This window comes from Amphibalanus amphitrite, unplaced genomic scaffold (assembly GCF_019059575.1).
Source record: "Amphibalanus amphitrite isolate SeventyFive unplaced genomic scaffold, NRLGWU_Aamphi_draft 000253F_arrow, whole genome shotgun sequence".
NCBI lineage: Eukaryota > Metazoa > Arthropoda > Thecostraca > Balanomorpha > Balanidae > Amphibalanus > Amphibalanus amphitrite.
In genome coordinates, this window is record NW_024881748.1 from 505817 (window position 1) to 631073 (window position 125257).

A 125257-nucleotide genomic window follows, 5' to 3' on the forward strand; every position below is an offset into this window, starting at 1 on the left:
CCGGCCGACCTACGGCATATACGAAGTTCAAATTTTGACACAAGGTGTCAAATTGATGCAGCCTAAGGTACTGAAAGTTTGGCGTCGATACGTCAAGCGGTTTGGAAGTTATTGCAGAAAAACGGGAGGGGGGCTATGAATAGCCCCCCCCCCAGTGGGACGTGGGTTAACAATCAACTTCAAAATTTGACCTAACTTGACCTAACATCGACCTGACCTCGACTAAAAGTCATCCAAATGTGGTCCATATCATTAATTGAATGTGTCCATTGAGTTATATGAATAAAATGACCCATAAAAATGCGTTGCACATGTTCTATTCTATATTTCGATTTTAGTGACCTGACCTGACATTGACCTGACCTGACCTGACACCTTTGTATGCCATTGTAGGCGACGAGTCTTGTCTTAGTGCTCTAAAAACACGTTTTTGATCATCAATCTCTGTCCATTGTTCGCCAACTGCGCTCCGAAGCCGATGATGTGGTAACTTCAATTTTGTACCCTTGACCTGACCTTGACCTGACCACTGACCTACTTATGCAAAAAATTTAGCTCCAAAGGTCCGTCTTGTTGAGTGCTTTTGATTGCCGTTTTCCCCGTCTTTCTATGACCATCGGTTCGGAAGTTAGACATGGGGGAAGAATATGCCCCCCCCCCCCTCCCCAGCAGGGCGCGTATGGCCGAAATATCCCAGCGGAGCACTTGTTAACTATCAATTGACATAGCTAACACAGTCTGATTTTCATTGCCTTCATGTGCATATGAAAAATTGTACCTAAAATAAATTACACAAATGAGTGCTGCTTTATCCCACCAATATGCGCGAAGTAACTATGCTTAGTTTAAATTCGCTTCAGGCTCCTATGAGTGCAAATCTTTTAGATAACGCATCACATGACTTAAGCCCGTTTCTCATTGAGCGTAAATTAACCCGCGCACCGACGGGGGGCGGATATCCGCCCCCCCCCCTGAGGTTTTTCGCGAATAGCGGGAAAACCGCGGCGCGTAGCGCCGCGAAATTTGGTATGACTATTCCCTCATCAATTTTACACATGGTGTGCAAGTTTGAACCTCCTACCTTTTAAGGTCAGGTCATCAGGTCACTTTGAATGACCCAACCTCAAGTCACTTTTTTGCAACTTTGTCACCGTGCCAGAGCTACAGTAGATGTCGGAGGCCTTTGAAAGTCGCAGGATGCTATAAGGTCATTAGTAGCTACAATTTTTTTATCTCGGAATTTTGATATCGGTGACCTAAGGTCAGGTCAATTTCGCGACCTCCCCATTATAAGTCAATGGGGGAAAAATCAACTCCCTATTTTTACCACTAAAACGCGTCGGAATGGCCCCATATACCATACATGACTTCATATACGATTAAACTTCACTACCTTGAGGTCTGTTTTGCTGTTGGGCAGCTGTGAGGTCATGTGACGTCATCAAAGGTCACGAAAGGTTTTTGGCCAATAACTCCGTACAGGAACAAGATACAGCCGCGTGGATGGTCTCATTGTGTTCAGCTCGTCAAGACGCATCGAATGATATACATGTTGACCTCAAGGTCACGTGACCTGAGGTCAACCTTTGACCTTGACCTTTTGAGGTCAACATATATATATATATCATTCGATGCGGATTGACGAGAGGATCACGATGATGCCCTTAGTTTGTTCCTATCTTGACTAATTCGAAAGTTATTCGAGAAAAACTCTCTCCATATCTAGCACCGCCATTTTGACTTTTTCGACCCCTGTGACGTCATCTTTGACCTGACCTGAAAATGACCTTTGAAAAATTGTAGATCTTGACCGTGCGCATCCGATGCCGTTTACCGCTTGTCGCTATCTTGCTTCGTTCTCGAGATCTCAGGGGGGGGGGCGGTCATCCGCCCCCCCCCCCGTCGGTGCGAAGTTGGCGCAGACCCCCGTCGGTGCGCGGGTTAAGCATAATGTAAACGAAACGTTGACCAAACGTAGAGCAAACGTGAAGTCGAAATAGGTAAAGCATAGAACCTAGTCCTACCTAGCATAACAAAAACAAAAGTACAAATTTAAACTATCAGCGCCCATTGTCTCTTTGTTTTAGAATTTGTGAAGAAAGTAGTTGTGTAGCAGCTGAAGTCTGACACGAGCATTACCGCAAATTACAATTCCTGAGAGAGCAGAGGTTGACCCTCTAGTTGTATTATATCCTGCAGAGTGGAACAAATATGAAGCTATGCACTGTGCTAAGTCTGACAGGCGCGGATACAAGGGGGGGGGGCCATGGGGGCCATGGCCCCCCTTGGCCGATTTTTTTTTTCAAAAATAAAATAAAAAGTTAAAAAGTTAAAAAGCTGAAAAGGGGGCCTCCTGAAAATAAAGTGGCCGAAATCCGATGAGTTTTTTTTAACCTACCCACTTAGTTATTTCTTAGAAGACTAGCTGAGAAGACTTCTTTGTTAGAAGATTGGTAAAGCTTTTCATAACTTGGAGGTCTCTTATACTCACAGAGATGACCACTTTTACAGGGCCTCCTAACCTGCACAGAGGGCCTCCAAGCCTGCACAGATGTTGAGATGTTGCCTGAACAGCTAGATAAGCTCAATAGACGCAGTTTTTTTTTGGGGGGGGGCCCAACAAGTGGGAAGATGGGGCCTCCAACAGGTGGGATTATGGGGGGGGGCCTCCTGGTTTCTAATGGCCCCTCCCTTGGAGATTTTCTGGATCCGCCCCTGAAGTCTGATATGGTCTGATAACTGTGAATGTTGACTTTTTTCTGTAGACCGTGTTTGAAAGGCTGTTCCGTGTAGTTACTGAGTTTAGAGGACTTCCATTGGAGAACTCTGTTTGACAGGCTGTTTTGCACGGACTGCGATTTGTGGTTTGTGCTCGAAGAGTGCGTGCTGTGGGCTGAGTCGTCAAATTGAGCTGTCTCCCAACAGAGCGCCATGACTGACTGACGTGGGTCCTTTAGCACGCCAATGTCAGTAGCACGATGCAGACCTTACCCACTCTGACCGTGAGACAGCGGGTCGGCAGTGACCGCTACCCCTCCCCCTCCCTGGCTCCTCCCTCTGCCATGGCAGCCGCAGGGCCAGAGATGCTCCGGTCACGTGACCGCCCGACGACTCGCTCCGCGCGCGCACTATAAATGTGAAGGGTCGACCCCAGCACAGTGAGACGTGCAGTGCAGGTGGCAGAGATAGCAGCTCCCGCTCGCAGAGACACACAGTCACACAAGGTGAGTGCATCGGCGCCCACGATGTAGTCAAAAGCTTGGTTGACAATGGAAAGAGATAGGTACCTACTTTGTGCTAAAAGCCTTCTTTGTAAATGAAAACGGGTACAAAAGTTGCTCGTTGCAGCCGTTGGCCATGTACTAGAGATGTGAATCGGATACCAGCTTTTTGGTATACCGATACCAAACCGATACCAACTTGGTAATTGGTATTTCGATCCCAATGTTTTTGGTATTTTGTCGGTATTATGAATCCTCGGTAATGTATGAGAGTTTGTGAATTTGGTAAAAAGCTGGTATTTCTATCATATTCCCTAGTTGGTTCGGTATCAGTACTTTCCCATGGTTTTGGTCGGTATTTGGTTTGCTGTCGGTATCCCAATTTTTTGTGACTCACATCACTGCCTTGTACAGTCTGTCTTAAAAGTACCGCGCAAAGTGGCGGTGGTTCCATCAAGCCTGACCGAGAAAGGGCCTGTTTTAATTTAAAAGTCACCGACCAATTGACCTAGGGAATGGATAAGGATGTCAATTGCTTCGATGACCCAAATTTAGCAGGCCCTTGCTCAGTCAGGCTCGATGGATCCACCGTCACTTTGCGCGGTACTTTTAAGACAGACTGTACTTAAAAACAAAAACAATGCGTAGTTTCGTTCGAGCTTTGTAAGCTAAAAATGTGCAAGATGTGTGTCCATAAAGTCTGCATTACGTGCGGATACACCGCTGCTTCTATGCTTCATCGTAAATTTGACCGATCGGAAAATTGCGGATTGTCGGTACAGGTTGGGTGCCAAAGGATATGGTAAAATAGTCCTGTTCCACTCGAGCTCAGTAATCTGCAGATGGTCCTACGGGCCACAAACCGCAGACCATTCCGGTCGGAAATATCGCACATCCAGCACCGGAGCAACTGTATGTGCTATGTCAATCAAAACTATTGAATTTCCACACCTTTACAGTCGATTAAAGTTAGCGCTTCTATCCTAAACAATGCCTAAATGCCTAATAAGTTTCATTTATGACAGCCCAAACGACTACCATTTTGATTTTTCATACAAAGCAAAAAGAAAACTGGGGATAAGGTGTAACGTCTAAACCAGAAACAAATTACTTCTGTCTTCTAATCTACAAAACTGCATGATGCAATTTCATTAACTTAGTTCAAGGCTTCAAAAAACGCATGAAGGCCCATTGAAATTATTTGCTGGCCTACTCTCCCTGCCTTATCGCCTCTCCATATATAGTACACTTAGGCACAGCCAATATCTACCCGCGTTCAAGCGTTTCCGCTCCCCAAGTTAGGCTGATGATAGCCGTTTTTACGACGGGCTGTCTGGCGAATGCACCTAATTTGATCAAATCTTGACCAAATCTCTTTCACAACAAATATCTTCGTTTCATGAACTTATTTCAGTGTTTAAATAAAAAAAAACTGATAATTTAACAATAAGGTGTATATAAACATCTGGGCAACTCAAATTGATAAGTTTTAGACCTAATCCTAATCCTAATGATATGATAAGACCTAATGCGTCAAATTAGGTCCAAAAGACAATGGACCTAATTTGACCATATTTGCACCACATATGAACCTAACCTGCATTAAATGTGTACCAGATGGCCGTCGTGAAAACGGCAATAATCCGGTCTGTTGTATGCCAACTCACCCTCGTATCTGTCCTTCTCGACTGCAAGCATAATGATTAGTTGACACCAACTTTGCCCTCAGGTAACTGGGCATTATTTTCATAGAGTTATGTTACCGGCCTTCTTATTCAGGCTTCGCTCCCGGATAGTGTCAACTATTTGCTACCGTCTCGCTGACCTAGCCTCGTTTTCCAGATGGCCCGGGTACGATCCGCTCTGCTTCTGGCATTCGCCGCTGTTGTCGTCTCCTCACATGTTGTAAGTACAGATTCTCCCCTTCACGAAGAACCATCCACAAAGTAACTCTTCTGAAATTGCGTCTCTCTCAATTCAATCGTTCAACTAATAGCTCACGTACGCAAGACGCTAATGAATTGCCGTCAATTCAACCGCACGGCTCGTGAACACGAAATACTGAATAACTGAACGGCGGAGCTTAATCGGTCGGCTACGCAATGGGTGCGTGAGCCATCCTTGCCTCACGCGGTTGGTTACCTCATCTCTCGAGAGGGCCTGCTTCACTGGCCGGCTGTCTGCCGCCGGCGGTGTCGACAGGCGGCGTGTGACCCCTGCACTTCCCGGGCAGCGCAGGTCACCTGGAGACGCCCCCTGCGGTCAGCCGGTGACCCCTGCCGCCGCAGAGAGCTCAGCGAAGCAGCTATGATCGCCCGCGCGCGCCAGACGACGGAAAAACGGCTCCCCTTGACATTGAATTTCCAGCCGCGCAACTGCGGCCGAGCGAGATCCGTCTGTGGAAGCCGCGTTTTTGTCAGCATAGTCAGCATAGTCCCAACCAGCATACGTCGGGACTCGACAACGCTGTAGTGAACTTTGAACTGTAGTGAACTTTAACGCAAGGATGCTTTGGGTGCTACTGCTGACACGTTTGATGAACACCGATGAGGGTTACAAAATGTAGCCACAAATTAGATAAGCCATGGCATCGGCAATCATCAGTTCATCAATTCATCAGTTTGTGGTTTTACGGAATCCGTTGCTTTGTAAATCCCCTTGTGCCCAGTTAGTCGCTAAACAGTAAGCATGCGTAGGAATGTGGATGCTCTCAGCGGAGGAACAACGTCCATGGTTCCACCATTGTATCCGAAAGCTCGTTCTGCAACAAACACGGAAGCGCAGCCTTGAGAATGCTGCCGGATCTGGTCTGGAAAAATGGCCAAATTGCCGCAATGCGTTTAGCGCGGCACACGCAATTGCATACGATGGCCGGTCCCTCGTCAACATCTTCCCATGGCTGATGGACGATGGTCGACATTAACGACAGTCCAGACGGAGGCCGCTGTCCCATGGGACTTGTTGCGGGCGCATCCGTCGCCTTGCCGTTTCAAAATACCACCCATCGAAAATGTCCGACTGGGACGGCGGCGGGCGACCTTCCCGGTGAGATGTTTGGGTCGTCGAACGGGCAACGTGCCTATTACGGCGGCCATTACCCTGATGTGCATGCGTCCGAGGGCTGCGTGGTTCCCTGGGGCCGGACGGCGTGTCGTTAGTTTCCACTTATCGTCCGGCAAGCCAAGGCTGTCGCCGCTTCTTCCAATGACCCGTGACACCGCAGTGATGAAACGCCTCCGGCGGCCGGCCGGGCGGCGACGGCGCACGTCACTCGCGTCACGGTCCGGGGCGTCACGGCGGCCGCGGACGTCACTCCACCGCGACGGCTGGACACGGGACGAGTCGGCCGCCCCAATCACCTGGGAACCGGCGCCGGCCCGTCTCCTCACGCCGCCCGTCTCCGGCCCGTCTCCGTGTGACAGTGGCGTCACTGTCCGTGACGGCGGAGGCGTGACGCGCGTGTGACACACGCAAGGACGAAGCAGGAGCGTCTCTGACTCTCGTGCCCGCCGGCTGCTTTGGTATGGTTTAGTAATGGCGCCGGTATGATGCATCAGGCAGTTGAAGTCCTCATAGCTAAAAAGGAACGGTTAAAAGAAGAGAGAAGGAAATCAAATTCACTTTCTGATCCCTTCAGATGTCATTCTGTGATCTGAGTTGGGTCATTTCTGGGAGTAGAAAGCTGATATCTCCTGAGATGACTTGGCAGTCTCCTCCACCTGATAAGGTCATGTGGAGCATCGTCTTTCAGCTATCCAGTATACATCAGAGGAGTGTCAGACATTGCCTGTGACCCTCGGCTGACCTCGTCTGACCCAGAGTGACCCCCGAGTCCCCGCGGCCTCTGGAGTAATCTCTGCCGGCTGTGTGACCTGCGGGTCAGCCTTTCACCGGCGCCGGGCCGGCCACCGCGCTGCACTGCCTGCCGCCCGACCCCGGGGGTCAGCGGAGGGCACCGCCGCGGGCGCCGTCCCGCCAGAGCACGTCCGCCGGCACCGCCGAGCACGGCCCAGCCAAGGACACGGCCACTGAAAGCGAAAGCATCTGCCAGCCGGCGGCATACTGAGAATAGCCCGTTTGTTGCCGTAACTGCCCTGGGAACAGACGCTCCGGACGCCGACTAATGGATGACGGAGATCGCCCCCACACACTCACGGCCGAGGAAGAAAATGGACGGCCGTTTAACGTCCTATTAGCAGATGTGCAATTAGTGTTCGGTTCAAGTGTTCACTATCTAGTTTCTTTTGTTAAGTAATATTTAACGTGAGATGGCTGTACTTTATACTCTAGAGCAATGAGTCACAATTACTTTTATAGGGCTTCTATTCTTCTGAGCATTTTTTAGCCTTTCCTGACCAACGTTTTGCATTGGTGTGATATATTTGCATATAACGGCACACAGAGCCACGTTTGCCTTTATCCCTAGGTGATGTTTTCTGGGCATACCTACTTTTCATTTTGATTAGCTCTCAGCAGGTGTGCGGCCATTTTGCGCATGCTGTAACCTCTGTCGGGGGCCCTGACCGCGCGCTGACGAGGGTCACCACGGTTTGGCAGGGCCTGAGTAGTGTGACGGGCCGGCCCGTGACCCACCGAGACGCGGCGTGACGCAGCCGCGACACGGCCGTGACGCCTCGACAATGCACGGCGCTCCGTCTTCCGTCACGGTAGCGTCACGGGCGGTCCTGTGATGCGTCACGGCGCGCCGGTGCGGTGCCGCCGCCGCCGCCGCTCCTTACGCAACTGGCGGCCGGCCCGGACGGGTGCGGGCGGGGCGCGGACTGGCGGCGGGCGGGGAGCCGGCGTGGCTCGCCGCGTGCCCCCTGACCCGGCCCACACCCAGCCGATGATTAGGGCGCAACGTGTGGTAACGGTGCAGCGCGCTCCCGGCCAGAGACGCGACAAACCACGCCCTCAATGTGAGAGATGTGAGACGCTCTCCCTATGAGAGACCCGCCGCGCCCTGTGAGAGAAACACGCCACACTCCGTGTCCTGACACACCCGCAGCAGGAGACACGCCCCTAGACTCGGTGACACAGTTACCACCGCTGACACCAACACCGAAACCACTCATTGTGCCGCTCTAAAAACGGGCTAATTGTCGTGATGCATATGAACAACAATACAACTCCTGATAAAAATGCAGTACGGTCCGGCCCGCTGTTTTTTGGCCATCACCTCGCGCTGCTGCTAAATACGCTAACGCCCGTTTGTCCCCTTCCTCAGGCGAAGCGGCAAGTCCCTGAAGAGTACCCGACGTACGCTCAGGTACCGGACGATGTCGCCTTCACGTGTGATGACAAACTGCCAGGCTACTACGCCGACGTGGATTACCAGTGCCAGGTACGGCTTACAGACTAGAGCAGTTTTATGTTAAACTCAAATCAACAGGTAGAGCATTGTGCCACCCGCTACTGACAGCGGACACTGCTGGAAAAGCAGCAAGCGTATAGCAATTGTACCCACTCTGGTGTAGAGTTATTATTGTCGTATAACTCGGCATCTTACGTGATGATATCCCAAGCATGTCACCATGCCGTTTGCTTCAGTCAGTCACATTTCGTCAAACGTATCGTGACATAAGCGACCGATAAATGTGATAGTTTCGTTATAAGTACTGGTGCATAGTTTCACAACACGGAACCATATTCACATAGCTGATGAGTGTTGACAGTGATTGACATGGGTGTCAAACGTGAGCTGATTGTAATCTGAGCGCTGTTGCGTTCGGCAGGTCTGGCACTGGTGCACTCCTCAGGCCACCCTGTACAGTTTCCTGTGCCCCAACCAGACCGTCTTCAACCAGCAGTACCGGTCAGTATACAGCGCTGCCTCGTTAGTAGTCTCGGTAGTAGTAAAGCTTTGATAGAGATGCCAGAGAGACACTAGTTGCTTCAGATAGACATGTAGTTGTTACATAGCTACTCCTCTCTAATGCTAAAAAATGCAAGATTTATCATGAATATTTTCATCGACCTGACCCTATGCCAGTGCTGGCTATATTCTCTAATTGACGTCTGTCGAATTTGAGTGTGTCATCATCCCCTCCCACTTCTTCGGCAGCGTTTGCGACTGGTGGTACAACGTCGACTGCCCCAGCGCCACCAGCCAGTACGTCAACAACGAGGAACTCTACAAGGATGCCGAGGGCAACCCCATATAATCAGCGGGCCCACCGGCCCCAGTCAGTCAGTGTGTGCGGCGTGCGCGCGGTGTGCCACGGCGAAATTCCGAGAGCAGCTAGACGCTTATAGAACACTAGAGGCTCGGCAAAGACTGTTTGAAGAGCGTGTGAGAGCTGCGCGGAGTGGGGTATGCGTGATGCTGGTCGAGACAGCACTGGTTTTGTTTTGAGGAGTGCCGTTGTCTCAAAGTGTGCTTTGCAGTGATTTTTTTCATAAAAAGGCGATAGAAAACAATGAATGCATATATTGTCCAGTTAGCTTTTGCAAATGAAATCGCTTAATTCAGCATTGCTCTTAGACCCAGACACTTGTATAATGTACTTTGTAGTAGTTTTTGCAGTCAATCGCTTTACGGAGACTTTGTGTTATTGTTGCTGATGAATAGTGCGACTGCTGTAAGCCCGACTCGTTTGTGCTTACATACCGGCTGTATCGCTGGCTAGCGCATGGTTTCTTTCATACGACTGACGTGTCGGTCAAAATACACAAATGCTCTGACACAGGCTTTCACTTAGAGCACCTATCCATTCCTTATTTCATGGAGCAGCTGCTGCATATTATAAGCAAAGAAGAGAGGCAACTGAGCTGAATACATGTATCACATTGAAGCACTAATGGAAGTGATAGTTGTGAATTGTTAATGGCAATGAGCCAAAGCATATTTAACCCTCGCCCTGGCAGGGGGGTCGATGCGACCCCCCCCCCCCCCTAAGGTTTTTCGAAGGTAAAAACAGCGGCGCGCAGCGCCGCCAAATTTGGCACAGCATATAGGGCAACCTTTTTACATACGACCTGAAAATTTCAGGTCTGGGTGACCTTGGGTCAGGTCACCAGGTCAGAAAAAAACCGGTACAAGGTCATTGTCAATTTTCATTTTTTTTTTGCACCTGTCCAACTCACAGATTTTGACTGATTTCCTTCAGACTTTCAGGGTGTGCTAAGTTCACCGAGTTGTATAACATATAGTTCAGGTTTTTTATGTCACTGACCTGAGGTCAGTTAGAGGTCATTACGTCGCAATGTTAAGCCTATGGGAAAATACTAAATTCGGAAAATACTGTAGATATCAGCTTCGTTCTATCACTTTTGTGCTTTGAAACCACAGTACTTAACAGAGCAAGTCACTTGGTGCTTCTTTGTTTGGTGTACGTATCCATGGGTCAGGTCAACTGAGGTCAACTGAGGTCAAATGACGTTTTTGCCAATAACTTTGCACATAATGACGCTAGAGCTTAAACAATGGTGTCATTGTGTTTCTTGTGATCAACCGAATCGAATGATATGCGATATGATGCAATTTGGTTAATTTGAACTTAATTAGTTAATTAAAGTTAACTTAAAATTTAAGAAAAACTTAAAGTACACTTAAGCAAGCTAAAGAGTATACCATTCGACGCGCCTTGACGTGCTGAGTTCACTGGTGCTTTTTTTGCTCTATCTTAATTAGATCCAAAGTTAAAAGCGAAAAAACATTGACATGTTTTTAGCACCCCCAAAACCCCCCTAAATATTGACCTTGAGCAACCAAACTTACACAGGGGCGAGAACTCCAGGGGGCCGACCTACCTACCAAATTTGGTGTTTCTAGGTGCCATAGGAGCCAGTTGCGAGGGGGGTCGCATCGCCCCCCCCCCCCCCGCCAGGCCGTGTTATGAAAAATGCCCTGCCAGGGCGAGGGTTAAACCTTCGCCCTTTTTATGCTAAGTTAACACAACTTTGAATTTTGTAGTTTGTACAAAATGCAAAATACAAAAATTATTTTTACTGTACATAATTTTCCCACCACTGGCGGATCCAGACTTGCGTTTTGGGGGGGGCCAACTCCTGCAAGTAACCAAACCTAGGGTACCCCCAAATCCTGTTTTCTCATCGGATTTAGGCCACTTATTTTTTCGTCACAGCCCTGAAACGATATTTTTTTTTAACTAAAAATAAAAAGATAGAAATGGTAGCCCACCCAACCCGAGCCTAAATATTACTTTGAAAACACTTCAAATTGCTTTTGTCGACCAATTAGCCCGCTCCGGGTCGGTGCGTGGCGCAGCCTTCGCGGGCTGGGAGGTGTCGGTTGGACCCCCTGCCGTTCGGCCCCTGATTAAGCTAGAGCTCGCGGAAAAAAAAACAGGCGTGTTGCCCGTGAGTGACGAGACGAAGCCGATGATACCCGATTTTAAGGTCCTTGGTCATTGGTTGACCTTCCAGGGCGGTGTTTCACGCTCGTGCTGACAGCCGCTGACAGCGCATTCCGCGAGCTAAGGTCAGCCTTCGGTAGTGTTGTGGGTATAGGCTTGTTGATGTCTCCATTGAAACCAAAAGTGCCATCAGCGCTGGCAGCGGCTGGCAGCGTGCCGTGAAACACCGCCCAGGTCAGGTCACAGACCCAAAAGACGGAAAAATCAGGACCTGTCAGAACCTCCTAAAGTAAGGCTGTAATACGTTTTTTTGTGCTGATCACAAATTTCATGTTAGTTTGGATCACAGATAATGTCTTCATGCGTTTAGACCATGTCGGGGCAGGTCAGGTCAGATCAACCAGTAGGAGTACTTATGGGCGTCCGTATAGCAGGTGTCCACTACCACTGGCAGCTACGTAAGGCATCAAAACTACTTCGTAAATGTTCAAATGGCTGCAAAATGCTAAATTCAAAATCAGCTAAACGAAACTATCCTAGAAACATGTTAAACTCGGAAAAGTGCACCGAGGTCATCAAAGGTCAATGACCTGACTTGACCGTAAGGTGACATTGGCATCCGCCCTAATGCGTGGGAGCAACATCATATCACATGTTTGAGCGTTTTAAACCACGAAAAGACTATAAAAGCGCGGATAATGTGAGCCGACATACGCCGAATCGCTATTCCGGCCAAACATGGCCTCCAACATGGCCAAACAGTCTCGAGAAATAGGCCACAAGTCAAAGTTCACTTGGGTCAGGGTCATGAAATTTTCAGACTTTGTCACCATGAGGGTACTAAAGTTTCGTCGCGATCGGCTTCATGATACCTTACACGATAACTTCACACGTCGATCGAGAGTTAAAGCATGGATGAAGGAGAACCAGGCGATGAAGGTTCTTTCATCCATGGTTAAAGTGTGCAATAAGAACTTCTTGGGTGAAGACAAGACCAACACTTTTATCAAGCTCACAGATTTTTAATGATACGGTATTTTCTCTCTACCTACTACGCCCTTCTCACATTCATTTTTCTTAAGTGTTTTTGGGGACAAAAAATATATGTTGTTCCCCTTTCAGGCTTGGGGGCATGACCCCGTGGCCCCCCTGGATCCGCTAGGCCGAAACTAACTAGGTCGTTTTCAAACGGTCTGATATTTCAGGTCATAGTTTGCAAACGGCCGGTGTTTTCAGGTAGTTTCATATGGCCTGACTGGGCCAGGCCGTTTGCAAACGGACCGAATTTTCATACGGCCTGTAACATATATTCAGATTTCGACATCTGTCGTAGCATCAAATGCTGATGTGGCGCACTCAAAAGCCGGAATTGGTCCTTGGATGCCGTAAGGACCCTTTTAAGAAATAAGTGACCCGACTGACCCTTAGAGATTGGCCTGAGCTGTGACCGAAATAAGTCTTTTACCGTTTCGCAGGAAGGGACAAAAAGGTCCCTCATATGCCTCTTGTACAATTACGAAACAAAACAAGTTTTTTTTTCAACGAAAACTCAGTGAGTTTTCCTAAAAAATTTATTGCGCATATTCCGTGAATGAAAAGTTGCCGGGTCATGTCAGGTCAGGCTGCCACAGCAAGTTTTTTAACTTGACAGCTCAATCGATATTTATGCAATAAGACCTTCTCGGGTGACGATAAGACATGACGACACTTTATGAAGGAAGCTAGTAAACCCGGTAGTTTCTCCATAGGCGCGGGAACCGGGGCGAGGGGGGCAGTGGTGGCAGCTTGCCCCCCCCCCCCCAACTCTGGGGCCGTGCGGGCGGTGCCCCCACAACTTTCAGACAGAATACCGCTCCTTTTTGCAAATGTTTTCTTTTTTTGTTGAAAAAGCCAAGGGATGAAAAATAAGTGGCCTAAAACCGGCGAGAAAACTATATTTGGGGGATCCTAGGTTGATCTCTATCATGGTGTGACCTCCCCCCCCCCCCGTCTAAAAGTAGTTCCCGCGCCCCTGGGTTTCTCTACGCTATTGAATCACGCTGCTGATTCTAGTAAGTATCTACTACACAACCTTCTCACATTAATTTTTCTTCGAGCGTTTTGGGGGGCCAAAAGATATGTTGGCCCCCTCTTTCAGGCTTTTTGGGCCCATGGCCCCGGTGGCCCCCTTGAATCCGCCAGTGGGGGCGGTGCCCCCACAACTTTCAAACGGAATAGGGGTACCGTCCTTTTTTGCAACTGTTTCTTTTTTTTTTTGTTGAAAAAGCCAAGGGATGAAAAATAAGTGGCCTAAAACCGGTGAGAAAACTAGATTTGGGGGGACCCTAGGTTGATCTCTATTATGGTGTGCTCCCCCAGTCTGAAAGTAGTTCCCGCGCCCCTGACTTTCTCTACGCTATTGAATCACGCTGCTGATTCTAGTAGGTATCTACTACGCAACCTTCTCACATTAATTTTTCTCCAAGCGTTTTGGGGGGGGGCCAAAAGATATGTTGGCCCCCCCTTTCAGGCTTTTGGGGGGGGCCATGGCCCCGGTGGCCCCCCCCCCCTGGATCCGCCAGTGTTTCCCACACACTTTGCCGAAAAATCGCCATTCTTACGGTATTTTCTTATCTTACGGAGGCAATTTCTTACACAGTTTAAACTGTATGTCAATTTTTAGGGGGTTTTGGGGGGCATTAGGCAATGTAAAAATTTCGCGAAAGACAGGTCAAAAGTTTTTCTATTATAACTTTTGATCTAAGATAGAGCAAAAACAATAGCACCAGTGAACTTAGCACGTCATGAAGGCGCATCGAATGATATACTTTTTTGCTTGCTTAAGTGTACTTAAATAGTTAACGGGGGGGGGGGGGTTAACGGGTGTTTGAACACCCTCTCCCCGCGGTTTTTCGCGGATACCTCAAAAACGGTGGCGCGGACGCCGCCGATTTTGGCACACCTGTTTGTGCATCTTTTCTGCACATGTTGTGAAAACTTCAGACCCAGGTAGCTCAAGGTCAGGTCACCAGGTCACGCCAAGTAACCTCACCTAAAAAAAAATAGAATGCTCGTCATAGCTACACCGACTGAACGATCGCCTTGAAACTTTCACGATTGACAAGAGTAACAATATCTATAAAACTTGCATCTCAGAATTTTGATATCGGTGACCTAAGGTCAGGTCAATTTTGCGGCCTCTCCCCTAAGTCAATGGGAGAAAATTGAAAAGCGTCTCTTTTGCACGAAAGCCATTCTAGACACTCTCAAACATCGGGATGCAGGTAAAATTGACACACTCTGAACCGGAAATGGCATATGTGACCCCTCGTTATGTCCCCGAGGTCATCTCAGGTCACGAATAGATTCTAACAGCTTTTCGATAATAACTTCTGACAAAGGCATGCTAGAGCGATGAAAACGCCTTAGATATGTTCGGCTCGACGATGCGGATCGACCGACATGCAACATGACCTTTCCCGGTCAGGTCTTGACCTCCAGGACCTGAGGTCAAGTTTTAAAGTTGACCTTTCAATGTCAAATTATAGCTCATTCGAAGCGTCTCGACGAGAGGAACACGATGCACGGTAGGCGATCGGGCCGCTCTAGCCTCGCGAAACCTCAAAGACATTTTTTCCGAAAATTGGAGAACAACGCACATAATAACTTCGCAAAAAACGGCCACAGAGCCGCAATTTTGGCAGCATCGTGTTTGCCTCGCTCAGGCGCGTCGAATGATATACTTTTTGTTTGGGTCAGGTCAACTTAGGGTGTTGACCTCAGGTCACGGTCAGGTCAGCGCCCCCAGGTCACGAAGTTGGTCGAAAGAGGTCATGTCGCATATCACTCGATTTGACAGGGCTTCCTGAGACCTGAGTCCATTGGTAGAAGCTGTAGGAGCCAGGGGGGAGGTAGACCAAAATGTGATATTGTGTTTCCTGCTTCCCAATTGACCCCTTGCCCTGCAGACGGTAGGGTAAGGTGCCTAATTAGCGACCCCTTTAATTTGAACCGTCATTGTTCACTTTCTGTGGGTGCCACTGCATTACTGGCTTGATTTTCGGAGAGATCGTTCATTTTTCTATTAAAATCTATTCATTTTCTGCCCCAATATCCACTAATTAATTTATTTGTTGTGAGCATTTTTGCAAACCATTGCAAAAACGCTAAAAGGAAACTCGTCCCGATTAGCGACCGGGGAGGGTCGCTAATAGGTCTATGGGTTTTCCCATAATAAAATGAAAAAAATGCGACGCCCGAAAAGTTGAAACATGATCCCAAAAAGGCAACCTATACCCAAAGCACTCAATCACTGGAACAGGGGCGTTTATCTAAAACCTTTATGAAGGTGACAACTGATCACGTGATGCACCAAGGCGATAAGAAAGCAAAAACTCCAGTTTTGCGGGCTATGTCGTATGATATTCGAGGCCCTCCCTGGATTCGGCACCCTTGCAGTCCGTGACGACAGAAGATATCACCCGCCACACATCGCAAGCTTCAGAAACGCTTTATTTTCATTTATCTAGGTATTTTCCCCTTCCTTTCCCTTCTTGAGCTATTTGCGACCATGTTGGGCGCAAATAGGGATTATGGGTTGCCGACACATTTTTAACCACCATGCAGCGCACAGCTAAGCGATTCACTACAGGAAAACGGTTATCAATTGAAAAAGGATTGTCGATTCAGAATAAAAAAGGAGCATCATCTTAACCCTCGCCGGCACAGGCCATTTTGAGTCCTTCGACGGCACAAGGGGGGGGGGGGGTTGGTAAGACCCCCCTCGCGTTTGGCCCCTGATCAAGCTAGAGCTTCGCGGAAAAAACGAGCGTGTTGCCCGTCACGAGAGAAAGCCGATGCTACCTAATTTTAAGGTCCTAGGTCATCAGGTGACCTTCCAGGTCAGGTCAATGACCCGAAAATCGGGAAAATCGGGACCTGTTGGAAAGTCGTAAAGTGTGGCTGCTATGGGGTTTTTCGGGGTGCTGATCACGAATATCGTGTTAGTTTTGATCAGAGATGATGTCTTTAAGCATTTAGACCAGGTCGGGTCAGGTCAGGTCAGGTCAACCGGTAGGGGTCGTGGCGGGTATTCGTAATACGTGTCAACCGCCTCTGACAGCTTCGTAACATGTTACAAAGGCACCAAAACTGCTTTGTAAATGTTCAAATGGCTGCTAAATTCGAAATCAGCTCCAAAAACTAGCCTAGAAACATGTAAAACTCGAAAAAGTGAACCGAGGTCACCAAAGGTCAATGACCTGACCTAACCTTCAAGTGACCTTGACACCCACCCTCATGTATGGGAGCAACATCAAATCACATGTTTGAACGTTTGAAATCACGAAAAGCTAGCAAACGCGCGGCTAATGCGAGCCGACATACGCCGAATCGCGATTCCGGCCAAACATGGTCTCGGAAAGAGGTCACAGCCACAGGTCAAAGGTCATTTGGGTCAGGGTCATGTAATCTTCAGGATAGGTGTAAAATTGATCAATGCGAGGGTACTGAAAGTTTCGTCGCGATCGGCCGCTTTTTACGCGAGTTATTCGCGAAAAACCTTAGGGGGGTTGCATCAACCCCAAACCACACGACCAAATGCACACGTTTTGGACAAGAAACTGGCCATTTTTATTTAACCCTCGCATGGTAGGAGGGGAGTCGAATGGACCCCCCTTCCCACGGTTTTTCGCGAATAACTCGCGCAAAAATTGCGGCTGATGGCGACGAAACTTTTAGTAACCTCGAGTTGATCAATTTTACACCTACTCTGAAAATTTCATGACCCTGACCCAAGTGACCTTTGACCTGTGACCTATTTCTCGAGGCCATGTTTGGCCGGAATCGCGATTTGGCGTATGTCGGCTCGCATTAGCCGCGCGTTTGCAAGCTTTTCGTGGTTTCAAACGTTCACACATGTCATTTGACGCTGCTCCCATTCATTAGAGTGGATGTCAAGGTCACCTGAAGGTCAGGTCAGGTCATTGACTTTTGGTGACCTCGGTTCACTTTTTCGAGTTTTACATGTTTCGAGGCTAGTTTTTGGAGCTGAATTCGAATTTAGAAACAATCCAAACATTTACGAAGTAGTTTTGGTGCCTTCGTAACATGTTACGTAGCTGTCAGTGGCGGTTGACACGTACTACGAATACCCGTCACGACCCCTACTGGTTGACCTGACCTAACCTGACCCGACCTGGTCTAAATGCTTCAAGACATCATCTGTGATCAAAACTAACACGATATTCGTGCTCAGCACCCCGAAAAAAAACATAGCAGCCACACTGTAGGTACGACTTTCTATCAGGTCCCGATTTTCCCGACTTTTGGGTCATTGACCTGACCTGGAAGGTCAACCAATGACCTAGGACCTTAAAATTGGGTACCTAGCATCGGCTTCCTCTTGTCACGGGCAGCACGCTCGTTATTTCCGGGTTAAACTCCCCTAAAACGTCCCAACAGAAGCACTGACAACCGGAAAAGAATTTATTAGAGAGAGAAAATATATGAAAAATTGACCCCTCCTCGACATTTAAAATTATTTGAATAGCCAAATATTACCTACTGTATTGATATTTCGACCAACAGGTCTTCTTCAGAATAAGACAGTGTACACAAGTGTACGAGAATACAATACAATTGTATTTTCGTACACTTGTGTACACTGTCTTATTCTGAAGAAGACCTGTTGGTCGAAATATCAATACAGTAATATTTGGCTATTCAAATAATTTTAAATGTCGAGGAGGGGTCAATTTTTCATATATTTTCTCTCTCTAATATTCATAATGTTCCTCGCAAGAGCGCTCCAAAGAATAAGTTCGGAAAAGAATTTAGTTTGATAACAGGAGTATGGCAGACCTTTTGACGTTGTTTTACCCCGATTTCTCTTGCCGGGTTTTCTGTAGAGAGGTGGGTCGCAAATCGGAAAGGGTCGTTAATTAGGCACCTTACTATTGATCGCCTTGTTGGAGGCTCTCTAATCCGAGTTCCGACGTTGTGTCCGTTTCTGCTGCTGACGCTAAGTTCACGGACATAAAGACGGCGTCGTGTTGCCACTCCGCTCCCTCCTCCTCTATAAGTGGGCGAGAATTATTCATACAGGCCACCAGCCTCCAAGCTGCTGCACGACAGGCGCGGATCCAGGGGGGGGGGGGGGGGGGGGGCGACGGGGGCGGCCGCCCCCCCCCATCCGAAAAAGGCGCCCATATCTCGCGGCAGAGAGGGCGCCCCGAGCAGAAGAGCGGCGACACAGCAAAGGTTCAGCAGATATAGGGCGCCTCCAGCAGAAGTTGGGCTCACCAAGCAGGAGAGTGACGCCCAATTGCCCATTCCCAGCAGATGAGAGTCGCCCCAGCAGCAGATGGGCGCCCCCAGCAGAAGAGGAACGTCTTATTACAAGAATAAAAAGATACATTCTGTTGAGGGGCGCCCCTGGCAGTGGAAAGGCACCTCCAGCAGGAGAAGGCACCCCTGAAGAGGAGCGACGCCCCAGCAAACGGAGAGAGGCGCCCCCATTCCGAGAAGAGGGGCGCCCTGACAGCAGATGGGCGCCCCAACAAAAAAGGAGCTCCATAAGAAGAAAATGGGTGCCACTGGCAGAAGAGGGGCGCCCCAGCAGAAGAGAGGGGTCTCCAGCAGGAGACGGGCGCTCCAAGCAGAAGAGGGGCGCCCAAGCAGAAGAGAGGCACCACAGCAAAAGTTAATCAGAAATAGGGAGCCTCCAGCAGAGGTTGGGCCCGCCCAGCAGGATATGGGCGCCCCATTGACAATATCCGGCAGACGAGAGACGCCCCAGCGGCAGATGGGCGCCCCAGCAGACAGCAGCCGTTGGGCGCCTCCAGTAAAAGAGGGGCGCCCCATTACAAAAAGAAAAGGAGTATATTCTACCAAGAAGGGCGCCCCTGACAGCGGAAGGGCAACCCCAGCAGAGGGGCGGTGCCCCAGTAAAAGGAAGGGTGCCCCGTTCCGAGCAGAAGAGGGTCGCCTCGCCCCAGCAAAAAAAAAAAAAACAGGAGCCCCATAAGAAGAAAAGGGGTGTCTCTGGCAGAAGATAGACGTTCCCCGCAGTGGAAGGGCGCCCCCACAAGAGTGGCGTCTCCAGCAAAAGAAAAGTGCCCCTGCAAGAGAGGGGCGCCACATCAAAAGTTGGGCAGAAGTGGGGAGCCTCCAGCAGAATTTGGGGTCGCCCAACAGGAGAGGGCCGCCCTATTCACAGTAGAAAAAAGACTCTTCAGCAGCAAAGGGGCGCCCCAACAGAAAAGGTGCACTCGTAGTAGAAGTGGGACGCATCAGGAAGAAGAGGGGCACTTCTAGCAGAAGATGGGCGTCCCAGATAAGTGGGCCGCCTACAGCAAATTGGTCGTTCTTAGGAGGAAGAAATGAGGCGACTTAAGCAAAGTGGGTCTCCCCATGAGGGATTAGGCGATCCAAGCAGAGGTTGGTCGCTTCCGGGAGAAGTGAGGCATACCAGTATAAGTGAGACGCTTCCAGAAAAAGGAGGGATATCACCGGGAGAAGAAGGACTGCACCAGTAAATGGAGGCCACCTTTTTGCTAATCTCTTTTGCTAGGGTAGCGGTGCCCATCTACGACTTTTAACCCGTGCCGTGCTGATGGTCTGAGTTTTCCGTGTCCTGCTGGGGAGGGGGGAGGGTCACACTCCCTCGTCTAACTCGGCTTCTGGGCCGCGTAGTGACACGCGATAAGCGGCATTCGAAAGATCGTCCAAAAACAGGACGAAAACAAAACGGTCATTTTTTAGGTCAGGTCGAATGTCAGGTCACCAGAGGTCATCAAAGGTAAAATGTTGCCTATTTCAACATTTTTCCGTTTTCGAAGCAGCGGCACATAACTCGGAAACCAATAGAGCTATAGCGCCGCAGAAAAGCGCATTCGATAGCCCTTTCAGAGGTGTTACTGTGAGCTGCGCTCAGATTTGACCTCAGGTCAACGGTTTAGCCTTCAGAGGGCAAAAGACTCTAAAATAGCCGATTTACGAACAATGTTTTCCTGCAATAACTTTTGACTCAAGAGAGTCTCGACATTACGTTTGCCAGCATTGCGTTTCTGTCGTCGAGACACGTCGAATAAACTAAAGGTTGACCTTATGAAAAGTAATTTTGAGAATTTGACCTCAGGTCAAGGTCATGACCTGACCGGGAAAGGTCTGGTCATGCTGCATAGCAGTCGATGCGTATCGTCGAGCTGAACACAACTGAGGAGTGTTTTTATCGCTCTAGCATGAATCTATCAAACGTTATTTAAAAAACAAAACTGCTGTGGACCTTTCATGACATGGGATGACCTCTGGGACATAATGAGTGGTCACACTAGGTGCAATGTTCTTATTCAGTGTGCTAACCCTCGCATGTGTGCGGCGTTTGCCAGCTTCTAATGTGTAGGGGGGGGGGTCGGTTGGACCCCCCCCCCCCATTGCCGTTTGGCCCCTGATCGAGCTAGAGCTTCGCGGAAAAAACGAGCGTGTTGCCCGTGACGAGAGGAAGCCGATGATACCAAATTTTCAGGTCCTAGGTCATTGGTTGACCTTCCAGGTCAGGTCAATGACCCAAAGTCAGGAAAATCGGGACCTGTTACAAAGTCGTAAAGTGTGGGGCGCGAGAACTACTTTCCGACTGGGGGGGCACACCATAATAGAGGTCAACCTAGGGTACCCCCAAATCTAGTTTTCTCACCGGTTTTAGGCCACTTATTTTTCACCCCTCGGCTTTTTCAACAAAAAAAAGAAAACATTTGCAAAAAAGTGTGGTATTCCGTCTCAAAGCTGTGGGGGCACCGCCCCCACGGCCCCAGAGTTGGGGGGGGGGGGCAAGCTGCCCCCACTGCCCCCCCGGCTCCCGCGCCTATGAGTGTGGCTGCTAAGAGGTTTTTCGGGGTGCCGATCACGAATATCGTGTTAGTTTTGATCAAAGATGATGTCCTTAAGCATTTTGACCAGGTCAGGTCAGGTCAGGTCAGGTCAACCAGTAGGGGTCGTGACGGGTATTCGTAGTACGTGTCAACCGCCTCTGATAGCTTCGTAACATGTTACGAAGTCACCAAAACTACTTCGTAAATGTTCAAATGGTTGCTAAATTCGAATTCAGCTCCAAAAACTAGCCTAGAAACATGTAAAACTCGAAAAAGTGAACCGAGGTCACTAGAGTTGCAAAGTTTTCCCAATGGGCTGCTACCGGCACCGCCCCGCCCCACAAAAATTTTCTGGGATACCGGCATGCTACCACGCCCCAAGCAAAAAAAAACCGCCAAATTACCGGCATACCGGTAATTTGGCGGTAATTTTAATACGGCATATGGAACTTTTACCACAAAATGTATTTTGCAGTGGCTAAGATTGCTGTTATTACAATTCAATAGCCTCTTAGTGTCCAAAGTTTGAATCATATGCTGATAATTTTTTTGTGTGCAAAATCAAAAATACCGGCATGCTACCGGCAAGACATGCCAGATACCACGAAAAAACCTGCGGTAGTGAAAAATTACCGGCATGCCGGTAGTGCGGTAGGGAAATTTTGCAACTCTAGAGGTCACCAAAGGTCACTGACCTGACCTGACCTTCAAGTGACCTTGACACCCACCCTAATGCATGGGAGCAACATCAAATCACATGTTTGAACGTTTGAAACCACGAAAAGCTTGCAAACGCGCGGCTAATGCGAGCCAACATACGCAGAATGGCGATTCCGGCCAAACATGGTCTCGGAAAAGAGGTCACAGGTCAAAGGTCATTGGGGTCAGGGTCATGAAATTTTCAGGGTAGGTGTAAAATTGATCAATGCGAGGGTACTGAAAGTTTCGTCGCGATCGGCCGCTTTTTACGCGAGTTATTCGCGAAAAAAAACATGGGGGGGTCCATCCGACCCCCCCTACACATGCGAGGGTTAATTTTATATGTATCCCAATGCTTGATATTGTCTAGAATGGCGCTCGTCCAAAAGAGATGCCTTTCAGTTTTCTCCCAAAGACTTAATCATACCTACCTACCTAATGAAGACGTCGCACAACTGACCTGACCTTAGGTCACAGATATCGAAATTCCGAGATATACATTTCATGAATATTGTTGCTTTCATCAATCGCTGAAAGGTTCAAAGCGATCGTTCAGTCGGTATAGCAATGGTGAGCATTTGAACTTTTTCTTAGGTTAGGTCACTTGGCATAACCTGGTGACCTGACCTTCCATCACCCGCGTCTGAAATTTTTACAACATGTGCAGAAAAGATGCATGATAAGGTTTACTGAAAATGGCGGCGCTGCGCTCAGCCGTTTTTCAGATATATGCGAAAAACCTGACGGGGAGCGCAATAACGCCCCCAGCACGGCGCGGGTTTTTAACTCCCGATTTTGAGGGTTTGGCGCCCCCTTTGTATGGAGCGCCCCCGGATTGCCAGGTCGCCCCTATTTCGACTTGCCGCCCCCCCAGCTCCCGAAAATTCCTGGATCCGCCCCTGCTGCACGAAGTCTATCTTTTACCTCAATGTCCTGTTTCTACGTTGATCTCATCGCAAACAGCTGCCCTTTTGCCCATAGTGACAAAAGAGCAGCGTTTTATAAGATTTATCGAACACCACTATTGGCGGCAATTTCGGCTGACTGCTCGCGTCGCGCCGGCGCGCGCGTGAACTGCAAACAACTCTCCTTGGTTGTTGCAGTTCAAGTTTGTGCGTGTGTGTTTTTGGATTCTTTTGCTATTAATTTCATGTTTTTTAGCTTTGTAAGTGATCGGTTTTCTGTAAAAATCATGCAAAAGCTATCTTTATAATATAGCATGTTAAGTCAAGTGAGGGTACCTACTTGTGGTCGACGGTAATGGAATGGAGTGACACCCGTCACCCAAGGAAAGCAGTCAAGAAGTCAAATTACTTTGACTTCGCACTTTGACGTTAACGTACGAGTTCGAGAAACGACTTAGCTGCAAGTTGAAACAGATAAATTTGAGTTGACCATGGTACTTTTTAAAATATAGAACATGAGGTTCAATTGCATTATATGCACAGATCTCTTTGTACCCTCGAGTGATATTTCAAGCACAGAATGTGGACATCTATTCCACTCCCACTGTATCATGCAGTGGTTGGAAAGGTGAGTTGCTTCATTTTTTTCCAAAAACTTCTGTAGAATATGATAAGGTATTGGTAAGGCAGATGTCACACCAGCGTAGGTACGTTAACGTAGTGCTAAATATTGTTGGTTTAGCTTAGTTGCAACTTAGGTACCTAATTCTTAGGCATGGATATTAAACTAATTTCAAGACAAATTTGTATTATTAAAGGATAACCATATAACTTATTTGTTTCACAGAAACATGAACAAGCATTTTCCTTTGAAGTCTAAGCATAATCATGAGTCAGCTATTGATGCTTCCAGGACAGGGTATTAGTAGAGCAGATGCCATAGTAAGGTTTTCCATCAGAAGAGGTGCTATACTTGCAGATGCTTCTTTTGAACCAAACCAAAACAAACCTAATCTAATCTGACCTAACCTACCCTACCCTACAACCTACAAACCTAAAACCTACAAACCAACAGCTAGCACCTCTCCTTGGTTAGAAAACCTTTGTATGACATCTGCTCTACCATAGATAACATGGCTCTACTTATCCCAACTCTTCCTAATGACTGTGACAAATCATTTGATGGAGCTGCGTAGCCATAATTTGGCAATTTTAGAGCCTTGGGGCCCTTTTGAAACAAGGAGGTCCAGATAGATGGGAAGGGTCCAACGATGTGTGCACAAAATCAAGGTGTAAATAATATGCATATTTTATTGTAGAACATCTGAAGGGCCCTCTGTTAGTCTAAAAGGAACCGCAATTCAGTTGGGCAAACGAGACTTCTGGAATCAAAATATGGATGCATCAATAATTTGATTCTGGTGGGAGGAGCCATGACCAAATATGGGCATGGAATCAATTTTTTGATTCATTTGGGTACCTACACTTTTGACTTCAATTGTAACGTTACGGTTGAAAAAAGGCCCATGACGGTGAGATTTTACTTTAATTAGGAAGAAAAATGTGGTAGGTATGCAAAAGGTGTTACTTCAAAACTAAGAAATTGTCACTTTGGCCTTGTGAATGGGAAAAAGACAGAGCCACTGTCCATCAGGTAAAAGCTGTTTTTTTTTTTGGAAAATCACACTGTATGCTATTTTTGTTTCATGAATTACATACCTACCTAACAAGTAGTATTTGTGTAAAATGGCAATATGAAATTTTTAAACCCCTGACTTTCATTATTGAAATGCTTTTATTTTTAGAATATGGTTTTTACCTGTTGCTTCAGTTTTTGTATTCTTGACATTTAAAAATTGTGAATTGTTATCAAATGTTGTGAAGGTTAAGTACAACATCACTATAGGTATGTGTTGTGGTGCTGAGGATACCACTAAGTGAGAATGATAGCAAGATAAATGATGTATTCTTGCAAGCCATTGTCGCCTATCTGTTAAGATTACCTTTGAATCAAAATAATGATTAGCCAGCTGAGCGTGGAATCAATGTTTTGATTATCTGTTCAGAGTGAATCAATTTATTGATTGCCTTTCACTACCACTTAGAAGTCAGATTACTATGATTAACCCTCGCATGTGTAGGGGGGGGGGGGGGGGTCGGATGGACCCCCCTCGTGGTTTTTCGCGAATAACTCGCGTAAAAAGCGGCCGATCGCGACGAAACTTTCAGTACCCTTGCATTGATCAATTTTACACCTTCCCTGAAAATTTCATGACTCTGTCCCTGACCCAAATGACCTTTGACCTGTGACCTCTTTTCCGAGACCATGTTTGGCCGGAATCGCGATTTCGCGTATGTCGGCTCGCATTAGCCGCGCGTTTGCAAGCTTTTCGTGGTTTCAAACGTTCAAACATGTGATTTGATGTTGCTCCCATACATAAGGGTGGGTATCAAGGTCACCTGAAGGTCAGGTCAGGTCATTGACCTTTGGTGACCTCGGGTGACCTCGGTTCACTTTTTCGAGTTTTACATGTTTCTAGGCTAGTTTTTGGAGCTGAATTCGAATTCAGCAACCATTTGAACATTTACGAAGTAGTTTTGGTGACTTCGTAACATGTTACGAAGCTGTCAGAGGCGGTTGACACGTACTACGAATACCCGTCACGACGCCTACTGGTTGACCTGACCTGACCTGACCCGACCTGGTCTAAATGCTTAAAGACATCATCTCTGATCAAAACTAACACGATATTCGTGATCAGCACCTCGAAAAACCCCTTAGCAGCCACACTTTACGACTTTCTAACAGGTCCCGATTTTCCCGACTTTGGGTCATTGACCTGACCTGGAAGGTCAACCAATGACCTAGGACCTTAAAATTGGGTATCATCGGCTTCCTCTCGTCACGGGCAACACGCTCGTTTTTTCCGCGAAGCTCTAGTTCGATCAGGGGCCAAATGGCAAGGGGGATCCAACCGACCCCCCCCCCCCCTACACATTAGAAGCTGGCAAACGCCGCACACATGCGAGGGTTAAAGCAATATCATTGTGCTCGGTACAGAATTTCAACATTTTTTTTCAACATATGGCATGTTCCTTCTTGAAACACTGGCTTATTTTTAGGTGATTGGTGATTAAGAAATGGTCTACATTTATGCCCGAATATGGTCATGAAGAATCAATTTTTTATGCCTCCATTTTTTGATTCCAGAAGTCTAGTTCGCCCAACTGAATATGCATGAGGGGCCCTTTTTGGACCAAGAGGGCCTTCTGTTGGTCTGAGGGGCTTCCAATCGGCCTGAGGGGCCTGTTGTTTGTTCGAGGGGGCCTTTATCAACTGGTGGGGTTTTTCTCCATCTGAGGAGGTCCTCTATCGACATGAGGGGCCTCAGTCAGTGGACTGAGTCAGAGGACTGATCGAAATAGTGGAGGGCCTCTCCCAACTTGGGAGAGGCCCTCTGCTATTCTGAGGGGCCCCTGCCCGGTCTATGAGTCCCTCAATCGACCTGAGAGAGCCCTTTGTTCACCTCTGTCCTCTGTTGGGGCCCTCTGTTGATCTGTTGATTTCCAACTGTTGGTCTGACCCTATGCCAGTTCCCTATGCCAGTTCTCAGATCGGATCCACTGTCTATCTGAGGGGCCCCTATCGGTTTGAGGAGGACCTCAAATGGCCTGAACCATTAGAACAAATTTATTTATTTATTTATTTATTTATTTTACATCGTGAGCAATTCCGTCAAAACAAGAGGCTATTACATGCTCGTGTCATCATATAGCAATGGACTGGGGAAACGAGACTACATAACGCACATACTTGACACATGCTAACAGGAACAACACTACATCATCGCAGAATGTAGCATCACATTCCATGGTTGACATGCTGGGGCTCACGCTGGTGTTCTAACAAGAACTTCCTGAGCGTGGGCTTAAAGACAGCCGGAGTTGACTCTCGCAATGTCTGTGGCAGCTCGTTATAGTCAGATACCGCCGAGTAGAGAAAGCGGCGCCTCCCAAACTCCGACCTGATCGTGGGAGTCACCAGCATGTCACTGCTACGGGTGTCTCTCCCGTGTACACTCCGTCTAATGGACAGGCTAGCCGACAGCGCCGTAGGCTCAGACGTGGCTAACATTTTGTGAATCGACACAAGTCGGTGATACATGTACATGCTATCAGCATGAAGCCAGCCACGTTCATTGATGACGTCACTCACGCGATCGAATTTTTTTCGTCCAGAGACGACACGCGCGGCGAACCGAATCACCTTCTGAAGTCGACCGCGTTGAGTCGCATTGCTTGCCCCATAAACAGATAGGCAGTACCGGATGACGGAGAACACCAGGCCTTGTACCATGGTGGCCATCACCGACTGTGGCAGACTGTGTCTGCTGTGGCTCAGTCCACACAAAGTGCCGGTACACCGCCGTATGACGTCGTTTGTGTGCGTGACAAATGTCATGTCCCTTTCAAACCACACACCGAGGTTTTTGACGGCGTCTGAGCAGGTGATGGTTGAGCCGGCGAATTTGATGCTGACTGATGGAATGCGACGGTTCATTTCTCGTGAGCCGAGCACGATGAACTGGGTCTTCGCTGCGTTGATTTTTAGACCATTTTTGCTGTACCAGTTGTGTGCTACAGACAGGGCCTCTTCGAGCGACCCGACAAGCTGGGCCAGCTCACTCGGCTGTCCCGTGACAAACAGCTGGACGTCGTCGGCGTAGGCGATCATCTCCGTTGGGCCGCCGTCTACGTGCAGTGGCAGATCGTTGGAGTAGATGTTGTAGAGCAATGGCCCGAGGGCGGATCCTTGATAGGTGCCAATCGGGTTCATGAGAGGACTGGAGAGCGTGCGGTCAATAGATGTCCCTGTTGATTGCACCTGCACGCGCTGGTAATGATCAGCCAGGTAGCTTTGAAACCAGCGCGTGTCGACGCCGTATAGCTCCAGCTTGCGTAAAAGCGAGTGGTGCGGGATGGAGTCAAAACAGCGAGAACAGTCCAAATGGCCGTTAGTTTGTCTGAGGGGGCCTTTTGTCGGTCTGAGTGGCTCTTAGACGGCTTACACATAACCCTCAGACGGCTTACGAGGCTCTCATGGCCTCATGGGCTGTAGGGGCCTTTGACGGTCTTAAGGACCTTCATCCGGCCTACAGGGCCCTCAGACCACCCTCAGAACCGACTGAGCGACTCTATGAAGCTATCCATGGGCCTTGCTTGCCCCTCAGTTCTTACATTTTTCTTTTCTTTTTTAATAGATATTTTTATATTTATTTCGGCCCCATCAAAAACTAGTGGATGAAATCCGATGACCTTTTGGATTTTGAGGGGGGTTACCTTGGGCCCCTGTAAGTTTGGTCCCCTCCTTGAGGAAATCCTGGCTACGCCCCTGCTAACATGACCGTACCATACACATCATAGCCTTAGTTTGAACCAATGTCAATGTGAAAGTTTCACAAAAAAGAAATTCAGAAAGGTTTGCACTGATGAAAATTGTTTCGGTAATGTTTGATCGGTGTTGGTGTGTTGCAGGTCTTAGAGGTAAGTATGCATTTCTTAGAGTTGAAATGTACTTAGTATTGGATTTTAATTTGTTTCAGATCGAAGACATGTCCACAGTGCAGAGGGAAGACACATGACAAGAAGCTGATCAAAATATTTCTGGATTGCTGTGAGACAAGCTCTGAAGCCTCTGACCCAAATCAACTCCAGAATGAGGTATGACCTGGATATCCAATTTGCTTTGGATGTTTAAAGGATGTCATGGTTCATGTGTATGACCATGAGAACAGTTACTTGTTTGAGTGTTATTCATTACTTTGAAGCTCTGAGCTGCACATCTTGTTACTAGAATAATGTCATTTCATATTGCTTCAATAATTTAATGCTAGCTCTGATTTGGGTCAGTAGTCTAGTCCAGCAAGTTTGAAATATTAGTTGCACTGCACATGTATGTATTTTTATCATACATGCAGCTTTGATCATGTTCTTTTTCATTTCGTTGTACTTATCTTTTGCAACATGCGTAATCAAAACCTTTACTGTTAACGCCAGACCCCTTGAGACCCTAATTTTTCGCGATTACTTTTAAATGCGTGAAGGAATTTCAACCAAGCTCAGGACATGGCCGTTTCAAGACAGGCCGAAACTTTTACAATTTAGATATTTTATCGCCATTTCAATATTTCAGGCACTTGTCATTGACTCGTAATGTTAACTGTTTTTCCATCCTGGATAGAGGCTTTCTACGTCATATGACATTAGGCTCCGCCCACGACTGCGGCATTGACCCGTGCCCATCAGCGACCTCTGTACAAACGACACCCCTGCCATCTGTGAAGGACTATGAATTTCGCTGACGCTTCACGTGCTATGAGTCAATTGCAGCAGACGGTCAAGTAAATGTTAGGCTCTTGTTGACTCTTGTATATAGGACCAAGAGGACCATCACTCCTCAACCTACTACTCAGTCGTGCTTCGAACAAACGTTAACGATTCCTAACAAATACGATTTTCGATGTAGGGTATTGTAACGCAGATGCGCTACATTTTTTTTTCATCCTTCATGCGGAATTGCAAGCTGTGCCACAAGCTGAAACACGGCCATCTGCGAGCGCCGCACAGACACGGTCAGCCGGCTAAATCGGCTGTGATACCCTCTCTCCGTCCCAGCCGGCGTCCACACAGGCGGCGCAGTCGGCTCTGACAAACAGGGGTCCCCTATAGATGACCACCCCACTTCATGAGCACCCGGATCTGAAGTCAACAAATAGCATACCGAAACGCACCATCCTGCCGGTGTCGAGCCATTAATCAGTAGCCTTTGGAAAACAAGACTCTGTCCCACGCTCGGCACCCCGCCAGAGAACAAGGAGAGGGGAGCGCAGACCGGCCCTGATTTGAACCAAAACAAGAAAGGGGAGCGTGGACCGATCCGGTTTGTACGAAAACAGGATGAAATGGAACTCGGTCACCGCCATGGGAGTAGGACACCTGGCCGGAGACATTCAAAACAGGGGGAGCGCAGGACTAAAAACAAGAAAGGAGGGCGCAGAGCCGGCCGCCACCTGGCGCCTCAGGCGGCGCAAATCGCCGGCGGCGAGTTCCGTCCGATCGCAGCGTGAAGGGGTGCGACTGCCATGGCCGGGGGTGCCGAACTTCAGCAAATCACGAACGTTTGAAGGCGGAGCCAAACGCACTTTCTGAGAATGGAGGACGAAGATTGGACAAGGAGATGCTGCCCGGCCCTCTGAAGTATGACGTCATCAAAAGTATAAGTTGATGAAACGGAACTGGAACGCTCTCTCTGGTCCTGGCTCTCTCTCGGACGACGGATCCCACGCCGCTCTTCGCTCTCGGCTCACATCTGACACCGTGGACAGCCCACGAGAGACCAGCGGCTGGCATCACGGCGCCGGCGGCGGCTCCGGCCGCCTGGCCGGGCGCTGGACGGACACGGCCATCATGTCAGCGACTCCATCTCAAGTAAGGTCACGCGGTGAACACGGGTGCGCACCTAGTCCCTAAAATCCTTCAAGTAACCCCCCCCCTCGTTACTGCTATGTGAGCCACATTATATTTCCCCTTTTTAGGTGTCGTCTGCAATGTTTTAGGCCATTCAGTTTAGGTAGTTAAATTTATTCTTGGGACTTTCAGTCTAGGTAGCTTAAGTTCACAATTCGATTTCGGTAAACTATGTAACTGTGCGCGTGGCGCGAGACGCGTGCCGACGTGGACCCTCGTCCGGCGCCCCGTGGTGATTAAGGCGGACGGAGGGGATTATACACCGTGGGGAGTCTGGAAAGGGACGGGCGACTGTGTACCGCACCGCGCGGCTTGTGGGGCTCAGTTGATGGGCGGCCTGGGCCCAGAATGTTTTCTTTAAATTTGACGTGTAAGGGAATTTAAGGTGTTGCGTCGGAGTATGTAAATAAATGGGACTTGTAAATATTGAAATACGAGTGTGAGTATAGTGCTGAAGGGCAGGGATCGGAGGATGGAGCATAAAAGGCCATATGCCAACCCACAGTCGGGAAAGAGGTCATTTCCAAGGTGTCTGGCCAGAGCAATTTACAACGATCAGTTTTCTTTATCTGTTTGATTTTACACAGTGCACACAGGGATTATACGGGGAGCACAGAACACACACAGGACCTCCCTAGCCTAGCCGATACTGGAGCTTCTCCGGTTGACTCCTAAGTGCCCTTGCCAGTGGATTTCCTGGCACTCCATCCTCCCCAAATTATCCCACGGTCCAAACAATAGCGATTACACACAACATACACAGGACCTCCCTAGCCTAACCGATACTGGAGCTTCTCCGGTTGACTCCTAAGTGCCCTTGCCAGTGGATTTCCTGGCACTCCATCCTCCCCAAATTATCCCACGGTCCAAACAATAGCGATTACACACAATACACACAGGACCTCCCTGACCTAACCGATACTGGAGCTTCTCCGGTTGACTCCTAAGTGCCCTTGCCAGTGGATTTCCTGGCACTCCATCCTCCCCAAATTATCCCACGGTCCAAACAATAGCGATTACACACAACACACACACGACCTCCCTAGCCTAACCGATACTGGAGCTTCTCCGGTTGACTCCTAAGTGCCCTTGCCAGTGGATTTCCTGGCACTCCATCCTCCCCAAATTATCCCACGGTCCAACAATAGCGATTACACACAACACACACCGGACCTCCCTAGCCTAGCCGATACTGGAGCTTCTCCGGTTGACTCCTAAGTGCCCTTGCCAGTGGATTTCCTGGCACTCCATCCTCCCCAAATTATCCCACGGTCCAAATAATAGCGATTACACACAATACACACAGGACCTCCCTGACCTAACCGATACTGGAGCTTCTCCGGTTGACTCCTAAGTGCCCTTGCCAGTGGATTTCCTGGCACTCCATCCTCCCCGAATTATCCCACGGTCCAAACGATAGCGATTATACACAACACATACAGGACCTCCCTAGCCCAACCGATACTGGAGCTCCTCCGGTTGACTCCCAAATGCCCTCGCCAGCGGATTTCCTGGCACTCCACTAATCAATTTACCAACGGTCCGCACACAAGCAACACACTAGACCTTGTTGCACACGAAATATATGTAATTTTATTCTACATGGACACTGCAAGGGATGGAACCGGGGAGATAGATGATGCACGTCACGCCCCTGTGCGTGGAGAATCCACCGACGCGGCCATGGGTTAGGAGGGAGATGAGACGCGAGTAGAGACGCGGACTGTACAAATAGAAAAATCGGGTTTCCCGAATGGCGCTGAACTCGGACAGACCCCACTAGATATAAGGCCTCGATTGAGTAAGCCCTGGATGCGTGCAATAAGTCGCGAAATTAAACGTGAGGATGAAGGCGAGTCGGGCACAGACCGCCGAGGAGGGTTTCAAGAAATGTTACCCGGTCAGCCTCGTGTCCTGGCTCGGAGGGGACGACGGGCTGTAGTCTGTCTAACCTCTGGCTAGCGGGACACGGGACCAGTGGCCCGATTGTTCCGGCCCAGGGTAGGCCTGGGTGATAATTAAGGTCACGTGGGCCGTCGCCTGGGATGTGTATCGGCGGGTGGGCCGCCGCGAGATGACGGTGTTCCGTCTCGGATTAACAGCCTCGGAGGCTGGGCAGATTTTAGGCTGCCGGGCTGGCCCGGAAGCCCTGAACTATGACTGGAGCGAGATGCGGTCATCAGTATCACGGATGGACCTTAGTTACCCAGCCCGGTTTCAAAAAGATATGTAGGCCCGCTATCGGTCCCTCAAGTGGTCGGCGCGGGACGTCATTTGAAGAGCGACATAGATAGTTTCGGAGGTGGTTAGGACCCCGGGCGTCTTAGCGAGGGAATCGTATGCCGCCGGAAGAGTAATGCCCCGCGAAGGAACGTATAATGCCGCAAGACGGGGGTGAACATTAGATACCGAGCATTCGAGTCGGGTGATCGCAGTCAGACGGTGCTGGCCACCCGCAGTCAGTCGAGTAGCTCCGGCCATGCTCTGGTCCTTTCGAATAGGTCTGTGACGACAGCTTAACTACCAGCCACGGATAGATAGGGCTTTGGACGCCTATGTGCTGGTAGTCGACGATGTGTGTTGAGTGCAGGATATCCCCGAGTGGACCTGCGTGCGTGGAAGACGCGTGTCGTCTTTGTAGTTAGCCGACGAGAGCTAACCTTTTTTTAGGTCGCCGGGTTGGCCCGGAAACCCTGAACTATGGCTGGTGCGAGATGCGGTCATTAGTATCACGGACGGACTTTAGTTACCCAACCCGGCTTTCAAATTTTAGATACGTCCGCCGCGGAAAGCCCGGGCTACTGAGTGCCCTGCGAGCTCTAGCTCCGGAACCGTGGGCTGGAGTGTGTTAGAGATGCTGACTGACCACTGGCAGCAGAAGGTAGGTCCACGCGTGAGTGGCAGTAAGACAAGGGCTGCGTACGTTGTTGCAAAGGTTTACCGGCCCATGCTGTAAGTCCATTGTTCGCTCAACAACCTGCGTGCGTGTGTGTTTATTATTTGTGTGTAGGTAGTTCGGCATGGTCTTGGACCCGCTATAAGTCGCGTAATTCAAGGGCGGAGTGCCGAAATCTGTGGTGGTTCGTATATTCTATTCGTGTAGCGTGAGCATTATGAAGCGTTTGTCTGATGTACGGAGCATTGTGGTTATGAAGGGATAACGGTTAATGAAATTTAAGGCCAATGACTCAATAATGACTTGCGCACGCCTTAGCACCACCGGGGGAAGTTAGGCAAAGAGGGAGGGATCGGAGACGGCTAACTCTGATAATTATGAGGTATAACTGGACGTATGACAGAAGTGAGAAGGGATGCACGAGTGGAAGTATGATTGTTGTGTATATCCGGTGGGAGATAGCCCTCAGCTAGGAAGGGCGCTGTTGTTTGAGAGTGGGACTTTTTGTTAAATAGAGTTGATTTTCTATACCAATATGATCGAGGGTAATTGATTATCATTTATCATTATCTCCTACTCCCTAACCCTGGCCTATGTGTTTCCGATGGTTGATCGCCCCGGAGAATGTAAAGACAGAGTCGGGACGAGTTCGCGAGGGGCTGAACCGAGAAGGGCTTTTACGAGTAGAAGCGCACCGACTAGGCCGATTTTAACACCCACACTCGAGCCAGCCCACCTACCAGAAGACACTGCCCGGTTAGCCCCGCAACGGCGAAACCCCGCTACAGATTTGGCGCACCCAACGTGGGGTAGGATCAATCAAAGGAATCATGAAGTCGGTGGACGGACGTGCATTGCCGAACCCAATGCTAAAATTTCAGAGGAAATGCGAGCGTGAGTGAGAAAACTTATTATGTCTGAGCCAGATGCAGTGGGAGCTGGTCACTCAGTGCAGCGTTACTCGGGTTAAATTGATTTGATTGAAATCAGATAGCGTGGATTGCTGGAGCATGTATATATCATGAAGTGATAAGGGTAACTCGAGAATCAATTTTAAGTGACGGGCAAGCGGGCTTGGTATATTTTTTTTTTCGTCTACAGGTATCGCCAACTAAAATTATGTGGCTCACATCTAGCGAACCCTAACCTTGAGTGAAATCCCGTGATCCAAAGTTAGAGTAATCACACCGAGGATGTCATTTTAATCCAATTTTTAAGAGATTGTACCCATCCTATACCAAAAAGGTGCAGTGACCTATGTGTGACCCGTGGACTGACCCGCCTCTGGAGAAAATTGACAGGAGACCGGTAACCGTCCACGAGCCGTTCTCCGCGACGGAAAACCTGTTACATAGCAGGCAGTCATGTGTGTTGCCAAATCCGATGTATATAATGAAGATACGACTGAGCGCGACGCTATGAAGGTATCATCGAATGTTGTCGAATGAAATCAGGGCTGAAGAAGGCAAGAATGACAAATAAGACGCATCATATTGAAATAAAGGTGACGGCAGAGATTGGAGATGATCGAGGCTGTTACTGAAGAAATATGAAGAACAGTAAGGTGAAAAGAAGGACAACACACAACCGAGTGACGGCGAGAAAGAAGATATTGAAGAAGTATACCGATGGAAACGACGTTGATACTACATGGCAATGGAAACTGCAATTACAGAAAGGAAACGACAGCTGAGAGGAGCAAAATGCAAATGATTGAAGAACTGTAACATCACGAAGCCAGTTGGAAGAGCAAACGTGCAGCGCAGAAAAGAAGAGATGCCGACAAAAGAAAAAAAAAAGCTAGTCATCAACAGCGACTGGCTGATGCTAATAGCCAGTGCCCAAGGGGCTCAAAATGAAGACAACGCCTGAAACAAATAACAACAAAGACCGGAAGAAGGAGAAGGAGGGACTGATATGCCGAAAAACCAAAACGCTCGGAACGGTCAACAATACAGGTATTACAACAAAAGCAGATAGCAACTGGGGTAATGGTGACGACTACTATTAACTATGGAGCATCTTTAGACACGACCATTCGGGGTACCTGAAAGCTGCCTATTTCGACCAAAACGGACAGCTGTAACGGACCGGATCAGCCTGCGAGCCCATTTCGGGGCCGCCCGCTGCACTGGGAGGTGGTTATCTGGCATTACATCAAATGCAGGCGGTCCCCACTTCCCACACTTCAAGACCGACCCACGAGACCTGCACCGGGCCAGTACATAGTCACGGCCAAACAACCATGAGCAGACTGCAAGGACAACAGGCAGCCACATCGACTGCATCCACTCCAGCGTCGACAGTCAATCTGGGCTACTACTTCCGTGACAACCAGACCAACTGGGAGGCCGGCGAAGGCCAGAGGCCTACCTACAACAGCCGCAAAATCGTCGGAAAGGCTACCATGTAGCCAGTAGCCGACTCTGCCACTGGATGTGACAGCCGTTCCATCACCGGCAGTCTACACCAGAGCGCAGTCTCTACGGCCACCAGACCAGCAGAAACAGCTCGGAGGCTCAGCCGCAGACGACGAGTTCTGGGCCGATCATTGCCAGCCCAGACAGCTCACCAGGACAGCCGCATTCCACATCGATGGTCGGCGAGGACTACGACTACCACTACGAGACTGGGGAAATCCGGAACTGGGACACGACTACAGCAGCAGCCGGCCGGTTCGAGACCAACTCGCGGACGACCGCCAGTCCGTCATCGCGGCCATCCCGGATCGGAGCTGTCGTGGCTCATGGAGCCACCATCAGGCGCCGGGCTCACTTCTCTGGCATATCACAGTCTGCACCGGTATGTTATCGCTAGATTGATATAAATTACAGTAACCAAATGTACCAATGTTATTTTTGTATTGTCATGTGTTAATTATTTCAAGGGTTTCATTCAATTTCCATTGTTTTGCGCGCAAATTATTTGATGTGTAGTTGGTGTTTTACGGGAAAGTACGTGAATGTTTTTAATTCTGGAAATGTAAGGATGGCCTGAAATACTGTGCAATGACACAAAAACCCGCACTCCTTATGTCCCAATCATCCAAGCTCGTATTATACCATCCCCCCAACCGAACACTCCTGTTGAAATAGCTACCAATCCTTTAGAAGACGGCCACCTGCTCTGAAGTCACCAAGAAACACGAGGAAACGGCACCAAATAGTACGGCAGAAGCGAGCTCTCAAACGTTTAGTCGCGGGGCGCGACTATAAAAAGAGGTCTGAAAATGTAACGCAGATGCGCTACATTTTTTTTTCATCCTTCATGCGGAATTGCAAGCTGTGCCACAAGCTGAAACACGGCCATCTGCGAGCGCCGCACAGACACGGTCAGCCGGCTAAATCGGCTGTGATACCCTCTCTCCGTCCCAGCCGGCGTCCACACAGGCGGCGCAGTCGGCTCTGACAAACAGGGGTCCCCTATAGATGACCACCCCACTTCATGAGCACCCGGATCTGAAGTCAACAAATAGCATACCGAAACGCACCATCCTGCCGGTGTCGAGCCATTAATCAGTAGCCTTTGGAAAACAAGACTCTGTCCCACGCTCGGCACCCCGCCAGAGAACAAGGAGAGGGGAGCGCAGACCGGCCCTGATTTGAACCAAAACAAGAAAGGGGAGCGTGGACCGATCCGGTTTGTACGAAAACAGGATGAAATGGAACTCGGTCACCGCCATGGGAGTAGGACACCTGGCCGGAGACATTCAAAACAGGGGGAGCGCAGGACTAAAAACAAGAAAGGAGGGCGCAGAGCCGGCCGCCACCTGGCGCCTCAGGCGGCGCAAATCGCCGGCGGCGAGTTCCGTCCGATCGCAGCGTGAAGGGGTGCGACTGCCATGGCCGGGGGTGCCGAACTTCAGCAAATCACGAACGTTTGAAGGCGGAGCCAAACGCACTTTCTGAGAATGGAGGACGAAGATTGGACAAGGAGATGCTGCCCGGCCCTCTGAAGTATGACGTCATCAAAAGTATAAGTTGATGAAACGGAACTGGAACGCTCTCTCTGGTCCTGGCTCTCTCTCGGACGACGGATCCCACGCCGCTCTTCGCTCTCGGCTCACATCTGACACCGTGGACAGCCCACGAGAGACCAGCGGCTGGCATCACGGCGCCGGCGGCGGCTCCGGCCGCCTGGCCGGGCGCTGGACGGACACGGCCATCATGTCAGCGACTCCATCTCAAGTAAGGTCACGCGGTGAACACGGGTGCGCACCTAGTCCCTAAAATCCTTCAAGTAACCCCCCCCCTCGTTACTGCTATGTGAGCCACATTATATTTCCCCTTTTTAGGTGTCGTCTGCAATGTTTTAGGCCATTCAGTTTAGGTAGTTAAATTTATTCTTGGGACTTTCAGTCTAGGTAGCTTAAGTTCACAATTCGATTTCGGTAAACTATGTAACTGTGCGCGTGGCGCGAGACGCGTGCCGACGTGGACCCTCGTCCGGCGCCCCGTGGTGATTAAGGCGGACGGAGGGGATTATACACCGTGGGGAGTCTGGAAAGGGACGGGCGACTGTGTACCGCACCGCGCGGCTTGTGGGGCTCAGTTGATGGGCGGCCTGGGCCCAGAATGTTTTCTTTAAATTTGACGTGTAAGGGAATTTAAGGTGTTGCGTCGGAGTATGTAAATAAATGGGACTTGTAAATATTGAAATACGAGTGTGAGTATAGTGCTGAAGGGCAGGGATCGGAGGATGGAGCATAAAAGGCCATATGCCAACCCACAGTCGGGAAAGAGGTCATTTCCAAGGTGTCTGGCCAGAGCAATTTACAACGATCAGTTTTCTTTATCTGTTTGATTTTACACAGTGCACACAGGGATTATACGGGGAGCACAGAACACACACAGGACCTCCCTAGCCTAGCCGATACTGGAGCTTCTCCGGTTGACTCCTAAGTGCCCTTGCCAGTGGATTTCCTGGCACTCCATCCTCCCCAAATTATCCCACGGTCCAAACAATAGCGATTACACACAACATACACAGGACCTCCCTAGCCTAACCGATACTGGAGCTTCTCCGGTTGACTCCTAAGTGCCCTTGCCAGTGGATTTCCTGGCACTCCATCCTCCCCAAATTATCCCACGGTCCAAACAATAGCGATTACACACAATACACACAGGACCTCCCTGACCTAACCGATACTGGAGCTTCTCCGGTTGACTCCTAAGTGCCCTTGCCAGTGGATTTCCTGGCACTCCATCCTCCCCAAATTATCCCACGGTCCAAACAATAGCGATTACACACAACACACACACGACCTCCCTAGCCTAACCGATACTGGAGCTTCTCCGGTTGACTCCTAAGTGCCCTTGCCAGTGGATTTCCTGGCACTCCATCCTCCCCAAATTATCCCACGGTCCAACAATAGCGATTACACACAACACACACCGGACCTCCCTAGCCTAGCCGATACTGGAGCTTCTCCGGTTGACTCCTAAGTGCCCTTGCCAGTGGATTTCCTGGCACTCCATCCTCCCCAAATTATCCCACGGTCCAAATAATAGCGATTACACACAATACACACAGGACCTCCCTGACCTAACCGATACTGGAGCTTCTCCGGTTGACTCCTAAGTGCCCTTGCCAGTGGATTTCCTGGCACTCCATCCTCCCCGAATTATCCCACGGTCCAAACGATAGCGATTATACACAACACATACAGGACCTCCCTAGCCCAACCGATACTGGAGCTCCTCCGGTTGACTCCCAAATGCCCTCGCCAGCGGATTTCCTGGCACTCCACTAATCAATTTACCAACGGTCCGCACACAAGCAACACACTAGACCTTGTTGCACACGAAATATATGTAATTTTATTCTACATGGACACTGCAAGGGATGGAACCGGGGAGATAGATGATGCACGTCACGCCCCTGTGCGTGGAGAATCCACCGACGCGGCCATGGGTTAGGAGGGAGATGAGACGCGAGTAGAGACGCGGACTGTACAAATAGAAAAATCGGGTTTCCCGAATGGCGCTGAACTCGGACAGACCCCACTAGATATAAGGCCTCGATTGAGTAAGCCCTGGATGCGTGCAATAAGTCGCGAAATTAAACGTGAGGATGAAGGCGAGTCGGGCACAGACCGCCGAGGAGGGTTTCAAGAAATGTTACCCGGTCAGCCTCGTGTCCTGGCTCGGAGGGGACGACGGGCTGTAGTCTGTCTAACCTCTGGCTAGCGGGACACGGGACCAGTGGCCCGATTGTTCCGGCCCAGGGTAGGCCTGGGTGATAATTAAGGTCACGTGGGCCGTCGCCTGGGATGTGTATCGGCGGGTGGGCCGCCGCGAGATGACGGTGTTCCGTCTCGGATTAACAGCCTCGGAGGCTGGGCAGATTTTAGGCTGCCGGGCTGGCCCGGAAGCCCTGAACTATGACTGGAGCGAGATGCGGTCATCAGTATCACGGATGGACCTTAGTTACCCAGCCCGGTTTCAAAAAGATATGTAGGCCCGCTATCGGTCCCTCAAGTGGTCGGCGCGGGACGTCATTTGAAGAGCGACATAGATAGTTTCGGAGGTGGTTAGGACCCCGGGCGTCTTAGCGAGGGAATCGTATGCCGCCGGAAGAGTAATGCCCCGCGAAGGAACGTATAATGCCGCAAGACGGGGGTGAACATTAGATACCGAGCATTCGAGTCGGGTGATCGCAGTCAGACGGTGCTGGCCACCCGCAGTCAGTCGAGTAGCTCCGGCCATGCTCTGGTCCTTTCGAATAGGTCTGTGACGACAGCTTAACTACCAGCCACGGATAGATAGGGCTTTGGACGCCTATGTGCTGGTAGTCGACGATGTGTGTTGAGTGCAGGATATCCCCGAGTGGACCTGCGTGCGTGGAAGACGCGTGTCGTCTTTGTAGTTAGCCGACGAGAGCTAACCTTTTTTTAGGTCGCCGGGTTGGCCCGGAAACCCTGAACTATGGCTGGTGCGAGATGCGGTCATTAGTATCACGGACGGACTTTAGTTACCCAACCCGGCTTTCAAATTTTAGATACGTCCGCCGCGGAAAGCCCGGGCTACTGAGTGCCCTGCGAGCTCTAGCTCCGGAACCGTGGGCTGGAGTGTGTTAGAGATGCTGACTGACCACTGGCAGCAGAAGGTAGGTCCACGCGTGAGTGGCAGTAAGACAAGGGCTGCGTACGTTGTTGCAAAGGTTTACCGGCCCATGCTGTAAGTCCATTGTTCGCTCAACAACCTGCGTGCGTGTGTGTTTATTATTTGTGTGTAGGTAGTTCGGCATGGTCTTGGACCCGCTATAAGTCGCGTAATTCAAGGGCGGAGTGCCGAAATCTGTGGTGGTTCGTATATTCTATTCGTGTAGCGTGAGCATTATGAAGCGTTTGTCTGATGTACGGAGCATTGTGGTTATGAAGGGATAACGGTTAATGAAATTTAAGGCCAATGACTCAATAATGACTTGCGCACGCCTTAGCACCACCGGGGGAAGTTAGGCAAAGAGGGAGGGATCGGAGACGGCTAACTCTGATAATTATGAGGTATAACTGGACGTATGACAGAAGTGAGAAGGGATGCACGAGTGGAAGTATGATTGTTGTGTATATCCGGTGGGAGATAGCCCTCAGCTAGGAAGGGCGCTGTTGTTTGAGAGTGGGACTTTTTGTTAAATAGAGTTGATTTTCTATACCAATATGATCGAGGGTAATTGATTATCATTTATCATTATCTCCTACTCCCTAACCCTGGCCTATGTGTTTCCGATGGTTGATCGCCCCGGAGAATGTAAAGACAGAGTCGGGACGAGTTCGCGAGGGGCTGAACCGAGAAGGGCTTTTACGAGTAGAAGCGCACCGACTAGGCCGATTTTAACACCCACACTCGAGCCAGCCCACCTACCAGAAGACACTGCCCGGTTAGCCCCGCAACGGCGAAACCCCGCTACAGTATCTGTTTGAAATACGAGCGAGCCGTATGATGTGAAGCTCAGGCAATTAACTTATTATTGCGTTGTTCGATGGTTGCATAGGGATGTACAAATCGGCAGCTACTTGGTGACATCCGACATCCCATTATCACGTTATCTGCAACGCCATAGGCTTTAAATACAGGTGAATATTTCCTAACCTTATGTCAGTTATATGCCATCTGCCCGTCATTTGCAGCTTATAAAAAATATATATATATATCAGCGAACATGAGTGGTGGATGCGCATTGAGTGGTGGATGCTCAATGCGCATTGTAGAAGCAATGCGCAATGAGCATTTATGACTCCTTAGTCATCATGTCGCTCTCTGGGCACTGTCAGCCAAGACGCTACGCACAACTCCGCCGGCTTTCGGCACCGCTCGCCCGTCGCCCGTCCCCGCTCCCCGCCACAGCGAGAGTGACCGCGCGCCGGCCCGAAACCGCCGCAGGCCAAGACCACAGAGGCGGGGCTTAGCTGTGACGTCATAACGTATCACAGACTGACTGGTGATAGCCTCTACACACCGGATGAAAATCTTGCTCGAAATTTAACATTACGAGTCAATGACAAGTGCCTGAAATATTGAAATGGCGATAAAATATCTAAATTGTAAAAGTTTCGGCCTGTCTTGAAACGGCCATGTCCTGAGCTTGGTTGAAATTCCTTCACGCATTTAAAAGTAATCGCGAAAAATTAGGGTCTCAAGGGGTCTGGCGTTAACAGTAAGTGTTAAATACCTATGCATTATTGTCATCATTAGAACTGTACTTGTTTGTTTCACAGCTGGACAGCTTACGTTTCCGGCTGTCCCTTAAGACTACAGAGTACAACAAGGCCGAAGAAGAGAGACAGCTTCTCAAGGAACAGCATGCTGGGCTGAGGTATGTTAAGTTGGTACTCACCAGTGTATCATTTCAGCATTTAAAGTGAGTAGAGCACTTATAAGTGCTTATTGCATGATAGTAAAACATGCAAAAATTTAAGGGTTTTCTTCAGCAACCTATATCTGATAAGGACTTACATACCACCTGAGCATGGTGCTGAAAATACATAATTTGCAGGATAGTACAGGGTGTCCCATAAGTTCGTTCTCACCTAAATTTTACGTTTTTAGGCTTTCTTGCTTAAAGGCACGCTGAAATTGGTTCGTAACTGAGCTTACATGGTTGCCATGGCTGGTAGAAATATGCTCCACAGTAGCTAATTTCTGTAGACAAAATAGTTTTTGCTAGAGAGCCCGCTTCCTACAGAGACGGCTAACGCCGCAACATAGAGGTCTCCGATACGGGTACGTCTCAGTATTTAGTCAGCACGTGACCATTCGCGACGATTGAGGGTGATTGAGGCCTACCAGTCTGTAGCCAATATCCATCGCTAACTGGACGCACAGTCAGCAAGTGACGCCGATGATTTGTTGGGAGTCAATAACTGCAAGTTTATCCTCTTTCTAGCCAGCCCTCAGGAATGAGCCAAGTGGCCAAAACTGTGTGGCGCCAAAGTGGCCATCAAAAAGGTCAAAGGGTTAGAAAGTTGGTAAACAGACTTTTCAGGATGGATTACCAGCTGTCTAAGAGTGTTCTTTCGGGGTACATAACTCAAGGTGACTTAAGCTTTGCTTACCGGAGGGCTCAAAACAGTCAAAAACGTCTTAAAATGGCCAAACATGAGTTTCGTTATGCCTGAGGCTAAACAAAACTAGAGGGCTGATGACATCAACCAGGTCATCTGGACTAACTAGTCCACGTTCGAGATGAAACACCCGTCCAAACCCGAAAACAACCCCATAAGGGCGAAGGAGGAGGCCTTCATTTCGTCCCGTTATGTTCCTATGCAAAAGGCCAGGGTCACTGTGTTGTGGGGTTATAGGCGTTCTGGAGTTGATCAAGTTACAAGTGGCAACCCGGACACAGTTTTAGGAAGCAGAATGCTTTTCCAAGAACATCTAGGAGGAATTTCAGCCCTCAAGCTGAACTCGAACCGCGAGTATGAACACATTTATAGAGGAGAAAATGGCATCCGGGAGGTCGTAGGCCCATCTTCAGGCAAGACAGTGCATCAGTGCACAGGTCAAGCAAAGCTTAAAAGCGGTGCAAGGAGACTGTGACAGGCGTTTGTGGCAAGATCACATGCCAGGCACCTCATCGGATCAAAATTTCATAAAAGTTTGTTGGTTATGCTGAAGTTGAGGCTCGTTGAAGCGTAGCGCTGTTCCAGCCTCGAGGAGCTCACGGCGCATGTCAAGTCAGTCTGGGTTAACTTTAAGCCTGCTATGCAGCCAAACATGCCGGTTGGCATGCCGCAGCATGTATTCATGTGTTTGCCTATTAAATGGGGAGCACATTGAGGGGTCATAAATATACCAAAACGCAATGTACTCTGTTTCACATGCAAACATAATGTGAGAACGAACTTATGGGACACCCTGTACATTGTAATGGTTTTTTCTAATTAATTGTCTCACAGACACGTCAAATTATTGTTGTTATTTTGATCACCTGTGGTCTGTTCTCTGTCACCTTGACCCACTGGTTATTCTGCTCCACCGTCAGATCGGAGATAAAGAAGCTGGAGAAGGCCGGTCGCTCCAAGGATGATACCATCACTGCCATGAAGATGCAGCTGCAGTGCTTCGGCGACATCGCGCGCGAAAAGCAGAAGGCGCGCGACGAGTGTGACAAGCTGCGCGCCAAACTCCGACTACTCTCCAAGTATGTAGAAACTGTGGGCTGTTGTAGGGGAGAGCGGGGCCAGTTGAAACACGGGGTCAGATGAAACATGGCTTTATTTTCAACAGTATGCAACATATGGCGTTGCCGACACCACTGCGCATCCGCGCTCGACCACTTCATTTGTCAACGGCGTTTGGGCGGCAAACGGACGGTAATTTTGATTTGACACTTGTTTTTGTGTTTTTGAGGGGCGTTTGGGAGAAATCGTTTTCATGAATATTTTGTGATATCTCATATACCTTTGTTTGCTGAAAGAAGAACTCCTGGCTCCGGAATAACACCTTATTTGGCCCTTCATTCAGCATGATGCCGTCCCTCCAGCTCGTTTGACATGTGCTTTACGGCGCGTGCGAGATGGCGGGAGCGGATGGGGTCAATTGAAACGCTTCTCTGAGGGTCAGTTGAAACAGGGCCACAGGCCGTTTCAATGGACCCCGGTGACCTTTGCAATGGTTATTGTTCAGGGACTGTAAACATTAAAGGAAATAGTCCACCTTTGAAATGAGCTTTTAAACTGAAATAGTAGTTTAATAGAACTCAATTTTTTACCCCTTTTTCTCCAGCCTTTTGCTTGAAAGCACACTATAGCCTGAGATATTTCTCATTTTCCTCATCCGCCCATTTTACCATAGTCTATGTACTTTATGTCACCTATTATGAGGAACTTTGCACTTTTAGCTTTCCAACGACCTATTGAATGTAGCATTTGGAAAAGTAAACCGGACAAAATATCTCCTTAAGAAAGTGGCCTTAAAGAGGAAAACATCCCATTGTTAAGGATAGGTGCAATTGACCCCATGGGCTGGTTCAATTGACCCTCGCATCGGGGTCATTTGAAACGGGCGTAGAGCTGTTTTATAAGCATGCGTTCGGCAGCAAAATATGTTTGAAACATAATTTTACATATCTTAAAATAAAGCCAAAAGAGCATATTTTTTCATGGCATTGTGCATTTTTTGATATGACAACTAGATCTCGCTGTGCATGTCAATATATAAAAAGTGGTTCAACTGGCCCCGCTCTCCCCTAGGCTTTGAAGACAAACGAAACTGGTTGCAAACTTGAGACAACACAAAGCTACATTTCGGAAGCAGGCATTTCCCTGTTTAGTACAGTTTATATAGAACGTTGTCACGTTTTGACTGACAACTAGTAAAACTGCTAGATTAAATCCGTTCTGCATTAAGCCTTCATTCATGTACGACTGTCCCTAGGATTAGTGTGTGTTTGTTGTGTGTGTGTAGTTCAAGAGCCGTGTGCACTGTCGGTGTGCCACATGTCTCCACCCCTCGGCACTGACTGACGCCGGCTGTGCGGCCGCCGCAGTGTGGAGACGGTCGTGTCTCAGTCCACGGCCGAGGTCTCGGACATGCTGTCGGCCTACTCCACCGACAGCGCTCAGGCCGCCAAGGACATGGCCACCTACTGCCTGGTTCTCAAGAGGTCAGTTGGGGTTGAGCTGGGCAGCGAGGGCTGCTGGCTTGTGAGCAGGCGCAGGGATGTGAGGTGGTAGATGGAATGATTTTTCCTCAGTTTTGTTATTGTCAAAGCAGTGCTTGCTTTGAATAGTTGTGCAATATGCTTAACTATACTTTGTGTAAAGTGCCTTTTCACCTTGTAGAGGAGGTACCTTAGATAGGTATTCCAATATCATTCTTATGTTCAGTTCATTCTGGTGACGTGCTTATAAAGCTGTCGGTATGTAACTAACGCTGGTCGTGAATCCCGTGATAACGCCGCCCTTCATCCCTCTGTAACGGACGCCAGTGTTAATCTCGTTCGTCCTCACGTAACCGACTATCTCGGTGTGACGGTGCCGTCCCTCCTCCCACCCACAGGGAACTGACCAGTGGCCGCGAGGAGCAGCGGCGACACAGCGACGACCGCCACCGTCTGAAGACCGCCCTGCAGGAGTCGCGCGCCGACGCGCAGCGCCTCCAGCGGCGGCTCGAGCAACTGGAGTCTGCCGGCGCCGCCGCAGAATCGGAGATCGCCAGCCTGGAGGAGGAGAATACGCGACTGCATAAACAGGTGAGCAGGGCGGCAGCAGGGGCTGAGGAACACGCGGCGTATTTAGCGAACAAAGGCAGAGGGGGCTTTCGTGGGCCGATGGCCACCCGATGTAACGGTATTGCACTGAGTAACGGTCTGCATGAGCTGAAATTGCGTTGAATGCCTAACTTCGTAGACACTAGACAGTCTAACTTCATAGACAGTTACTGTTTTGCTGGCGTGGATCTTAAGGTTTACCTACTTTGTTTTAGATACTTCTGGTGATGATCAAAGATATCGTTGTGTGAATATCCAGCTAATGACGGGCAGCGCACGTGCTGTTCCAGTGCTGGCCCCAAATAGCAACATTTTTAGTTTAGCCTGACAGAAAGTTCAGCGATTGATCTAGGAGTTTAAATTGGGTACCGTTAGATTCGTCTTTTCCCAGAAAATCTGATGGTTTGCTGATGGAATAAAAACATTGATGATGGTCTCGAGCAGTGTTGTAGCCCAGCCCAGTTATCCGTTTTCTGACGGCGTTTGTCGGCGCCTGCTCGCCAGGTGAAGGCGCTGGAGGCGGCGGTAGTGTCACCTAGCGGCGACCCTAAGAACTCGGCTCTGAGCCGCCTGCTCTCGGAGAACTGCACACCGTCGGACCTGAGGTCGCGGCCCGTGCTCACCAGTCCCGACGGGCTGGACGTGGCCACCTCACAGGTGAGATCGTGGGTGTCGGCATAACGTTAAGTGGAAAGGAGGATTAGACGAGTAGTAAAGGAATCTAGGATCAGACGGTAAGGAAACATTTTGGGGTTTTATCGTGCTGTGTTTGTGCCACGAGTGGCCAAGTTCTCCACCTAGCTTGTGGCGTTGTACTTCATGTTGTACGCTATATCGGAAAGTTAAAGAAGCTCAATGTCCGATTTCGACAGCAGATTGCTTGACGATCATCGCAAACATTTTGACGACGAACATGTTCTCTCAATGCGTTAAGTTTGCGGATTTTGCTTGAACTACGATCTACATACATGGCCGCTAGGTGGCGCTCAACGCTAGTTTGCTTGATCCTTCCATACCTGTTCATAGATTAACCCTATTCCTGGCGGGCTCCGGCGGGACAAGAAACTGGCGGGGGGGGCCGATTCGGCCCCCCCCCCCCTTCAGATCTCAAAAACTACACATCGCAGCGACAAACGGGGAACGGCGTTTGATAGGTCGTTTAAAGATCTACAACTTTTACATAAAACATTTTCAGGTCAGGTCAATATTGAGGTCACCAGAGGTCATCAACGATAAAATGTTTTGGAATTAGTTACCTATATAACTTTTAAACTAAGAAACATAGAGACATAAAACCAATACATTTTTTGTTGCTCTCGCCGAGGCGATACGAAATAAGTATGTGATGACCTTCACAGGTCAATTTGAAATTTGACCTGAGGTCAAGGTCAGGTCATTCATCAATGAGGTTGTGGGGTATGGTCATGCTGCATACCAAAAGACGCGCCTTGACCAGGCGAGCAGTTTGGTACCACTTACAAGTCTTTAGCACCATCATGTCGTGATTTATTGACAGAAAAGCGATTTATGACGTCACATGACCTCAGATGACCTTTGCCGGTGCCCCTGTCAATTAGCGGCACCAGGATCATCACCGATGAGATAATCTTCTATAATACTGAAAGAATTGGGTGGTTTTGACTCGTTTACACGAAGCAGGAGGTGTTTCAATATTTTCCCATAGGCTTGCAATGTAAAGGTCACGAGTCTGGCCTGACCTCAGGTCACAGATATGAAAATTCTGAGATATACAAATTGCACATACTGGTACCCTTACTAAAGCCTGAAGAGAAGAAATTGATCGGTCAAAAACTCTAGCTCTGGCGTGATTGCAAACTTTTCTGAGGTAGGGTCACTAAACCGCCTCTGGTGACCTGACCTGAGGTCAGATCAACTCAAAATTTTTAGAAATGTTGCGTAAAAGCCTTTTGAGAAAAGTCAGAAAATTTGAGCTTCCTAACTCAAAGCGTTTGGGAGAAATAACCAAAAAACCTCAGGGGGGGGGCTCCTGAGGCCCCCCCCCCGCCAGGAATAGGGTTAAATTAAAATAAATAAGAAATCCATGTGCTCATTGTTTGATGTCCAGGTTTGAGCTAACTCTTCCCTCTCGTCTGTCTTGTACGCTTAACGGATTTTTTTTTTTTTTTGCTATAATCATAGACCTCTACATACCTTGATGTATGTAGTACCTCTATACCTACATACCTAGGTATGTAGAGGTCTATGGCTATAATGAAATGCCTGGAGCCTAAAGATATCAGTGGGAGCTCATGTCTCTGCTCGTTTCTCAGGACTCGGGATCATTGTTGTGTTGTAAGACCTACGTTTATGTTCGTTCTACCTTGTACCTTTGCTCACTCTGAGACGATGTTTCCCCCTCAGGACGGCGACTCGACTCCGTCGGGCTCGACGACGGGCTCCGGGGCAGTCGAGGACGCGGATGACGAGGAGACGCCCCGGCTGGCGCTGAAGACGGTCACCCTGAACCCGGCGGCGGCCGGCGCGGCCGGACCCTCCCCTCTGCTGCGGGTCAAGTCGGCCTCGGTGGCCGCCGGCCACGCGCGCCTCTCGGGCTCTCAGCTGAGCAGGAACCCGTTCACGGCGCCCGCCCGCGCCGCCACCGACTTCAGTCGGCTCAAAAACAAAAACCTACTGACACAGAACCTTCACCGCGCCGACTTTGCCGCGCGCGCCGGCAGTCCTTCCACGTCAGCCGTCAAACGGCCGTCGGCTGACTGCGGCTGGGACGGCTTCGGCGGCTCCTCCCGACCCGACACCTTCCCCCAGCGACAGAAAAAGGTCAAGGTCAAACTGAAAAACGGCGGTCAGGTCATGAAGATCGACAACTTTTTCGCGTTGTGACCGAGGTATGTGCAGTGACCTCGGACATTGAGGTGTGACTGGTGTCTGAGTGGCAGTAGGCGGGAAACGAGCGATGGTATTTTGTGACCTTCCGCTGTACCTGAGTCCCCGCCCCTGGGCATCTTATGAATGTTTTTATATGCACATAAATGTATTGTATCACGCAGAATATAGTGACTCATGTCAGTTTGCATGTTTGGTGGCTGCCAAGAAAATTGGTGACACATGACTGTTCTTACCTAAGTGGGCTACAGTGAACTTTGGGGCCATGGGTGCCAAATGACCTCGCAGTCGGCGCGCCCCTAACCCCCCACAAACAAACAAAGAACTTTGGGGCTACATTGCCTACTCGTGTCTGACCAGACTGCAGTCTAATCGGGAGGCCAACCGGTCCAATGCATAATTCATAGCGTCCAGTCAGACATGGCTGACTTCCTCTGATGGCTGGGATTCGTCGAACGCGCGGCGCCCGACTAACTCGGTGGTATGACGCAGCCTTGGGGGACTCGGCTCCGTCCGAGGCCGGGGGCAGCCGGCAGGTCTCTCCACTCACCCGTCCAGCCAGCCGGCTGACGACCGAACCATCGCCCTCTCTTGCACGAGCGACCCTTGCACCTGCCGCTACAACCTCCAGCCTTTCGGAGACACCTGGTCTTCATGTTTCGTCCCCGCAGCCACCACTGCTCTCAGACCTCCGAGTGACGCCCCCGTCACGTCACGTGCCCCGTGACGCGGCAGGTGCGCCGGAAGCGGGCGCCGTGACGCCCCGGCCCGCCCCGTGCCGGTGACGTCACGCTCGCTCGGCGTCATGACGTCAGCGGTCGGCGGTGGCGGCGCGGCGGCGGCAGTGGCGGCGGGCGCTCGGTGTGGGTCGGACGGTGACGGTGGTGACTGCGCCAGCAGTGCTCGGTGCGGACCGTGTGAGCTGCTGACGGACGGTGCGGGCTGGCGGGAGGCGCCGAGCGGCTAAGGATGACCACAGCACGGGGACGGATGGCCGTGCTGGCCGCCGTGCTGCTGACACTCCAGGTGAGGCTACAGGGGGACCGAGGCGGTGTGACCGACCCCGGAGTAGGGTCAGATCAGGCAGGTCGGGTCAGGTCAGAGACGGAATAAGAATAAATATGGTGGGACACCTGGTCCTAATACGGCCACGGAGAGGCACAAAAATCGTATCTTTATAGAGCAGTCTTGAGTGCGAAACCAGTTCCTTTTCCGTCAGTTATTTCGAAGACAATGCATGCGAAGATCTGTTGTGGAACACATTAAAAGTTACCCACGAGTAAAAGTAGAGAACGCTGTTTCGATTAGCGCCGTGACTAGGGTAATCCCGTGCAGTGCGATAGGCCGTGACGACGTGCTCTTCATCGAGGTCGTTGCGCAACTGATCGGCTCACGACGCCGGCGTAACGTACAGGGGCACTCTGTCACATTGCACTGAATAAGACTGAAAGCACATTTTTTAGCATATCAACCAGTACCTATTAGCAAATTAATCATAAGGACGCTCACATAAGGATTTCTCATTAGCGACGGCTATGCTCTTCGGTGAAGACTCGCTTTTGGTAACCCTTAAAAGCACCTCCTGCACTTATGCTCACAATATCACATGGATCATTTGTTTGAGACGATGTTTATACATTTCGTTACACTGCACAGGCCCAGGTGTCCCTCAGCCGCCCACTGTCCTCTGGCCGCTGAGCAGGTGCGTCCTTGACCAGCAGGTGGGTGACCTCCGAGCGCCCCCTGCTCCCCAGCTGTGCTCAATTTTGGGTACATTAGGGAGACGGGCAGGTTTTGGCGAGGGAAGAGTGGTGGGTACAGGACAGGGAGGTGACCTGACCTGACCCTGTGTGTATCGACCCCCGGAAGGAGTCTCTCTATAGAGACGGGGCGCGCTGTGACTGGATGGCATTGCTCCCAGTGGGCCGCCGCTTTTTGTGACGTGGGACGGCGGACGGGGCCGGATCAAAAAGCGGTGGCGCTCAGTAGTTCGTCTCCTGCCGCCGGCCTCAGAGACTGCAGCGCGGAACAGCACACTAACCGAACAATTTGACACCGCAGTCTCCAAGTCTTCAACAACACTGAATGAACAAGCGGTGACTGCCGTGCGGCACAACACACTAACAGAAAACTGGGAGACTGCAGTGCGGCACAAAACACTAACTGAATGCTCAGAGACTGCAGTGTGACACAACACAATAACTAAACGCTTAGAGATCGCAGTGCAGCACAGGACACTAACTCAACACTCGCAGACTGCAGTGCGGCACAGCACGCTAACAGAAAACTGGGAGAGTGCAGTGCGGCACAGCACAATAACTCAAGACAGGAGAGCGGCATTACCCACATATGTACTATCTGGAGAGTCGCAGACTCCAATGCGGCACAGCACACTACCCGTAGGAGTGGAGACTCCAATGCGGCACAGCACATTAACCAAAGGATTGGAGACCGCAGTGTGGCACAGCACACTATGCTCGGAGACTACAGTGCGGCACAACACACTAACAAAGGCTTGGAGACTTCAGAGCGACACAGCATACTAAAACAACACACTCGAGACCGCAGTGCGGCACAGTACACTAACTAAAGACTGCAACGTAACGGTCCGGCAAGGAAAATAACACTGCGAGAAACCCGTCCGCCTCGACTCTGTTGGCGACCGTAAAAATTCACCGAACTGCTGACGAATTGCTGCGTGAGTCAGTCATTATTTCAAGCAATTAAATGTGGACGGTATACCACACAAAAAGTGGGCTTACACCAGATACTAATCAAACTGACAAATGGGAATTCGGACTGGGGGCTTACTTCCGTTGTGTGCGCTGGTGCACGATGCAGAGGCGTTATGTCAATTATCAGTTTGGGATTGTGATAGAGCTGCAGGATATATAGCTGATTACAAGTGGCAGCTGCGATAGTCGTGCTCAGGGGATCGTCGATTTCAATTACTCTCCGAACATCAGTCGTACTCATCGGTATGCTGGAGAGATACTACCGGGCCCGGCCCGTGGGCACTGCCGAGCACAATCTCCGCAGTCATTATCGAATTATCCCTCAATTACCGACTCCCGCAGACCATTCGGCTCTCCTCCGATGGTCAGGGACGTTTGTAGTAAAAATGTTCACCATTAGGTATCGGAGTCAGGCAGGCAAAAGGTCGCGACGGTACACATTAATCATCGCTCAACTGCGTGACACCGGCGATCACGAAGCGAGATAATTTACCACCGCCGGTCGTGAGAGGCTGTCTGGCGTCGGCTCCGAGGGAACGATAATTAAACAAGCCGCTATGGCTTGTGATGCTTGTAATTATCGCCAACTGTCGGCCGTTTCTCGAGAGATTGGATAGTCGAATCCGTAACAGGGGAGGTATTTCTCAGGCAGCACTCTGGCGTAAGTTCATCATTCCACATTCCGTCAGTGAATCATCGGAAACGCACAGGAAATGCCGTGTAGTCGTTCACAGAAACGTGTTACGATTCGTTCCCGAAATGGAGCTTGTCATACCAGTCTCCAGCTACTGCGCCGATGACTACGAACCAATGCATTGACAAATGCAGCCAAGCTGCGTACCTCTTGCATGTCAGGTCATGTGTCCGCCCGCCATGTTATAAACCAGGAAAGTGAATGATGTGATAACGTTCCATCATAGTTCTGCAACAATATGGATTTATGCAACGAATCTGCATACCATTTTGGAGTTACGCGCATTCCCCGACCAAATCGGCCATTGGCGGGCTCATATAGGCACCCCTTTATCCGGTTGTGCCCGGTGGCGGGTGCCGGCGGCCGCGGCTGCGGTGTCGGCCGCCGTATATGGCAGGAGGAGGCGGCCGAGCCAGCCGAGCTGGCCGGCCGCGGCGGGCGGGCGTCCTTGAGCCAGCCCACATGCAGACCGGCCCGGTCGCGCTGCCCGCCCGGCCGGCCGGTCCTGCTGCGGCCTAAGCCGACACCCGCTCACGACTGAACCGCACCAGCACATGGCGCTGGAGAGTGGAGGGGTGCAGCGGTCAGGAGATGGTGAGCGACCGGACGATTAGCAGAACTTTGATATGAGCCCGAGTGCCGAGACCATTGTTCACCAGAATGGTATGAGCCTCGTTTGACGAGGTCATTTTGTCCAGTGAAAATGCACATGCATCGCATTGTTTCTCCGAATTTCCATATAATTTGCAAGGCGAAAGGTCTTTCCAGCAAACTCCAGCAGTACACGCTTATACAAACGTTTACAGTAGGCCGCACAGCCAATACAATCGTCGCTAAACTCAGCCTGCCAATTTTGTCACGGACCTGCGCATTTCAAAGGGCCATTGGCGGAAACGGAAAACCATTGTCATCTGGCTTCCCGTCATTATCGAGCTCATTTGCCGACTTGGCCCGACCGATACGGCCCGGCAACAGTTCAGATCTGACCTTCACTGATCGGCGCCGTGTCGGTGGTCCATTTCCTGTTCCTGACCTCGGTTCTAAGCCACCCAACTCTCCAGAGTCCCTTGGTAAAGCCGCCGTCTCGGGCAGCGCAACTCTGCTCGCGTTGACCGCAGAATCGAGTGGCCTCCCCACTCCGATCACCCGGGTGTGGCACGCGCCGGCCGCCCCACACTCGTCGAGTGGCGCCGGCCGCGTGTCACGGTTCGTTGGCCGGCCTGTTCTGCGAACGGTGACGCACCCGAGACCAGCAATGGCGCCCTGTGGAGCCGTGCTGACGTCACGACTCATAGCTCGCCGGTCGGGAGTCCAGCGAACTCAATGGCCGGTCGAACGTAAAAGGCCGCATGCTGCTCCCTACGTCGTTAGCGTAATGACTCGTCGCCTCGAACGCCATTACCGCGCCCCTTAGCGGGCTCTTCAGCTGGCGTTCGTGGCAGCATGCGCTAACTATAGGCCAATATAATGAATAATGAGTGCGGATATATCCACAGAGACTAGCTGCTCGGCGCATCCATTTCATTTTCCAGCTCCCCGGCGACGCATTTCTATCAGACTCTTCTAGATCGCTAGGTTCCTTAGGCAGCCAACAACTCATATGCCCTTTCCCAGGGTGTCGCCTCAGTTTGCGCCACTGTGGGTTTTTGTCGGCGTCCGGCGGCCTGCGGTTCGACTGGAGAACTGGGTCAGAGGCGCGCCCCGGCAGGTCACACACACACACCGTAACGGAAATAGGGCCGGGCCGTGACCTGTGACCCGACCCGGTCACCGTGGCGTCGTTCTGGAGCTCTTCACTAGCGGCCGCCCGGGCGCCGGGTCGGTGCGGAGTGCGGGCCGGATGTCTGTGCAAACGGACCGCTAGAGAAGGTGATATAGGAAAGATCCGTGTGTGCACCTGTCACTGGTGCTACCTGAGGACATACTTTTGTGACACACAGCGACCCCTCACGGCTGCTGGGAGCCACTCCACCACTACTGCGACAGGCCGGAAGCCAGACCGAGGCGCCTGGCGGCTACTGTGTGCGTCACGGCCCGCGTGACGCGTCACGGACGAGCGGCGCGTCACGGCAGCGCGTCACGGCCTCTGACCCGGCCGAACGGCGCGGTGGCACACGCTGCGGGCGCCCGAGTCGACCCCGCCCCTGACGCAGCTGCTGAGGACGGGCCTGGAGCACTGAACCTAACCGAGGAGCACCGCGTGTTGGTCCCTCAGAGTAGACGGGAAAAGAGTGTCGCAAGAGGATGCCGATCGGATGATGTGAGCGTCGTCTCACAAGCGGGTCATGGCTGTCGTGGGGCAGTAGGCAATAGGCATCTTCATCGCAGATTCCAATACTTGACCAGAATATTTAAGTAGATGCTTCGAACGGAGTCCACGAAACCTTTCCACCAGAGCTGCAGCATTGCGAGCCCACATGTCGCCCGACTCACCTCTAGTTCCGTGCAGCAGCTACCGGTCGTTGTCAGGCCCTTATGGCGGCACCATGACACAGACACCTACAGCGGCCGTACCGCTGCTTCCCTGAGAGTGGCGCGGGCGCGGCGGCTCTTCCGGTGGTGGCGGTGAACCTCTGCCGACCCCGCGACCCCGCGGGAGAACAGCCACGGAATGGTGACCGACCGCCAGCTGACGACTGGCGAACCACGACTGAGGATGGGCGAACACAGTCGCGACGGTATGGGCGGACGAACGACATTGGACAGAAGCAGTTGTAATGGATGGACGACCTAAGACGACGAACGATCAAGATAACGATCAAGAATAGATGGCAGAAGACGGTGGGTGAGGGCTGGCAAACTGGCGGAAGGCCGCAGTGGACGGTAAACAGATAACGGGAGAGATTGGAAAACAATTCTGTGATGTATGCTCAACTCGGTCCCACCGAATTGATGCATCACCGTCCGTTTCAGTTCGCTTGAGACTGTTTTCCTCAAAGCTGCAATGCGTGGTACGCTGTTTGGGCACAGATCCATCACTGTATTGGGGCGTGGAACACAGCAAGAATACTTACTCTGCCAACTGTGCGATGGATGGTTCACTCCGTCAGTGTTGTCTTATAAAACAGGATGTGCGCAGTTGATTCCACAGACGCAGTACGGATGTGTGCCAAAGGAAGGAAGTACGTTATCATCATGCGTCGCACTGCATGGCTGGCTCTTATTCATATTATTTTAGACGCCTGTTATTTTAGCTTTTAGACGCCATAAATTAATTAGGTAATCATTTCTTAGCGAGCTTGTGACATCATTGATTCACGGAAATGGGCCTGCTTTTGTCAAGACAATACGCCTTTTTAGAAGCACTCCAGTCTCAAAATTAAAACACGGATGGTCCTCATCGAAAACCAGCTTAGCTGCGACGCTGCAGAGGGTGCCGTCCGATTTACGACTACACATTCCGGTTCGCCCCGATCGCTAATTACACTGAAAGTCCCTCCCTCGCGATCGGACAGCGCTCGGTGATCAGACGGCGGCCCGAGTGCCGGTCGCGTTATCTTGCCATCGTGGCAGTGCGCCGGGGCCGGTCGCGTGAGGGCGGCTCTCACAGTTTGATGGTTGTTTGTTAGCGGGAGCGCGTGTCGCCACCTGTCGAGGAGGAGGGGAGGGGAGGGGAGGGCAGGGAGGACACGCAGGAGGGGTGGGAGGAGGGCGGAAAGTCGACGGTGGGGAATCAGACGAGCCGACAGGAAGTGGCGCGGGTCGGCCGTCGGCGGCCAGCCGGCGATGGTGTCCCGCCGGGACCGGTGTCGGACGCCGCCATTTGTCAGCCTAATGGCGTCGGCTGTCGGCTGATTAGCACCTGGGCCGCGACCCCCAGGGCGCCGTGACTGGCGATCCCCTGCTCACACCGGTCCGCGGAGATCCCCTGATGGTGGGCACTGATGGAGGACCACTGCGGGGAGCGGCAGAGGAGCCGCTCTCCCCTTACATCACCCGCCGTCATCGGCCGCAGTCGGTGTGTGTGAGGTGGGCTCAGACAATGGCCAGAGACGGCCACGAATACAGCAGAGTCACTGGTGCACAGGAGAGCCATTGAGCCTTAGTTTCCCGAGGTCAGAGTAGCTGAGATGTGCTCCGTCCGCACTTTCGGGACGGCCGTGAAAAAAACTCGGTCAATGCTGTGAGGAGATCCACCGGGGAGCGGCTGCCGACTCCGGTCAATGATATTCAGAGACCACGCACCGTCTTGGCTTGGCCTCCAGCCGAGACCTTGGGTCTGTGAAGGAATCCAGACTTGGTTTGGATCTATGAAGGAAAATGATGTTTCATCACGCCAGCCACGGTCAAAATACAACTGCCTGTAGTGTTTGCCAATGATGCATCGAAAGCACCCAGAAAAAAAAATATACTGAAGAAGGCGGTATCTCAGGATTATTGACATAAGGCTCACATGAACGAGCAATTAACTTTTTCAGTTCATCAGCAAAAACTACGTCAACTTTACAATCATTTGATTACATCGAAGTACCGGTCCTTATTTACTACCACCCTTTCCAATTAGGCGTTCCGATCGACTCTAATCCCGTCCAGAGCAGCCATAACCCTCAATCTGCCTCTGGTGAGCTCTTCATCGGCGGACGTCTCCATTTCCCCGGCGGCGGTTATCGCTCTGATCTGGGCAGGGGCCGGTGATGTGTGTGATATATACCCGCAGCAGCCGCCTCCTCACAGCCCGCCCCGCGACTGCCATTGTGCCTCGGCATCCAACACACTCCGGACGACAGACGGCGGTGGTCGTTAACAAACGAGTCGGAGGTCGGGAACGTCAGTCCCGCGCGGAATGGGGACGGAGCCGGTGTCTGTCCGGTCCGGCGAGACCGGGTAGAGGACCGTGGTCTATGGCCCGGGACCGTGGTCCATGGCTCTGGTCCGAGATTTGGGACGGGTCCGTCGTGGGGAGCTAAAGAAACTTGATCATGGTCTGAAAACGGTGGTTTGTAAACCTTAGAACAACAGCCCGTTGTACCGATGGTCGTTGTTCACACAGTGCACCTAAATGGGATGAGGGTAATATTCCACTGTTGGCTCGGAAAAGGAGACCTAAATTGAGTGTTTCTAGCTATGCAGGGACACATTCTGACTGGAGAATTTAAGCGCTAAGCAGTCATGTGCTGAGATGGTCCGAAGTTTTGGTTCGCGTATCGCGGTATTTTGGGCTCTGACACTGTATATTGAGGTGATCTATCAGCAATGTAAACTAGTGTAATGTGGAGGTGATAAACGAGCACTAAATAAACCGAATTCGCATCATTAGTAAACTCGAATTCATATCAGATCAGCAATCATCGGGTCTTACTCAACGCGCTGCGTTATCCACCTACAGGTATCACAAAAAGGATATTTTCGTATGCGTGTGCTGTGCGTCTGTGTTGCGATCAAGTCGCTCTGTACAAGAGAAACTACTCAGCTGGACACTCGATTATCTATCCCAAACAATCACTGGATGATTTACTGTTGGTGACTGGGTAGGCGACGAGCTCATCCACAGGTTTTAAATACATCGCGACAGGCATAGAAGCTGCTGATTGCTGTCGATCGATAACCGCATAATGCAACGTTATTTGCGCTATTCTGTCTCAGTTGTATCAGGATCATGCATTAGGACACTATACTTGTAGCCAGGGCTGCGGAGTCGATGGATTTTCGGCGACTCCGACTCCGACTCCGACTCCGGCTTTCAAAAACCAACTCCGACTCCGACTCCGACTCCGGGCAGAATTGTCGACTCCGACCGACTCCAACTCCCGACTCCGACTCCGCAGACCTAGCAGGGCTGCGGAGTCGACAGATTTTTGGTGACTCCGACTCCGACTCCGGCTCGGGTTTCTAAAATCGACTCCGACTCCGACTCCGACTCCGGTCACAACTGTCGACTCCGACCGACTCCGACTCCGACTCCGACTCCGACTCCGCAGCCCTGCTTGTAGCATTCTATCAAAGCAACTACTAGTGAGAAGGTATGACTTGTTTGCCAGCACACATACCTATGCCTTATTCCGTAAGACGGCGGAAAAGCCTGCATTGCATCACACCATATTTCCACATCTCTCGAACAAAGAACTGTTGCTGAGACATGTCTGAGATCTACAGGCTCGCATGGCCGATGTATCCTGCAGAGGGCTGTATGACCTGTATGGGCCCACGGTTGCCGTGTGTCAGAGAACCCTCTGTGAGATCTCCGACATTGTGGCGCTGATTCATTCGCGGAGAGCCGGACTCACTCACCCGGGCCTTTGTTCACGGATAAAGAAGGCTGCATAGATCGCGAGAATGGTTTCCATTTATTCGAGAATGCTGTGAACATGTGAGATGCCTATGCGAATATTTAAGCTCTTTCACAAGCAGTATGCACATGCCTAAATCAAGATGCATTATCAAACTCTCATCTCGTTTCTTACTGCAGATGCAGCGGCGCCACATCATTAGCCACTGTCTCACCCTCCCCTTCTCTTTGCTCCAGCTGAGTGCCAGCCAGCTGCTGGACGCCCAGGACTTCGAGCCGCAGGTGACGGCCAGCTGCGACGCCAGCACCATGACCATCCTGGTGCGCACCCAGAAGCCCTTCTTCGGCGTCATCCACGGCAAGGACATCCGCACCGACCCGTGCACCCAGTTCGGAGAGGGCGGCCTCGAGACGCGCATGCGCGTGAACCTCCTGGCCGGGGAGGGCGACGAGGATTACTGCGGAGTGCGCGGCAACAACGTGAGTGCCAGCGGAAACCAGCCGCTCTTTTAGATACGGTTGGGAGTCTTTAGAGACTTAGAGAATTTTATATATTTTTCTTGTAGCTATCATTCATTGAAGACAATAGTACAAGCCCACGAAATAAGGATGTTTTCCTTACTGAACAATGTCTTTGTTAGACAGAATTTTAACAGATAGTTACACATAAACAAAGACTCGCTTAGAGACTGATTGGTCCGCATTGATACCCTAAATTTCTGAGTTTAATGGCGCTCCGGAGCAGGTCTCCCGGAGGCCACATTCCAAGGAGCGGCGTTCCGTTCGGTGGAAAAATGTATTAGTGAACATGAGAGCATGAGGGATGATGACAGGACTCGTAATTAGACCTAAACAGGAGTGGCGATAGCAGTTATCTGGCGCCGCAGAGTCCAATTTGACGCCGCTGTTGTGTTTGTCTGCCGCAGAGGACCGACGATAGGTCCATTCCCATTGCCGTCCGGTTTCACAAGAAACTGGAGGTGGCAGAGGACAAGCTGTATGTCATCACATGTGGCAACCCGGGCTTCAAGAACTCCAGGTGAGACAGTTTTACAATAGGGGTTTGGATTTTTACATTTTATAAGCATGAATGTATTTGCTTTATAGAATTTAGGTGTCAGATGTCATTCAATATTCATCCTTACTGGGAATTGCTTGATCTTAACTGTATCTTCTTGATACTTCTGTAGCTCCCTACTATTATTATTTTTTAGTACGTAACTGCCTTGAAACAGAAATTGCCACTTGATTGAATTTTAGCGATGATTTCTGCTATCGAATACTCACTGGATCAGTTGTCATCGGGCTGAAATCATAGTCTTATTGGAAATCAATATCCATAAGCGGTGGTATGTCGTTTTTGCTCGCCGCCGGAGAATCATCAATCACCACCCGGTGGTATCCTCTCTGCTGCGCTCCAGTCTCTACGTGCTTTCTTCCTCGTCTTGATTGCAGTCCCCCGGCGTTTTCTTCCTACCAACAATGCAGCCTCCCGCCGTTCGTTCCGTTTTCGGCTGCGCTCGCCCGCCTCAGAGTGGTGTGTTATGGTCCATGGACAGGCCTGGTGAACACCAGGGAACCATCCAGGCCGGTTAATGATACGCATTACCGGTGATGGGCGGCCCGAGTGCGCGCCGCTCGCCACTCTGTTGGAGCCGGGTCGGAGCAGTGATTGGTTCACTCTGCCCAACTTCGGCTCTATTAGACCTGAGCAGCCCTCTCTAAACATTCCTCTTCCGCGCCAGTTAACGACTTTATAGCCACTAACGAATAATGATGTTAATGAAAGCTCCACGGGAGCACTACCAATCTCAACGCATACCCGTATCCGCGTTTCTCGTCCCATAAAATTAACATCTACCTACACTTTGAGCTGCGCCACTTTGCCCACAGCCGTGAGATTGGTCAAATCCACGGCAATGTTAGTTGTTGCTAAATTACCAGTAGGTATATCCGCGATTGCATGTCTCGCCGCCTGTCGGACGACAAGACTTGGCGGTGGTGACATGTCCAAATTGTCGTTAAGCAATACCTATACCAGTCAGAGCAGTGACTGAGGAAGTCGTTATATGTACTTCCACTCGCCAAACCGCGGCGAGGGAGCTCTACGACTGATCACAGGAGACTCCGCGGGAAGCGGTACGGTAACTAGAGTGGTGCTCTCTGTTTGATCTAATTGGGACGGATGATGGTGTTTGGAGCTCAGTCTGAAATCTTGAGCTAGACAACATGGAACGAGCACAAATCACCTGATTGCCAGAGGGCCTATATAGTTCTCAACTTAACCTTTCAACCATGTTCACCATTTGCAGCCACTACTCCGGACAGTTCCAGAGCTCATCCCGCCGCCCTCCCCCGGCCAGCATCCCCACTCCCCAGTGAGCTGACAGAGGACGCCGTGCCGGTGTCAGTCCGCGATGAGCCGGCGGTGACGCGGGGTCGGCCGGCCGGTGCCGATGTCGGCTGGCGCGGCGGGCAGCGGTTTCCGTAATGGGCCGCGGGTCGGACGCCGGTCGTGGAAACCGTCAGCGGGCTAATGGCGGCGCGCACACCGGTCAGGAGGCACCGTTACCGCGCCGACGGACGGCCCCGCGACACGACACCATGCCAGTTGTGACACGGTGTCGGCGACTCCGCCCACATTAACACAGTGACACCGCCTACATTAGCACGGAGACAGTGCCCTCATTAGCATAGCGTCCCATTCAGGGCACTCCTGTCCGCTCAAAACACAGCGTCTCCGCCCAAGATATAGAAGTCAGCAGCCCAAAAAAAGTTTCTGCTTTTAGATTGTAATACAAATTAATTTTTCCTGCAATAAAATTCACGGCGAGAAGGGAACCAACGGTTATGATGAGACACCTTTACTTTATTTATTCTACATTCTAAATGGAAATTCCCTGAGGATTGAAATTTTGATGACCGAAAAGTGTCTACTGTTCTCGTTTACTATTCATTTAAATCGTTCGAATTGATATGCGGTTATGGAGACGCCGGAACGCTAAACCGACGTGGCAGATGCACGTGCATGGCGATCGGATGTTTTGCTTGCGGATCAAAGAAGCCGACTTCCGCTGGTAAAGGAAAGCCGCTTTAGTCATGTCCTTGAGCAGTGCATGCCTCACACGTGTGGGCTGCCTGATGCCGGATCTGCAGAGAAGGCGTGCGGGTCCATATACGCCGCCCGAGCCCATGATGTGAGCCACTTTGGATCGCAAACAAGGAGGCAGTGCCCTGCTTAGTAACATCTGATGTTCGTCATGATGTTTCAACAAAAGTCAGGCTAGTTAAGACTTAAGAATCGTGCTACGTCTGTATGGCGTAATTAGTATTCAGCAAAGGCGGAGCTCCGCTGTTTGTCCACTGAGGCCGGACGAGAGCAAGGACAGGCCGAGGTCGTGTGACCTGTAGGTATGTCAGAGACCAGCTGTGCTAACCCTGCATTGCGGCAAACACCTGTCAGACAGCGAAGGGAGACATCTGGAGGCATGACGGCAGGCGCCATTAACCCGGCTTCTTACGTCCACTCAGGACAGTGAGTTGTCGCACTGCGTGACATTGACCTCAGTAACTCTTTTGTAGCGTGATAAATCGCGGGTGTTGCTGACATCCCACCTCTCTCTGTCTTCTTTGTACCACCTTTTCTCTGTCTGCAGCGGTGATAAATTCGTCGTGACACTGACATGATCCTTTCTCTTATACGTACCAAGGCTCCTGGGAAGTGTCCTTCTCGGAAGCTGACCCTCGGTAGCTGCCCCTGCAGCAGGGTGACAAGTGACCGGTGATCGTGGCTGACCCTCGCCCTCTTCTCCCGCAGGGGTGACAAGTCGCTGGTGACCCTGCGACTGATGGACCGCGGCCGACGCGCCAAGGAGGTGGTCTATGGACGACCCTACAACCTCCAGGTCAAGATCTCGAAACCAGACGGTGAGTAGCCATAAATAGCGGTAAGCTGTTGCAAATGAAGGCACGGCCACAAGAAACTCGACTATGTTCACTAAAAATTCTAGAGACCTTGCCCGTAAAAGAGCGTATCATAAACTCCGCCGCAATGTAGCACACAATGCAAATACCCTTTGTCACCAGCAGCTCCTTTGGCTGATGAGTTCAATCTTACCGAGAGCTGCGCCGAATTTGAGTACCGCCGGCTCGTTTGCTCTCTCGCGCGGTCAGAGACCCGGCCGCATGAGCCCGCTACGCGCTGTGGTGGGATCATTTGACTCTGGACGCCCGCCGGGGAGCCGCAGTCGTGATGGTGATGACGTACAAACCGACGGTGATTGACGGCCCGCTCGGGACGCTCCGGACGCTCAGGATGCGCTCAGGCCCCGTCAGACCGTTTTCGGCTGACTGCACTTAAACGCGGGTGATTTGTCATCAGACTCACGAGGCTCATTTGTCGCACATCACCTGAGCTGTGGTGCCTATCTTTCCGATCAGTGATTACTTTAGAAACGCAGATACACTTCAGTTTGCACAGACGGAAGACCATGTAGGAGTGTAGAGGGTAGCAGACACATGCATAGCGCCAGATAAAAAAGGCCTCATGCCGGATCAGCCCTGAGCTACTCAACATAGGAATGCAGAATGCTGCAGCATCAATCATTGCGTGCGGCCGAGAGGGCGGAGAATTTCAGCGAGACCTTGAGGCACTGTCTGAAGCGCCTCCTGCTGATCTGGCCGCTGATACACATCAGTTCGCCGAACCCTTCATCTCGGCGTCTCTGAGGGCGCGGCGCTCCGCGCGGCGGCCAATCGACCACGAGCGGCGGCTGTGCGCCCTCTCGAGGAGCGGTGCCATTCCTGGACGAGCCGCTCCGGCCGCCGCTCGACGGCGGTACGCTCTGCGCCCGGGGCAGCACCCACCGGACCGGCCGCTCCCTTCACCGAGCGGGCTCCGAACCGGCCGGGCCGCGGCGGCTCTGCAGCGCCCCCGGCCATCCGCGCTGCTCGCCGCGCCGGCGTCGTGCCGCCTGCAGCCTGCAACCTGCCGGCCGGCCCGAGCGGCACATGGCAGCGGGCTAGCCAGTCCGAGCGGCCCGCAGCGGTGCCCCGTAAGACCACCCAGAGGTCAGCGGGCCAGCATCGTACACAGTCTGGGAACGTAGCGCTGGCGAGCAGACGAGAATGTGCGACTTCCGAGTTACGTGCCCCACAGCTGGGCGTTATGGGCGGCGATTGAGCGACCTTTGGACGCCCATGGCCTGCGCAGTAGCGCGGGCTAAACCGGCTTCAGGAGCTGTGACGCTATTCCGGGGATACAGCTGATTCCGTAGCTGTCCGAAGGAATAGAAGTTTCAGTCGATATCCAAAGGGTGGAAGGAAACAACATACGGCCTCAGGGTGCTGATAGTATTTGCATAGTAAACGCAATACATTCAACAAGTCTTCGTTTCACGTCACGTAGGGGAGAGTGGGGTAATTTGGCCGCTTTTTTTAGAAAACGATGTAACTTAAAATTGACGACACATTTCTGCATTTTCTCAACGCTGGCAGGTGTCGCATTCATTTTACTTTACTGGACAGTGAACTTGAAATGATAGAGTAATTACTTATATTGAAATTGTGACGTATTACAAAGGTCTGCAAGGCGGCCAAATTGCCCCACTAGCAGGGTTATTTGGCCGGGGGTGTGGGGCAATTTGGCCGGTGTTAGTTTACGGTCGGGATTTTCTGTTATATTGCGAGTCAGCTTCAGATTCAGCAATGACGTGTGTCCTATGACGCATTTACCACATTTTGGAGGTTGACTCATGGGGTCACAGGGGTCAAAATAGCCAAATTAGCGGCTCTAGATGCGTAGACAGTTTTTTACGAATAACTTTTGAAGTAATCAAGCTAGGCCAAAACTTCGAGTACCATCGTAATTCCCTCGTCATTCCGCATCGAAACATATATGTGTTGACCTCGAGAAGTCAAGGTCAAAGGTTGACCTCAAGTCACGTTACCTCAGATCGCTTGACCTCAAGGTCACGTGATTTCAAGGTCATCATGCATATTATTCGATGCGCCTTGGCGAGTTGAACAGAATGAGACCATTTGTGCGGCTGTACCATTTTTATGTAAGGATTTATTAGCAAAAAACGTTTGGTAACCTTTGATGACGTCACATGCTCTTACAGTTGACCAATCGGAAGTAAGTCATCAAAGTAGTCAAAGTTGGTCATGAATCATGTCATTTATGGTACAATTGACCATGAAAACTCGGCCGTCCCAGCATAGTGACCATGAGCGCACCGGCCAAGTTGCCCCGCTAGTCCCGGCCAAATTACCCCATATTGCCATTCTGAAAATTTTTGTGTATAAAGTCATCACGGCTATACGGAATTAGATGAAATTGCTCTTGGAACCGCTGAACACCCCCAAGAATGGCGCTATAATGTCTGAATTCGTTTTTAGCCCAAATACTACATGTTATACAACTTTGTAAGTAGAAGTAAAAGTTACCATTTTCTAATGAAATTAACGTTTTATTAATTTTGAATACAACTACGAGGGGCAAAGTTTTGACATTTGTCCTCCAGTTATTTCTACCCATGACAAATGAATAGAGACTAGAGTTATTTCACTCACTTTTATTAGACATCGTACAGGTGGGGGCGGCCAATTTACACCACCGGCCAAATTACCCCACTCTCCCCTAACCAGCTTTTCAATATAGAGAAACGTCACATCAGCAACAAATACAAAATCCAACTTCAACTGATCCCATCAGCGTCGTATTTTCTTCATAGATAACTCCACCCCATCCGTTCCTTTCCCACCGACGGAATCTGATGTTTATCCGGGCATCACGAGATCCGCCGTGGCGCGGCTGTTTTCTCCCGCTCGTCTCTCGGTGTTGACTCTCTGTGTGTATGCCGGCGCGGTCAGTGGCCCTGACACATCGGCCGGCCGTATCGGCGGCTCGGGCGGTCTCTCTGACCATTATCGGTCTTCTGCACGAATGGAGCCATCGCCTGCTGGCCGGGCGGTCCTCTCGCGACCGCCATCGGAGCGGGCCATCAGTCTGACGGAGCGCTGATTACGCCGCGCTGCGCTTCACTCTGCTGTCGATCGCCGCGGAGAATCGCCGCTGAATATCACCACTGAATATCGCCGCAGAATATCGCCGCACGACACTGAACGATCAGCCGTCACAGGCCACAGCCAGGCATTGCGACTTTATCGTTCAATAGTCCCGTTCACATGCGGGCCTGGTATGGTCCCTCCTCTACCCCTCCCTACGTCTCTTGGGTACTACCCTTACCTTACCATCCTTATAAGGTAAGATTTCGCAACTGTGGGTCGTTCCCTGAACAAGAGGTGAGAACTCACCAGTCACCATACACTTGTGAGTCTTGCTTCAGTCCGACATATTTCATGCTCATGAACTTCCACGAAAGAAATATATGAGGATGTTTTGATTGCTTACGAGAGAGGTTGAAGTAAATCCAAGCTATATTTGATTCATTCAGTATGCACGTTATACAGCTTATCAGCATATAGATGTTGTAAAACGGCATTTATGCATAAATGGCATCCATGCCTCATGAAGCATTTTTGAAAACAAACGCCTCGACCGCTTTTATTAAAGGTATGAGTGACTATGTATTTGTTCGTGATTTACGTCGCTCTACACTCCTCAAAGATTCAGCAAGTGATTGCTTTCTCTTTTATTGGCGAAGTAAGGCATAGCCCGTAGAGTAGATGGCGGTCAGGTTCCACGTCGGCTTCTTGTCAAACGACAGGTAGTTCCCTTCCGCTCCCCTTCCGCTCCCTTCCGCCACCTGTGGGAACTCTCCCATGTGTTGCACCACCTCTACTCGAGTCGTGCCGTCGCAGCCGTCAGAATTCCCCCGGGTGACGCTGTGCACTGGACGGAATTGGCCAGGATTCCTGCACAGAGCCGGCAGTGCCGCCGCCTGGGCTGAGCAGGCTCCGTCCGTACCTCTCAGCTGGTCTGCGCCGCACGTAACGAGCATGCGTGGTCGGCGCTGGGTGCGTGGGGCGCGGGCGGAGACGGGGGCAGCCGGCGCCGCTCCAGCCGGGTCAAGAGCAGCGCCGCCCTGGAGGTCACTTTCTCCGCAGCTGCCGGCGTGCCGCCATCCTCGGCCGGCAGCGAGCGGGTCCTGCGTCGCCCGGCGCCGCCGCCGACGACGCACTTTCACCGAGCTGGCTCGCAGCGCGATGACGACGGCCGGTGCGGGCCCGCTGCCGAAAAGCGAAAGTGACGCCACCGTCGGCCCTGGTGGGATGCTGCAGCTGGGTGTCATCCTGCAGCGGTAGCAAGGGGTACGAGCAGTGGGGATGAAAGTCGTGGGTCTGATGCAGTGATTCTTGCTTAGGTCTTCCCCGGCTGAGCTGGGTCGAGTCGCCAGGGGCGGTAGTAGGCTCGCGGACGCTCACTCACGCCCCGGCCGGTGCACCGACCGTCCATTATCCAGTGACCTTGTTAGCCAACGTGGTCCAGCGGGAACGGGAGAGAGGAATGGCGATTGGTACAGAGCTCTGACATCAGCTGGGCGACTTAAATATACCGGCTTGGGGAGCAAGCTCCCATGATGCCAGCGGACCGAAAAATGTCACAGCATAGAGCACCGCCGGTCTGGCGACTCTTTGTCAACTGTTGCGGGCTAGAAAGTGAGTTCAGTTTCTGCAACTAAAGCAGTTGATATGTTACTTTCAGCGGGCCGGTCGGGGCCGGGCTATCCTTCTGGCGGCTCGCCAGACGGGCCCGTTTAGGAGCTGCCGTGACAGACGGGCGGACGGCGGCACTCTGCCCACTGGCAGTGCCGGGCTGACGGCCGTGCCGCTGTGACCTTGTCCGTCGCATGTAAGGCGGGGGAGGCTGCCAGAGGGAGGGCGCACCAGTCTTTGTTCCCGAGAGACGGCAGTCACGCCGGATTCTGGCACCGCTCGTGAGCGGCGAGCCGGCGCCTCTGACGGAGCTGAGCAGGAGACCCCGTCCGGCCGGAAAGGCCACCAGTGCCCATAGCGAACCGCAACCACAGACCGGTTACCTTAGGTGTTCTCTGGCGTCTTAGCTCCATAGAAGTGATTATAAAGACGGGAGATTTTCACTGGCTGAAGGTGCAATGAGCAAGGAGGCCCATGAAAGTGTGTTGTACAACTGGCCGTGCAATTTTGCGGCATAAATCTGGCCACAAGCCAGACCTCGACTTCACGGTCAAACAGTGGTCTTCATGCTTCCTGCACCAACCAGCGTACAGGAACTAGGAAGTCGTTGATCATTTTCTGTGAAGTAGCCCAAAAGTGGCAGTGGTCGACGCAGTGGCCACCTAATGTAGTGCAGGTGCGGTCCCTGCACCTCCTCGCCTCCTTCCCAGGAACCCACCCCGACACTACCCGCGGACCAGCCCGGGAAATGCCTCTCCGCGACTCTACTCTCAGACAAACGGTGACAGAGACACGTTTTTGCGCTGACCGGCACTGGGAGGAACGAATGCGAGATTTACAACTAATTGGAGATGCCGAGTCGGCCCCTGTGAACTTTTTTACTGGTCCTACCGGGATAAGATATGATGACAAGGGTAGTGATAAACCGTTCATACGTTAAACGCGAGGGTGGCTTGTTTGAAAGTGGCACTGGCAGACATAAGTATCACCTAATCCACATTGAAGAATGCACTGCGCTGAACACAAATACATACACTTTGAAGTGCACTGGTTCACTGGACCTTCCCTCCCGAAAAGAAGAGGACATGCCCTTGCCTTGACTGCCCCACCTGGATTCCAATTCTAAGATTTTTCATTGACCTGTTTTCCCTTCTTCTGGTGAGATATTATTCCGGAAATTGTACAGGATGGTACTGAAATCCACAATAGGACGATAAGACCATTGTCATTGTTTCACTACGATATTGTGCCAATGTGGAACTTCAGTGGGAACAGCTTTATCCTGCCTTTCCACTTCCAAGGACGTGGTGAAAGACTTTGTTGAAGCGCTCATGCTCCACCAGCCTCTGTATACCGTCCGCAGTGGGTTGTTGCACACGTTGCGTGTTTCCAATATCGCTGTGATCCGGCAGTATAATCTGCGGCGATGTTGCCAGGGGAAACCATTCCTAAAGCGTGAGTGTGGGATATGCAGGATTTCCTTAATCAGCAGACCACGCGAGCAATTTTTTCCTATACCACAGTGACCGTTATGTGGTATCGACAGTACCCGATAAAGTCTGCCGCTCTGACGTTTAAATTGCGAGACAGCCTTTGCGCACCAATAATGGATAAATATTCAACACCACTCAACTTTGTCAGTGATAATGATAAAGCTGACTTACCTGTCAGTTGAACAGACTGTGGTAGGTATGCTGAACTTCATTAAAGATGACAAGTGGCACTGCAGCCCTTGCGGTCATTGTCAAGGTTATGAGCACCAGGCAGTGCCAACCACTTCCGTTTAAGAGTCCTCTTAACACCAACCGGTTTTGGTAGGATTCCATCAAAGTACCACAATCTCGACAAGTCTCATAAATCGATCAACAGGTCTTCCACCTTCAAACCGAATGTCTGTTTGCTCCACCCCCGCCCTCCGCCTTGGCAACAACCAACCAACTGTTTCTGTCCCTTGGCTCCTACTTGATCACGAGACCGCGGCACCGTCACGTGACCCTGCCCTGGGGCAATCGTTCGTTGGCAGACATCCAACCGGTTGACCGGAGCGTCTGACACTGGGGCTGATATGCAATATGCATTACACAAGCGCCGTTTGTGAGTATATTATGAACGTTCGAACTAAGTTACCTCTGTCTGTTTCAGAATCATACGACGTCGGCGTGAAGAACTGCTTCAGCTTCAGTACCGAGGAAAGCCGAGTCGATCTGATCAACGAACAAGGGTAAGTAAAATGAAAAATCGAAACACTGAGCAGTAAAATTCCCCTTTAGATAAATGGGAAATGGTATAAACATTGAACGGCGGAAAATTTATCTGTATTTAGATAAACTGATCCAATAAAGACATACCTAACTATAAAGGTCAAACCTTTGGCTTATGTAAGTTTCACTCGGGAACCATTTCAAGCAAAACACCACAGATAAAAATAAGTTTATAGCTACACATGTGTGAGTTTATTTGTTCAACTTTGTCGTAAAATGCAAGGAACACACTGAAAAAAATCGGGGAACCCCATTTCTTACAATCTGACACCACATACTCCAAAATACTCCTAAATTAGGCTCCGTTTTCATGATTTTAGGATGTCATGGGTGTTGTGACACCCGACACGGGAGCCCCATTACCTTTTGACGCCGCAAAAATGTACATGACCCCCTTGGGAGAGGTTCGGCTAGCGAACTCCCCAAAAATTGCAGGCCAAAAAATTGGAGTGTCGCTGAGACACCCCCGTTGAAACCCCTCTGGGGTGTCATTATCCTGGAGTGACACCCCGTGTTTTCAGCTTCAAATCCTACCGATAGATGGCGCAAACTAAAGTTGGTAAAATCGGGACCTGTTTTTCACGAATGGCTGGTGCATGTTTGGAGCTAAGGCAAAAGCGTGCATAGCGTAGAGTGGCCAACTATATCATGATGATATCTAGACTGATTACCGTGTCATACGTTGGTCGTGCACACTACAGGGCGCCGCAAGGCCGCGAACGGAAAGAGTAACTCCTCACCCGGTTATAAATATAGTCTGAGATTCTCGTTCCGAAGGACATTTAATCCTCGCCGGGAGTTTTTCGGAAGTATAGGGGAGTGAAACTTCTCTGAGAGATTCCCTGCTGAAGGCGCGCGGTTCCCCGCGTGAGGGTCAGGAACAAAATGGGGAGTTATATCAGAAAAATAGGGGAGTTGAGCTGCTATATTTTACACCCTAATTTGGGAGTTTGACACCCTGTCGGGTGCTTAGGGACCAAAAAGGGGTGCTCGGCTGATATTTGAGGGGTGTCACCTGCAGTCTAACGGAACCCCATGTGGGCCGGCGCTGACCCCCCTTTAGCGGCTGCGACTCCCCACTATGCGTCGAAACCCTCCTGGGGTGTACGCCAAACACCCCATTTATAATAGCTCAGCGACTCCCCTCAAAACACCCCACTCGGGTGTTATTTTTGACATGACCGTCAATACCCCGTACAGGGTGTCATTTTTTCTTTCAGTGCATGGCTACGGCCAGTAAATTGTAAACCCTGGCTTTTTAGAAGGCGGCTCGGCTCAGCGGTCTGACACGGAATGTTCACGATAACACTGTGAGGGTGAAGTAAGGTGACAGGGGAGCGAGACAGGAGTGGGTGACGGCATCCTCGACACAGACCGGCCTTGTCTTCCAATCTGTGTCGTAACACCTCTGTCAGACGGCAGGCGGGGGCTGCACGGTAGGCTCAGTCATCTGGGGCCGGCACCGCGAGTCAGGCCAGCCGAGACACGCGATCCCTAAAAAGTCCTCGTGCCAGGAAACCGGGCCAGCTTCAATGTGTCTCTCATGCAATACCAGTATCGAACTCGGAGTGTAATCGCCACGCCGATTGTGGATTGCTCTTGATCGTCAATACATACATACATACATATATACAGTAGACAATGACGTCAATATCGGAATGCTTGGAAAAAAACTAAATCAGGTTATTGTTGAAACTATGGAGTGCGTCGGTTCTCAAACGCAGACTGTAAGTATGTTAACGACCGGTCGTTTGAACGCAGTGTCCGTCTGTTGGACGTGGGCGGACCATGCAGGTGCTGGGTAGAGTGTTCGAGTGCGCGGCTGGAGCGATGCAGAGCAGTGGGTGCGCCGGTTGCAGCGCGGCAGGTGACCGGCCGGCGGGGCAGAGCGGCGGCTCGGCGGTCTGTCCGCGTGCGTCGCTCGGTCAGTTTTTGTGAGCCGGTCCGCTGTCGGTCCACCGCCACCTCCAACTAACGGACGTGACCAGCTCTGTCGAACGGTGCCTCCAACGGCCCACCGAAGACTGCAGGAAAAAGTCGGACCCGATAGGGGGCCACCGTCTCGGTAGGAAAGGAAAAAAGTGTACAGTTTTATAAGGGGCTCGGCGCCCAGTTCTCGACTGGCTTAATTTACTCACAACAGAGACAGAACAATAAAACACAACGGTGGATCGACGTAACCTCGATCGGCGCTAGAGTAGCTCACGCTGGAACTCGGGATTTAATAAGAGTTAATAAAGGACGCGATTGAAATTGAATAAGGGACACTTGTGTTTTATCATGTCAAACAAATAATTATCGGGCACCAAAACCCAGTAATCTTGCCAAAACCAGCTCTGAGCTCCTTCGCGCCTCGCGCCTATGTGGTCCGGTTGACACGCGGTGCCACGGCCGCTGGTGACGAAAGCGGGACATCATGTATCATTGCACGGCTGACATGATAAGCCCCATGGGGCGGCAGCGTGTCCTAGATCGGTTCAGTTGCGCCGTCACTTTTGGCTGTGTATTACCAGCACATCAGCAAGGTCATCGGAGCAGAGACTTTCATAATTACAGCATTTACTTATCTATGTAATATGCATTGTTTTCGTACGGTCAACAAGTGCATTAGTCAGATATGGATGCTATATCTGACATAGCACTTAGTTCCATTTCAAAGAATCAAGGAAAGACTGAGCTGCTATGTTATATCATTAATTGAATCGCCGCAAGTTTACCTGACCCGCCTGACCCAAACAAAGTCGATCTGACCCAACATGACCCAGCCTGACTTAAAGGGACCCTCCCACCTTAACATTAGATTTGAGTTGAGATAGCCAAAATGGGGTCCCTGGCTCACAATTACCGGTTTCGGCACTCACAACATCGAGAAATGCCTAAAATCGGAAATATTGAATTTCAAAATTGCAGCATTTTGATTCAGAGGGGCTAATGCTTAGGAATACCCCTCTGAATGTGTGACGTCAGCGCAGATATCTAACGATTTTTAAATGTTTGACTAAAACGTTTTGTAGCACGCGGTAGTATATGCTATTTGCGCGCAACATCTGCCGCAAACGCCGCACTTCTAAAATAAAGTCGCTAGAAACAGCGGAGATCCCAAAAAGTAAACAAAAGTAAAAGTCTAATATCTTGAAAACCGGTGAATATTTTTCGGTGAAATTTGGTAGATATTCGTTTTCGCTCTTTCTGAACCGAGCGACATCACTTTCATGCCAATTCATAAACTTTTTGAAGGTGGGAGGGTCCCTTTAAGCTGAACAAATCGGAGGTGTCATATCGTGACCTGACCTATATTGTGGCCTGCCCCTGCAGATGTCCGGAGCGACAGGGCGTCATCACAAAGTTCGCCTACAACAAGACGACTGGCACTGCAGACGCGACAATCGCCTCCATGTACCGGTTCCCTGACACCAACCAGGTCAACTTCCAGTGCGACGTGGTCATCTGCAAGGGTAAGTGGTGACACAGAGCTGACCCGGGGAACCGGGAAGGGGGCTGAGCAACGGAGGAGTCATGCTATCACTTAACCCGCGCACCGACGGGGGGGGCGGATATCCGCCCCCCCCCCCCCCCCTGAGGTTTTTCGCGAATAGCGGGAAAACCGCGGCGCGTAGCGCCGCGAAATTTGGTATGACTATAACCTCATCAATTTTACACATGGTGTGCAAGTTTGCACCTCCTACCTTTTAAGGTCAGGTCACCAGGTCACTTTGAATGACCCAACCTCAAGTCACTTTTTTGCAACTTTGTCACCGTGCCAGAGCTACAGTAGATTGAACTGCGACTTTGAAAGTCGCAGGATATGATTAGGTCATTAGTAGCTACAATTTGTATATCTCGGAATTTTGATATCGGTGACCTAAGGTCAGGTCAATTTCGCGACCTCCCCATTATAAGTCAATGGGAGAAAAATCAACTCCCTGTTTTTACCACTAAAACGGGTCGGAATGGCCCCATATACCATACATGACTTCATATACGATCAACCTTCACTACCTTGAGGTCTGTTTTGCTGTTGGGCAGCTGTGAGGTCATGTGACGTCATCAAAGGTCACCAAAGGTTTTTGGCCAATAACTCCGCACAGGAACAAGATACAGACGCGTGGATGGTCTCATTGTGTTCAGCTCGTCAAGACGCATCGAATGATATACATGATGACCTCGAGGTCACGTGACCTGAGGTCAACCTTTGACCTTGACCTTTCGAGGTCAACATATATATCATTCGATGCAGATTGACGAGAGGATCACGATGATTCCCTTAGTTTGTTCCTATCTTGACTAATTCGAAAGTTATTCGAGAAAAACTCTCTCCATATCTAGCGCCGCCATTTTGACTTTTTCGACCCCTGTGACGTCATCTTTGACCTGACCTGAAAATGACCTTTGTAAAAATTGTAGATCTTGGCCGTGCGTATCCGATGCCGTTTACCGCTTGTCGCTATCTTGCTTCGTTCTCGAGATCTCAGGGGGGGGGCGGTCATCCGCCCCCCCCCCCGTCGGTGCGAAGTTGGCGCAGACCCCCGTCGGTGCGCGGGTTAAGAATTGCCAATGGTGAGATTGATCTACTGTTTAGTAAATGTCGATGTTCTTTCCGGGTGACTCATGATCATCACAGAAGACCTCGTCGGATCCTCATCATCACCGTCTTATTTGATAAGGTGCCGTCTTCGTATCCGTATTATTTCCAGCTTGAATGATGCCACAGTCCAGTAGCCCCACAGGGAGTGCCGGTTAGCTGAGGTGTGTCTCTCCTTCCGTGCTCAGGGATGATGGAACTGAATACTGGTGGGCGCCTGAAGGGCACTTCGCCTACTCACTATTTAAATGAACGAAATTAAAGACGTATACTGGGTTGACGCCTCAGTCGCAGTCAACACGCCTTCGAAGCAGAACAGAGAACGGGTTGTGTGTAATCTCCGGCCCGAGCCGCACAGCCTTGACCTGACCTTGTCACCGATCGGGCCGATCGCCAGGGTATGTAGGGCCGAACCCGGAAAACTCCGCGAGCCGCCGCCCAGACCGGGTCGGTCCGGGAGCCGGCCGGACCCCGCTACTCTGCTATCGGAGCTATCGGGCGGGCGGGCCGCCGGGCGCTGCAGCAGGAGGCGATAAGGGGTGGACTGCACCGGCCGTCTGCCCGCCGCCCTCCGCTGCAGGTGCTCCCCAGAGCAGCCAGAGGCAGCTCCCTCAGAGCCGCCCCTCCCCAAGGGCATCTCTGTGCAGCGGCTCCCAGCGGCTCCTCCCCACAGCAACTCGGCCCGCGAGCATCCACCGACGGCCGACCAACAGGAAAACCGCACCACCGAGGCACCGAGCCGGCCCGTGTCGGGTCAGGTTTCCCGACGTCGGACGCCGGCACTCCCACCCCGCCCCTCTCGCCCCGCCCCACCGACCACAGCCCCCAGCTCCCAGCCTTCCCGGCACAGTGACTCATCTGTACCCTCTGGAGATCGCCGAGCTACCGAGCTAGGGCCGTGACGTCACAGAGAGCTGACTCGAACCGGCATTCTTGGACATCTGACGTGGGATGACGTCATTCGACCCAGCTGACATGTTAACGCTACTATAACAAGAATCTGTGACGATGTGAAATCAGAATTTGGTAGAAATACGGTAACGAATGTGTGAAATTAGTTATGGATGCATATTCAGTGACTAACTAGCAAAGGTATTGATGCTTGAAGCCATGGTGTAGGTAATGTGATGCCACACACCCATTAGATACTTGGAATAACGTCTTAGGTTGCCTGCTGCTCGATTTATGTACATCCACTTCAGCGCATCACCACCAGAATAGAACATGTCGGCACTCTAGCACTTGAAAACGCATCTGCTGTCCGAATCAGTAATCTCTCAGTCTTACGCGGGTTGACACCGAGCAGCAGCGTGTTTGCCGGTTGATAGTGTCTTTACAAAGGTAGATGTAAAGCCAGCGTGCCGTGTCGGCACACCTCGCCACGCGCCAGCACCGGCCGGCCCGGTATTTTGACTGCCGCCTCGGCCAAATCGGCTTTGTCTCGCCTTCCTGCGCCAGACTGGCCGTCTTTTGTTGTTCGGACTGACACGTTACGAGCAGAGAGCAGCCATCAGTTGGGATCAACTCGGAGCACGTTCGTCCCAGGTGCGCCGTCCGTGCCGCCGGCAGCGTCTGATCCTATCGTCGGCGTCTGGGCGGGGCCCGCCGGCCGGCCGGGCCGCCCACACGGGCTGGCGGTGACCTGCGAGTGTCGACCCCGGCAGCAGCGGCGCCGCCCCCGGCCGGCCGGCCCGCCTCCTCAGCCAGAGCTGGGGATGACGAACGGCATCTGTCGCCGTCAACGGCCCGACCGAGCGCAGTTTAAACAGGGACGGTGGTGCAAGTCATCTCCGACTACTGAGCAGCCAGAACGGTAGATCGCGCTTGACTTCTGGACGAGAGGGACTAGATGGCCCTCCGGTGTTTTGTTCTCTGGCTGCCTTTCTGCCTCGCTGATCCACTCGATTCGGAGAACAGTTGTGCTGCGGAGTGCAGGCTCGGTTGAGCAGGCCATTGTCATTCACCGCTCGTTATCTGGCCGGGCTGATCTATTTTGTCAGTCATTTCCGTTCGAGCCGGGCGGAGTCCGACGGCGGCAGATGGGTGGAACAGATTGTGTCCGACTGCGCAGCAGCCGGGCCCAGCGGCCCAGCAGCAGGCTCTCGCCACTGCAGCGGCAACCATCGTCAAACAATCAGCAGCGACACCACGACCCTGCCTTGACATCAGGGTCGCCGCGCACCCAGCTGTGCACAGAGGACAGCTCGATCACACCTCTCCACTCCCCGGCGCATCTCTGCTAGAATGTAGTGGGTGAAACAAAGGTCATTCCAGATGAGATGGTAATTGCAGTCAGATCCCATATGGGCTAAAGTAGCAGCGTTTTTGCTGACCATACACGATTGTCGAAAAAAGTCGAGCAACAAGAATGAAGATGACAAGCATTATACTAAAACAAGTTTCACCGAAAGATTAAATATATCGAGATCAGACCAGTTACTTCACACTTCCATATTTAATCGTCCCTCGGGAAACTTTTGGGGTTCCGAAAATATTACCTCAACCACGGGACATCACAAAATAATTGTGTTCAGCTCGACAAGTAGGTACTAGGAAGCCCTAGGCAATTTGGCCATGGCGCGTCTCGACATCCCTGACCCGTCGTGAGTCACGTGCGTGCTCCTATCGAGCCGTGATGCATCGGTGAATCTCCTCGCCGTCACGGAGACAAAAACGACGTGTTTTGCAACTCTCGGGGATGGCGGGCTCAGCGCTATCGTGACTGCAACGGATGGGATGGACCCCAATTATTGATTGGAAATCTCACCATGTTTTATTGCCGTACCGTACAGACTGTAAATGCCTCTCGAGTCATGGCGCTGGCAGTAATTATCAAGGTAATTACTAAATCGTTAATGGAAGAGTAGATTTGTAGCATGAAGCCACGCTTTGATGGTCCATATTTATTTATCTTTTATTGTGCTTGATCCTTCTCTGTATGTACATTGATGTTACATTTCCATCTCCATATATGGCCTCTGCATATTGTATAACGCCATCACATAATCCCTCTCTCTCTCTCCCCTCTCTCTCTCTCTCTCTCTCTCTCTCTCTCTCTCTCTCTCTTTTCATCTGTCTCATGGCTTTTATCTGACTTCCCATGCATTGTGCTTGACTCTTTTCGGCTCCCTTCTCCTCCTTGAGCTGGATACCTGCGAGTACGGTCTGAACCTGACCCCCTATCTCCCCGCAGGCGAGTGTCCGGCGACCGTATGCCGCGGAGACGACCCCAGCACCATCAAACCCAGCGCGCTGGTCGACGCCGATGAGAACGCCAACGCCCACCTGATGGCCTCGACGTCCGTCTTTGTCGTCGAGCCCGGCGAAACAGTCAGTGAGTATCATCGCCCCACCCACGGTATGCATTCAATCGGGCGTCACGCTCTCGGCAGGAGGGGTGACACTTTCACCAGAGTGCGGCGATGGTGGCGGCGTTGGCGGTGTTGTTCGGCAGACTCGCTATTGACTGCGGGTGGGGCTGGCATCACAAGTCGCCAGCCACCGCCCACCGCGGTTCGTGCACGGGAAAATGACCACCTCCCAGTGGCGGGTTGTGGTCGTGAGCGGCCGTGTGGATATCGAGGAAAGTTTCCCCGGCGGTCGGCACTTTCGCCACTGCCGCCGCGGTCACCGTCACTGTCGCGGGCGACGCCCCACTGGGAGCCGCAGCCAAACTGCCGGTGGCCGCGGCGCGGTTTGGGTTTCTCAGGGGACTCGGTGGTGGCCAGAGGTTGCACGGTGACAGCTGGCGAAACGACCGGTCATGGTCTTCCGTAACAGACACCAATTTCCCATTGTCGTGTCGATATCTAACTATTGCAAACTCACAGCTATCGCAATGACAGCAAATTTGACATTTTTCGAAACTCTTACCATTGCATCCGATAAAAACAGCGTTAGGTGACAGACTACATTTACCAGCACGAGCAAAAACAAAATCGTCTATGGGACAGTTTATTCAGCATTTATGAGGGTACCAATAGCTGAATTCCCTATCAAGGCCGCTGTATATTTAGTGACAGAGGTTTTACCGCTAAATTTATCCTATCCCATCCCTCGTAAAAAAATATTCAAATCACTTTGTGCCCAAAGCTTCCGATCGTGCCACTTAAGAATAATCATCATCACTTACCTTATAGAAAAATTTGTTATGCATATGTCCTTTGTCTCACTCTCATATCAATGCTTACCATCGTAGATCGCAACATCACAAGTCAGCAATAGCGACTTATATGTACCTGGCCAAAATACCAGCCCCTTGCCGCGATAGACCATGCCTTGAACATACGGCAATGTCGCTCCTTGTCTTTTATGCGCTGCTGCCTACAATTCGCCGCCGAAAGCCGATGCCAGCGGCGGCACCTGCATGAGTTGGTCACGGTCCGTTGCACGAGCAACATGACGTCATTTCGAGTGAACCGCTATCTCTCTGAGCCATCGACCGAAGGTGCTGTCCAAAGAGCATATTTATGTGCAGGCGGTATACCTAACTGTCCGTAAGAAGGGATGACCCATGCACCTGGCATGGGCATTATAGGCAATCTCACAGAGAGCTTGTTGTATCCGTTAAAATTATCGGGGAGTCTTCCGAGCTGTGAATCTGGTTTTATCCTACTCTTTTCCTTTCATTTTCTCCTTTTGATTTGTTACCTCTGTTACATTTGTTTATGATAATAGGTACTCAAATTGGTATTTTTTTCCATAGCAATAGCAATAAACAAATTTACAAGAAACTATGTTTGATATGATAACGTTGTCATCATAACTACTCGTTCTCACTGTACCTACTTGAGATTGAAGTCCGAAAATGATACAGCCTTCTGGCTGGCATCACGCGATAAGCATCTCACAATGTCAATTACGACCACATGCATGACACGGCACACACACCACTGCCCAGTGCTGCTCTCATACCATCGCAATCCCCTGTATCGGGTCCCGACAGTGGAATGTTCCAACACTTGCTGGAGACGTATGTCTTAATTTCCTGCATGACAAGCCTCGGTATTGCGCGAGCTGCTGACTAAGGTGTGACGGGAAACTGTCGTGCTGGTGGTTAAATCATGTCGCCCTTGAAAAGATATTGCTCAAGTCTCCACCAAGAAACTCTGATATGAGTGTTAACTGTCTCTCCAGCGATACAGGCTATGACTACAGTTCAATTTATAAAGCGGCTGCCTCCTGGAAAACGGGCTCAGTTTTAACCCTATTCCTGGCGGGGGGGCCTCAGGAGCCCACCCCCCCCCCTGAGGTTTTTTGGTTATTTATCCCAAACGCGTTGAGCTAGGAAGCTCAAATTTTCTGACTTTTCCTAAAAGGCTTCTACGCAACATGTCTGAAAATTTTGAGTTGATCTGACCTCAGGTCAGGTCACCAGAGGCGGTTTGGTGACCCTACCTCAGAAAAGTTTGCAATCACGCCAGAGCTAGAGTTTTTGACCGATCAATTTCTTCTCTTCAGGCTTTAGTTAGGGTACCAGTATGTGCAATTTGTATATCTCGGAATTTTGATATCGGTGACCTAAGGTCAGGTCAGTTTCGCGACCTCCCCATTATAAGTCAATGGGGGAAAAATCAACTCCCTGTTTTTACCACTAAAACGGGTCTGAATGGCCCCATATACCATACATGACTTCATATACGATCAACCTTCACTACCTTGAGGTCTGTTTTGCTGTTGGGCAGCTGTGAGGTCATGTGACGTCATCAAAGGTCACCAAAGGTTTTTGGCCAATAACTCCGTACAGGAACAAGATACAGACGCGTGGATGGTCTCATTGTGTTCAGCTCGTCAAGACGCATCGAATGATATACATGATGACCTCGAGGTCACGTGACCTGAGGTCAACCTTTGACCTTGACCTTTCGAGGTCAACATATATATCATTCGATGCGGATTGACGAGAGGATCACGATGATGCCCTTCGTTTGTTCCTACCTTGACTAATTCGAAAGTTATTCGAGAAAAACTCTCTCCATATCTAGCGCCGCCATTTTGACTTTTTCGACCCCTGTGACGTCATCTTTGACCTGACCTGAAAATGACCTTAGTAAAAATTGTAGACCTTGTCCATGCGTAACCGATGCCGTTTACCGCTTGTCGCTATCTTGCTTCGTTCTCGAGATCTCAGGGGGGGGGGCCGAATCGCCCCCCCCCCCGCCAGTTTCTTGTCCCGGCGGAGCCCGCCAGGAATAGGGTTAAGTAACGGTGTAAAACTGTTAGCCCATTAGTTTTGTAATACACACTCAATAAAGCAATGCAATAAAAGTACGTCTCTTTGTTGCCTATGTAATGTGGCTTCAACTTCTGTTTCCACAAACATCGCTGCTATCACCAGCCACGATTCATGCCTCTAATCTGACTGATCCGGTGACAGCGACCGGATTCTGGCGGCTTATGTCAGCTACTCAGCGGTATTCGCATGACAGCCTCATGACTGTTATATGACGGTCACACTATTGCCACATGCTGTCACTGTAGTCTGTAGCTCAGTGCAGTGTCTAATAGTTTACCAACGGACAGCCGCAAGACATTTATTTCATTTGTCTTGTCCTGCATTCGTGTATGTCTTGACTCGGCAACGAAAATTGAAGGCAGGAAAAGCTTAGATCAGGATACACGGATACAGCATGTTAGAGTGTTCTGCATATTTACCAGTTCTCTGCAATCCGTCCAGTCACGCTGCACCTCTCGGCAGGTCTGGAGCCGCTGACCGACTGTGACGGCTACCACCCCGAGTGGCTGCTCTACCTGTGCATCGCGTTCGGCCTGCTCTTTCTCATCATGATGATCATCAACTGCTTCCTGTGCACGGCCATGACGTGCTCGTGCACCAAGACGGAGGTGGTGGAGAAGGACCCGAGCCTCGAGGACTACGACCCTTACCGCAGCTGGCACGGATCGCAGTGAGTATACCTGCAGGCTGCAACACAATACACATCCCGGCCTGGGCTCGAATTTCGAGTGATCGACTCTTTTACGTAACCCGCGCCCCACTGGGGTCTGTGTATAACACGCCCTACTGGGGGGGGGGGGGGCTATTCATAGCCCCCCCTCCTAACTCCGAAACTACTGGGCCGATCGTCAAAATTCAAACGGCGTCTGATAGCCCCGGAAAAACTGTCGAGCGAAACCTAATTTCATTGACCTCGAGGTCACCGATGACGTCACAGGTCAGGTCAAAGTAAAAATTATTAGCATTTTGGTTTGTTCACATTTTGGGCTCTGGCCGCCGTCTTACAAGTCAGATCAGGCTCATTTTTGGTACACACACTCTTGAACAGATGCTCTAGATACTCTGAGGGTACCAAACTTTTACTTTGATTTTCAGGTCAAGGTCAGGTCATCACAGGTCACGAAAATATTTTATCATGCGTCGGTCACGTGACACATGTTTTATGGTCCATTTAGGCCATAGATTTCGAATTTGATGTCGTCTGTGTCATTCGAGGTCATTTTGAGTCGAATTTAGCTTAGGTCAGGTCACTTTCAGGTCAAAAAAGGTCAAATTTTGAAGTTGAAATTTTTCAACAAAAAAGGTGTCCATTGGATGCAGTTTGAGCTCAGGAACACGATGGTGCCATTTATATTGGTGTACGATGTCAAATACGTACTGAAAAATTGATTTGAAAAATTAATAATTGTGAATTTTTTGCAATAATGCGTATAACTTGGCCATTTTTGAAGATATTTAGCTAAAACTTGCTAGAGTTAGTCATAATCATGCGTTCTGTCACATATATTCCGGTTTTTTCGAAAAAACAAAAACTTTTTGAAAAAAATATAAAAATATAAATTTTGAATATTATTATATAAAATTTTCAAAATTTTCATAATTTTGAAAATTCGAGATAGCAGTTTGATAGCGCGGTCAATTCTGAGTGCTTTCATGCAAAGAAATTGGATCTAGCTTAAAAACTGAGCTCTTGGGAGCGATTGCCGTGGTTCAATGTTTTGCGTCGAAATCGGGCGAACATGACGTCACTCTGACGTCATTTCCGGCCAACCTATGGTAGCTACGAAGTTCAAATTTTGACACAAGGTGTCAAATTGATGCAGCCGAAGGTACTGAAAGTTTGGCGTCGATCCGTCAAGCGGTTTGGAAGTTATTGCAGAAAAACGGGAGGGGGGGCTATAAATAGCCCCCCCCCCAGTGGGGCGCGGGGTAACGAACAAAGTGCAAGTGCTTTGATATATTTGGCATTGCTAGTTCTACAGAAACCGGTAACAATTTTTTTATGATTTAACTGCTTCTGAAAATCATCACATCTCCTTCGGCTGCATGCTCCGTGAGGCGCTTTGCGTGGCGGAAAGTTTTCATCTTAAAATTCCTGTGGCCGCACCTCTGACTTCTTATGTCGAGCTGAGTCTGAAGCCGACGCGGGCGGCGCCGTCGAGGGCGGGCGGGGCTGTTATCAGTCACGAACACTGCCGAGTCGGGGCCGGCGCGCGGCGATAGGCGGCGTGGGCACGGCACTCGCCCCGGGGAGGGGGCACATGTGGCCAACAGGCACGGACGCCGACTGACTATGGGCTGCAGTCGACGGCGGAGGTTTTACTGAGAAACCCTGACGTCATTTGAACAAAGACAGTCTCGAATCATTGTTGAATCTGCGCAGGTGGAGCAGACTAATTCGCCTCATCAAAAAAGGCTGACGTCGCTTTGTCTTGTTTGCCGGTGACATGATTCTTCATTCTCGCTCGCTGAGAACAATGTAATGTTATGCCACAGGAATGCCGAGTGGCGTGGCGTGATTTTTAAAGCAGCCGGCATTCTATGAGTTATTGCAGACAAGTGGTAGCTCTTCCGCATGGGACTACTTTGCAGCACGCAATAGCGCGTGATTTGTAGACGAAATTCTCGCTAAGATGGCACTGCTGGAAGCACGGTGACTGCAACGCACCATATGACAATAACACACCTTGTGACCCCAACGCTCGAATACTAGAATAACACCCGCTACGTTTCTGTCTACCTCATTTTAACGATAGGTACGGTATAACCGCTCACGAAGATGCCCCGAAGTCTAAGTTATTAGATTTCAAGAGTAATTTCATTCTTACTGTCCTATTTTTTATAATTAATTGTTTGCTTGCCTCCAGTCTTACCACAAACCTTGGAGACTGACATGTCTTTCAACCCTCATTTGTTGTCACCAATTTTTCTAACTCAATTTCTCTCCGTTTTCTTCAGGTACTCGCTGAACGGCAAGTCGAACCACGGCTACGACAACTACGGCGCGTCGACGATGAACTCTGCGCGCTCAGTGTCGACTACCAACTCGGACCACTACGCGATGGTGCACTCTCGGCCGGGCAGCCGGTACTCGGAGCCGCGCTCGCACCGGTCGGTGCCGAGGCCACCGCGCTCCGAGACCGGCAGCCAGTACCGCGACCAGCGCGGCTACAACACCACGCCGCGGTACTGAGCTCAGAGCGACCGGTACTCTCGTGCTCATGAGCCAGCGCTACTGAGCTCAGCGTGACCGGCACACCCGGGCTTCTGAGCCAGCCGTGCTGCGAGCCAGCACAAGTGAGCTTGCTGCGGCAGCACACACCTGTGTCTGAGCTGAGCCGCGGTACTGAGAGCTCGGAGGCAGCGAGCTAATCTCTGCCCCAGCGGCTGGCCGTGTCACTGGTGGACAGGGTCCCCAGAATGAGGACAAAGGGCCCGGACAGAGCGGGGCACTCGCCGGACGACAGGGGACAGTCCGCCGCCACCAGTGTCGGAGCAAACTGGGTTCGACCAGACCTAACCGCTTGGACTGAGTTTGCGAGACGGAAGGCGGCCGTGCCCTAACCCAATGTGCCAACCCTGTGGTCCGGTCCCACAGGTGATATATGTGATGTGTGTGCAACAGAGCGGGGGAAGTGTAGAACATGTGCTTAGGAGATGGGTGTGCGTACTGCGTTAGTTATGAGGAGATGTGTGACATGTGAGATGACATTCTAATGAACGTATTGCATATGGACGCGTTTCGTACTATGATTACGTTTGAGATTAATGTTAATGTTTAGCGGCGCTTGCTTCATCATTGAAATCGCAGCAAATACCAAGTGCATCAAAGGTAGCAAACCATGTTCTTATCACTCTCGTAAAAAAGTCGAGCTCATTATTCAGAGAAATTCGTTTCTAACGTTAGCGCGGGAGTGTTCAGACAGCTTTCGACGAAGATGAAGCAGAGCATGTTTGTGTGTAACCTCATAGCATAGCAATGCATGTGTTATTTTATTCATGTCTGCTGCAGCTACACGTTGATCCGTTTCATATAGATACCATTAACGACGTTATGAAATAACACATGAGTGGTGCATTTGCGTTTCTATCGTGCGCGCACGCACTGTATATCGTAGAATATTGCTGCGCTGGCGCGGGGTATGTAAGTACCACGGCGCAGTCAACAGCTCACCATCGCAATTCATGTCCCTGATTCATGTCCCTTCCATCGAAAACTCAGACCACCACCGGAAGACCACAGCATGTCTAACCTGTCAGCTCGCGACACACAGGCTCGGCGACATGACCGATACCTCGTGGCGGCTCGGTGACGCCATTTTTCAGTCGTCCGGTGATCTGGTGACTCGGTGACATTTCATTTGTCAGACCGAAGTGCGCCGCGGATCAGGGATCAGCGACATGAACCCATCGTAATCCAGCGTGTGTGCGGTTTGCACTCTGCTCTGGCCCCGGTCAATGCTCTCTCTACTCGGAAAGCGCGCTGGAGTGAAACAATCTTAACCGGGAGGACTTGGGTACGCCCTTTACATTACATCACACGAGGCCCGAGTTACGCTGAACGCTGAAACCTGGTGACATGTTTCAGAAGCATCGCTGTATGGCGACGTCTGGCTCCTATCCGTCTGTGCAACAGTGCATGAAGCAGCCGCTTGTGATTACTAACATCCCATTTATAGTGTCCCACCAGAGTGATGAAATACATTTAATTTAAATGTAAAACTATTCGTATGTATGCAAGCTTCAAAACAAATTAATAATAACTATTCTTGTGTTTGAACCCACATGCGGTGACAGCAAGCAAAAGACTACGAAGAAGTGTGGTTCGTTTATCCAAGCTACCATCACCAGTAAGGATTTGCCATGAGTTCCACCCACCGATAAAGCTCTGCCCAACAACAGCAGTCTGCAGTTCTGCACCCGGCGGCACCGCGAGCCCCAGCCCGGCCGTCCAGTCACGCTACTGCAGGGTGGAGTTCACCAGCCGGCCGCTCGTCACTTTAGGACCGGCCGTGACCGCCCCCACCGGCCGGGGGGGGGGGGGTGGAGAGGGGAGCGTGGGGAGGGGGGGCATGACTAGACCACGCGGGAGGATAACACGCAGAAAGTCGCGTCCGGTTCCACTGGCACGTAGTATGTACCGGCGATGGCCGCTACGGCTGTTACCGCGTCGTGTTTATTGCGTTACCGATACGTTCAGTGTGGGATATATGCACGCGTGCATACGGGAGCACGCCAGCCGTAATGCAATGTAGACAACATAAACCGCTTCATCTTCTACACGGAACTTGCAAAACTGTCAACTGATTATCAAGTGGCACCACCTTCTTGGCGATGAAGTCAAGTAATCAAGTGATTAATGCATCCCAAAACTTACTCATATAAAAAGATAAACATGTAGGATTACATAAAGAAGCCTGTGTTTTTGTTATATAAGGCAGTTAGCACTATATCCGTCAACCTGGAGCGTTGTGAATGTGAGGTGTGAGCCTAAAATATGCTCATAAACGTTTATTGATTCATGTGCGAAGCGTTCATGTGCAATCCAAAATAGCACGTTGATGCTATTGCATCAACGAAAATTACAACAAAATATTTCATAGAAATAAATTGTTCAAACGCGGGAAACTTGAGAAAGCAATCAAAAATATTTCTAATTCACTACGCATGACAATATAAAGAACTATGGAAACCGTTAACTCATCAAAAATAACGACAAATCAGGGCCAACGAAGCCGAAAAGTCTCTCAATGATACAAATCAGAAGCTTGTTAGCGTCATAGTCACAGATCTGCGTAATCACTGATCAAGGACCATCAGGGGCGGATATTGACCTTTTCAGAGGCGCCCCAGGCGTTCAGGTGCTACAGGTCAGCGCTGACCACTTGACCCTGAGCTGGCCGCCCTGGCTGAGGCCGTGGTAGCTGGCCGTCCAGTCCCCTATAATACGGTCTGTGAAACCGGCCGACCCTGAGGCCTGCGAGGGCACGTCCACAGCCGAGAAGAAACCTCCAGCCTGAGACACCGCCTCGAAGTCAGCCTGAAATGTAGGTGTATAAGCTGATGCAGCACTGGAAATTAGCTGCGAAGGTGCTCATACAATTAGAGAGGTCTGCGCTCTGCGATAAGATAGGTACGTTAAAATGCGGTTAGTAGAAACATCCCACCTAATTCAAAAGCGCCATGATTCGTATGAACTGGGGCCATTATATAATGAGATCATATCATGATCCTCTTCTACATATTTAATGTTGAAACTGGTTTGAGCCACGTAAATAATCGGTTGAACGGACTAGCTATACGAGTAGGTCAAGATTATAGTCTCGTAGTTTGTTCTTTGCAAACCCAAAGTTGACAGTGCTGCTGCCTGTCTACTAGTCCTTATCACACCGACCGTCAGGTGGCAGGTCAATCGCCGTACCTTGGCCTCTGGAGCCCAGGTGTTCCCGCCGTCGGTGCTCCAGAGCAGGGTGTCCGGGCTCCTCCCAGCGCCGTATATTTTACCCGACGACTCGTCAAAGCCGACCATCCGCTCTATGACGTTCGGCAGCTGTCGCCAGCTGCTCGAGTCGTGCGAGACGTAACAGGCTCGCCGACCCCTGACCAAAATAGCGGGCACGATTCGTAAATATCGAGGTGATAAATTACGGTGTGAAGCTAACGGAGCATCCTATGATGAGATATTACGCTGAAACTGTAAAACTATTTTCAGTGAGCAGAAAACCACTAATGTGGGCTAAAATGCCAGATAACGATCTAGCAGACATAGCTCAGATACGGAAGCCATCAAAAGAGCTAGATAGGTACTTGAAAGTACAGCATACCTATGCACTTGTTTGATGTAGGCTGTTCCTGGCTGTTGACGATCATATTTGCATCACTATTTCAAAAGTATACGTGTTATCAGCAGAAATTAACAGCTTGCAATCTAGTGATGCGAAAACCCTGGCGGCAACTCTTCGATCGGTGCATTGACCAAGACTGTGTTCTGCGGCACAGTATGACATCAGGCGCCGCTCTTGCTGCCATCTAGCGAGCGGTCGGTAAGTACAGCATTGCGCTGCGCCAATGCATACGTTTAGAATTACGGCCATAATTCGAATACTTTCAATAGATATGCCTCTAAAATCTGAACCTTGACATTACGTACGTACCTTGATTGAATTAAATCGCAGAAGTATATGTGATTATTTGCTGTATCGACAGCAAACTGTCTATTTCTCGCAGCTGAAAAGGAGGCGAGAGTCGAAGTTGAAATATCTCATACAAACATGTTGTTGCATGGATCAAAATGCTAATATGTACATCGATCAAAATGTTCATGCGTTTAACGTTTCAAGCATAGTAGGCATAGGTATGTGTCACTAAAAGGTGTAAACCAAATATGACAAGACTTTCTAAGAAAAAGGTATTGTAATTGCTGTCGAAATAAACAATGCAATATAATGTTTTGGGCTTCATTTAACCCTATTCCTGGCGGGCTCCGCCGGGACAAGAAACTGGCGGGGGGGGGCCGATTCGGCCCCCCCCCCCCTGAGATCTCGAGAACGAAGCAAGATAGCGACAAGCGGTAAACGGTATCGGATACGCATGGACAAGGTCTACAATTTTTACAAAGGTCATTTTCAGGTCAGGTCAAAGATGACGTCACAGGGGTCGAAAAAGTCAAAATGGCGGCGCTAGATATGGAGAGAGTTTTTCTCGAATAACTTTCGAATTAGTCAAGATAGGAACAAACTAAGGGCATCATCGTGATCCTCTCGTCAATCCGCATCGAATGATATATATGTTGACCTCGAAAGGTCAAGGTCAAAGGTTGACCTCAGGTCACGTGACCTCGAGGTCATCATGTATATCATTCGATGCGTCTTGACGAGCTGAACACAATGAGACCATCCACGCGTCTGTATCTTGTTCCTGTACGGAGTTATTGGCCAAAAACCTTTGGTGACCTTTGATGACGTCACATGACCTCACAGCTGCCCAACAGCAAAACAGACCTCAAGGTAGTGAAGGTTGATCGTATATGAAGTCATGTATGGTATATGGGGCCATTCCGACCCGTTTTAGTGGTAAAAACAGGGAGTTGATTTTTCCCCCATTGACTTATAATGGGGAGGTCGCGAAACTGACCTGACCTTAGGTCACCGATATCAAAATTCCGAGATATACAAATTGCACATACTGGTACCCTAACTAAAGCCTGAAGAGAAGAAATTGATCGGTCAAAAACTCTAGCTCTGGCGTGATTGCAAACTTATCTGAGGTAGGGTCACCAAACCGCCTCTGGTGACCTGACCTGAGGTCAGATCAACTCAAAATTTTCAGACATGTTGCGTAGAAGCATTATAGGAAAAGTCAGAAAATTTGAGCTTCCTAGCTCAACGCGTTTGGGAGAAATAACCAAAAAACCTCAGGGGGGGCTCCTGAGGCCCCCCCCCGCCAGGAATAGGGTTAAAGTTGAATAACATAACAGGGGAACTAAGAAATTCGCCTGTCTGGTAATACCATTCTGACTTTAATTTTTGCCGGATTAGAATAGCAAGATGAGACAGTTTGTCATTTCAGAGCGTGTAACAAAATCTATCGGAAGTATTAGCAATAAGCGTACATCTGTTTTACGGTCAGTAAATAGTTAAGTCGTCAAATAAGGAATCTAATACTGACTCAGTACTCAGTAGGCATGTAGAGCACCAGTTGGTAAGTATAAGTTCAGAGCGCTGTTTTGTTCTGCGATGTCGGCGAGTTATCTTCCACCGACGTCGGTAAAGATCACGCGTGTTTAAACGTGACCGCAGCTAAATATGGGAGGTTACACGCCAAGTTCAGTGGATAACGCAATGGCGTAGTTGGGTTCAGATGTCGGATATCCCCGAAGGCCGAATCTATCTGTGTCGTAGCGGTATTCCATTCCATTGCCTTAGATTTTGTACCAGCTAAAAGTTCGGCTCATTTCCAGAAATTGGTACCTAACTTAAAGTCAACAGAGTGTAAAATAATATGAAGTACAATTAAATTGTATCCGGTACGTAGTCATAGAGCGCCAAAGCTGCTCTTTATTGCATTGTAATGGCGTACTCTGTAAACAAAGCTATAGGCATAAAAAGGCAGTGAAAATAGCTCCGTCTCGAGTGGCTGCGCCGAGCGCCTACCGTCTGCGGCGGACGGTGTGGCCGGCTGGACAGCACAGACCGTCTCCTGGAGCACATCAGTGGAGCGCCGACAGCCCAGGTACTCCACCTGACGACAGCAGTCGGCGCAGATACACAGCGAGACACGGACAGCTATACGCAGCAGGCGACCACATTCGCGGAAACACTAATAGCACGTCTGTGTAGTCACAGATACAGTGAGCACATATATGTATATATATATATACATATATATATATATATATATATATATATATATATATATATATATATATATATATATATATATATATATATATATATATATATATATATATATATATATATATATATATATATATATATATATATATATATATATATATATATGTCGCATAAGCTCTAAGTAGCAGGAAGCACTGCGATTAGCGAGTGCACAAGGCTCGGCCAGCTGAAAATGTCCTGTAAAGTCCGTCAATTAATGAACTGCTACTGAACTGTGTTACATACATACCCTGGATACAGCTAGATTTGCGCTGTATTACGAACACTTTCCCGTATCTACTTCGCCACTAAGCTGTCTCACTGCCAATCCCATATAAAGATGAGATCCCGACCCCGCCTTCCCAGGTGGTCATGTAGCCGTACCTGCAGTCCGATGTACTTGTCATCGCCTGTCTCGGCCTCTTCTATAACAAATCGCACGTAGCGCGTCTCGACTGCCCGGTCCAGCCTGTGCGTCACCACCTCGTCACTGTGCAGAGAGCTCCAGTTGAGCGCCATCACCTGTGGCAGAGGAGGCGCTCCAGAATGCAGTCGTACATACCAGAGACGCCGCGGGAACCAAAAGTTTCTCAAGTCAAATGAAGCTCATCATCAAACTGATGATGTGAGATTAAACCAAGACCTCTGTGCCACGAAAATATATACAAACATTCATGAAAGGACACACTTTTTAAGGCCTTGACCTAGGTCTTCGCTAAGGCCAAGACCACCATGGCCTTGACCTTTACTATTAAAGGTAGTGTGCCAGCTTTCTTGGACCGTATGGAGTTAATGGCCCAGATAAGGAGAACCGGATTTTTAGAACTTATCCATACCTTCAAAACTCATGGAAACGTCTTAAATTCTTCAAATTTTGAGTACCCCAGTGCGAAATTCGCCCCGACGGGTTGTCGGTCGTACCCCAACCACATTTCACACCACTATGAACAATAAATGCACACACTGAAATATATAATACTGAACGAGGCCGGTGTAAATAAATTTTCAAGACCAAGGTCCTTACTGAATTTTTGAACGAGGCCGAAGGCCGAGTTCAAAAATCAGTAAGGACTGAGGTCTTGAAAATTTATCACCGGCCGAGTTTGGTATGTATTTTACTGTATGCCAACGATAAAATAATTGTCTAGACCGAAGCTCTTAGCCATTTTTTGAACGAGGCCATCCCAAAATGTTGACTTGGTAATTCGTTTTTGACCGTGGTCACTTTGCTTACACCAGTTATTACCACACCCCTCAGGCTAATGTATTTGAATAGGCCAGGCATACAGTAATCGCTATTACCGATATGCTCATCCAATCAAGTTTCGATAAACCCGTTCATCATCATCTCCTGCGGTTTCGAACACGCCTGTTAGGTGGCTTCTGATGCTCGTCGAGGTCGGAATTTCCAAATATGCGTGGTGCGTCGGGCCGCGCGCTCTGACTTCGGCCAAGAAAAATGCGTCAGCTGATCATTGTCATTACTGCCACTTGCGTGTGGTGAAATGGGGTCATAACTTATAAGACGGCTTTTTCATATCAATTATTTTACATAAAATCATATTTCAAACCATAAATAATGTTCGACAGCCAAATAAAAGAAACAATACCAATACGGGCTTACAGTTTAACCCTCGCCGGCCGAGGGGGGGGGGGGCGGGTGCCGCCCCCCCCCCATAGGGTTTTTTCGCGATAGCTCCGAACACGCTGGCGATAGAGAGCTGAAACTTGGCATACCTGACCTTTGATCCAAGCCGGATCTTTTGACACCAACTGCATTTTTGGGTCAGGTCAGGTCACTGACCTATGACGTCATAAGTGAACCTCTGCACGGTCTTCAGATGTCGCAACTTCGCAACGCCCTCACTGCCAGAGGAGATGTCACAGGGAAATGAAAGTTGCAGGATCTAGTATCCATTATGAGTCCCACAACTTGTATATCTCGGATTTTTCCTAAAGGTCATATGAGGTCAGGTCATTTTCGTGACCTCACCATTATAAGTCAATGGGGAAAAATTCAAACTGCTATTCTGGCGCCGGGAACGATCTCCAACTATCTCAAGCACACAAAATCGTGACTTGATGCACTCCTTGCAAGGTTAGATGCGTCACTTTTGCAATGTTGACCTTGCGTGACGTCATTTATGACGTCATCAAGGTCAAATTAGTTTTTCGTCAATAACTCTTGATCAAATTGAGCTAGCGAGTCGGGAAAGGCACCAATGGACTCAGGAAGGCCTGCCGAATCGAATGATATGCGACATGACCTCTTTCGACCAACTTCGTGACCTGGGGGTGCTGACCTGACCTTGACCTGAGGTCAACACCCCAAGTTGACCTGACCCGGACAAAAAGTATATCATTCGACGCGCCTGAGCGAGGCGAACACGATGCTGCCAAAATCGGCGCTCTGCGGCCGTTTTTTGCGAAGTTATTCACCAAAAACTGAACCGTACCCTGGGGCACTTGACCTGACCTCAGAGGTCACCGGTTGACCTAGGACCTTAAAATCGGGTACCAATCTCTGCGTCTCGTAACGGCGCACACGCTCGTTTTTTCCGCGACGCGCTAGCTCCACCAGGGGCGAAACGGCGAGGGGGGGGTCGTACCCGCCCCCCCCCCCTCGGCCGGCGCGTATGTAGAAAACCAATAGGTCCGGCGAGGGTTAACCCGCGCGGGGCTGGGGGGGGTAAATTTTACCCCCCCTCGCGAATTTTTGCGATATCTTAAAAACGGCGGCGCGCAGCGCCGCCAAACTTTCAGTACCTTTTCTTACATCAATTTGACACGTTCCCTGAAAATTTGAGCGAAATCCGTCGGAAAATTTTTGAGAAATTGACGTTTTAGTGACGTCATGTTCGCCATTTTCGCCTCAAAAACGGCAAAAGTTCAAACGCCGCTAACATCTTTATTTTTAAAGGAATCAAGACGTAACAAAAAAGGTTATACGTAATTTTACTTTGTCTATCAAATGGCTATCTCGGTTTTTTGAAAATTTTGGATTTTGGCCAAAATTTTTTCAAAAAACTGACTTTTTTGGGAAAATCATTATAAAATCCAAAATTTTGAGTCTATCGAAAAAACCGGAATATATGTCAGAGAAGTGGTCTATGTGCACCTACATACCAAATTTTAGAAGAATCGGTTCAAAAATGTGGGAGTTATTCAAAATTTTATGACGTCACGACACACAAAATTTTTGAAAAATGACTTTTTTGGAAGTTCTAGACCTCGTACGGAAACAAAAATAGCACCATTCGATTCGCCGTGAAAAACTGCATCAGATAGACACCTTTTTAGGCCTTAACAACCAACTTCAAAATTTGACCTCACTTGACCTGACCTTGACCTGACCTCGACCTGAAATTCATCCAGAGGTGGTCCATATCACTTATTGAGTGTGCCTATTGAATTCTATGAGTAAAATGACCCATAAAACATGTGTCGCACATGCCCTTTTCTATATTTTGTTTTTTGGTGACCTGACCTGACCTGACCTGACCTTGACCTTGACCTCTGAATGATATTGTATGCAACGAATGTTGTCTTGGTAGCCTAAGAACACGTTTTGGGCGATCAGTCTCGGTCCATGACTCCATTCTTCGGCAACTACGGTGCAAGGCCGATACTGTAGAAACTTGCAATTTGTACCCTTGACCTGACCTTGACCTTGACCTCAAACTTTAAATTAAGTACATGTTTTTAGTAGTTCGTGATGAGAGCTTTCGATTGGCGTTTGAATTTTCCAAATCGGACCATTAGTTCGGGAGATAACAGGGGGGGGGTAAAATTTACCCCCCCCAGCCCCGCGCGTTCGGCTGGAGACCCCAGCCCCGCGCGGGTTAAGGCTCGACATTGTGTTGTCTACGATTAGACAGCTGATAACTCATTCCCGTACGTCGTATGGTCGTAACACTATAATGACCTTTGCTTATTGTCACAAGTGCGCCGCATTCGCGATTGTTGCCCGACGCCTGTTTGCAGGTGAGCCCACTACAGTTGTTATACATATCTAAAAACCGAAAAACTTTTAGGCGAAAAAGGCACTATTCCAGGCCCATTTTTGATTTTTTTTTTTGCGAAATTAGGTAAAAACAGAAGCTTCTTATCCTAGGAAAAATAAAATGGGAAATCTTTCAAAGGTGGCACACTACCTTTAAATCATTGAATGTGACGCTATTTTCTAAAATATGTTGTATTGATATCGCTAATATGAGTGCTCTGCTGACCGGTCCGATGTCCTGGAAGACGGTGCCGGCCAGGCTGTGTTGGAGCCGGAACCGGGTGACCCGGCGGGTGCCGGCCGGTCGGGCCACCAATAGTCCAGTGACCCGCGTCAGGTTACCAAAGTCCACCTGATGCCAGTGGATGAAGGGAGTGCCGCGCTGCTCGGGCGACCAGCCTGCAGGCGATACACGAACACGCCCATACACATATCCGTGACGGGTACTGATGCGGCAACCTGCAACATCTCTCATCTCCGATTTAGTTGCCACTTAATGCAGTGTTGCATAGCCACAACGTAGGGCATTTCAAAGTAATTATAAAATGTACGCAAATGTCCGAAGGTTTGTCGTCTATATTCTCCATCTTTGCAAGGGGTATGCTTACAACAACGGTGTGGAAATGCATGACCATGCTGTATGGAATCACGATGCATAGGCATAAATAAAACTGATTGAAATTCGTGTTGTACAGCGCCACATATCGTCGATGATAAGGTATTGGTAGGGGGGGGGGGTACCTACTGCCTACATTACATTCAATCAAAACGGCTCACACATATGTCAGCACGACCAGGGTATATTGAGTGAAGCACAACTACCTATATAGCTATAGCCCACCTGAGGAACCGACGCATGGTGCTGCGACTCCCTGGTCCGTTGTCGGCTTCGGGGTGCTGGTGTCCCTATAAAACAGAGACAAGCTTTGTTAGACGTTTTCTCTTAGCTTTAATTATCAATTAGTTCCGACATTACATTTTTTAGGCACACCACGATCATAAAAATTGCATGCAACGTTGTCTAAGCAATAAGCATCATAATCACATGACAATGGCTCATCGAACATAAAAAAGTTATCTCCGTGTGCCATATCTCTGACTAGCACAATGTGTAGCAGATGCTGTCGTTATGTAAGGCGGCGATATCCTTTGTCAGCCGTTTTAATGATTTTACGCTCGGTGCTTGGTGCTCCTAAGTACTCAGCAGCCAGTGTAGGGTACTCGTGTGTTCTGCTCACGTGTCGCCAGTGCCGTCGGCGGCGCACGGCCCCATCCTGGCCATGTGAGCCAGCCGCGAGTCTTCGGCAGCGGACGAGGCTGACAGCTGACAGTCGGCAACCAGGCCGCTGGCTATTCCGAGCGGCTCGTAACAGTCTGAAACGACAGTTTAATTAATTTAATGTGTATTGTGTGTATTCTAATGCTTTGGTGCATTGAACCTACGCGGTAAATGTTCAGCGACTTTTCATCCAGAACCTTAGCATGACATAACTGAGTGGAATCGTACCTTCGCTATTGACGTCGAAGTTGATGTAAGTCGGTGTTGCCATCGGGTACCAAAGTTTTCCTTGCGGCGGGTACACCCCGGACTCCAGTGTCGGAATACCGTACCTGACAAATATTGGGAAGGTCATTGTTTCTGCTAAGCCATGAAACATCTTTTTCTCTCCTTGTCAATTCCTAGGCAGGGGTGGACAATTGTGCCAAATTGGGGTAGCACGAGACTTCCCAATTCCACGCCGGCTGCGCCGGCTTGGCTTTGGAGCCGCACCAGACGGCGGAGGTCAAGGTCACCGCTAGGCCGGCGGCGGATTTGCTGCGCCCGTGCATCCCCAACTCGGCATATTTCTCCACCCCTGTAATCCTAGGGAAATAGATGCGGATGTTTATGTTACATTTGAGGAATGTAAGCCATTCAATCCTTTCGAAATTCGTTTTTTATCCCGGGAAGTATGGTTTCCGACTGTTTCTTTATTTGCAAAAAACATTTCCATATTACACAACGATTATGAAAAACCATGTCAAGCTAATTTTCAATGTTTGAACTCCTCGAAATATCAAATAAACCATCGAATGGCAAAATGTTTCAGGAAATCAAATCAAGGCCAAACAACTAAAGCAAAAGAAATACCTACAAGAGCATCTCGATCGTAGTTAAAACTTCAACAAATCTCCATATCATCCTGCACCAGCGGGGAGGGTCGGTCGCATCCGCCATCTTTTATTACCCTCGCTTGGAGCTATCCCCAGACATGGATTATCCTATCCCCAGACATGGATTATCCTATCCCCAGACTCGGAGCATGGATCGCCAGTACTCCACAGAGCCCCACCCACCTGCGGAACATGGTGGCGCGCAGAAAGATGGGTGTGCCAGCGGCCGCGTAGCCGGCGCCGTGGCCGCGCTTGTTGGTCGGGTCGACGGTGAGCAGCAGCTGCACGTGCAGGCCCTCTCCGGGCAGCAGGCGAGGCCAGCTGAGCAGCACGGCGTGCCGGCGCACGGCCACCGCCGGCGGCTCGCTGAAGTTGGTCCACGCCACCGAGCCGAACGCCATGTAGGGCGGCAGCGCCAGCGTCACCGTGGCGTTGATGGCGTCCGCAGTGGCGTTCGGGCGGTTCCGAACGATGATGTCCACCGGCACCTGAGCGCTGCAGGGCAGGGACAACATCGGAACGAAGTCAGTGTCTCATTTCATTTCATATGCGTTTATTCTTTGTCCATCTATGAGCCGCGTTTACTCTTACCAATCACCAGATTACAAGCGGAGTCAAAAGCTAAAAAAGCAGGACCGAGCGTCTTCCCCTCTTCTGCACCATACGAAGCTAAACATATCTGAACAGGTGAAAGAAATGCAAATTATATAATTAACTTTTTTCATTATGTCTCTAATGATGTTCAAGAACCTGGCTCTTTTGGCGTTCATAGAGTTCTGTAGCTGGTGACTGACTTCGGAAGGTAGGGGAGGTCGTTGTCCGCCCAGGCGACCAGCTCCATGTCAGGCAGTTCCGTTCCGAGCCGCTGCAGAGCCACGCCCTGGGTGATGGTGCTCTCCAGGGAGCCGTACCTCACCTACGGATACGAAAAGCATTAGAAAAAAGCAAGTGCATCATTATACAAAAGGATAGCACTTCTTACTTCATTTTCAAGCGCTCGAAAAAAGCACTAGAAGACGGATCTATGGCATCATTAGGGGGCGTCAGAGTTTTCTTAATGTGAGCTGCTCTAGATGCAGGCAATTCCGTCGTGTATGAACTGGTGATATCAGATTAATTGTTCTTGTCATCGTTCACGGATCTTCAGGAAGCATTGGGAGCAGTTAGAACACTTTCAGGTCATATGAGGTCGATCCAAGGATCTTCTGTCCACTGTGACCCGTAAATTGACCGACAACGGGAGAACATTCTGGCTCTCAGAATGGCTGACAGACTGAGCTTACTGATTTGTAGCACGGTTGGCAGCGGAGCCCTTTCTGATTTTTGGTTTGAGCTTAGCGAGGTCCACCTAGTGTTATCATTTCTGGCTTGTGATTGCCACTGATTATGGTTACCGTTCCTGACCTGCAGGGTGACCGGCAGCGGGGTCTCGTGGGTGGCCCGAGGGTGGTCGCTGAACCGGAGCTCGACCTCGAACTGCACCATGTCGTCTGTCTCCACCCAGTCCGGACTGGGATACCGGACGCGGGACATCCCTGCAGGCCAGACACGGTCACAGGCCGCATCGGGGACAGACAGCGGTGTCAGGGAAACACCGAACGGCGGACAGAGTCACAGACAACGGCGTCAGAGGGTTTTTATATGCACCTGTGCTGGTTTTAGCACGGATACTGCAGAGCGATCACTGAAATAACCACTTCATTAAAAGAGGAAGATACCGTGCCTGTATTAGTGACGTATCCTGCGTCCAGGGAGATGACGTCATTCTGCGAGTTGGACAGAGTGCTGGACAGCTCGATGGTGTCATTCAGGTCCGAAAGGGCAGCGCAGGGCACGTTCCGTCCGCGGCCCAAAAATCTGCCGACAGAGAGTCGGAAAGTCAGAAAAACAAGGACGCAGGGGGCAGGGAGCTTCACATTCGTTGAAAATTCGGTAGCATTACCTAAGCTTACAACATTGTACGAATGATTTTTGAGAGTCATGATAGATAATTAATTGGCAAAGCGGAATTTACTGAACATCGATAAGTATTAAACTATGTTACATTTTTGACTGATGCAGTCAACTCACAGGTGGTCTGTCACACCCGCGCATGCACATTCAATGACCTGACTCGACCCCCGTGGTCAGCGCTCGGGAGTGGCTGACCTGAGGCCTCCGGTGGGGACCACCGCTGCCCGGCCGTGCTCCGAGTAGCCAGTCACCACCAGGCTGAGCTTGGCCACCGAGCTGGTCGGCACAGAGACGTTGAAGCGCGCCCAGGTCGTGCCACTCATGTTTGTCATCGGCGTGGAGTCAGAGGAGTTGACCAGAGAGATCTCGCCCTGCCGAAGTGCCCAGAATACAGCTTCAATACAGCTGGACTTGGTAATACTCTCGGCACATGTTTAGAATTGTGTAAGTGCCGCCTCCAGTGGCGCAGCCAGGATTTCGTTTCGGGGGGGTCATCGCCTCCAAAGCGGGCCCCCTAGTGTGCGGGCCCCCACCCATTTTTTAGAATCTTTCCATATTTCATACGCATTCTGCTGAGCGGGCCCCCTTTACCTACACGATAACCCTGAGCGAGTTTGAATCGGAAAATTTTGATAGAACAATAGCTCGGTAATCACCCGGTGTTCAATTTCTACGCGAATTGCCCATGACAGAAATATGTTACTATGACGTATGAATTCGTATCTTTCGAGGACGAAATGTGCCCTTTCCGCAATATGCATAGCATACCTATATGCAAACGGAGCTGTAGCCTGCTTCTATCGGACAAGATTTATGTAGTTCCATATGCCTGTTCTAAGTCATCTATTGGCTGCTGTAGAAGATTGTGCCTTTATCCTTCTTCATTACGTAAATTCGATCACAAGAAGTTTTAAACCTCGCCGGCACAGGGGGGAGGGGATGATGCAACCCCTTAACCCTATTCCTGGCGGGGGGGGGCTTCAGGAGCCCCCCCGAGGTTTTTTGGTTATTTCTCCCAAACGCGTTGAGCTAGGAAGCTCAAATTTTTAGACTTTTCCTAAAAGGCTTCTACGCAACATGTCTGAAAATTTTAAGTTGATCTGACCTCAGGTCAGGTCACCAGAGGCGGTTTGGTGACCCTACCTCAGAAAAGTTTGCAATCACGCCAGAGCTAGAGTTTTTGACCGATCAATTTCTTCTCTTCAGGCTTTAGTTAGGGTACCAGTATGTGCAATTTGTATATCTCGGAATTTTGATATCGGTGACCTAAGGTCAGGTCAGTTTCGCGACCTCCCCATTATAAGTCAATGGGGGAAAAATCAACTCCCTGTTTTTACCACTAAAACGGGTCGAAATGGCCCCATATACCATACATGACTTCATATACGATCAACCTTCACTACCTTGAGGTCTGTTTTGCTGTTGGGCAGCTGTGAGGTCATGTGACGTCATCAAAGGTCACCAAAGGTTTTTGGCCAATAACTCCGTACAGGAACAAGATACAGACGCGTGGATGGTCTCATTGTGTTCAGCTCGTCAAGACGCATCGAATGATATACATGATGACCTCGAGGTCACGTGACCTGAGGTCAACCTTTGACCTTGACCTTGCGAGGTCAACATATATATCATTCGATGCGGATTGACGAGAGGATCACGATGATGCCCTTAGTTTGTTCCTATCTTGACTAATTCGAAAGTTATTCGAGAAAAACTCTCTCCATATCTAGCGCCGCCATTTTAACTTTTTCGACCCCTGTGACGTCATCTTTGACCTGACCTGAAAATGACCTTAGTAAAAATTGTAGATCTTGACCGTGCGTATCCGATGCCGTTTACCGTTTGTCGCTATCTGGCTTCGTTCTCGAGATCTCAGGGGGGGGCCGAATCGGCCCCCCCCCCCCCCGCCAGTTTCTTGTCCCGGCGGAGCCCGCCAGGAATAGGGTTAAGGGTTTTCACGAATAACTTGCGTAAAAAGCGGCTGATCGCGACAACACATTCAGTACCCTCGCGTTGATCAGTTTTACACCTACCCTAGAAATTGCATGACCCTGACTCAAATGACCTTTCACCTGTGACCTAATTTCCGAGACCATGGTTGGCCAGAATCGCGTTTCGGCGTATGCCGACTCGCATTAGCCGCGCGTTTGCAGTCTTTTCGTGGTTTCAAGCGTTCAAACATGTGAGTAGATGCTGCTCCCATGCATTAGAGTGGGTGTCAAGGTCACCTGAAGGTCAGGTCAAGTCATTGACCTAAGACCTCGGTACTTTTTCAAATTATACATGTTTCTAGGCTAGTTTATGGAGCTGAATTCGAATTTAGCAACCATTTGAACATTCACGAAGTAGTTTTGGTGCCTTCGTAACATGTTACGAAGCTGCTAGAGGCGGCTGACACGTAGATACTACAAATACCCGGCAGGACTCCTACTGGTTGACCTGACCTGACCTGACCCGACCTGACCTGCATTTAGCATAAAGACATCATCTGTGATCAAAACTAACATGATAACTATTCGTGATCAGCACCCCGAAAAACCCTATAGCAGCTACACTTTACGACGTTCTAACAGGTCCCGATTTTCCATATTTTTGGGTCATTGAAGGTCAACCAATGACCAAGAACCTTAAAATTGAGTATCAACGGCTTACTCTCGTCACGGGCAACACGTTCCTTTTTTCGCGAAGCTCAAGCTCGATCATGGGCCAAACGCGGGGGGGTCGTACCGTACCACCCTCCCCCTTGTGCCGTCGAAGGACGCAAAATGGCTGGAATGGCTTGTGCCGGCGAGGGTTAACGCGCTCATATGGGACATGTATTGCCTTGGGCCGGGTTTGTTGTGGTGTGGTGATGTGGTGACGTAGATTCTGTCTGCTATCGAGATCCCGGCATGGTGTTACTTAGCGCGGAGTACAGGCCAGACCGTTGCGCCTAGTGCGCTGAAATTTTCGCGATTTATAGATCAAGGATGGGTAACGTGCCTTTGAGGGTCGCAGCTCGATCGGATCGATAGCGAGCACATGGCGCGTGCTTAAAAAGTGCAAATTCGCGTCATAGACTTTACAATGCATGTATAAATCGGCTTACAAAATCGTGCGAAAATGGCTAAATTTGCCCGACACGGGTCCGGTCCCCGTGCAGTATCTCGGTAACCGTGGGCCCGATCGGAGAACACAGTATCGTGTAGAGAATCGAACGGGCTATCCAATGGTGTGCGGTGCAGGGATGGCACGCGCCACGTGCACCCGTGAGGGCACTTATGCTGGAAAATTGACGTTTCGGACAGATTTGGGACTTTATGCTATTTTCGGGTGACTGTTTGACGGAGCGGGTTCTAACAACGCCTGTTGGCAAAAGAAATGCACAGCCTCGCATGGAAAAATTGTGAAAAGCTAATTGATCAAAAACAAGGTGGAACAAATCGCTGGAGAAAATGGTATTTGTTAATGGCTTATTTAATTACACGGGTTTTACTGCATAACCTGGTACGTTTGACAGTTGAACATGGCATAGTTCGAAAGAGCATTCAATTTTGTCCAAAATCCAACCATCGCTTTTGCATGACGTGCAGCAGTATTCTTAAAAATATAAATGTTTCAAACCTCTACATAGTAACTCATCGATGGCTTTCATTTTTCAATGACCTACGTCAACCTTTGTTATAAACTACACATGACATGTTCTATAGTAGAACGCATGCTCATCAGACACCAGCACCTCGATGCGATGGATATTTTTTCCCAAACCAAAATGCTTAGCCGTCAAAAAACAATCGACCGAAATGGATACATAACCCACGGACACAAGACCAACCAAACGCCCACCGATCGAAAATGCCCCTTATTCGCGTTGCGGAGCAAGCGGGTCACCCTAGCGTGCCCCATTCAACCGGGGACCCGGACCCTATCCACACGGGGGCGCGGGCCCTATCCACATGGGGGCCCGGGCCACGTTCACCTGGGGCACCGGGCCCCGTCCACCCGGGGCTCCGGGCCCCGTCCACCAGGGGACCCGGGTCCCATCAATCCAGGGGCCCGGGCCCCGTTCTCCCGGGGGCCACCCGGGGGTCCGGGCCCGTCCACCCGGGACCCGGGGCCCGTTCTCCCGGGAGCCCAGGCCCGTTCTCCGGGAGGCCCGGGCCCGTTCTCCTGGGGGCCCGGACACATTCACGGGGGCCCGGGCCCCATCCAACCGGGGTTCCGGGCCCCATCCACCAGGGGCCCGTTCTCCCGGGGCCCCGGACCCATCCACGAGGGGCCCGGGCCCGTTCTCCCGGGGGCCCGGGCCTGTTCTCCCGGGGGCGCGGAGCCCATCCAACCGGGGGTCCGGGCCCCGTCCACCCGGGGCCCGTTCTCCCGGGGGATCCACGGGGCCCGGGCCCCATCCACCCAGGGGCCCGAGCCAGTTCTCCCGGGGCCCGGGCCTCATCCAACGGGGGTCCGGGCCCCGTCCATCCGGGGCCCGTTCTCCCGGGGCCCCGGACCCATCCACGGGGGGCCCGGGCCCCATTCATACAGGGGGCCCGGGCCCGTTCTCCCAGGGGCCCGGGCCAGTTCTCCCGGGGGCCCGGGCCCGTTCTCCGGGAGGCCCGGGCCCGTTCTCCCGGGGCCCCGGACCCATCCACGGGGGCCCGAGCCCCATCCACCCAGGGGGTCCGGGCCCGTTCTCCCAGGGGCCCGAGCCAGTTCTCCCGGGGGCCCGGGCCCCATCCAACCGGGGGTCCGGGCCCCGTCCACCCGGGGCCCGGGGCCCGTTCTCCCGGGGGCCCGGACCCATCCACGGGGGGCCCGGGCCCCATCCACCCAGGGGACCCGGGCCCCATCCACCCAGGGGGCCCGGGCCACTTCTCTCGTCCGGTTAGATTAGGGCCTCTCTCCTCCCTCCCTCTCTCTCTCTCTCTCTCTCTCTCTCTCTCTCTCTCTCTCTCTCTCTCTCTCTCTCTCTCTCTCTCTCGAGCGGGCCCCTGACAGAAATTTCGGGGGGTCAGCTGACCCTCTGACCCCCCCCCCCCTGGCTGCGCCACTGGCCGCCTCCCTCCCTCGACGGTTGCCGGCACTCACGGTAGTCGTTTCGCCCGTGAACGAGTCGGCCGATACGGTGAATGTGATGGTGAGTGGTCCTCCGGGGCCAGTCGAGCGGCGCTTTCGGCCTGAAACGGGCAGTCGTGATCAGCCAGCAGCACTCAGCAGCAGTTGGCAGGTGAGCACAGGGACCTACGTGGATTTCTGTCCGTCAAACCGTCCTCTCAGTCCGACGGCATAATAATTTGACTAGTCCGTCCAAATGCATACCTAGTTATTTCATCAGATGTCATCAACGGAACAATCGGACCTTTTCAGCTATACTATTATACACAACAGCCAACAGCACACAACACTTTGTGTAATAATAGCAATATTTACCGCTCGTCGAGGCATCACTTCCAGACGAGGTAGACGACGTCGTACTTTCTACAGACGTTGCCGTATCGTCTCCAGAAGGTGTAGCACTGCCTTCAGACAGGGTCTCATCGCCCACAGGAGCCGTAGACGGGGCCGTGGTGCCTTCGGTTGGGGCTACATCGCCCTCCGACAGCGCCATATCGCCCTCAGCCAGGGGAGCGTCGTCCACAGTGGTGGCGGCGGCGGTAGTCGTTGGCGGCGCCGGGGTCTGGCCGAACACGGCTCCGGCAGCCATCACGGTGCCGTCGAGCAGCACGGTGACCGTGACACCCAGCTGGTCGCCGGCGGTGAGCGCGCTGTGCGGCCGCACGCCGAGCGTCACCCGCAGCTGGTGGGTGGTGGTGTTACGCGGCGCGATCGGCACCGAACACAGCCGGCCCATGTCGAACGTCAGCACGTCGTGACCGGCCACAGAGGGTCTGAGGAGAGATGCGATAGGGGGAGGGGGAGGGTGTTGGTGTAGGCCGCGGCCGGCGGGCTCAGAGCTGCTGTCGAGCATCTTCTGGGAGGTTTTGTTAATCCTGATCCACTAGTATGCTTTACCAGGCCAGCCTATCTTGCCCGTTCCACTGCCTCATTTGACAGGTTTGATGAAATCAGATAGTCAGTTCACATAAAATTCCCAGCTCTGTTTAGTCGTTGGTCCAAAACAAATTATCAACGAGCGCAGCTGGGCGTTCATAAGCGAAATGTCTATCACTTACGAGCTCTTTGAGATCTCCGTCTCCATTTCGGCGACGTTGATGCACGGGATGTTCTCGCCGACGAAGGTGACGTAGGCGCAGCAGGCGTCGTACTTGGGCACATCGTCGGCCGACCCGAGCACCAGCTGGACGGTACGCTCAAAGTTGTCATCCAGCTCCAGAACGACTTCAAATGTTTTCAGAACACCGGGGAAGACGGTCCAGTCTTCACCGCTGTCTGTGAACATTTATCGCGTTGTTTAAAAATTTATCAGCATTTAAAGAGAACGACAAACATCCCAGGTGCCGCCATTCTCAGCTCCCTCAATTTAACTCCCTAACTCAGGATCTCACCAGCGACAAAGGTGAGTGATTTGGGCTCGGCGGCCACGGCCGTCTGGCTCGTGTCCACCTGCAGCTGCACGGTCTCGGTCCACACGAAGTTGACCTCGTTGAGGGCGACCTGGAAGGAGGCGGTGGTGCCGGCGCTGGTTGGTATCGTCACGGCCACAGACGTGCTGACCGTGTCGGCGTCCTGGATGGTGGTGTCGGCGTACGTCGGCCACAGGCCTGCCGGTGACCGGCCGCCCGGTCAGCGGCACATACCATCGACACTGCTCAGTTTAAAAAGAAACTTTTTTATCCTATCAACTGCGATATAATCATGAAAAAAATCAGTTAAACATACATCCACTAAGATTTCGATCTTCCATATCTCAAATGTGTCACCAATTACAATAGCAGTAGGTACCATCCTGTCAACAACTCGACATCCTCTACAGGCCGCCGTCAGCCTCACCGGCGTTGGCGTATCGCATCAGGTGGGCCACCATAGACGTGGCCCTGGAGCTGTTGAACGGTGTCCGCTCTCCGTAATCCGACTCGGGACTGTCGTAGGACTGCTTGTGGATCAGCGGCAGCTGCTTGGCCTCCTGTTTGCAGGCGTAGTTGTCGCCGATGTGGGTGACTCGGATGTCGCAGAATTTGACCTGGTCCTCGCCCTCGGAGGCTGTGATCGTCCACCAGGCGTCCGAGATGACACCCGGATTCCACTGACGGGGCGGAAACAAACGTCACAAGGTTCGTCGTCACAAACACACAGTGTGCAGTGGATGTGGAATCCTGTATAGGATGTGGAATCCTGTATAGGATCACGAATCGAATTGATTTGTAGCTTATATTGAAATGTCAACTGGGTGTACGGTGCTGACTGCTGACTTAATATCATCAATTATAAATCGGCGGTTGTGATGTTTGCAAATGCGTATTTCCATTGCAGGAGCGATGTCCCCGGACCGCTCCCGCGGCGACTGACCTTGAAGTTGAGGTCGACCAGCACGGTCTGGCCGAGGCGGTACGGCCCGGCGCCGCGGACCGACACCCAGATCTTGCGCGGCTGACTGGCGGGCACGGCGGCCAGCTTCGCTCGGCTGGTGGACGTGGCGTACCCGATCTGAGCAGCAAAACCGCCCGCCACAGCGTCGCTCTCCACAATGGCGTTAAAGTAGATCGCTGAAAAGTTGCAGCTCGAGTAAGAGCCAACGCTTCAATGATTTATCTCATAATGTTGCATTGATAACTATTTGTTTTTATGCGGTACCTATCATAGCATTCCAGTGCTGATGTAATAAGAATGATACCATGGAAAATTTTGCGTAACGACTAAAACAAAACAGAGATAATAAATTTTAAAATACGTTATTGAGCCGCAAGTGCGAGAAGTACGTCACAGAATCGCATAATTAGAGTATTGCCTGGCATAGACTACTGCCTGGCATAGACTACTACGATATGTAGTATCCTATGTGCCTGGTTATGAAGTTTACCATCCCTTGGCCTAATTCGAGCTTAGTCCTATTAATTCAATAGCTTAATTGGATAATTTAATTTGATGAATTAATTCAATTCTTGCGCGTGTTTCAGAAAGGCACTAGCCCTTATCAAATCGTCTCACGGTTGGGCAGGTTGCTGTCCTCGAAGGTGTTGTTGGGCCCGAACTTGGCCAGGTGCTGGTACACGAAGTTGGCCACCAGCAGGTTGTCTCGTGCGCCGTGCAGGAGCTCGGTGGGAACGGCGCACACCGAGCCCAGCTGGACAGCGCCGGTGTCGGGCTCCGGGTGGCTGTGTGACAAGTCACTCCTGGAGGAAAGGGGAGGCGCAAGGTCACGAGTCTGAGGTCAGCACGGAAAAGAGCAGACGAGGTTGATGACTCTGTAGTGTTAACCCTCGCCCTGGCAGGGCATTTTTCATAACACGGCCTGGCAGGGGGGGGGTCGATGCGACCCCCCCCCCTCGTGATTGGCTCCTATGGCACCTAGAAACACCAAATTTGGTAGGTAGGTGGGCCCCCTGGAGTTCTCGCCCCTGTGCAAATTTGGTAGCTCTAGGTCAATATTTAGGGGGGTTTTGGGGGGTATAAATGTAAAAATTTCGCTAAAAACAGGTCAAAAGTTTTTCGCTTATAACTTTTGATCTAATTAAGATAGAGCAAAAAGAAAAGCACCAGTGAACTCAGCACGTCAAGGCGCGTCCAATGATATACTTTTTAGCTTGCTTAAGTGTACTTAAAGTTTTTCTTAAATTTTAAGTAAACTTAAATTAATAAATTAAGTTAAAGTTAACCAAATTGCATCATATCGCATATCATTCGATTCGGCTGATCACCAGGAACACAATGATACCATTTTTTAAGCTCTAGCGTCATTATGTGCCAAGTTATTGGCAAAAACGTCATTTGACTTCAGTTGACCTCATTTGACCTGACCCATGGATAAGTACTCCAAACAAAGAAGCACCAAGTGACCTGCTGTTAAGTACTGTGGTTTCAAAGCACAAAAGTGATAGAACGAAGCGGATATCTCCAGTATTTTCCGAATTTAGTATTTTCCCATAGGCTTAACATTACGACGTAATGACCTCTAACTGACCTCAGGTCAGTGACCTCAAAAAACCCGAACTATATGTTATACAACTCGGTGACCTTAGCACATCCTGAAGTGTGAAGGAAATCAGTGCAAAACTGTGAGTTGGATAGGTGCAAAAAGAAAATTGAAATTTGACCATGACCTTGTACCGGTTTTTCTGACCTGGTGACCTGACCCAAGGTCACCCGGACCTGAAATTTTCAGGTCATATGTAAAAAGGTTGCCCCATAGGCTGTGCCAAATTTGGCGGCGCTGCGCGCCGCTGTTTTTACGCTATCTTCGAAAAACCTTAGGGGGGTCGCATCGACCCCCCCCCCCCCTGCCAGGGCGAGGGTTAAGGGTTCGATAACTACAAGACTGTCTCGCCGATGTTACAAATAATGATGCCATAATTATTGTCGTTTTTAGCGTCATTGTCTTTTTATTTCGGTGCGTCACTTATTTACAACATTTATCATCCGCACAACAATGGATAAAACTCCGCGATCACACAACTAAACCCAAACAACCATGCGTAAAAACGCATCAAACACACAGCAGCGTCAGCTCGCTAGCAATAAAAAAAAATGGAAAGCAGGCATCTCGTATTAGACTCACCTGTTGAAAACGGTGGTGGCGTCGGCAAAGTTGTACCGGTTGCAGGGCAGGTTGGCGCCCACTGCGACGACGCTGGCACGGCAGAGACGCAGCTGACCCAGGCCGGTCTCGCGGCGGGCCGCCATCGCTCGGAAGTCGGGGTAGCTGCCGCCGGGCGGCACGAACACGGTCATGTTGAAGGCCACGACGCCGCCGGCGTAGAGCGTGGTGCTGGTGCTCTCCCTGCCAGAGGAGGAGGAAACCGCTGTCAAATACCGCTGAAAATACGAAGGTTTAGTGATAGCTGTTAACGGTGTTTCGCCTGTGATTTCAACACATATGTACATGTTAGTCTGCATAAGCAATGCGCTCAAATCGATCATTGGTACGCTACTCGTTCCTTACACCGTTTTGTAAGTAATTTGGATGGAGTTGGGATGTGTTGGTGCTCATTACATCGACTAGCAAATGTAAAAACGCGTCCATTAAATCTTGCTCTAAGCCCAAATATGTAATGCCATCAAATCTCCTTCCCGTTTTGTCTGTACACCGTATCCCATTTCTTTTTAAGCCGTTGCATACGTAACATCAAAAGTCGCTATCACAATTAACCTCAAACTGACATCTAGGTAGCTTTACATTCACAGCGAGACCCCAATTTGTTGATGTATTCACACTCGAAAACTGAGATACTAGGCGCCATGCAGAATGCACTACAATCGTAGGTAGGTATTGCACAATGAGAGCTGGGCTCACGTTCGTGGTAGAGTGCTGGTGATGTTGCCCTCCATCTGGAACGCTCTGGAAGTGGTGGCATTCGGTCTCTGGCTCTGAAAACAGCAGCAACATGCGTTTCAGGGCTTCATTGTCGGTACAAACTGCATTAAAGGTTAACTTCAGCAACGGCCATTATGTTCATTTATAGTCACAATAAAGTAGCGCATTGAAGCGTAAACTATTGCTGATCCAATCCAATATGCATGCAGGAATATATACGGTGTTAGATCGCAGTATGCACCATAAATCCTGCTGAATCCCTATATTTAGTGTTTGCAGCCTTGTGTCTTTGTGAAGCTATGTGTGGGCTGTACCTCGGTCATCAGCGGTATGGCTGCCGTCACGGTCTCCCAGCTTCGGAACGTCACTGAGACGCTCGGGTTCTGGGCCGTCTCAGCGATAAGGAACGTCAGACGCACCGACATACGCCTGGACTCGTTAGCCGACGGCTTGTAATCCATCTGAAATGCGTAAAGAACAAATTATTCTGAGTCGCATTGCTCATAAACCCGGCACCGCCTGGGCTATTTCCGTACCCACATCAGCCTGGGGGGGGGGGGGTCGGATCCGACCCCCCCCCTGTTATCTCGAGAACCAATGGTCGTATCGAGCCCCGCGAGGCGGCGTTCGAAAGGTCTCTACGAGACCTTCCCAAAGCACTCTTAAGATTTTAAGATTGAGGTCAACTTTCGGGTCAAGGTCAGGTCAAAGGTCAAATTCAGGGGTTTTGCATGATTAGGCTTACGGACAGCGGAATCGATAGCTGCTGCTCGAAACTCACCACAAATGACCTTAAAGAGCTAGTGAAGGTACCATGTGCGTATAGGGGTCATACTAAGTTCGGGTCAAGGTCAGGTCAGGTCACGAAAGGTCAGGGTTTTCACTTTCTGCTACATGGGCGTGCGACACATGTTTTATGACTTATTTTTCACGCCAAATCTAATGGTAATGGTTATATGTGACCCCAAGTCACTGTGCTGGTGATAAGTGTGAATTGAAAGCATAAAAAATCGTTTATACCATACATAACTAAACGAGGGCTAAGAAAAAAAATCAATTTTTCAACTTTTTATTTTTGACATAAAAATGCACTTTTCTAGACGATCTTTGTCCCAGGAATCTAGTGGTGCCATTTGTTTTCACATGCGATGTTCAGAAGTGCCTCTAATTCGCGAAAATGCTTATGACGTCACCATGCCCTATGCATGTTGGAGCTATTTTTTACAATTTAGGGGTTAAAAATCAAGATAGAAAGTTGAAATTTGGGACATCTAATGTTCTAATAGAGCTCTATAACATATATTCCGGTTTTTTGAAAATTCTCAAAATTTTGGATTTTATTAGCTGTTTTCCAAAAAAAATAGTTTTTTGAATTTTTAGGGGTGAAAAACGCATTTTATGGAAAATCCGAGATAGCCATTTTAAAGAACTTGTTGAGCTGCGTCTTTCCATGTCCTTAATTTGCAATTTGCTTAAAACCTCGATTTTTGGCGATTTTTTAAACATTTACCATTTTTTGACTGAAAACGCCATGTAGTTACATCACTAAAATCGATATATCTCAGAAATTTTTGAATTTTTTTCTTAAAAATTGCACAGGAGACGTCAAATTGATGGGGGAGAAGGTATGCAAAGTTTCAAGTTGATAGCGCAAGCGGTTCATGAGTTATTCAAGAAAAACGGAGGGGGGGTCGGATCCGACCCCCCCCCCCCCCCAGGCGGTCGCGGGTTAATTTCGATGCGGCCAAGTAACTAGACAGAAGCCCTGTTTCCAAGTGAACACAGCCCCACCGTGCCCTGCTAGAACAACTCACGACTCCTGCGTAGAATGTCGGTCCGAGCCAGAACACCATGGAGGAGTTGCCGTCGAACACTGAGATGTCGGTGGGCATCAGGGTGGGAGAGACGGCCTCGGATCGGTCGCCGTCCGACACGCCGCACGGCTGGGCCTGCAGGTGGGCGACAGCGGTCAGGTGAGGGAGCTGGGACCAGAGTACGAGCGGAAACAGGGAACAGACGCTAAACGAATGGTGGGACGTAGACGTGAGCTAAAGGTAAGGGATCGTCCAGACATAGACGAACGCTGCTTAGAACATCTTTGAGCAATCGAGCATGGTGCCACATTACTCCGCGAAACGGCGGCGAGGAGAGCGAGATGGAAAATATTATCAGTTATATCGGCTACATAACCCAGCTATATCGGATTTTTGTTTCTGCATTTTCTTAGTTTCTTATTTTTATCTGCTGGTTATAAGCTACCGAGCCACGTGACAGAAAATCAGTCGTCTTTAGTTACTTATTTGCACTGCAGTTGGCAAGTCGAATTTATTTATTTCAATGGTGAGTTTACCAGCGTTTGGCTCTTATAGTGGCCTAGCTGGGAAAGACGCGTCTTCTTTACAGCCAGAATTAGTTTCATCCTGACTATTGGTGCTGTATCGTTCTTGTGTTACCAGCATTGGTTTCGTTTGTTAACTAATGACCCGGTGTGGGGCTGGCGGTGATTGCAGAGCTCACCTCTGTGCCTGTAACGACGAGCTGTCCTTGGAAAACGTACACATCGGTGTCGATACTCGGGTCTCTGTTTTTAATGCTGGAATATAAAACACGCATGGAGATTGGAGAGGCAGACAGTATAGCAATCAGTGCGCAAACTGAAAAGGCATTAGTTCACCGAATCGTACATCCTGTTGCGAGATAAAAATGGTAAGATAGATATATACGAAGTCAATTGTCACTGAAATCAGATAAGTGTGCTTAACAATCTCACCTTAGGTGGCCCAATATCTCGCGTAAAATAAAACTTGCCCTGATAAAGAATAAATTTCATAGCTCAGTTTCAGTTACACTGTCCATAAAATAGCCCGACTTTCTAAGTGTTTCACGAACTCACCACTGCTCCGACTGGTGACTGAGGAACTCGTAAGACATGTCGAAGGTGACATGTCTCCCGGGGCTGATGTCGAGTGGTACGCCTGGAGCCGGCTCCGTCAGCGCCAGTTTGACCCCCTCTCCGACACGCGCCTAAAAACATGCAGACGGAAAGGTGTCAGCTGTGTCTGTGAAACACTGCAGCGGATTAGCGTGCAGAGAAAACGAATTAACGTCTCTTTTATCCGTCTTTACATTGACGGTAATTCATAAAGTCAATCGAATGACTAACCATTTGATATTTAGTGCCGAGTGTGGCAGTTGTTGATTCGATGAGGGTGAGTGTGAGTGACTGCGTCATTTTCAGCGCGCCCCTCAGCAGCACCCGGACGGTGATGGTGAAGGTGTCGCCCATTTCTCCGTCGGTGACGACGCCGAACCCCAGGACTATCTCGTCGTCCTCGCCCGCCGAGCGAGGCTGCGCGCCTGGAAACGAGGCGCTGATATTGTGGCCAATAATGTCAGTCAAACAGCAGCGGCAAACATGGTGGTGGAATCAGCAGAGGCTCATAAATCACAGAAGTACAACCAGCAACAGACTAATGGAACTTAAACTCGTCACACAATCGCGACTTCTTGCAGTCGCTCTGCGCCCCCGTCTCATTTATAAATAACGATCGTGTTGTATCAAGACACCTTGGGGTATTTACAATTTGCACCACGACGCCCAGCTTCCATACTACTGCACATTGTGGTTTCCTGATCCTGCAAGTCAGATAAGTAGATGTTTTTGAACATTCGTACCGCCACAGTTGAGGATATTTCCGAAGCTCCTGCTGACGGCCCGTTTAGTTCTCCCTGAAGACGACGTCTCAAAGACACTGGTACTATTCACATCGTCACGGAAAGCGGCACAGCTACCGAAGCTTGACTCCATCGTTTGCAGTTCGATGGCGGTGAGTGAAAACACATCCGCCTTGACTGACGTCCCCGAGACCTGTATGCAGAGAGTTTGACAAACAAGACACATCGACACAATAGGCGGCACAGCTCAGCTATAGTTTAGCTCTTAGTTCTTATCTCCCGCTAACCTTACGTACCTATTGTTACGGAGCGAGCGAAGCGAGCGTAGTCTTTCCTTAGATTAACGGAAATTTCTGAGTATGAGCGGCCGGCCGGCCGGCCGTGGTCACGCTTTTGCGAGGCTTATATTTCAGCAACCACTTGACCGATTTACACGCGGTAATTTTTGTAGGGTAGCTTCATTCCTTCTACCAAGTATTGGACTATTCCTGATGCATGTGGGTGACCCCTTATGCACGTGCCACGTGCAAAACGAAGAGGTGTCCGTTTTGTAATTGTTGCAATATCTCGGTAACTACTTGGCCGATTGCGCTGAAAGTTAGCATGTAGGTAGGCACCCACTAGGCACTGCATATCCATGTGCCAGAATTGGGGCGCTGCTGCACGTGCGCACGTGCAGGGGTCGTTTCCAGATCTCGAGAACGGCTCGACCAATTACCCTCAAATTTGGTACACAGTTAGGGACCGGTTAGTAGGGTGCCGTGCACAAGTCAGTTGGGACCCATTTTGCACGTGCGCACGTGCAGGGTGCCGCTTCCAGATCTCGAGAACGGCTGGGCCGATTGTGCCCAAATTTGGCACATCGCTAGAGACCGGTTAGTAGGGTGCCATGCACAAGTCAGTTGGAGGTACCCCCTCGCAATTTCGCGCGTGCAAGGCTCACCCTCTCGCTCGCTCCGTTAGTCGCCCCAAAAGGCGTTATACTGGTATGAATATAATTACCATTACAAAATAAAGTAGGTATCGATTTGAACGTTCTAAGCAAAACTCCACCAGTAACCATGAGCATTCCGCTCAGGGCATATAGAACAACATTCCGCTGCCCTCCTGGAGGCGGCGGATGGCGGATGGCCTACCTCCAACCGGAGCTCGTCGAACGCGTTTGTGTACTGGAGTTGGACGTCGATCCGGTCTGCGCCCCGCCTCTCGATCTGACCCGAGGTTCCGCCTGCGCTCGGCGCCAGCACTCCATTGAAGTCAAAGGTCACCTGATATCACAATAAGGCTATCAAAATATAGTTGTTACAAACACCGGAAATGAATTATTTGATGGTTAACCATTGCGTATAATCATAAAAATAAAAAGTGTTTTTACCTTTGATATTTAACCTTCTTAAACAGGCCGAGCCGATTTGTCATGCCACTTCTCGTCGTATCAGAAATGGTATATTTTTACTTTAGTGGTGCTGTTATGGTGCCTGTGCCGTTTGAAATGACATCTTACGTCTGCCTGGCTGCAGATGTACATGGCCTGCTGTGACCAGCCGAACAGGCCGTCGCCAAAGGTCACGGCCACCGATATCGGGTACGAGCTGCCCGACGTCATGGTGGAGGATCTGCCGCAGAACGGGACACGTCAGTGGTGCAGAGTCTACACGTGGCTGAGGAGCTGGCGACAGTGGGCTATCGGGAGCCATCAGCGACGGTCTTTGGTAACGTTATTAATCATCATTTACTTCTCAGTGGTGAGTGGTCTGCAATAACGCTCGTTTGTTCCATCTATCATTTACGATAACAGCGTCCATATCTAAATCAGCATGTAATGGCAAGTTGAGAGAAAATGAAACCACTTACTTCAAAAGGGCCGTTCTAATTACGAAAATCAGTATCCCCTCCTTTGTAGTTGTGAAGTTGCTTATGACAAATCTTCCAGAGTGATACTGTAAAGTAAGAAGCCATGTCACGCATATCACGACAAGCATTACGTAATCGTATTGATAAAAAAATGAATAAACATTGTTTGCAATTCCGAAAAGAATGTTCCTTCTTTCTGGCTACTTTTAGGTACTCGTCTACATATGTGCTCTCAGGTGAGTGTACATTGTGCTTTCTCACGGGTTCCATGTGATATTTTGAAAGAGAAAAAAAAATCATGACAGCTTTGTGTTCCTTTCTGTATGCGGCAGTGTGTGCGGCAAGCCTCTACCTTTTTTTCCAACACTATTCAAGAATGGCTCCTTGAATCTATCTTTGCTCACGAAGGACTAAGTAGGCAAAGTGACTGGAAGGATGTCCGGAGTGCGATCTTCGGCTGGGGACTCGGCGGCACACGCCCAGCCGCGCTACTCACGATGCTGGAGAGCTCGTTGGCACACGATCGGCCGCGCTACTCACTATGTTGGGGAACTCGGTGCTCCTGTTGAGGTGGGTGGTGAAGTTGGCGACCGACTGGGAGTCGTCATCCATCTGCAGTCGCGGCTCGAACAGCGCAAACCGGGTGTACACGGTGCCGGTGATGGCGTGGCCAAACACCTCAATCTGGGGGCCGGGCGCGGATCTCAGGTACACGGATACAGTGATTTAGGACCGGTAGGAGCAAGACACCGGTCAACGCGACATTTGCGTGTGAAAGTATTAGCGTAGCGTCGTAACTCCCAGGAGCGTAGCTTACATTACCTTAACTTAGCTGGTCATCGGATAAGATGCCACTTGGTCTTTACGTATACCTACCCCTCATATCAAGCGAAAGGCGTCAGGCTGTGTGACCTCAGCAGGGGGTAGGAATGCTCAACATGACGATCAGGAGATATAACTGCTGTGCCGCGCCGTTACCTTGAAGTCGGTGGGCGGCACGTGGTCCAGCGGAGGTACGCTGATGTTCAGCTGCAGGTCAAACGGCTGGCCTGGGGTCAGCTCGATGTTGGTCGGGCCCAGCGCAAACTGAATCCGTGCGTACATCTCCTCAGGGTCGGAGGGCTGCGGGCGGCAGGTCAATAGGTCAGATCAGCACGCGTATTTCGTTTCAGCACCTTTGTCGGCCGGTGTGCTCACGGATTGATTGACTGATTGCTGGGTTTTGGGCATTTCGGTTGTTCACGGTGCTTGAATTGGTACTTTGGTGTTGCGTCTCCTTTTTGGATATCGATTACCACGCGGCAGCGGCTGGTGACCAATCACGCTGTCCGCTCAAGGTCACCTTGGGCCGACCGACCTGTGACCGCCGCGAGGCTTGGCCTCGTGCCAGAACGGAGAGTCGGCTCCCGGGCCGAACTAGCGAGCGAACGGCTGGACTTTGATAATATTTAACTCTTCTCTCTTTGAAATATGTTTTCTATATGATCGTGGTGAAGTGTGTATGCTCAATGCTGGACTGTGAATCTATCAATATGTCTAGGTATACGTTGAAAAAGGTACACAGCATGAGCAAAACTTGTTATTCTGTTCAGACCACGTATCGCTAAATTAGTGAGACAAATCATACCGGGAAAGTCAATGCCTCGATGAAAATTTGACTACTTTTCTTAAACTTCTTCATAAAAATGACATTCTTCGAGCTTATATTTATAATCCATGGTCTTTTTTAGGCTTCGATCTCCGCAACAAAGCATGTCCCTCTCGCTGGCTTGATGAAGCAATTCGGTCAACAACGTAACAGTAAACCAGTTTGGAATGCAGGTAAGTGGTATTTTGGGGGAAATATAAGGGCATTGCCAAGCATAGTGTTTACAATTCATACATTAGGCGGCGATCTTGGAAGGCTAAGCTTTATTCGACAATAAAACATTCTACATTTCTGGTTTCAAAACTCTATCGGATATAACAATTATTCCGGAAAAAATGCATTAGATACGGGCGTTAGATATAGGTACGGGTCTTGATATATCAAGTCGTACGACTGACTCCCTTACAACGCAATCCTTACACGGTAGGTATGATGTAGCATGTAGTATACATGGTCCACGCCGTAAATGCAATTATGTACCCGTAACTGTACAGGTCACTCACCAAGGGTGTTGTCGTCGTTGTTGGAGCTGATGTTGTAGTCAAAGTCGTTGTTTCTGGTTGCGTTGTCAAAGTTGTTTCTGGTTGCGTTGTCAAAGTTGTTTCTGGTTGCGTTGTCAAAGTTGTTTCTGGTTGCGTTGTCAAAGTTGTTTCTGGCTGCGCTGCCAAAGTTGTTGTTTCCTGTTGTGATGCGGATTCTGTAGTGCTCGTTGCGCTTTGACATTTTCCTGAAAGAGGATACTTTGGATTTCACATTGAGAATGATTGCCCTTTTATAATTCAATGCAGAAAGAGTGGAGGATACCCATATGGAGGAGGAAAAGAGAGATCAACAGATCGACAATAGCGAGAGAGAGAGCGAGAGAGAGAGAGAAAGAAAGAAAGAAAGAAAGAAAGAAAGAAAGAAAGAAAGAAAGAAAGAAAGAAAGAAAGAAAGAAAGAAAGAAAGAAAGAAAGAAAGAAAGAAAGAAAGAAAGAAAGAAAGAAAGAAAGAAAGAAAGAAAGAAAGAAAGAAAGAAAGAAAGAAAGAAAGAAAGAAAGAAAGAAAGAAAGAAAGAAAGAAAGAAAGAAAGAAAGAAAGAAAGAAAGAAAGAAAGAGGGAGAGAGAGAGAAAGAGAGAGATAAAAAGAGAGAGAGATAGAAAGAGAAAGATGGAGAGGAGAGAGAGAGAGAGAGAGAGAGAGAGAGAGAGAGAGAGAGAGAGAGAGAGAGAGAGAGAGAGTGAGGAGAGAAGGAGAAAGAGATCACCACATCACAATATGCTATCTCGACGCTTATCGCATTATGACGGTGATTCCGAACCTATCATAACCCAACATACACATGTAAGTACAACCTATAAGTTATCAACCTTGGGCTCAACTGTAACATATCGAGGCGGCGAGGAGGCTTTTGTTGCGCCCCCGCTGACTCGGGTCCTAGGTCCGCGTAGCAACAAGCCTATAAGCCTTACGATAGCCTATTCAAGTCATAACATGTGTCCTGATATTGTTCAAGACACCGGATTACCAGAAATACTTAAATACGTATTTTTTTCGAAGAAAATCCTTGTGATGAATCGGATCCTAACTAATGAACTAATGGCTACATATGAAAACCCAGGTATCACGCTCTTTTGAGAATTGATGCGACATGTATCGCTTGTGACCGAAACTTTGATTCGACCTAAAACAGCAAAAAAAAACAAGTGATAATTTGGACAAGTCTTCGAATTCCGATCTCCGTTTTCCGCTTGGAGACCAAATGACCTAACCCAGATGGGGACAGTAAAAGCCCCACCCCCACCCCCCTTCCCTCCTCCCGCCATGGTGGTAGACGAAAGTACTGTTTCAGTACACCCACTGGCCGCGCTCCTTCGACCGATAAAGGCCTGTAAATGTCTACGACACTTGAGTCGTCGTTAAAGGTAGTGTGCCAGCTTTCTTGGACCATATGGAGTTAATGACCCGGATAAGGAGAACCGGATTTTTAGAACTTATCCATACCTTCAAAACTTATGGAAACGTCTTAAATTCTTCAAATTTTGAGTACCCCAGTGCGAAATTCGCCCCGACGGGTTGTCGGTCGTACCCCAACCACATTTCACACCACTATGAACAATAAATGCACACACTGAAATCGCTATTACCGATATGCTCATCCAATCAAGTTTCGATAAACCCGTTCATCATCATCTCCTGCGGTTTCGAACACGCCTGTTAGGTGGCTTCTGATGCTCGTCGAGGTCGGAATTTCCAAATACGCGTGGTGCGTCGGGCCGCGCGCTCTGACTTCGGCCAAGAAAAATGCGTCAGCTGATCATTGTCATTTCTGCCACTTGCGTGTGGTGAAATGGGGTCATAACTTATAAGACGGCTTTTTCATATCAATTATTTTACATAAAATCATATTTCAAACCATAAATAATGTTCGACAGCCAAATAAAAGAAACAATACCAATACGGGCTTACAGTTTAAGGCTCGACATTGTGTTGTCTACGATTAGACAGCTGATAACTCATTCCCGTACGTCGTATGGTCGTAACACTATAATGACCTTTGCTTATTGTCACAAGTGCGCCGCATTCGCGATTGTTGCCCGACGCCTGTTTGCAGGTGAGCCCACTACAGTTGTTATACATATCTAAAAACCGAAAAACTTTTAGGCGAAAAAGGCACTATTCCAGGCCCATTTTTGATTTTTTTTTGCGATATTAGGTAAAAACAGAAGCTTCTTATCCTAGGAAAAATAAAATGGGAAATCTTTCAAAGGTGGCACACTACCTTTAAACTTACGTAGCGGCATAAAAGCTGACTGCCGTTACCATTTTGTCCTTCCGTTCTCTAAATGAAGTTAACAATGCTCCATACGAGTTTAGAAAGTAAGTTGTTGATCCGTTGATTTGGATTAATCACCAAAACGGATCCCAGCGACCGGAAATCGTCACCAGGGTACACTACTTAACTATTCACGGTGCGAGCAGCGAGGCCGGCCGGGCTGCAGGCTGGACCTCCGACAAGTGTGGCGCACCGCACGGCGTGAGAACCATCCCTGGATACCGTCGAATCACCACAACAAACTGTGCCCCGTCCATCAATATGCCTGTTCCCTTCCATCAATATGCATGTTCCCTTCCATCACTGTCCTCTTCCTTTGGTGAAGCTTCCCAGATGAATAATTTTTACTCGCACTGACACATATGTTCTTACAATGCTGCTGAGAATTTATTGCACAAATGGCTGTATTGTACCCATATAAATGCATCCATATTGCGCAATGTACATGTACCGAACGTTTTACAGTGTGCGAATGCACCTCTCATTAAAAGCCTCACCCAGGGCTACGGAGTCGAGGTCGGAATTGGTGTTGAGGAGTGCCGGAGTGCGCCGTTTGCGTTGAAAGTTGGCAAGTAGGTAGGCACCCACTAGGCAATGCATATCCATGTGCCACAATTGGGTTGCTGCTGCACGTGCGCACGTGCAGGGGTCGATTCCAGATCTCGGGAACGGCTGGACCGATTGCGCTCAAATTTGGTATGCGGTTAGGGACCGGTTAGTAGGGTGCCGTGCAAAAGTCAGCTCGGACCCATTTTGCGCGTGCGTACGTGCAGGGTGCCGCTTCCAGATCTCGAGAACGGCTGGGCCGATTATGCTCAAATTTGACACCTCGCTAGAGACCGGTTAGTAGGGTGCAGTGCACAAGTCAGTTGAAGGTACTCCCTCGCAATTTCGCACGTGCAAGGCCCACCGTCTCGCTCGCTCCGTTAGTCGCCCCAAAAGGCGTTATACTGGTAATTAATTAGAGTAGCTGACCCAGCGCGAATCAGCTCAAAGGGGGACACGTGTAGATACTGTGGGGTTATCAGAGTCGGACGCTCGTCGAGTACTAAACCCTCCTAAGTCCCTCAGACCTCTGTGAGCTCCTCTCGCTCAGTATGAGGCGGCCCTCGGAAGCAGGTGTGTGAACTCGAAGAACGAGTACCCTAGTGAAAAAATGAAAAACATGTAAATTTTGAAAATTGGGATCATCCACGATCTCTTACCTGGCGGTGCTGCAAGCAGAAGCAGAGCGCCGAGAAGGTGCACGCGGCGCAACACCATCATCCTGAACGTGCTGACCGTCTCTCTCTCTCCGCCTGAGCAGTCCGCTAGACAGTGAGGCCACTGGTGACCCGCAGACGCCCACTTTGTTGACCCACTGCCGGGGTAACGCCGCCCTGCTGCATCATTGACGAGCTGACGATCGGGCACCCCGACCAGCCGCTCTATCCCACGGCGAATCCCACGGAGGGGAGGTCATGGACTGCAGTGCGAGCAGGGGGTGGTGGATGGTGCGGTGGAGCCCTGTGGATGTCTGGCAGTCATTCGTGTTAACAGCCTGCTGGATGGTGTTTGGTGTTGACACCCTTGCGGCTTACAATGTAAAAACGGCCTGCGATGCCTTAGGTTCGGTCGGGGACCGGGGTTCCCGGCTAAATTCTAGATCAGATCATCTCGGGTAGAAATAAATCTGGTTTTGCGGCAGGAGCGTGTACCGTATCCCGCCCCCCACTGGGGTCTGCGTACAACACGCCCTACTGGGAGGGGGGGGGGGCTCTTCATAGCCCCCCTCCTAACTCCGAAACTACTGGGCCGATCGTCAAAACTCAAACGGCATCTGATAGCCCCGGAAAAACTGTCGAGCGAAACCTAATTTTATTGAACTCAAGGTCACCGATGACGTCACAGGTCAGGTCAACGTAAAAATTATTAGCATTTTGGTTTGTTCACATTTTGGGCTCTGGCCGCCGTCTTACAAATCAGATCAGGCTCATTTTTGGTATACACTATTGGTGCCAATCGGAATTTCTTTTCTTGGAATTCCAATTTTTGTCCAATTCCAATTTGGAATTTGGACGGAATTCTTAACATTTTTTGGAAATTAATCGGAACACAAGGCCTTTAAAATTTAAAATTTTAAAACGGAGGCCTTTAAAACGCTTTTAAACACTTTTAAAATTTACGCAAAAAATGCAAAAATCGTTAAAAATTGGAATAGCCCCCGCTTTGGACAAAATTGGAAATTTACTTGGCAATTTCTTGGAATTGGATCGGAATTGGAATTGAAATTTCATGAAATTGGCACCACTAGTATACACACTCGTGAACAGATGCTCTAGATACCCTGAGGGTACCAAACTTGTACTTTGATTTTCAGGTCAGGGTCAGGTCATCACAGGTCACGGAAATATTATATCATGCGTCGGTCACGTGACACATGTTTTATGGTCCATTTAGGTCATAGATTTCGAATTTGATGTCGTCTATGTTATTTGAGGTCATTTTGAGTCGAATTTTGCTTAGGTCAGTCACTTTCAGGTCACTTTCAGGTCAAAAAAGGTCAAATTTTAAAGTTAAAATTTTTCAACAAAAAAAAAGGTATCGATTGGATGCAGTTTGAGCTCGGGAACACGACGGTGCTATTTATATTGGTGTACGATGTCAAATACGTACTGAAAAATTGATTTGAAAAATTAATAATTGTGAATTTTTTGCAATAATGCGTATAACTTGGCCATTTTTGAAGATATTTAGCTAAAACTTGCTTGAGTTAGTCATAAGCATGCGTTCTATCACAAATATTCCGATTTTTTTCGAAAAGTCAAAAACGTTTTGAAAAAAAAAATATTAAAATATAAATACTGAATTTTCTTTTTATAAAGTTTTCGAAATTTTCGCAATTTTGAAAATCTGAGATAGCAGTTTGATAGCGCGATCTATTTTGAGTCCTCTCATGCAAAGAAATTGGATCTAGCTTAAAAACTGAGCTCTTGGGAGCGATTGCCGTGATTCAATGTTTTGCGTCGAAATCGGCCGAACATGACGTCACTCTGACGTCATTTCCGGCCGACCTATGGTAGCTACGAAGTTTATATTTTGACACAAGGTGTCAAATTGATGCAGCCGAAGGTACTGAAAGTTTGGCGTCGATACGTCTAGAGGTTTGGAAGTTATTGCAGAAAAACGAGAGGGGCTATGAATAGCCCCCCCCCCCCCCCAGTGGGGCGCGGGGTATCTAATTCTGGTTCACGCGGTACCTCCAATCTGATCCATGGCCTGACTTTGATCTCTTCCAGGTTTTGGTGGCAGTCTTGCAACTGACCTTCATTACGGGAAAAGAATGTGATAAGAATGTCTAATCGCGTCATCATTTTTGTTTCCAGTTTTTTTTTTTACCTCATACATACCTTTGTCGTATGCATTGAACATGCACGCCATACCTACCTATACCTACCTATGCCATGCCATGCGCAACACATTTCACGAATGTTGAGCAAAAGACGTTGTGTTGCGACAAATGGAAACGATAAAAATAATGATGCCCGAAGATGCGGACGGCTTATGTTACCGCACATAACAAGTCCCAACGCCTTGTTATGTGCCTTGGATAGACAATGGACACCTCTTCCTTATTTCTGAGCGCCTCATTACTTCTGGGATGTGAAAATTGGTTGAATCATGTTTAATCACCGCCAAATCGGGCTGATCTCGTACCAATGCGTGCAATCATACCAACAGTATTTCTTCTACCTGCTAATTGAGCTAGAGCTTCGCAAAAAAATCGAGCTCGAAGTCACTGGATAAATCTGATAGACGTAGTGATATAGCCCAGAGATAGGTACAAGCATCGTGTTTCTTGTGTGGTTACTGGTTACCGTTCAATAAAGCATGAAAATTAAAATTAGACCCACCAAAACAAGCGCCAGGCTAACTTCAATTTGCGGTTTGCCTCAGTTCTAAATCATATCCAACATCTTTATTTTGCTCCAAACCATGTAGAATAATGCTAGTCCCAGATGCACAAATACAATACCTATACATTATCTTTGATCAAAACTAATGTGAAACTCGAGGACAAAAAAGAAACATAGCCTTGCTTTAACCCTCGCGGGGGCGGGGGGGGGGAAGCGGAAGACGGGTCCCGCCCTCCATAGTTTTTTTTTTCGTGATAGCTCGAAACACGCCAGAGATAGACAGCTGAAACCTCCCATACCTGGCCTTTGATTCAAGCCAGATGATGTGACACCAATCTCATATTCAGGTCAGGTCACCTACCTATGACGCAATAAGCGAGCCTCTGCACGGACCTAGGATGTTGCAACTTGGCAACACCCTCAGTGTCAGAGGAACTTTCACAGGGCGATGACGCTTGCAGGACGTAGTATCCTCGAGAGGCCTCACAACTTGCATATCTCTGATTTTTCCTAAACCCTCGCCAGGCCAGGGCCTTTTTCATAACGCGGACGGCCAGGAGGGTTGGTGCGACCCCGTCCCCTGGATATTGTCTCCTATGGCACTTTAAAATACCAAATTTACATGGTAGGTGGGCCCATGGGAGATCTCGAACCTGTGCAAATTTGGTTGCTCTAGCCCGCGCCCCGTAGTGGAGGCCGAAACGCCCCCCACCACTGTCCTTTTCCGTCAATATCTCCTAAACGGCTGGAGATATCGCCACCAAACTTTCAGGACCCCTCTGGGCATTACCTTTACACATAGTGACTAACAATTTTCCCAGAGGCTATGATATGTTGGCCACAAATGACGTCAGAATGACGTCATGTTCTGCCATTTTCGACCGAAAAAGACCTTGGCGAGAAGAGCTGTCAGGCCTACAGCTTCGAAGATAAAGAAAAATAATCAATCATAAAAGGTGTAGAATTGATAGAACTACAAAACTGCTATCTCGGATTTTTGAAATGATTGAGTTTTGACCCTCAAAAATCACAAAAGCATTTTTTTATATATTAGCCAAAAAATCCAAAAAGTTTTTTTTTAGTTTCGAAAAACTGAATAAATGTGATAGTACCTACTGTCTTCTATCTACATCCCAAATTTCAGATCGATATCTCGTTTTTTGGCCAAGTTATAGCGAAAAAAACTGTTCAAAAATGATGACGTCAAATTTTCAAACTCAATTTTTGGCAATTCTAGACCACGTACGGCAAAACAAAGACCACCATTAGACTCCCCGTGACGGGTTGCATCGAATTGATACCCATTTTATGCAAAAATATCAGCTCTGAAATTTGACCTAATTTGGCCTGACCTTGACCTGACCTTCACCAAAACGTGACCTAAGCTGGCTCCAAAGGCTGCCTGACCCACATAATCGCATTTGTTATGTAAATGGACCATAAAACATGCATCACACGACACTTTCATATTATGACCCCCAGTGACCTGACCTCTGCCCAGCCAGCAATTCGCTTGGGCTAAACTATGGCAAACGTCGGGCAGCTTGGGCTTAGCTTGGGTTTGCCCACTTTGATCAAAACCAATGCATTTTTTACTTGGGGTGAGCTTGGGCATGCCGCAGCTATGCCCGAGTGTGGCCAGCTGCAGCTCAGCCCGACATCCGCCCGCGCATCCAAAGCAGGCTCAACTTGGGCGGAGTGCGGGCTGATCAAGCTGGCTGTCTCCTTTGGCTAACTGGAGTAAAACCGGAGTTAAGCCATACTTGATCGGCTGTTCACGCATGCGCATTTCTGCGCCAGTCACGTTCTGCTCTGGCTTACATCGGGCTACCGCCAATCGTCGCACAACTAGGGCTAAACTACGGCCCAAGTCCCAGAAGGCAGGCAGGGTGTCCCAGAAGTCTTGAAGCTTTTTTATTTTTGTCGTATGACCTTGCTATGCCACTGATTAAGGCAAATGACGCCTCAAACGAAAGAGAATGAACTTAAGTTTTGTATTTTCATGCGTAGAGCACCACTTTATTCAGGTGGCCCCCATTGTGAGCAGGGGCGCGGGAACTACTTTCCGACTGGGGGGGCAGACCATAATTGAGATTAACCTAGGGTACCCCCTAATCTAGTTTTCTCACCGGTTTTTGGCCACTTATTTTTCACCCCTCGGCTTTTTCAACAAAAAAAGAAAACATTTGCAAAAAAAAGTGTGGTATTCCGTCTCAAAGCTGTGGGGGCACCGCCCCCACGGCCCCAGAGTTGGGGGGGCAAGCTGCCCCCACTGTCCCCCCGGCTCCCGCGCCTATGATTATGAGTCGCACAAGATTGAGCACGAGAGATCACGTTCTTCGCTGCCGCCAAGATCTCCCGCTGTGCGAAACACCGGTGTCGCCATGCCCGTTTCTGGTCAGCTTCAGAGCCTTATTTCATGAAGCGAGCCAGGAAACAGAGTATTGGATCTCCGAGAAAACATTAGCAACATAATGATTTACTGATCAGAAAGTCTACTGACATGTGTGCACGCATCCACTACGAAAATAAGGCTCAGCTGCTTGAGCGCGCTGAGCAACAGCCCGTTGTAATCCTTTAATTCGTCGCATTATTATGGTGCTAAAACAAATATCAACCCGTCGCAAATATATGTCGCTAATATTATGTCGCTCGCTTCAGGTATTTTAAGCTGAAGCTGACAAGAAACGGGCATGGCGACACCGGTGTTTCGCAAACCGGGAGATCTTGGCGGCAGCGAAGAACGTGATCTCTCGCGCTCGTTCTTGTGCGACTCACAACGGGGGCCACCTGACTAAAGTGATGCTCTACGCATGAAAATACAAAATTTCAGTTCATTCTCTTTCGTTTGAGGCATGATTCGCCTTAATCGGTCGCATAGCAAGGTCACACGACAAAAATAAAAAAGCTTCAAGACTTCTGGGACACCCTGTATAAATTTAGTTCGAATGTTTGAATGGACGGATTTGACAGAGCCGGAACCTACGCTAAGCAGAGCTTATTGCGTAGACCCCGACCCCTACCGTCCGATCGCGCAATTCCGGGTAACGGGGGAATTTAGATGCCAAAGTTTAACCCTCGCCGGCACAGGGGGGTTGATGCAACCCCCCTAAGGTTTT

The 125257-nt window shown here is 49.9% G+C and overlaps 4 protein-coding genes across 4 annotated transcripts; 3 read left to right on the forward strand and 1 right to left on the reverse strand.

The window, feature by feature from the left end:
- Positions 1-3164: 3164 nt before the first annotated feature.
- On the forward strand, positions 3165-9905 carry LOC122386491 (U-scoloptoxin(01)-Er1a-like). Its single transcript, XM_043375734.1, has 5 exons — positions 3165-3224; positions 5064-5126; positions 8449-8565; positions 8957-9036; positions 9286-9905. The coding sequence occupies exons 2-5, from the start codon at positions 5064-5066 to the stop codon at positions 9383-9385; spliced, it is 360 nt and encodes a 119-aa protein (XP_043231669.1). The 5' UTR covers positions 3165-3224; the 3' UTR covers positions 9386-9905.
- A 13201-nt stretch (positions 9906-23106) lies between these two features.
- LOC122386492 (E3 ubiquitin-protein ligase TRAIP-like) lies at positions 23107-49173 on the forward strand. The gene is made up of 8 exons (XM_043375735.1): positions 23107-23619; positions 28595-28712; positions 42131-42228; positions 43897-44055; positions 45403-45519; positions 45915-46107; positions 46630-46782; positions 48508-49173. Exons 1-8 carry the CDS (start codon positions 23507-23509, stop codon positions 48985-48987), a joined length of 1431 nt encoding a protein of 476 aa, XP_043231670.1. The 5' UTR covers positions 23107-23506; the 3' UTR covers positions 48988-49173.
- Positions 49174-49487: 314 nt separating this feature from the next.
- Positions 49488-85060, forward strand: LOC122386493. Its single transcript, XM_043375736.1, has 9 exons — positions 49488-50016; positions 58883-59125; positions 59572-59684; positions 62463-62572; positions 69407-69485; positions 72841-72980; positions 77301-77441; positions 80805-81012; positions 83301-85060. Exons 1-9 carry the CDS (start codon positions 49960-49962, stop codon positions 83533-83535), a joined length of 1326 nt encoding a protein of 441 aa, XP_043231671.1. The 5' UTR covers positions 49488-49959; the 3' UTR covers positions 83536-85060.
- Positions 85061-85838: 778 nt separating this feature from the next.
- On the reverse strand, positions 85839-116132 carry LOC122386480. The gene is made up of 35 exons (XM_043375713.1): positions 115930-116132; positions 114757-114900; positions 114319-114462; positions 113779-113864; positions 113429-113540; positions 113061-113192; positions 111925-112117; positions 111413-111606; positions 111143-111273; positions 110767-110842; positions 110064-110198; positions 108564-108710; positions 108229-108302; positions 107494-107715; positions 105927-106111; positions 105288-105484; positions 104772-105024; positions 104327-104542; positions 103994-104210; positions 103251-103708; positions 102909-102997; positions 98043-98218; positions 97618-97751; positions 97299-97429; positions 96689-96810; positions 96078-96389; positions 95248-95351; positions 94979-95114; positions 94582-94646; positions 93967-94139; positions 90122-90259; positions 89495-89582; positions 87497-87569; positions 86764-86941; positions 85839-86382 (listed from the first exon to the last, which is right to left on the reverse strand). The coding sequence occupies exons 2-35, from the start codon at positions 114880-114882 to the stop codon at positions 86200-86202; spliced, it is 5400 nt and encodes a 1799-aa protein (XP_043231648.1). The 5' UTR covers positions 114883-114900; positions 115930-116132; the 3' UTR covers positions 85839-86199.
- Positions 116133-125257: the final 9125 nt, after the last annotated feature.

Excerpts from the sequence above, each read along its gene's own strand:
- LOC122386491 (XM_043375734.1), top strand. The coding sequence starts at position 5,064 with ATGGCCCGGGTACGATCCGCTCTGCTTCTGGCATTCGCCGCTGTTGTC. Across the intron at positions 5,127-8,448 it reads TTGTCGTCTCCTCACATGTT|GCGAAGCGGCAAGTCCCTGA; the intron begins GTAAGTACAGAT and ends CCCCTTCCTCAG. Across the intron at positions 8,566-8,956 it reads ACGTGGATTACCAGTGCCAG|GTCTGGCACTGGTGCACTCC; the intron begins GTACGGCTTACA and ends TGCGTTCGGCAG.
- LOC122386492 (XM_043375735.1), top strand. The coding sequence starts at position 23,507 with ATGAGGTTCAATTGCATTATATGCACAGATCTCTTTGTACCCTCGAGT. Across the intron at positions 28,713-42,130 it reads CAAATCAACTCCAGAATGAG|CTGGACAGCTTACGTTTCCG; the intron begins GTATGACCTGGA and ends TTTGTTTCACAG. Across the intron at positions 42,229-43,896 it reads GAACAGCATGCTGGGCTGAG|ATCGGAGATAAAGAAGCTGG; the intron begins GTATGTTAAGTT and ends CTCCACCGTCAG.
- LOC122386493 (XM_043375736.1), top strand. The coding sequence starts at position 49,960 with ATGACCACAGCACGGGGACGGATGGCCGTGCTGGCCGCCGTGCTGCTG. Across the intron at positions 59,126-59,571 it reads GCGGAGTGCGCGGCAACAAC|AGGACCGACGATAGGTCCAT; the intron begins GTGAGTGCCAGC and ends TGTCTGCCGCAG. Across the intron at positions 81,013-83,300 it reads CGCAGCTGGCACGGATCGCA|GTACTCGCTGAACGGCAAGT; the intron begins GTGAGTATACCT and ends CGTTTTCTTCAG.
- LOC122386480 (XM_043375713.1), bottom strand. The coding sequence starts at position 114,882 with ATGTACGCACGGATTCAGTTTGCGCTGGGCCCGACCAACATCGAGCTG. Across the intron at positions 108,711-110,063 it reads CGACATTCTACGCAGGAGTC|ATGGATTACAAGCCGTCGGC; the intron begins GTGAGTTGTTCT and ends TACGCATTTCAG. Across the intron at positions 104,543-104,771 it reads GATGCGATACGCCAACGCCG|GCCTGTGGCCGACGTACGCC; the intron begins GTGAGGCTGACG and ends GGTCACCGGCAG.